Source organism: Ceratotherium simum, chromosome 28 (genome assembly GCF_057802395.1).
Source record: "Ceratotherium simum simum isolate JZ-2026a chromosome 28, ASM5780239v1, whole genome shotgun sequence".
Classification (NCBI taxonomy): domain Eukaryota; kingdom Metazoa; phylum Chordata; class Mammalia; order Perissodactyla; family Rhinocerotidae; genus Ceratotherium; species Ceratotherium simum.
The window spans coordinates 1,730,023-1,874,201 of record NC_141927.1 but is presented as its reverse complement, the minus strand read 5'-3'; the positions used below and the strand labels follow the sequence as shown (position 1 = coordinate 1,874,201).

The following is a 144,179-nucleotide window of genomic DNA, read 5'->3' as shown; positions in this document are numbered from 1 at the left end:
CATTTGTGAAGGCTCCACCCTCATGACCTGATCACCTCCCAAAGGCCCCCCCGCCTAACACCATCATGTTGGGGGTTAGAATATAACATATGGATCTGAGGGGACACAAATGTTCAGACCATAGCAACTGGTTTCATTTTATTTTACCAGACTCATGTATTTACATGTTCAACATTTTTATCAAAATAAGACACACATGTAGGAAAGTGCACAAGCCACATTAAGTACAGTCATGCGCCACATAACAATGTTTTGGTCAACGACAGATGGCATATATGACTGTGGTCCCATAAGATTAGTACCACAGAGTCTAGGAGTGTAGTAGGCTATACCATCTAGGTTTGTGTAAGTACACTCTATGATGTTCACAAAACGAAATCACCTAACAACGCCTCTCTCAGAATGTAGCCCCGTCGTTAAGTGACACATGACTATATACAACTCAATAAATTATTGCAAAATGAATATACCCCTGTAGGCACCACCCACATCAAGAAATAAAATTTAACTTTTAAACTCTAAAAGACTGCCTTTGCAGAGACCCCAAAGGGTTCTCCTTTCTATTCGGCCTCTGTATCCAGCTCTGATGCTGGGTATTCAGGAAGCAGTGTCACAGCTGGTCAAAAGGGTGAGGGATAGGAAGCCAGGAGTAACTACGTGGGATCAAGTATGAGAGGCACCAACAACTGTCATCCTTTCCAAAAAGAAGAGGCTCTCCCGTGATGAGACTCTGGTGCTTTTGAGTGGGAGGCACGCTAACTCTAGTCCCCCACACACCATTCCACAGAGGCAGCTGCAGGTAGCCCGTGGAAACAAAACATGGCCGTTTTTCTAGGCAGCAGGAGAATTACATGACCTGAAGTCAGACTTGATATTCAAGTTGATATTTATTAATTATAATACCATGATATATAATGCTAGATAGAAGCTTACATTTGTGACTCCAAAGGGATGCAAATCAAGGTAGCTTCATTAATCTGCCAAACACAGAGGAGGAGGAAGACCTTCACTGCAACATTATCAAATAATTGCCTATGTTTTAATGAAGTTTTAAAAAATCCACCTAGCAAAGCCCAGTCAGCTTTCTCACTACCTCTCTTGTGCTGGACACACAGTTGTTTATCAGCGTGAAGCAGCCTTTAATCCCCCTGCATAGCCAGGAGCCATGCGAGTTACCATTTAATTAGAATGCTCAAATTCTAATCCTAGCGAGGTTATTGTCTTTAGCTGGTTTTACATTCCACACTTGCCCCATCAGGACACGTGTGTTGGGGAAACAGGTCTGTGCCGGGCTTGCCATTATTATTGGGAAGAAGGGCAAATCAAAGATCTAGCCAAGTGAACGGATGCTTTATTGGAAGGATGCCTGTAGATTTAAAACAGCATGTGTGTTAAATAGACATCTTCCTACTCAGGAAAGCATCGTGAGGTTAAGTGTACCACAACCCCAACAGCCGCACGGTCATCTCCCTTCTCGGAGACGTCCTTTCCACCCCTGCAAAAACAGGAAGACTCGAACTCCAAGGTCTTTCCAATGCTCAGGCCGTGACTCTGTAATGAGTTAGTGGCAGATCCAGAATCTCAGTTCAGATCTACTCCCTGGAGCAGGGGAGCCCACGGCGGCAGAGGGAGAGCCTCAGCTAACGTGGCATGTAGGTTGTGAATATTGGTGCAAAATCATCTTCATTTCGAGAACAAAAGTGCTTATCAAGGAATCCCCCCTTATCTTTCCTCCTACGGCACCATCGCCTTCCCACTCTGTGCAAGATGCCTGCAAAATCCTTTGCTCTAAAAGCCCAAACCCACCAGGCATCAGGACTGTCAGTCATGTACTCCAGGGATTCTAAGCACCAGAGTGCCGGCTGGAGCCTGAAGCTCCCCACTACCGTGAAGCTGGGAATGTGGAGACTGAGGTTCCCTGGGTCACAAACACTCAGGTGAGACCCACTGCGGGTCAGGCGACAGAAAGACAGCTCTCCACACCTGTGGCTGATCTCACCGAGAGCCAGGCCACAGTGGATATTTTATTCACATTGGCTCTGTAAGTTTCAAGTGGAAATCCTCAAGTTTTATTACGCTTCAGTGGCAGACTTTGAAAGACCTGTTCTATATCACTAAGCAGACAACCTGTGGGCGTGTACTTATTTTAATGACCCGAAGGGACAGGTTGATAGAACTAACTAAATCTGTTGGCTTTTTCATCACCACGTCAGAAATTCCTTCTGCTAATCAGAATTTTCTCAAAGAGCCTGGAGTTCCTAGTTTCTCTATGGTTAGGATTAGTATCAAATTAGCTCAATAGCCATTTTTATCACTCAAAATGGTTTCATTTTAAATTTAGGAAGAGATTAACTTGTTCGTAGTAATATAGATCAAATATATGAGAAGAGTGACTTCAGAAGATGCTGAGGGGAAAAATAGTTTAAAATGAGTATTTAATGACTTAGTACAGGGTCTGGCTGACCTTCCTCCCCTGTACATGTTTAATACATTTATGAGAGTAAAAAATTATGCAGGTAAAGTGCTACTGAGCATTCAGGTACACGCCGTAAGGTGTAGGATCATCATCTCGCTTCTCTGGGGAAATGTGATGGTGTCATGGTCCCATTTTGTAAAGGATAAAGGCAGCCTGATTGAAAAAATGATTTCCAGGTTTCCAAGAGGCGAGAAGCTCTCAGCGCTGGACCATAACTTCCATCCCTCGGAACCGTGATGCAGAAGCATTTTGCAATGATGCCCACCTCTGAAATAGACATGATTGCTTGGAAATTGAGGTCACACCTGCTCAAATTGCCAGTGGATGTTCAACCTGTGACAAGTGTCATTGAAGCAGTGAGAAAGCAGTGAGAAAGCACAAAAGCTGGAAAGCCGATTTGTGCTCAGATTGGAGACATGAGCAGACAGAGGAAAAGCACAATGTCTCTGATAGTCTACTCATCCCTCGCTCAAGGGAGAAATGTGATGCTAATTCCAGATAAAAACCCTCTTTCATTGGCAAATTTCATTTTTGAAAACAAAAGAAATGTTGAAGAGTGTTATATTGTTGATGTTAGTATTTTATTTAGTGTACATCACATTCATCACGTGTTTTGATTGCCCAAGAATCTTGTGAAATAGGAAAGAAAAGTATCTTTATTTCCGTCAGACAATTGATGAATCAGAGTCTCAGAGATGCTAAGTGATTTTCCTCAAGTGCACAGTACAACTGAAATACGGTGGAGAGGAGGCTATGGGGGACCCCCAGCACCAGGCAAGCATAGGCTGTGAAGAATGTGTGAAGATTCACCTATGGCCACTTACCGGGGGGACTGTCCCCTGGACGAGGACTCACACATGGGAAGGGCTATTGCGAGTAGCAGCTGAGTTGACATGACACTGGGAGACTAAACTGTGACAGTGGACCCCCTGCTGGAGTGGAGAGTTAGTGCCTGCAAGGACCAGATAAGAGGGGGATCCTGGCTAAAGTCCAGCTCACGGTGTCATTTCTCCAGTCCCAGTGTGTAGGACTGAATTCCGTTCAATGGAAATACTTGCAGTTGCAGTAAGCACCATGTTGAATCCCCAGCTGTGATGGCTAATTTGTTTTGTTTTGTTTTGTTTTTGTTTTTGTTTTTGATTTTTGTGAGGAGATCAGCCCTGTGCTAACATCTGCCAATCCTCCTCTTTTTTTGCTGAGGAAGATGGCCCTGGGCTAACATCTGTGCCCATCTTCCTCCACTTTATATGGGACGCCGCCACAGCATGGCCTGCCAAGCAGTGTGTCGGTGCGCGCCCGGGATCCGAACCAGCGAACCCCGGGCCGCCGCAGCGGAGCGCGCGCACTTAACCGCTTGCGCCACCTGGCCGGCCCCTGTGATGGCTAATTTTATGTGTCAACTGGACTGGGCTAAGGGATGCCCAGAGAGTGGGTAAAACATTATTTCTGGGTGTGTCTGTGAAGGTGTCTCTGGAACAGATCAGCATTTGAATCTGTAGACTGAGTAAAGACTCCCCCTTCCCCTTCCTGGTGTGGGTGGGCACCATCCAATCCATTGAGGGCTCCAATAGAACAAAAAGGTGGAAGAAGGGCGAGTTATCTGTCTCTCCTTGAGCTCGGGCATCCATCTTCTCCTGACCTGGTTCTCGGGCCTTTGGATTAGGACTGAATTACACCACTGGCTTTCCTGGGTCTGCAGGTTGCAGAGGGCAGATCATGGTGAATCTCAGCCTCCATAATCACATGAGCCAGTTCCTGTAGTAAAGCTCCTCTTATGTCCATATCTCTATGTTTATCTATTTATATGTGTCATCTATCTACCTCTCTATCATCTATATATCATTTATCTATCATCTATCTATCCATCTATGTATCATCTCTCTATTATCTATCAGAAAGATATCTATCTATCTATCTATCTATCTATCTACTTATCTATCATCAATCTATCTGTCTGATTGGTTCTTGTTTCTCTGGAAAATGCTGACAAACACACTGGCCTTAGGTGTAACAGTGGAGAGACCAAATGGGAAACTTCTAAAACTTCCCCCACAGCCCTGGACAAGATGTTGGATCTAAAACCATATCACATCCCTGCAGGTGGGGGGAGTGGAGAGCTTAGGGCCGTAATGAGAGACCTAATGCAGGAGGCAGCAAACTTTTCTGGTAAACCGTCAGACAGTAAATGTTTTGGGCTTTGCAGACCACGAGATCTCTGTCCCAACTACTCGACTCTGCTATTGAAGCGTGAGAGCACCCTCAGACAACATGTGAACAGATAGAACACCATTGACAAAGAAAAGCGTGGGCTGGATTTGGTCCTGTGCCCCGGAAGGTGCTGACCCTTGATCTGAAGGATGCAGGGTTGTGACCTCTGTCTCATCTCCCTTAACTCACTGGGGCAGCTGGATTCAGGCTCATGTCTGTAGACCAGCACGGGTGGAACCCAGTAGCACCAGCCCCCATCACCTGCTGTGCATGACAGGGCATGGCTGCCAGAGCAGACTCACAAGGCCTCGGCTACACAGTTCATGACCATCAATTTGCTGAACATGTCCTTCCCCATTCCAGTTAGAAAAGAGGATGAAAAACGGTTCACATTCACACGAACACACAACAATATCCATTCACAGTGATGCCTCATGGCTGCGCTCTCTCTCCTGCCCTCTCTAATATTATAGGCCTGTTTTACGATAGACATACCATGCCAGCCACACAGGTATTGTGAATTTCTAGCACCCACATTAAAAAAAGCAAAAGGAAACAAATTAAATTAATTTTCATAATGTATTTTATTTAGCCCAATATATTTACAATATTATCACTTCCACGTGCAATGAATATAAACATTACTAATGAGATATTTCGCATCCTTTTTTTCATACTACGGTCATAGAAAACCGGGTGTCTTGTGCTCTTATAGCACCTCTCAGTTTGGACCAGCCGCAGTTCAAGTGCACAACGGCCATGTGGCTGGTGGCTGCCGTCTGGACACTGGAGCTCAGTCTAAAGACATCTGGACACCTGGACAGCCCACAGGACACCCCACTGAGCTGCTACAGTGATGTCGTCCTGGTGATCCGACAGGGCAGGCAGATGGGAGTCAGTGTGCTGGGGGCCTCGCAGGACACACGCACCCCCGGGGGAGGACAGGCTCTCCGGGCCTCCACTTCCCCCTCTGTAGAGCGACAGCAATCACGATCCCCACCGTGGGATGTTACAATAATTAAATGACATATGTATAAAGCACTGGGAACAGTGGTCGGTACGTTCTGGGTGTTTGTAACTTCTTTTTATTATTAAATATGTAAGACGACAAGTTAATGAATAAAGAGGAAATATACTAATGAACAATTTTAAAGGCAAAAAAATAAACAGGACTCGAGCACTTTCGTGTAACCAGAATCCTTCTGTTGCCCTCCCCACCTAGGTGAGCAGAGCATAAAGGCAAGATTTGTAGATGTTTGCAAACTCGTTGGCGGTATTTAAGCTCCATATTTACACAGCCCTTCTTACTGGTTCCTGATGTTTGTGCTAAGCTGTTCCCACCTAGGTGAAAACACATTTCACACTGTGTGGTAATCCCAACATCCCCACAAACCACCTCCACGGCTGGACCGGCCCCTCCTAGGGGGACGGCCCAAGAGGGCCCGGTCTCTGTGTGCCTCTGAACAAGCGTTACCCGGAATTGAAAACACAGACAGGCACCGTGGAGCCTGCGAGAGCCCTTCAATCCATGACTGCCTGGGAGAGGGAGCTCGGTCTGGCTTTTATAGAAGGCAACAATTCAGCTTTTTATTAACTGCCCAAGTAAAGACGAGGTTTAGCATACTCAGGATCTAAAATAAAAAGAAACTTAGCTGCACAGATAATAATAAACCAAACTGATAATGGGCTGGAACACTGTTCTGAGATCTTGGCACAGATTTGAGGCTGGAAGTCAAGGGAGAAGGAGCTTTTATTTAGTGTCAGAGGAGCAGCTATTGGTTGCTGCAGGTGCGTGGGCACCAATACAGGATGCTGTGCCACCAAGGGGCAGCCTGGAGGGGACTTGGAGGCCATCGGCTCTGTGGACAGGGGTTGATCCCGGGTTTTCTGAAGCATCAGAATGATCCTGCATCGGCCAACTGGGGCTCAACCCAGCAGCACACCGTGCCTGCCTGGGGTGAAGGAGAACTATGTCAATCACCTCTTCCCGTCTCCAGTGTGACACCTGCACTCACAGCCTTTCCTTCTTCCGGTCTATGCGGCACTTTCTGGAAACTTATACTGATAAATTTTAAATCCTCAGGAAGGTTCAGTGTCAGGAAAACAGACCACCTCTCCCCACTCTGTACTGCGATTTCACATTATTTCAATGTGGAAGAACTCTGCAGGCACCATGGTCGATGAGCCAAGGCCGTGGGGCTGTGCACCTCACACTGCTGCCCTTGCTGCTTGACCCCATCACGGCACCACACCCACCGTGCCTTTGGTGCCTGAGTGCCGCCATTTGGCCCGGCCACCCAGACCCAACTGATTCTGTCCCAGTCTGGTTTCCCAGAGCAGTGGCTGTGGTTCCCACTGTGAGGTCTGACACAGAGAGTAAACTACTATCTACTCTACTATGTAAATACAAACTGTGATGTCAACACACATACCCCCTGCACACCCCATGAAACCCCGTTCCATTATTAGGCACCTACTATGTGCAAAAACATAACTAAACTAAGCCCTTTGGCTGTAGTAATGAGCAGGCTTTTCCCTGAGAACATGAGATGAGAAGAAGGAGGGCTGGTCTCTGTGAGGTCAGACACCAAGGGGAAGCCCTAAACGTTGAAGAAGAAACAGTTAACCCATGGGGTGTCGAGAAGGAGATTGCTGAGAAGATGGCCTGTAAGAACCAGGATAGGAGAGAAAGCGGGGAGGGATTCCCTCAGAGGGACCTGCAGGAGAGAAGGGCACCTTCAGAGGAGAACAGAGCCCTGGGGTGTGGGCAGCAGAGAGGGAGGTGCGCACTCGGACTTTGGAGGGAGCCTGGGCCAGGCTTTTGAAATTTTAAATGAAATACTAAGAAATTCAGCGTATTACATTGGTGAGAGGTATTAAATTTGTCTTAATTTGATGTTCAAGTCCTACAAAAAGAACCATGTGAACTGCAGAGCTGGATGGAGTCACAGAAACAACCCCAGCTCTGCTCCGGGTCCATCACACACACTTTGAAGTACTGTCCAGTACGTGTGAAATAAGTAAATCACCAACGCACATCAGTGTTGAAAGAACACGAACTAGCCCTTGTTATTGTGATCATTGAACAGCTGTAGCACACCACGTTGGTCGGCCTGCCTCATTTCCCTCATCCTGCTCCACTGGGACTGCACGTCCCACGGGAGATTAACAGGTAAAACTTTGTCCCCGGCTCTGATTTCTGGGGAGCCTGAGTAAGACACTCCACACATTGACAATCACATACGATGTCAGATAACCGCCCACCCTGACTGTGGGCTGCCCTTAGTGACTTGCTTTCCAAGAGCAGAGTATGGAAAGAGGGGCAGGTGATTCCCAGTGGGGAACCTGGCAAACCCACCTGAGCAGGTGATCAAGCCCAACATCACCAGCGATGAGTCCTGTTGATCGCATATGCCCTGGATAGGATGAGATGAAAACAGCACCTTCCCTTTCTGATCTTCCTCCTCAAAATCCACAACTCCAGCCTAGCCAATAAAAAAATCAGACAAATCCCAACTGAGAGATATGCTACAAAATATCTGACAGGTACTCTTCAGAACTGTTGATGTCGTCAAGAACAAGAACAGTCTGAGGAACTGTCACAGCCAAGAGGAGCCTGAGGGGCATGATGACTGAAAGTCATGTGGTGTCTTGGGGGGGATCCTGGGACAGAAAGGGACATAGGGAAAAAACCATTGAAATCCAAATAATGTGGAGGTTAGTTAAAAGTAATATGCCAGTGTAGATCTTAGTTACGACAAATGCACCATAGTAACGTAAAACGCAGTGTAACCACAGGGGAAACCCTACAGTCATGGAGCCGTATGTGATGTAACAAGAGGGGAAACTGGGTGAGGTGTATGTGTAACCGCTCTATGTGATCTTACAAATTTTCTGTAAATCTAAAACCATTCTAGAAATCAATAGTTTATTCATAAAAAAATCAATAACATAAAAATATAAAGACTCAAATGTAGATGAACTCCCAGTTTTCTGAGAAATCATTTTGAAGGGAAAATCTAATTTGTAGTTAGAAAATATGACATTATGCAATTATTATTATTTTGTAATTACATATGAATGTATTGACCTACCGTAGATGTTGCTCTAACCATAAATATTTCACCAGCTGGCTGTGAGAAGATCTTTTTCTAAAGTTTAAAAATGGTGGAACACATACCCCCTTCAACCTCTGAAGGACTCCGTGGTGCAGTTCCTGTGCGGCGTCTTGACAGCGAGGCATCAATAAAGCAGTCGGGCATCTCAGGATTGCAGCAGTAATGAGTGACGAATTAACAACCTGAACATCTGGTCATCTGCAGACGGGAGTTAGAGGTATAATGCCAAGGCCAGGCCTCCCAGAGATTTCTGAATATCTTTTCACAAGCATCCACACTCACCCCTTTCTCTCTGTAATTAACTACGAGAGCTGAATTTCCCAGGTCTCTGAAGGAGAACAAACCATAGAGCAAGCTGCAAGGAATGGAAAACCCGAAGAGAGACTGAGATGGAAACGAAAGTCATAGTGAGATGTTCCGAATTCAGTTCACAAAAATCACTCTTACATATTGAGAAAATCGTTTTCTGAGGATTCGTATGAAACTCCATCATTACACACAAATTAACTTCTTTCCTTATAGTGGTGTGTGCAGGTGGGCGTGTTCAACCAGATACAAGGACAGACCACTGTAAGGAAATTAAAAAATGGTATCTTTAAAAAGAACCTTTTTATTGAGGTATGATTGACATACAAAAAGCTGTACATATTTAAGGTCTACAACTTGATGAGTTCGGAGATAAGTACACACTGTGAAACCATCACCACAATCTATGCTGTAAACACATCCATCACCCCAAAAGTCCCTTCCGCCTCCTTATTTATTTATTTATTTTAAATGGTATTATCATGTCATTTTTTTCTGCAGACCAAACAAATAAGGGTAAATTCCCTCTGGCATTACACTGTAAAAGAACGTCACCTTTCAGCCAGATTCAAATACCTAAAATGTCTCTTCATTTGGGTGTGACTTATCCAGTCATCCACCAAAAGGCACGTTTTCTGCAGAAACATTGGTGAGTTGGGGGGCAGAAAGCCATATTTTTTTAGTTCTCACTTCTATATTTTAATTCTATGCAAAAAAAAAAATCCACCATTGTCAAGTAAAGGAAATTCCCTTAATCCCACAGAGCCTAGCGAGGTTATCTGGAGCAGAAGGAAGGACTGGGACGGCAGAGAAAGGACGTCCCCCACAGGCCCTTTCCTCACAGGCTCCAGAGAGGGCCACAGCATGCACGGCTGCTCCTCAGGGCAGCTGGAGACCAGAGGTGAGAAGGCAGCCATCACGAGTGCTGAGAGCTGCAGAGAAAGACCCACGAGGCAGGTGGAGCGCTTTGAAGAGGTAAAGCCCCAAGATTACAGTGAGAGCAAGTCTCTTCAAGTTAGAAGATTCTTCCTTCTGAGGGAGGAAAAGAGGAACGTGACATTTCTGGGCTACACTCAGATTGATTTCATGCTTGGAACGTGCCAGATACCACTGCCCCACTGCTTCCCTTCAGAAACAGCATCAGTACCCAATTTTACTCTCTGATGGGGATAAAGTGCAAACTGCTTAAATACTCATTAACTAGCAGCAAACGAGGCTGGCATGCTGGACACTAGAACCTAGGTCTAGAGCACGCCACAGTGCTCACCACAAACACTGCTTCCCACCACTAAGACTGAGAACACTGCAGGGCAGAATGGGGAGATTGGTGATGCCCTATTGCCTCTGGAGTGAAGATTTCGATAAAGAAATAGCACAGGGAAAGCCATTACGAGGAGATTTCACCCATTCTTGCTTGTCCCCACTAGACATGAGGGTCAAGATGTGTGCACACCATTGAAACCATTGTGTTGAGGTGACATGCCCAGGAGTGCAGGCATGGGGTGATCAGAGCTCCAGCAAGGGCAGCAGAAGAGAAATTGGAGAGATTAGCTTTAATCTTTGCATGCCCTCCACCTGGAAAGGTGGTTTTACCTTTGTGAATCTGAGCAACAGGCAATTGATCATTATCTTAAGTCTGCCCTATAGAACCTCACAGTCTAATTGAGAGAAGAACGTTGTGCATTTGAAGTGTATTTCCTGCAGCACACAGCTTGTATCTAGCACACAGTAGGGACTCAATCCATCTGTGTTTAATTGAATTCAGAAGAAAAATTATCTTCTCCATCAACCTAGCTTTCCAGCATACTATTTCAACATCTCATTGCAAAAAGTGCCTATAAATATGAAGAAAAGTGGTACCGTTGAGAATGTTAAAAAATTGTTTTGAGAGGTAATTCATGGTTATTTCTGTAAATAACAGATACGATGCTGTTCAAATTTGGCTGAAATGATGGCATCCAATCATGAATGTGATTTGTGTGGCTATAATCCATCCCTCCTATGAATCATGTAGTGTGATTTTTCCTGCAGATTGTCCTCAGCTCCATGCTCAAAAAATGAGCATAAATCTCAACGGAGGAGCTCCACTTAAGCAAGCTTATGTGATTGAGGAGAAATAGATGCATATTCATGAAACAAAAGAATAAATAAAAGAGAATGAGTATACATATGGATAAAAGATGCAGAATGCAATCATCATTGATCCTGGAATCATGATGCCAGCAGCTAACTTTGCAGAGTTGTTCCTTAAAACACTGGGGTTTTTTTACTCAATAATTCTCTGCTTTGTCTCTCCTTTGTGTGTTTGCACTCTGAAAAACCGTTATGCTAAATATTCCTGAAGGATGGATTAGGATGATGAATTATAACTAAGCCTTATAACATCAAACCTGAGATACAAACAGAGCATTTTTCCAAATATATGCAAGTATATGGGTTTTGTTCCTTGGTTTATTTTTACCAAAATCCAGTCATACCTTCTACATTATATGGCAAGTTTGTTTGCCTTTTAACAGTATATCATAGACAACCCTGTCTTTCTATCCCCAAGTTTCTGTGCACACCCACATATGCACATACATAATGTTATAGTGGTACATTCATATTACTCATGCTGTATTTTTTTCATGTATTTTTTTTTGCTTGCCTACTCTCTCCCCCTCTGACCCCTCCATCCACTGGCATTCACTCTCACCCCACCCATCAGGTGCACACACCCAACTCCACCAGGAAACTCACTTGACAACCAAATCATCTAGAATTTTCGCCATACTGCTATGATTATTTCCAATCATATTTCCATATGTGATGCATATACTTTTGTGTAATATTTGTAGCTGGTGGTTTTGGTCAATATTTTCTTTACAAAAATGGGATTATTCTGTCCATTTTTGTCCTCATCTTATTCACTCAACAATCTTCTGTGGATCCCTCACTAAATTACCTGGCAGAGATCAAAGTCACATTTTAAGGATTCATGACATCCCAAGATGTATTTCCCTTTCCTGATGAGCACCTGCAGCTATTGGGCTCTTTTGGTCCCTGAGAACAATGGTGTTATGAACATCCTGTTCACATAGTCTTTCGTAGTACCTGTATTTCAGTGGGATACAGTCTCAGAAGTGGGTTGCTAGGTAACAGGGCATCAGTATATTAAATTTGGATAGAATTTTGTAACATTCTAAAAAATAGGTTGTAACATTTATATTTCTGGCAACAATGTATACATGAGCCATTTTCCCAATATTCCTGGCAGTAATAAGTGTTATTGCTGTTTAAAATTTTTACCAGTTTGATGGGTATTAAATGATACTGTTATTTTAACTGGAACTTTCCTGTGTACTTGTGCTTTCATACATTAATGCATATGTTGGATATGCATATCCCTCTTCTTGACCTGCTAATTCACACCTTTGCTCATTTTTCTATTTTGTGACTCATCTTTTTCTTTGATTTTTAAGAACTCCTTGTATGTGACATATATTAACTCTTTGCTTATCTTCTGTGTTGCAAGTATCTGTTTCCGTAGCTATCATTTTTTATTGACTTTGTTTATGGAATTTTTTGTCATACTTCCACGTTACTTTTCAGAGATTTGAGTCTCTGCTATTGGCTAAGACAGTATTGCAAAACTCCGGGTAGTAATGTAGTTAGGGAAATTTTTCTTTAATCTTAGGAGCACAAAATTTGATTGATTATAATCCTTAGTTCATAGAAGATTCTGAGTTTTGTTTTATGAGTGATCCTCTTACATTTATTTACTTAGGTATTTAGCTAATTGTTTTTCCATAGCTTACCAATCCAATGTTCAAAAAACACCTAGTCTTTTGACAATAAGCCGCCTCTCAGTACGTGGCAGTCCTACCTCAGGCCCTGCTGCTCCTCACAGGAAGTAACCACCGTTCCCATTCCCTCGTTCAATCACCCTTACTTTCCTTTTTATACGCTGAATTGCTTCTTTTCCTGGTGTTATGGACTGAACTGTGTCACCCCCCAAATTCATCTGTTGATGCCCTAACCCCCAATGTTACTGTATCTGGAGAAGGGACCTTTAAGGATGTGATTAAGGTTAGAAAAGATCATAAGAGTGGGGTCCTAATCCAATAGGACTGGTGTCCTAAGAAGAAGAAGAGAACAGGAGCAAGGGTGCACAGAGGGAAGACCCCGTGAGGACGCACTGAGAAGTCACGGTCTGCAAGACAAGGAAAGAGGCCTCAGGAAAAAACAACCATGCTCACAACTTGACCTTGAACTTCCGGCCCCCAGAACCGTGAGACGGTAAATGTCTATTGAGTCAGCCCCCTATCTGTGGTATTTTGTTACGGCAGCGAGCAGACTAATACACCAGAGAAATAAAAATATGCTCTTACATTTATAGAATACATGTTAGTATGTAATATTTGCTATTACATTTATTTTTAAAACTGCCATTCTAAATAAGCCTTTGGAGACTTGGTGTTTTCCCCTAATGTGACAGGGCAAAGTTTCACCAATTGTTGCCCCTTTCCCTCTGGCTGCTGTGTAATTCCCTTACGTGATGAGATCCATTTTGTTGCCCACAATTTAGTTCACGGATCAATTTGTTTATTCTCATGCCAATACCATATCGACTAGATTACACTGACTTTGTAGCATGCTTTGGTCAGGAAAATTACCCCTCCCAACCTCAACTATGGTATATTTAATTCTTTCTTGGCAATTCTGCAGTATGTAATTTTCCAAATCATTTCTTAAAAAGTCCTGATAGGATTTTATTTTTGAATCAAATTAAACATATAGGAATTTTGGAAGAATTGATTTTTTTTCTTTTTTTCAGCTTTATTGAAGAATAAATGACAAATAAAATTGTAATATATTGAAAGTGTCCCATGTGATGATTTAATATACATATACTGTGTGATTGCCACAATCAAACTAATTAACTCATCCATCACCTCACATAGTTAATTATTTGTGTGTGTTTGTGTATGTGGTGAGAATGCTTAAGATGTACTCTTTTATCAAATTTCAAGTATACAAATACAATATAGTTAACCTGTACATTAGATCCCAGAACTTATTCATCTTATAGCTGAAAGTTTATACCCTTTGACCAACATCTCCTCGTTTCCCTCCCCACACCCAGCCCCTGACAACCACCATTCTCTTCTCTGTTTCTGTGAGTTCTTTTTTTTTTTTTTTCTTTTTTAGTTTCCACATATAAGTGATACTATGCAGTGTTTGCCTTTCTCTTTGGTTTTTTTCACTTAGCATAATGCCCTCAAGTTCCATCCATGTTGTTGTAATTGGTAGGATAGCCTTTTTTTTGGCTGAATAATTTTCCATCGTATATACCACATCTTCTTTATCCATTCATCTGTTGACACTTAGGTTGTCTCCACATCTTGACTATTGTGAATAATGCTGCAACGAACATGGGAGTGCCGATATCTCTTCAAGATCCTGTTTTCCTTTCCTTCAGATAAATACCCAGAAGTGGGATTGCTGGATCATATGCTAGTTCTATTTTTAATTTTTTGAGGAACTGTCACACTGTTTTCCATATTGGCTGCACTAATTTACAATCCCACCAACAGCGCACAAGGGTTCTCTTTTCTCCACATCCCCACCAGCATTTGTTGTCTCTCATCTTTTTCATAATAAACCTGCTAACAGGTGCGGGGTGATATCTCATTCTGGTTTTGATTTGCATCTCACTGATGATTAGTGATGTTGGGTATCTTTATTTGCAAACCATACATCCAATAAGGAGTTAATATCCAAAATATATAAGGAATTCTTACAACTCAATAGCAAAAAAACAAATAGCTCAGTTGAAAAAAATGGGCAAAGGACCTGAACAGACATTTTTCCAAAAACGTAAAAATGTCCAGTAGGTACACGAGAACAATTGATGTTTTTATTACAGTGAATCGTCCCTCCAAGAACCTGGAACATCTTTCAATTTTGTCAGATCTGTTTTTAATGTTTTTCAAAAAATGTTTTCAATTTTCTGTATCAAGGTCTGCTTGTTTATATAGATTTATTACTAAATATGGTGCTAATGCTATTGAAAGTGGAGTGATTTTTTTCTCATTTCCATCTCCAGATCCTTAGTTTAAAAAAATGCTATTGATTTTTGCAGATTTATTTTGAATACAACCAGCTTAACAAATATTTTTAATTCTAATTTCTTTTTAACTAGATCCTCTTGAATATTCTGTGCATACAATCATAAAATCAGCAAAAGTAGAAGGTACAATGTCTTTAGTCATATGAATTTGGGTGGTTTCTCTTTATTACCTTACTGCTATTGTCAGAAACTTTTCTTAAATAATAATGGCAATCATGAAGTGACCTGTCAGATTCCTGGTTTTAATTGAAAATTTTTTTTAGTGTTTTGCTACTTAGACGATATTTGTTTGTTTTTTTGTGTGTGTGTGAGGAGGACCAGCCCTGAGCTAACATCCAATGCCAATCCTCTTCTTATTTTTTTGCTGAGGAAGACTGGCCGCGGGCTAACATCCATGCCCACCTTTGTCTACTTTATATGGGATGCCATCACAGCATGGCTTGCCAAGCCCGGGATCCAAACTGGTGAACCCCGGGTCGCTGTAGCAGATGGTTCGCACCCAACCGCTTGCGCCACCAGGCCAGCCCCTGTTGTTTTTATTTTTGACAAGTATTTTCTGTTGTATCTCTCTAATCTTCCCGTATTCCTAACTCACATGAAGGTTTGTAAGACTGCCTGCTGATTTTACCAAATGCATTCCTAGCATCTAATGATATGATCATCTGATTTTTCTCTTTCAATTTTTATATGAGGGCACTGTATATCTATATAACAGATATCCTGATGATAAACTTCCTCTTGACTCCCGATGTAAGCCAGAACAGGCCTTCGTGTATTATTCCATCAATATTGTACTCCATCCTATGCACAAAAATTTTATTTAGAATTCCACATCTCTAACGTTAAAATAAATCAATCTAGACTTTTATCTTTGTAAAGTTATAATATTAGAGTTTCAATGAACTTATAACACGAAAGCCTTTCCAGGATATAGATTAGTTTAAATAACATTAGATTTATCTGCTGTTTAAAGTTAGCTAGATATTATTGGCAAAGCATCCGACTTGGATGACTTTTTAAACAATAAACCTTAGATGGCTTTTCCAAGCTCTGAAATGATAGATGGTCTGTTTAGGATCTCCACTTCTTCAATTTCGATAATTTTATTTTGCAAAGAAATCATTCTCTCTGGGTTTTCAAAAGTGTTATCATAAAGCTTTGTACAGTATTTGCTCATGTCTCCCATTTCATACTTTACACTTTACCTGGTATTATGATTTCTTCTCATTATTAATCTTACATATTTTTGTTGTTATCTTTCCTTAATCAGCCTTAGAAAAGCTTGTCTAATTCCATCATTTTCAAAGATATAAAATTATCTTTTCTACTATGTTTTCTTAATTTCATTAATTTGAGCTTTTTAATCAGTAATTTCTTCTCCCTAACCTTTTTGTTATTTGGTTATTCTTTTTAAAATTTATGGAGATTGATGTTAAGCTCCTCTACCGTAGGTTTTTTCGCTACTCATGATGTTATTTCAGGGTTGTGTTTTCCTCTGAGTATAGTTTTTGCTGGTTCTCACTGGATTTGACATCACGTGTTTTATGAATAGTGTGAAATTTCAGTTTGGGTTATCTTTGATCCAGGGTTTACCTAGTACCACATGACTTAATTTACTAGTCATTAGGGGTATTTTTATTTTTATTTATTTATTTGTGTGTGTGTGAGGAAGATCAGCCCTGAGCTAACATCTGCTGTCAATCCTCCTCTTTTTTTTCTGAGGAAGACTGGCCCTGGGCTAACATCCATGCCCATCTTCCTCCACTTTATATGGGACGCCGCCACAGCATGGCTTGACAAGCAGTGTGTCTGTGCGCGCCCGGGATCCAAACCAGTGAAACCGGGGCCACCGCAGCGGAGTGCATGCACTTAATGGCTTGCGCCACCGTGCTGGCCCCGCTTTAGGGATATTTTTAAATTGTTATAATTTTTGTTTTGTTTTTCTCATACCTCCTTGATGTGAGAAAAAATAAAACTCTATATTTTAAGCATAGGTAAGCTTTGTTCTCTGTTACTTGTAGGCACATATATTCCTAACTAATAAGAATTTGGTCACAAGAAGAGGTGTCCCACAAGAAACAGACTCTAAAATGTGGAATTGGCTGCAAGGAAGGGGCTGGGCAGCTGGCAGGGAGGACACAAACTTTCACACCCTCGACTTTCTGGAAGGGGAGCGGTGCCTCAGGTTCCAGCTCCTCATCACTCCTTATCTGTGAGGCCAGCAGGGAATCACGGCATGAACCTACTGTACAGGCATGTCAGCTATCGTTTTTAATTCTAATAAAATTAACTTACATTCTCAAGCCAGGGCCAGAGCTCTGTTAGAGTCTCCCATTGCATTTGCTCTCAGACCTCCAGGATTACAGAGCATCCTCACACATACGACTGCACGTGAGCCTCATCACAGCTCTGTGAGCTGCTGTCAGTTACTCACAGCACCTTCTGGAAAGGTGGGGAGAAGAACTGTCTCCCCGAGGTGGCTCTGTTAGCGAGCAGTAGGATCAGAGTCTGAAGCGCGTGCCGTGACTCCCCAGTCCTCTCGTATCAGCATCGTCACAGCCTCCTCAAGCGATGGTGCGGGGAAGGATCCTCCTCACATCGCTCGCAGCACATCAGTATACGCCCTCACTGATTGCAGCATCCATGTAACACGGTGGGTGCACAGGAATCCCCGGGTGTTTTTATAACATAAAAATAAATGTACCCATGAGGATGGCCACTATGAAAAGAACAGCAGACAACAAGCGCTGGCAAGGATGTGGGGAAATGGGAACCCTTGTGCACTGCTGGTGGGAATGTAAAATGTAAAATGCAGCCACTGTGGAAAACAGTATGGAGGTTGCTCAAAAATTAAAAATAGAACTACCAATTAGTCCAGCAGTCCCACTTCTGAGTATATAACCAAAAGAATTGAAATCAGGGTCTCAAAGAGATATTTGCACACCTATGTTCACTACAGTATTATTCACAATAGTCTGGATATGGAAACAACCCAAATGCGTATCAAAGGATAAATGGATAAAGAAAATGTGGTATATACATACAATGGAATATTATGCTGGTTTAAAAAAGGAAATCTTGCCATTTGCAACAACATGAATGAACCTGGAGAATATAACACTGACTGAAATAAGCCAGTCACAAAAAGACAAATACTGTATGATTCCACTCATCTGAAGCATCTAAAGTAGTCAAAATCATGGAAACAGAAAGTAGAAAGGTGGCTGCCAAGGGCTGGGGGAAGGGAGAGGGGGAATCACAGTTTAATGGGACCACAGAGTTTCAGTTTTGCAAGATGAATAAGTTCCAGAGATCTGTTGCACAATAATGTGAATATACTTAATGCTACTGAACTGTACATTTAAAAATGGTTAACATGATAATTTTCATGTTATGTATTTTTCACCACAATAAAAATAAAATGTAGTACTGAGACCCAAAACACAGCCTCACTTATAAATTATACTAGTTTTCAATTTAGAGAGATTTTATAGACACAAATATATAAACGTGTTATAAAGCTAAGACAATTATATATGTTAAATAAAGAAATATAGTGAATCAACAAATGTGACCACGATCCAGTATTTCCTGGTATTCTCCATTCAAATCCAAGAGCTGTCAGATTTAGAAAAACCACACCACATCAAACTACAGCAATTTCTCAGTAAATTTTAACATCTGTGGCCATAGTAACGTGCTGGGCCTCTCTGTGCTGTTTTAATTTGGTACTAATTAAATTAAATGGTCTTTTATGTATCTTTCAATTGTTTTTACTTTTTACTTCTCAGTCAGTGAATACTTTACGTTGGCAAAATCATGAAAAAAAATACATATTGTTAAAAAAAATGGGATCTTTATTTAGGTTAAGCCCAGAATAACAGGGCAATAATGCATCACCCCAGGGAGACAGATGGAATCTGATTATAAGGTGAACGAACATGCCCTCAGACTAAATTGCTTACCTTCTAGAAGTTACTTATCATAACTCAGCCAAGGCACGAGGGTGACACTTTGTGAGTAACATTTTCTAGTGTGACAAATGACATCTGCTGATGTAGGTTTGGTTTTCACCAACCTACAGACAGTGGTTGAAATGAGATAGTCAAAAAGGCGGCACCAGGCCAACCCACAAAGCCAGGGGTGGGCCACACAGTGTCTCCAGGCTCTGCTCTGTGCTCAGCTCCCATTCAGGGATCTTGCGGGGTACTGCCCAGAGGTGTCCTGTTGAGGACACCCACCCCCAGCAGTCTCCTGGGCCACACTGCACACCCGTGCTCCTGCCCTCTTCACTGTCCTTCATTCACTTCTGGTCACCTCGTCGTCAGCCCCCTGGGCCCCAGGAGCCAGTTGCTGCATTTTAAGTCACGCTGGTGTGATGGGCATGCTTAGCGATATGCTCGCTGTCCCTGCACAAGAGGATGGCACCTAGACCAGGTATGTCTACAGTAAGAGGTAACAGGTAGATTCAGGAGTGCCCCGGGGCGGGCACGGAGACTCCCCAGGGACTCTCAGAAAATGGGTACCTAGGACTGGGGCATTAAGGTATCTTCCCGTTCCTCCAGGTTCTCACCACATCCCTAGGAAAAACAGTATGAAGAAAAAGAACTCATATTTATTGAAGCAGTCATTGCTGCTCACATCACCGAACAGAACGCCAAGACTCAGAGAAATGAGGTGCCCCAGCCTGGCACGTGTCCACGTGGATTCCAGCCTCCTCCACTCTCCGGTGCCCCGGCTCGCTCCACTCCGCCGCCCTGCTCCCCTGCCTAGATCAGAACACCGGCTTTCCAGTCCCTGCGCCACCTCTGTGGCATGTCTGGAAAATTAAAGGGTTGCATTAGGTGATCTCTGGGTTCCTTATGAATCTGGGGTGTTCTGAGTCCTCAGAGATACTGCTCAAATGTCACTCTGCCATACCTGAAAAGCATGAGGAAAACCATGAAGAATAATCAGTGAAATTCCCTTTTACTCCAGAGAATTCAAGGACCTTACCTCTGCCGGGTGGGTCTGAGCCTGCAGTGAATGGCCGTACCGCAAGCTGGAAGATCAAGATCAAAAACGCTCACCGTTAGCTGTTGTACGTTATACGGCAGCCCTTCTGGAGCTCACCGTTGGGTGTTGTGTGTTTCTGATTGTAACGACCTCTACATAGAGTAGAATTCCACAGTGAAGCTTCTTTTCCATAACTCTTCCTGCCTTTTCTGGTCTTTTTAACAGTAACAAGATATTAGACTGCGTCTACACACACGCACATAACTCAAGCTTTAATTGGAGTGAGACTAAGTATTCCCACTTGGATTGTGAAATAATGTACTACGCGTGCTGCCCTTTCTTAAAATGAAAGACTTACAGATCGTCGTAATGGCATTTTAATCATTTCATTCTGTTTTTTAATTCAGCCTATTCATTTGCAGAGACCTCCCATCAGCATTTAAAGTCTTGGAGGTAAACATAAACAGGCTCTTCCATTGTTCATTCATTCTGAACCAGAGCGCGGGGCAGACGGAAGTGCACGTGTGTGCATTTCACGTGGGAACGCCCCTGGCTTAGACCAGGGACCACCCAACGAGCAGCTTGGCAAAGAGACTAACTTTTACTTGTCCGCAGAAGGCAGGAGGAGGCCCGGGAGTGTCTCAGCTTATTCACTCGCCGTGCACTCTCTGGCACCCCAGGAGACAGCTTGTGTGTCTGCTCTTTGTTTAGACTGTGCAGAAATGATGAGTCAAGTGCTGAGAAAGCCACAAGCAAAGCAAACAATGGCCTATGAGGCACCACATCAAACCAACAGTTACTGCTGGAGGCTCTGCACCATCCCGCTGCTTTTGTGGCGAGTAGGGACAGCGCTCTGCCTCGGTGACTTCCTGGGAGGGGACGAAGGACACCACGTGGGAGAGTGACAGAACTGAAATGTCTCTCCTGCCGTCTTAGCCCTTACAACGTGGATTTCTTTGCCTGTAAAGTGCTGATTCTTCCTCACTGAGTTTTGTGAGTATGAAGAACTGAATGTCTGTGGATTTGCAAGGACAGTTCCCAGAATAACTAAAAAGAGGGGTGGGAAGGGAGTGAAGGAGGGAGGGAAATACACCTACCACTCTCCCTTCCTTCCTCTCTGTGGCCTGCGGTAGAAGAGGACTCTGAGCCGGGATGTGGGGCTGTGAGCAGGGCTCAGTGGGGGATTGACTTGCCTCCTCCCCTCAGGAAGAGTCCCTGTGGGTGCCCTCCTAAATACCGGTCCACGGGGAGATCGGAGCTCTGGTATTTCCTAGCCTGGAACAATGACTTGCACCATGCCACGTAGCAGCTATTTATCAGTTCCCAACTGCATTTTAGAAAACAACATCCATAATCCACATGGAGCCAAAAAATAATCTAGCATTTCCTTGTGTCTTGAGTTTGATGAAGAACACTTACTACTCATATACTATACTACTTACTACTATACTATACCACTCTGACAGGATTAGTATAGCCACCATGTGCTGAACGTATAAAATATTTTTTACAGAAATTCCCCTTTGGCTGAAGGGAAATAATTTAAATTCAAGATAAAAGTGAGTAAATAAACACTATTGGCAGTGGGGATGGAGGAGGGTGACCCTTATCAGTGAAATAAATAGACAAAATTTCTCCTTGAGACTGTAAGACTGAGCAAGGTTAGACGCAGACAAGACCATCTGTTTCACAGGTCAGCTTGATAAATGAAATAAAAAAAGGTTAACTATAATGTAATCAAAAGTGCTGAATCTCCCCTAAGAGAATGTTAATTGCACAGAGCACACTACAATAAGATAATTACTTACAACCTTGGTGATTTTTGTATCTGTTGATGTGTCAACATGGATAGCCATTGCCAGTTTTTGTAAATAGAATATTTACTCTTATACAATAAAAGTAACAAGAAACCAATGGCTAGATAAGGCCCTAAGTGGGTAGATTTGCCCAACATACTACATATATCCCACTTCATCCTTAAGGACAGAGTTCCCACAGCACGTGCTACTGCTACAGGGAAGAGCATCCCCAAAATCCAGCTGCCCTTATTTCCCATGTTGAATCCCAGCAGTTACCCTTCCTTTTCACTTCTAGAGCATATGTCTTCTGTTCTCCATCATCCCCAGAAGTTGAGAAGACCTCACACCCTATCCCAGAAGGTAACATCATTGTTGTCATCATCATCAACCCCATCACCTTCATCATCATCATCATCCTCATCCGCATCCTCCTCATAATCATCATTATCATCATTTTCATCATCAACATTGTCATCCTCCTTCTCATCATTGTCATCATCCTCATCCTCCTCATCATTATCATCATCATCCTCATCATCCCCATTGTCATCATCATCATCATTGTTATCATCATCATCCTCATCATCCTCATCATCATCATCATCATCATCATCCCCATTATCATCACCACCATCATCATTGTTATCATCATCAACCTCATCCTCTTCCTCATCATTATTATTATTATTCTCATCATCCTCATCCCCATCACTCTCATCATCGTCCTCCTTCTTATCATCTCATCAAATCTTATGACGACACTATCATAAGCACTAGATGTTCATTTCCTTACTGACTCTTTCAACAACCCTGTGTGACAGGTACTATTGTCATCCCTGTTTTGCAGATAAGGAAAGAAACTGAAGTTAGAGAGGTGCTAAGATCCTCCAGCTTGTAACACAGAGGCCTCGAGTTCTTCATGTTCATAAAAACACAAAACCATATTCACTGTATATTTTCATTCATTTTCAATGAACAAAGGATCAACAACATAAGCAGTTCACAAAAGAGGACCTACATACAACGAGAAAAATACTTGGAAATACTCTATCTCCATGGTAATTAAATGATTTTCCATGAAAAGGAATGAAAACTAACAGTTTACACTTTTGCTACCACCTGGGCTAGTTCTTTTGCAAATGAACTTTAGCTAGTAATTAAGTAAATTTTTCAATTGAAATAAGTGAAAATTAACAGACAATCCCTGTTACTTTGTCAATATTAAAAGTGTTCATAGCAAAAAATTTTAAAAGCTGCCTGAAAGAAATTTTCAATTACAGAAGAAAGGCCGTGTAAATTATGGTACATTGAGTAACCTGGTTAATTCTGGTATCTGCCTAGTGTTACATCTGTGGAAAGACGGAAAAGCACACATGCAATGTTATGCTGTGAAAAAATAGTGTTAATCATGGCATACGCACATGTCGCAGTTCCTGCAAAAATACAGATGACTGTAAATTAGGGACTCAACAAGAAAATGAATGGTGACGTAATTGGTGACTAAGCAGTGGCATCAGGGGTAATTCTTTTGTCATAGTAAAATTGTGATTTATTTTTAAATCACTATTATTTCAAAATTCTCGAGAATCCTGTTGCCAATAGCTGGTTGCCCTTTTATAGTCATTTTTATCAATTTGCTAAATGCCTTCTTTTAATCCCAATTCTGACTCTAGAACAGGGATCTGCCGCCTTTCTGAAGTGGATGCCAGCGTTCTGAGCTTTCTTCCTTTGATGTTTTCAAGCAGAGAAGTGTACACCAGGGGGCCGAAATCCCCCTACCACACACACCACAACCTGGCTCAAAAATACCTTGAACACACCTTGAGAAAAGGAGCTTCGGGTTGCAAATTTTTTTCTTGGTGGAATTTAAGTACTTCTTGAGCACTTTGATCTTTAAAACTTTGCTGGCTGGCCAGATTGTTACTATCTAATTGTTATCAGCTATGCTAAATAAAAGGGAGTTTTCACTTGACTGTTTGGTGCCCAGAGGAGCTTTCAGAGGTGGGGCTGGGCTATGTGGCAGGCAGGGAAGTCAAGAGGAGTAAGCCACAATGGCCCAAACGAATGAACTCTCACTTAACCAAGATAATCACGCATCCTAACATCTTTCTTCCTGTTTGTTTGTTTATTGAGGTCACATTGGTTTATAACATTGTATAAATTTCAGGTGTACATCATTATATTTCGACTTCTGTATACACTACACCGTGTTCACCACCAAATGTCCAGTTTCCCTGCTTATAATAGAAGTGCGGCTTTACCAGTCTGTGACTGTTTATAGGACAGGGCAGCTAGCCACCTGCCATGGTAGCTTTGCCAGTTGACATCAAGAGTCCCTGCTCACTTTAACCCCAATGACACTATAAACACCCTTGAAGCAAGACCCTGCTTCCTCAGAGCAGACTTCCCGAGGTGGCCCTGACCTCTTTATGTGTTCAGGTATTTCTTAGTTTCACTTGTCACTGTCATGTTCCAACACTCAGGAATGGCTGCATGAGAAACCAGGTGGTCACTCCCTGAATCCCGCTGAGGTGCGAGCGTATCTGCCTGGCACGATGGTTTCCGTTGTCCGCATAGGGCCCGCCCACCTTCTTGAGGGGCAGGATCCTGTCTTATCTAATTTCCTATCCTTCATTCCTATTCATAGGAGATACTCAATAAAGGATTTTTAGTAAATTATTCTCTTTTTATTCATCACAAAACAATCTGTTGTTTAACAAGTTACGAATCAATTGATAGATTACTTCGATTATATTCTAGTCATCTTCTGACACCCATCTTGGTCTCCTGGTGTAGACACTGGCTACAGTGTGCCATCTCATGGACAGCACACTTATAAGTGGCCTCTCAGGCCACCTCACCCTTGCTCATGCTGCATCTCATTCATAATGCTGATTTTTTCACTGCCTTCACTTCATAAGGTAAACTTGTCCCCAGATTTCAGTGTGGTCGTCTCATAAAAAATCATGGACTTACCTCTTCTCTCTGCTCTAAAAGTGCCCTCTCCTCCGGGTACATGCTCAGGCTCTGGAACCACTCCTGCCCAGGGTGGGGTGGGAAGCCAGGGGTCCCTACTCAAGGAATCTTCTTGCTTGGTTGTACTCCTGTGGACTCAGGCATATTAAATGTGTCATAGCTTTGTTCTTAGGTCCCCCACATACCATGAGTCCCACCATTTTTGCCTACACTTGAGCTCCTTCCATGAACACCTCCAGGGCCCTCAGAAGTTCTTGTGATTTCTCTCTCATCTCCCACCTGGAAATTCTGGGCCTGGGGTCCTGACTTCTCCTGGCCAATTTGTCTGTTATGGTCCACCTACCCTCATGCATCTCCCAGTAGCCTGCTCCCAGATTGCCAACCCAGAAACCCTGTTAGACATCTCTCATGTCAAATGCTTCCTGGAATCCCCCCTGACATATGCAGCCATCGTTTCTGGTTTACTCAATTTCACCTGCCTGATTTGACATGATTCCATCCTCAGCAGATGGATCTGTTCCCTGCAGTAGGTGGATGAAACCTAAATCCGAGCTCTTTTCACTTGGCCCCAAGCTCACAGGCAATTAATTCCTTCATGCCTGGCGAGATCACAAACCACACTACAGATGTATTTCGGGAAATCAATTTTGCATGGTTCAGCATATCCTCTCATAAAATTTGCAAGGTCAGAGCAGGCTTAGAAACAGAGATGCATGTATCATATCACTAAATATTTTAAAGTTAAAATCAAGCCAACTAGCGGTGAAGTAGATTGTTTTCAAAGGCCCATCCTTCACAAATATAGTTTCATAATATACAGGGAGTCTCGTTCTACCTGGGAACTGTCCATATTCTTGGAGCTGTGCCCCTGAATGTGGGGGCATGCTACAAGCAGAGCTGGGCCCTGGCCTCACCCAACACCTTGGCCTTCTGACCCCTGGGTCCTCCCACACTGCAAGTGGCATCTCATAGACGTGTGTCAATACCTGCACACCTAAGCTCTATCCACCTGTCCATCCCTGCAAACAGGTGCCTCTTGGGTGCACATTGATGAAGAGCTGTGCCCCTCAACCAAGGGCCTGGGGAAGAAGCCCAAGAATCCCTGGAACCAAGGTCAACCATCAGGGAATCTGGGGTCCTGGTGAGCACATCCCCTTGGCTTTATGGTGGGGTGTAGCTTGGAAGGGTCAAAGCAGGGGTCAGGATATCTCCTGTCTGGATCCAAGGTCAGAACTGCTCTCAGAGACCCAGAGTTTGCTAGCAAGAGAGGTGCCAGGACCACTGTGGGTACCTTCTTTCTCCATCCTCCTGAAAAGAGGAGTGGCAGGCACCCTGGACCACCGACCGATTCTCTCTAAGGGTGAATCACCTCTGGGTCACTGAGCAGTAACTTCCATTCAAAGGATGGTCAAACTAACCAATGGACCCAAGAAAGAAAGCCAAGTGTAATCATACCCTTTGTGTTGGAGGGCGAAAAAGAAAGAAGAGAGGACCACTGGGCAAGGAGGGGAAAGAATGATGGTTGTGGGTCAGTCCTCATTCAGCCCCTTGGTCCTGTGCCCCAGGGGAGGCATCTGAGCATGGAACAGGAGGAGCCACCCAATACACTGGAACCACAGGGACCCAGGGGGAAGCGTCTTTGCCAAGCTGGCCACGAGGAGTGGTCTCCTCCCTCCCTGGCAGCTCACAAGAGCCCTAGCTCAGGGAGACGTGGTTTTGCCGGAGGTCCAACACTGGTTCTCAGATCATAAACTTCTCTGTGCACACCGAGGAACAGAGATTTGTGAATACACCTCATCCCAGGTCTCTCCTCACCTGATGTTGAGGTCAGAATGGCTTCCTTGAGTGGCATGAGTTTGTAGGAATCTTGAACAGTCCAGGGGGTGGGAGAAGCCTCGAGGAGGATATCCCGGGATGGTGGCCTAGAGAAGATACTCGTAGTGTGTAGTTTACACCTAGTTGTAAAATGTGCAGAGAAGCAGCCATTAGTGCAGAGAGATACACATTTTTCATTCTTTGGATATGATCCTAACCAAAGGCCTCAAATTATTCTCAAAGTCAGATAAATTATAACTGACCTTGAGAATGTAGTTGCTGTGTGTAGATTTTGCTGAGCTGTGCACTTTCTTTGAGAGCTTGGTTGGGTTTTTTTTTTCCTTCTCTTTTCTTTCTTTTTTTTTTTTTAATACTCCAGCTTTCCCAAGTAGGGTAGGAAGTCCTTCCACTTGGCACATCAGGAGCATCACTAACCGTGCTGCATGGGTGAGAATCCTCCCGGTGCCACTGCTGGGACCAGCCTGTCACCTTGCACTGTAACGTGTGTGTTTGCACAGAAGTCCCCAGCACCACTGCTGGGAACCACCTGTCACCTTGCACTGTAACATGCGTGTTTGCACAGAAGTCCCCAGCACCACTGTGGACGACTTACTCAGACCCAGCACCAGGCTTCCTGAAATACCTGAAAAGATGCTATACAGGAACCTAGAAGAAATGAACACATGATTATAAACAGCTAAAGAGAACTGCTGGCACCAACAGCACATCAAGTGAGCCGAGAAAAACGGCACCTTTCCTCTTATTTCATGTTTCTGTTGCCAACAATTCATTCAGTACATATTTTAGACATTTACAATATGTTTCAAAGGAGGTACAGTCCAGTGGTTTTATTGTTTTTTAATTTAATTAAACATAAACTACACTTGCTAAGATCAAAGCTGCTTTCCCTTTTGTTACCTTCCCCAACACATCAAAGCACTCAGCATCCACAGAACCTCTTCAGTATTTTCTTAAGACTTGCTCAAATTTTCGTATTGTTTTTGGATGCTCAGACATAAATTTATTTCCATATTTAATCATCATGTGTGTTCTCACCATGGCATCATTCTGCGTGTTACATTTTATTTATTTATTTTTTTGCTGTGGAAGATTTGCCCCGAGCTAACATCCATGCCAATCTTCCTCTATTTTTTAGTATGTGGGCCGCCACCACAGCACAGCGGCTAACAGAGCAGTGTAGGTCCACGCCCAGGAACCAAACCCAGGCTGCCAAAGTAGAGCATGCCTAACTTAACCACTAGGCCACCGGGGCTGGCCCTGTGTGCTACTTTTTTTAATCTTAGTATTTCCTCTTTATTTTCTCTTTGACCTAAAGTCCCCTTACTTACCTCATTGTACCATACACATTTTTGTAAACTGTCTCTACACAGTTTTGAAACAAGGAATGGGATAGATTAACTGGCCTGCTGGTTGTATGATAGATAATGATAGATAGATAGATAGATAGATAGATAGATAGATAGATAGATAGAGTAATTTAAGATGTTATTAATCATCTACATCTATATGGAAGAAAATAAATCAGATTCTTAACACTGATGACCTGGTTTGAGGGTTGAGGAAGAGAGCACAGAGAGGAAACTGGAATAAAAATGAGCAAGAAATTATTTTCATTTTACTCTTTTCCAGTATTTTTGTTTTCCAATGACCACTTATTACTTTCAATATCTTAAAAATGCAAAACAATAGAAATATGGATACTCCATAAAAATAAATGTTACATAAATGAAATATTAGAAATGTAAATAAGGTAAATATAGGGTTGACGTGTAACATGTTCTTAAATTTTACATATAAAATACCATGAAAGCAGTACCAATTTACCTTCCCACCAACAGTGCACATCCTCGCAAACACTTGTTCTCTCTTGTCTTCTTGATAATAGACATCCTAAGAGGTGTGAGGTGATTGTGATTTTGATTTGCATTTCCCTGATGATTAGTGACGTTGAGCACCTTTTCATGCACCTGTTGGCCATCTGTATGTCTATTCTGGTCCTTTGCCCATTTATTAATTGGGTTATTTGGTTTTTTGCTATTGAGTTGTAAGAGTTCCTTATATATTTTGGATATAACCCTTTATCATATATACGGTTTGCAGATCTTTTCTCCCATTCGGTAGGTCACCTTTTCATTCTGTTGCTGGTTTCCTTGCTGAGCAGAAGCTTTGTAGTTTGATGCAGTCCCACTCATCGATTTTTGCTTTTGTGGCCTTTGCCTTTGGTGTCAAATCCAAAAAAATCATTGCTAAGACTGATGCCAAGGAGCTTTTCCACTATATTTTCTTCTAGGAGTTTTACGGGTTCAGATCTTACATTTAAGTCTTTAATCTATTTTGAGGTGATTTTTGTGTATCGTGTAAAATAGGTGTCCAGCTTTATTCTTTTACATGTGGCTGTCCAGTTTTCCCAACACCGTTTATTGAAAAGACTATTCATTCCTCATGGTGTATTCTTGGCACTTTCGTTGAAAATTAGTTGACCATGTATGTGTGGGTTTATTTCCGGGCTCTCTATTCCATTCCATTGATCTGTGTGTCATTTTTATGCCAACACCATACTGTTTTGATGACTGTAGCTTGGTCATACAGCTTGAAATCAGGAAGTGTGATGCTTCCAGCTTTGCTCTTCCTGCTCAAGATTGCTTTAGTGCAGCCACTATGGAAAACAGTAGGGAGATTCCTCAAAAAATTAAAAATAAAACTACCATATGATCCAGCAATCCCACTTCTGGGAATATATTCAAAGGAAATAAAATCATTATCTCAAAGAGATATCTGCACCCCCATGCTCACTGCAGCGTTAATCACCATAGTCAAGACATGGAAACAACCTAAGTGTCTATCGAAGGATGAATGGACAAAGAAGTTGTGGTATATATTCCACCGCAGTAGAAAATTATTCAGCCACAAAAACAGAAGGAAACCCTGCCATTTGCAGCAATATGGATGAATCTGGAGGGCATTATGCCAGGTGAAATAAGCCAGACAGAGGAAAACACATATTGTATGATCTCACCTCTATGTGGAATCTAAAAAAAGTTAAACTCACAGAATAGAGAGTAGAATGGTGGTTGCCTAGAGGTTGGGGAGGGAGTAGATGGGGAGATTTCTGCTAGCAATTTCAAGAATCTCCACACTGTTTTCCATAGTGGCTGCACCAACTTACGTTTCCACCAACGATGTACAAGCATTCCCTTTTCTCCCCATCCTCACCAATTCTTATTGATAACCTAATTTCTAATCCATTATCTGGTACCTCAAAAGACACCTTCATTATATACTCGTTTTATGTTTGGAAGACAGAAACACAAATGGGTTATCTGGGATTGGAGGCAGAGCAGAACGAGACCTATGATGGGTTTTAACCCACTCTCCACAAAAGAATTTAAAGATATGTATTTTCCATTAAATTTTTGGCAGAATATTACTAGCATAATAATTAACTGTTTTATTAAGTTATTTTATTTTTGTTTGCTTAGAAGATATTATTTATGGTAAATTAAAAATAGTCCATGAGATTTTTAAAATATAGTAATCATTTAGAAATAGATATGTTTATGTATTTGGTGGGCACTTTGATTTATTTTTAAATAACAAAAAATAATGAAATCTATAGGAAAAATTTGATCCACACAAAACAAACCATTGAATCTAAAAATGGTACACACTTACACACATACATACACTTCTCATTTCCTTCTTATTTTCTCCTAATTTATCCACTTTCACATACTTTGACAAAAACTTCACGGGTAAATTTTGATTTTAAATAGTATTTAATTTTAATAATATTAAATATTATTTTTAAAAAATTTTTTACAGCAGCTAAACAGTCTGTCAAAATAATATTTTATTTAAGGAACAGGACTTATACTGGGTTGCAAAGAACAACCTAGGAGAAAAAGGCATGTGATTTTTAAAAGACATTTATCCTGAAGTTCAGGGGCCAAATGCAGAGTCCTAACCCGCTAGAGTGTTAGATAAGTTTGGCTCTAACAAATGACTCCTGGCGTAGGAGTATTTATAGACCATTGAGTTACATAAGACAGACAAATATAAATTTCATTAGGAAGGAATGCTGACTGGTGCATTCCATCAGTGAGAATTAGGCAGGACACCTGGCGTGTGCGAGGATCATTTGCTCCGTGTTGCATAAGTTCCTGCTAAAATTGTCAACCACGCCCTTCACCTCTCTTGTCGCTGGCAGAAAGTTGGCACAGATTGTCCAGGATACAGCAGTCTCTTCATTATCCTTCATAGCCCAGGACTGTGGCTGCTCTAAAAATAAAGTTATATCGCCTCAAACACTCAATGACAACACTAGAAAACAGGAACAATCTCTCAAAATGGCCAATGTTTTCAAAAAGACAGAAATCACATTCCTTTTTTTTTCTTTTGTGAGGAAGATCAGCCCTGAGCTAACATCCATGCTAACCCTCCTCTTTTTGCTGAGGAAGACCGGCTCTGAGCTAACATCTATTGCCAATCCTCCTCCTTTTTTTCCCCCAAAGCCCCAGTAGATAGTTGTATGTCATAGCTGCACATCCTTCTAGTTGCTGTATGCAGGACGCAGCCTCGGGAAAGCCAGGCAAGCAGTGCGTCGGTGTGCACCCGGGATCCCAACCCCAGGCTGCCAGGAGCGGAGCGCACACTCTCAGCTGCTAAGCCACGGGGCCGGCCCCACATTCCTTTCTACAAGGATCAATGTCTGCTCTTAGTACACCCATTTCTGCCTATGGAAAATTGAATTAAGAAGATGTCAGTTCATAGTAAGTCTCAATTTCTTAGGAATGTGTGTAGTAGAGCTCAGTGAGAGGAAGTCAAATCAAGTATCCCTTAAAACTGAAGTTGAAAACGTGTGAAAATTCACAGGTGGTGAGGGCCGTGTGGTTCAAAGACTGAGGCGAGTAGGCTTCAGTTACAAGACCTCATCAGCCACGTCTCTGCTCTGTTTACTCGGCAAGTTATTTTTCATTCTCATAATAACGCTGCAAAGACTTACCATCTTGATTTTACAAATGAAGAGACTGAGCCAGAAAGAACAGAAATGGTTTACTTCAAGACCCTAGCACCTTGATGAGCAAAGAATTGTTTACAGCTTAGATCGTTTTTACTATCAGTACATAACGTGGTGAAAACAAGGAAGGGTTTAACGTTTCATGCTGAACTCTCAACTTTTGGAACTTGAAACAGAAAACGGCAGATGAGAGCAGCAATCAGCCATCCCAGATGACTTTCCCTCAACCAGTCAAGAAGATGTCTGCAATGTGAAGACAGATGAAAGTGTTTTAGAAGGTTCTAGAAACAGGCCACTCTAACTGGACACAAATGGATACTTCATATCAAGTAGAACAGTTGAGGATAGCCACCTCTTTACAACATCACTTATAACCATTTTCCTATCATCTCACCAAAAATGAGATACAGGAGATGTTCCAGTAACCATTAGAGATGGTAAGGAAGCTATTCACGCTCTGATTTGGGAAAAAACCCAGAGAATTATATGGTCAGGTTGACCTTCCAAAGGGCATCAGCACGTTTGCTGAACGAGGTGTGCTGCCAACTTTGACAACAAATGAACCGAGTTCTCATTGTCATTGTGCCTACGAAAAGCCCAACTTGTATGATGTGGAGACAACTTTACCCCCTTAATAAATGTAACTGCCTTTCCCATGTTATTTTGAATGCAGATGATATAAAATCTACTAACTCTCTTTTGCTTATGCTACTTTATGTAGAGCTACATTATATTCAAGTCAATCACTTTTAAATGTATTTTTAGTTATGGAGGAAACGTTTTAGCTGATTTTAAGTTTCTAGTTTTCTTTTTTTCTAGCATCACTTCCTTTACCCGTCAACCTTATGAAAGCTACACAGGGTCAAAAAACTATATAAATTCCATTCCTCTAAAAGTTTGCCAGATAAATATGATATCAAATTACTTTACCATAAAAAGTAAGTAAATAAAAGCATTTGCTGAATATTCAATGACGAAATTCTCTTTTTCCCCCATCCTTCCACCCTCTGGTGCATGCATCCCCACCCCCACCTGACAAACTTCTCATCCTTCATGGACCACATCTAGCGTGAGCGCCTTGTCGGCCCCGGAGTCACCACCTCCTCATCTGTGCTCCTGGGGTGCTGATTCTGCACCTCGCTTGGCTCACCTCCTACTTACCGCTTCCTTGGTTGTTTGCATACCTGCCTCCCCTGCTAGGTAGAGAGGCTTCATTGTCGTGAATAAATGATAAAGAACCTCAAACTGCAACAAGGTGACCATAGATAAGGTTGAATGAGGCAAAGAACTGATGCTCTAAATGCTGTAATTCGGAGTCAGACAGTGGGTTAGCCTGTGACTGGAGGAGGAAGGAATAAGGGGTATGAAAGGCTGGAGGCTAGATCCCTGAGGAGGTGAGTGAGCTCACTGGCCTCGGGAGGCCAGCCAGAGCTAGTGGCAACCCTGACCTTCCCTTTTCCTCCGCCCCTGGGCCACCAGGAGGAAAGGGCAATGGGAGAGGAATGGGGAAACCCAGCTTCCAGGGAGCTCGGCAAACTTCTAATTCCTGCGATTTGCAGACGGCAAATGAATCTGTGGGCTCAGGAGAGCACCTTTCCCTGGACTGCTGGAGGCTAGTGGTAGACGCTGCATGCAACGTGTTCTAGAACTGGCACTGTACGCACGCCTTGGGGGAAACTGAGTGCGTGCACTCAGAGAAACTAGGACCTTTTGGGGTGGCAGCCAGTTTGGGCACAAGCACCCGCAGGACCTCGAAGCTGCTGTGTTTGTGGATATAACGCACTAGACCTCCCTCTGCTTGTACCGATGTTCAAATGGCCATGGCTGGTGAACATTCTAACATCTGTGAGCAGCTCCTACTTTACGGCTTAAGAATTTGTTTTTCTTCCTGAAAAGATGTTCTCCTGTTTGTACCTGCCTACCCAAATCAGCCTTTGCTAATTGGGTCTCCACAGATTTAATGTTAAAGAAATAGGATAAATCAGCTTCTTAGAAAGAATATTATAAACATGAGAGAGATCATTATAAGGCATCAATTGTTACCTGATTAGGTTAATTGTTCCTAATGGTGTGGCGCAGTGTGTTAATTAAACACGCAACCTGGAGGTGTTCTACCAGGTGGGGTGCGAAGTAACCGGGAAAGATTCCACAAGTCCCTTATAATTGGGAACAAAAACCTGGAAGACGTTTTCTTATCCCAGCGGATCTCTTAGGAATAGTGGTTTTGTCAGGATGTAATAGATGCCAAATGCATGTGGCAAACACACGCATTAGATGTTCAAAAGAAGAGGTGATGCATCAGTGAGGAGAGAGCTTGCTCTGGGTCGGGAAGAGGCGGATGGCTTCCTGACAGGGCAGGATTCTGACGAGGCAGCCTCAGCAATCTCTCAGAATGCCAAGAAATGCTGTCCTGCGTCTTCCCAGCTTGACCACAGTGCCCAGGGGCCAAGCTACCACATACTCACAGTTCCTCCATGGGCGTAATCACTCAGCAAATGAAGCGTTTTTTATTTACCCACGGTTCTCAATGTGAAAATGGTTATTAGATCGAAATCTCACAGACTTACAAAGTCAGGTGACCAGTTCCAAGGAATTGCAAATTAAGTTGTCGTCATAGGTGTGTAAATCCTACTGTAGCATTGACAAAGCTCCTCCATGAGTATTATTCTTATTTGAGATCCCAACGTGTTGTTAGGGAGATGAACAAGCTTGCTGAGACTTAAACATCTGTGCCACGATAGTGAGGTTTTCCTGTCTCCGAATAGAAACGGTGGTGTTGAATGTCTTCTTCCATCCTTTCTATCTCCTGAGCAGCAATAGGAACAGCAACGTCTTTGTCTTGCATTGACAACCCGGCTTACAGCCTGTTGTGTACGTAAATCACAGAAATTGAGTCTCAGTCCATCCTTGTCTTGGGAAGCTTCATTTTACTTCGATTATCCATGTTACCATCGTCCCACATACCGGACATAGCACGCAACCACCATGGAACTACGCAGTGGTCCCTCCCGCGGCTGACGAGACCAGGGTCCCCAACTCACAGCTGACATTGCTGTTCACAGGGGACTGAAGATTCCAGAGGCCAAAACCTCTGCCCTCTGTCCTTGCCTTTGCATCGGACAGCACCCAGCAACAAAAACATACAATGTTGCAGATGTTCACTTACACCACTCTCACAGAAACACTCTGGGGCACTTTCTTGTTCCGATGTGAAAAAAGCCGTTTCGAAACAGTTTCCTTATCTTATCCTTTTTCTCAATGACTAACGCCTCCGCTGATGATAACAAGAAAACCAGTAGCTTCCCAAGTTATCTCATTTAGTGAAAAACAATGTCTAAACAATGGGAAATACACAGGTTATGGTGTTTGGTTGAAGTAATTAATGAAAATACCTGTACAGCTGTATTTCTCAATCAGTGGAATTGGGAGAGTCTGAGCAGCTCGTGTGTGTGTGTGTGTGTGTGTGTGTGTGTGTGTGTGTCTGTACTTGTGTTTTCTTGTTTTGTTTTTGTTTTTTGCTTTCTTTCTGGTAAGACGGGCAATTCAACCACAGCAAAGGTTTATCAGCGACTCCCTAACCCCTCCGTCTCAGCAGTAGATTCTTTAGTTCAAGAAAAGGTGAGACTCATCTGCTCATTTTGTCCCTGATGGATGAGAAAATCTTAAGGCTTTACCTTCAGCCTAATTATAACAGGGAAGAGCATCAGCTGAAGTGTCTCTTTCCTGGGCAAAAACAGCAAAGAAAGACATGTTCCCTAACCCTTAGGCCTAACGTGTTCCCAGGTTAGTAACAGCTGCCCTACGGAGCATCCCCTCACTACAATCGAAAGAGGGAAATGTTGTTTATTGTTTCTCTACTAAAAACATATTTTATTCACATTAGTTTAGAAAATCCATTCAAAATCAACTCAGATATCTGCAATAATCCACTTCCGTGACACAGAGGTAGGCACTTATTACTCGGAGGGTAGACTGTGTCCGTGGAAAATGGAGCCCATGAGAGCCCGGGCACATGTGCACCAGGCCTGCTCAAGGCGTGACGCTTTTCCAGAGAGAAGTAACTGGAAAAGTGTTCCATCCGTTCCCGGTTTCTCAAAAGCAGAAGGGGAAAGCGGAGCTCGCATCACGGAGTCATGGACCCTGACCCGAGCAGGTGACACAAGTCTTCCAAGACCAGCCTCTCGGTGGCCCAGCCCCTCCCAGGCCAGGTGATTCAGGGTCCCTGAACGGAATCGTCAGGTGGATGGGCCAGCCCTTCCAGAAACATGTTCACTGGGCTTTCACTCCGTCGACGGAGGCCTCGCACTTGGTTCTATGCTTTTCCCTTCCATTCTTCCGCCTCTGTGGCCTGCTGTCATAAGGAGCAAGTTCAGCCACGGCACAGACTTCTTGGAAGCATTAACTAAAGACCTTGAGTCTGAAATAAGAGCACAGACAAGTCTAAATATTTAGGTTTTAAAGGCTCAGATCTTTCAGCAACTCGTGACTGGTTTCTTCCCATGTAGTGATTTTTCTATCAGGATGGTGAGTACAAGGCAGTGTTTACCAGATGCAGTGAGTTCAGTGTTTCACAAAGGCTGTCCCACAGATCCTCATGCTGGAGTGGTGACAGGAGCCCCCACCTACAATTAGGAACCCAGGGCCAAAGCAGCGGGTAAGCGCCCTCATCTAGCTAAGAAGCGGGGTCCAGACCAAAGCTGAGTCTTTTAACACCGACATCTGTGCTCATCCGCTGAGAACTGTTGATTTCTCAGAGGTTCCGCTTCCTTGATTTACAGTATTGATTTGTGTTTTGTACCCAACTCAGATCCTCTTTGCCAAGGTAAGAGGGGACTTTCACTGGAAATAAACAGAAGCTGAACTGAGCACCAGGGAGCATCAGGCTAATGGAACTAGTGACCACCGTCTGCCCCTCCAGGCCCAGGAACACTGTTAGGACAGTAGGGACCTGCGGGGGCTGCTTGCTGACCAAATGACCATGTATTTATAGAAACCTATTCAGGGAATCCATTTCAGTGTTGAATGTCTGTAGTAGAAATAGTTGAGGAAGAATATCAAAGATTTTCTGTCTTCTAAGCCTCCAGAGTAAATAATGAACCCACAAATTAAAAATGCCTATGGGAACATTTGAGTCTGAATTGAGGGCAAATAACGTGTTGATTGAGCAGCAGAGACATAACAGTACTCAGTTCAGGGAACAGCAAAATTAATTAATCCCCAGAGGACCACGCCCTCCAGCTCTCCCACGAAGGTACAATTTAGCTCAAACTTGCCATTTTCAATTGCTTGGCAGTATCACTGAGACACATTAAGATACAGTTTCCATCGGTTACACCAAATATCATACAAGCACTTTTCTTAGTATTTCGAGAGGGTTTAAGTCATCACATCTTGTGACACCACGTTAGCACGTCTACCCAGAGAAGCTTTGGACCAGCGGACGTAGTTCCTTTATGGGATTATCATTTCATTGTTATTTCCTGTCTTCACAAACTATAAGACTTAATCCAATTTAAAATATATGTATTCATTCCAACAAGAGGTCCTATTTAACCATTATTATAAAAAAATTATGTAAAAATAAGGAAATTGAGATAAAGGGAAAAGAGGATTGAAGAAAAGCATATGATCTCAGGGGAAAAGTTCATAGTCAATGTATCCATCTTAAAGATCATTTGTACTTCACTAGAATTGGGTGGAAACACCAAGGCTGAGGTTCTACCACCTAATTCTTTTTCTTTCTCCAGGTACAATTGACAAAATTGTATAATTTAAAGGCATTCAACTTGATGATTTGATATACATACACATTGTGAAATAATCACCACAATCTAGCTAATTAACATATCCATCACCTCACATAGTTACCAATTTCTTTCTTTCTTAAGGTTTAAATGGCTATTTATTTATAAAGAAATCAATGTCTATGTCACCATATTGGTATGATGGAAACTTTAACTGCAATTTTGGAAAGAAATCTCATTTTCTTGACTAGATTAAGAGACTGCATCATTGTAAAAATGCTGCTGGTTGGCTTGAACACAGAAATAGAAAAGAAGTTCTCAGAAAACAAATTATGGTTAGTGTTGTGCAGAAGGACGTAAAAGTGAAGCCTCGGGAAAAATAGATCAAAAAATGGATAAGCCGCATATCTGGAAAGAACGTTGTCTGCCACATCGCCAGCTATGAGCAGGACAGGGTTGCTTCTGTGACCCGGGGCGTGAACGACATGGGTAAGGGGCATGGACAGAAATGGATTTGGATTCTAAAACTGTGGAAGCACGCTGGGTGCCTTTTAACTGGGGATCTTTTCCGGCGGGAAATCCAGCCACATTAGGCAGATGTCATTGCAGGGAAGTGAGATTCGGTAAAAGCAAGTATGTGAGGGGCAGAAAGAGTGGGTTGAGGGGGCATCCTCTGTGGGGCCGACATCCTCTCCCAGTAGCTCATATCCTGCCAACCTGAGAGAACCACAGAGGCTCAATCAGGTCCTTGACGGCCTCTCTGGAACTGAGTTAAGGAGAACGTGGGTTGATACACAGCGTCCAGGAAAGAGAACACAACCAGCATGAAGATGGATAAGAACGTGCACTTCTTTTGAGGGATAAGGAACCCATTAACACGGGAAATAAAATATGGGATCAGCACTACCCCATCAGATTAAATAAATGTCATATAAAATCTGAGCAAAAGGTGGTTCAAGGAAGAAGTGATGGTACAAATTTGCTTCAACTTCTTAGAAGAATCGAAACCTGCTCCACGGACAAGGCATGATGTGAGCTGGGCCCTTGATGGACAGACGGAGGTAGAAGTAGAGAAGAGGAACATTTTGAGTAATAGAACAGCTCGAGCAAGTTCCAGGAGAGGAAAGGATCAGGGGTGACCTGACAAAAAGAAGACTATCTTTGCCAGAACAGAGCATGTAGGCAGAGAAGTGAGGAGGGGAACTCTGAGGGCTACATCGGGCTCTGCTGGACCAGTGTGTGTAGAATGAAATGATGGATTATATTAAATTATAAATCAGGCTTGAGGAAGTGACATTTAAATCAGTAGGTGACAGGGAGCCATGTAAAGTTTTCTGACCGGGGCTTTCTTCATCGATGCTTTGCTTTGGGGACATTAACGGGGCAGCAGGAGGTATCAGGTGAGGGAGGTCTGATGATGAGAAGCCCAGGGAGGAAGCTGTAGAGACAATCTCGGAGAGAGGTCGTAAGGGCTTAAACTAAAACAGAAGTAAAAAGACATGAGAAAAGGCTACAGATCGTATATAATGAGATATCAATGTTGCTTCGCATTATCCCTCTCTTAGAGATGCCAGCCCTCCATTCGAGAATATATCACAGCTTCAAGAAGAGAGGGCCCTCTCAAGGATGGTTTCATCAATATAGAAGTCAAATATAAGAGGGAGACTAACAAGTAAAACCATTTAGTTAAATAGCATGAAGTTTGATAAATTAAAAAATAATCTCTGCGCAGAAATTGCCACTCATCTTTAAGCGTCTTAGACATGTATCGGTGTTGAAGAAAGCATGGAGCAGAAATTACTGCTAGAGATCATGCTTACAGCCTAGAAAATAACCTAAAATTAATTGGACTGCCACAAACCCCATATCCCCGTATTACAGAATCCGTGGGTATGAGCACAGACGTCCACTGCCTTATCTTTTAAGCCCACTATTTAATTAAAAACACAACTTTACATATCTCTTTTATAAAAATAATCCCTGAGGCTTCCCATTTGAGAAATATGGCAGACAAAGGTAATGTAGAAAAATTCCTCCTGGAAACACCTAGCAATGCTGTTACTACGGTGTTTTTACATGTAAAGGATTATGAAGTCCCTGGTGGCAGGAGTGGGGAGCCTGGGAGGGGCAGAGCTGTAAATGTCGGCTGGGCCCGGCTCCCCGGGCCTGGGAAGACTGCTGAGATGCGCTGACGGCTGAACACGGGATCTTAGGGCACAAAGGGACAGGATCAAATCTGTAGGTCAGCACTACACACCTATGAGAACAGCCAAAATCCACGACACTGCCCACACTGCATGCTGGCGAGGGTGCAGAGCAGCAGGAGCTCTCATTCACTGCTGGTGCGAATGTAGAATGGTGCAGCCACTTTGGAAGAGAGTTTGGTGGTTTCTTGAAAAACTAAACATCCTTTTATACAATCCAGCAATCACGCTCCTTGGTATTTACTAAAAGGAGCTGAACACTTACGTCCACACAAAAACCTGAACACAGATATTTATAGCAGCTTTATTCATAATTGCCACAATTTAGAAGCAACCCAGATGTCCTTCAGTAAGTGGATGGATAAATAAACTGTGCTCCACCCAGACAATGGAATATTATTCAGTGATGAAAAGGAATGAGCTGTCAATCCATGAAAAGACATGAAGGAAACTTAAATGCATATGACTAAGTGAAAGAAGCCAATCTGAAAAGGCCACATACTGTGTGATTCCAACTATATGACATTCTGGGGAAGGGAATACTACAGTGACAGCAAAAAGATCAGTGGTTGCTGGGAGCTGGTGGGAGGAGGGATAATAGGTGGAGCACAGAGGATTTTTAGGGCAATGAAACTACCCTGTGTGATACCGTAATGGTGGATACATGTCACTGTACATTTGTCCAAACCCATAGAATGTACAATACCCAGAGTGGACCTAATGTAAGCTATGGACTCTGGGTGATGATGACGTGTCAGAGCAGGTTCAGCAATTGTGACAAATGCACCATCTGGTGGGCGGTGTTGATAGTGGGGGAGGCTGTGCATGTGTAGGGATAGGGTATATGGGAGAGCTCTGTGCCTTCCTCTCAATTTTGCTATAAATCTAAAACTTCTCCAAAAAAACAAATTCTTTTAAAAAAAGAAAAAGCTGTAGGTCTCTAGAAAGAAGGAACTTTAACTGAGCCCCCTGCTGAAGCTGCCAGCCCAGAAAGGCTGCAGACTTGGTGACAGGGGCTGGAAGCAGCCACCGTGCTGGCCCAGGAGGTCAGCCAGGCTCCAGGTGGGAAAAGAACATTCCTGAAAGTTACAGTATGGTGGGTGGAAATTTGTAGTTTTAAATGCTTGTATTAAGAAGGAAGACAGATTAAGAATTAATGAAGTGGGCATCTTCAGGAAAGTAAGGAAGAAGCAGCACAGAGGAAGGAGAAGGAAAGCAATTATAAAAAGAAGAGCAGAATTCATGACCTAGAAAACAGAGAAATCAGAGAAGGTAACCACAACAAATGCTGGTTCTTAAAAAAGTGAATCAATAAGAAAATCAAGAAATATTTGGTAATATAATTGAAAAACAGGTGGCCCAAAATATTAACAAGCATGGGAATTTAACTACAGGGAGAATATTGAATTTCTAAAGCACAATACAATACTATGGAAATTCAATTGTAGTGAGTTTGACAAACCTGTACAAGATGAACATTTTAAAAATAAAACAAAATTGTCTCAAAATAAATAAAAAGACTGAATACTCCTAAAGACTTTTATAAAAGCAAATCACAAAAGAACAGAAGCTCTAATGACATCGCAAGTCGTTTCTACCAAACTTTCAGGGAAGACATAATCCATGGTTGATACTGAACCAGAGACAGTAGCAGAACTTTAATCACAGGACTATAAATGCAAACCTTCCTGATAAATATTTGCAAATAATCCAGCAGTGTTTATTAATAAATACATCATGACCAAGAAATCCTTATTTCAAGATCCAAGAACGGCTTAAGGTTAGAATGTCCGTGAATAGAATTCAATTCACTAACTGACTAAAAGAGGAAATAAGATGAGGATTGTAGTAGATGCAGATAAAATATTGACAAAATTCAACAACCGCTTGTGATCTTTAAACACACACAAACAGCTCTTAGCAAGTCGGAGTGGAAAGGAACTTCATTAACCTGACAGGCGGTATCTATCAGACATATACCAAGAGCATCATTGTAGCAGAATATTAGAAACATGGATCCAGTGGGCTTGCTGCTGTTCCTTCCCCTCTCTACCATTGTACTGGAGGTTTTACCCTGCAAATGCATCAAGCAAAATAAAACTTGCAAGAATCATGAAGAAAGAAAGGAAATTGCTGTTATTTGCAGGCAATACAGTTTCCAACACACAAAATCAAAGGAAATCTACAGACAAATTTTTAGAACAACAGAGTGAAGCAATTATAATGACATGCCATTTTGTAGCCATCAGATACATCGTATCATATCAAATGTTTACAAGAATATGGAGCAACAGAAACTCCATGTACTGCTGATCACAGGATGAGTTTAATAACGATTTCAGAGAGCAATTTGACAGTAGCTAGTAAAGTTCACGGTGCATAAGCCCTATGACCCAGCAATTCCACTTTTACTGTATATACCCTAGAAAACTCTCATAAATAGGCACAAAGATACATTATTAAAGATATTCATTTAACATAATTCACAATATCAAAAATTAGAAACAACCTAATTATTTCTCAGTAGGAAAATGTAGAACTATAGAAATAAAGAATAAGAAGAAGCCAGAGAATTTTATACACCAGCTTTTTGACCGCAGTTAATTCTGGAGTGGAAGAGGGAAAAGGAGGAGTCGTAAGCTTTACTACATCCGGCATTTAAGTGTGTGTGTGCACGTGCCTGTGCCTGACATACAATCCTCTGAAGTGTTCTAGGTGTTTTAAATTTCTAATTATAAAACTATAAATCTAAAGTAGATCAGCGCACAGTAAACATGAAAGGAAAGAAAAGAGGGAGGAAGAGAGAGCGAGAGGGAGGGAAGAAAAACAGAGAGGAGACCATCCCATCCAGAAATAATCGGAATTATCCTTTAAAATTTACAAAGAGTACAATTGTTCTTGATTTGATTATGCAGAGACAGACACAAGCTCAACTTGGTTGATAAACTACAATGCATACAAGGAGGTTTCTTTTAAGGTGTACAAGGGCTGAATTATAAAACCTGGTTAACCAGATGTTTTCTCAACCATCTCTGGTAACGCTCAGTGGGCTAATAAGGAAGTATTTCACGGAGGCCCTTATGCGGTTTGCTTCAATTTATTTATACCTGACATAATATCCATGGAGAACCTGCCATGTGCCAGGCCTGATCCTCAGAGCGGGAGGGGCAGCAGTAACACAGGGGTTCTGACCCCATGGAGTTGCAATTCATAGGTAGTAAGAGTTTCCATGTTCATTGCTGGCAAGTTCACAAAGAGTGCTTTAAGTTTACTGGGTACTGCGTAACAGATGTGGTGACTGCAAATATTTCTCCTATGATCTTGTTCACGTTCATTATTTTGCACAGTAAATCCTTTGCTCATAGATAACTCCAAATAAAAATTATCTTGGTGCCAAAGTAGGTTATCTCACATTTCAAACTAAAGGGATCCAAAAAAGTAAGAGTCTACCAGCTTTGTTATATCAGTCAATGAAGTGAATTCTTGCTGGGCAAAAGCTCAATGTTCGCTCCGTTTTATTGCTTTGTGCAAATGTCTACAGAGCAGCTATTATATGCGCTAAGCGGTAGAGGAGCATAACGCTTGGTGGTCTCAGATGCTTACTGAGTGAGTGATGGAATGAACGAATGAATGAATGATTTAATGACTGCTTGGATAGAGGCAAGACATACTATTTTTTCAAAAGATGGTAAGGCAGGTAGCAACGGTGTAGGGGTGGGAAATATTTAAAAGGATTCTTTTACTCAGGTAGCTTATTTGACAGGTAAATAGGAGCACTTGTTTTTTCTTTTTCTTTTCTTAATCTTTAGAAGGGAAAGCATGGAAATATATGCTTGTGTGTTTTCTTCCATTGGGCAAAAGAACTGGGGGCATCTAAAAATCAAAGTCACTCTACACCAGTAGATGGCAGCCTTGAGGGGGCTTGAAGGTGCCCCACCCACCCACTGGAGGAGACTCCCCCCCGACAAGGCCCAGACCACCAGCTGTAGTAAGCACCATGGCCCCACCCACCTGCGGGAGCAGGTCCTGCCCAACCACTAGAGAAGGCCCCACTCACCTGCTGAATCAGCCTCCGCCCACTTGTAGGAACAGGACCCACCTACTGCTAGAGGTGAGCCCACCCACTGGTGGAGCAGGCCCCAGGGCCCCTCTGTCCCTAAGGCCCCTTCAGAGCAGCTCCCACCACCAGGACACAGTGCCTTTCCCAGCTACAAGGCCCACAGTGGGCCTCAGCTCACCTCTGCTCATCCAGAGCTTTGAGCTGTCTGGTGCCAGAACCCTGAGCAGACAGTCTTATTTCTCTCCTGGATCCTAAACCCCACGTGTGCATGTCCTAGCCCCCTTTGCTGTTCCCACCGTCCTGACACCAACTGGCGCTTAATCAACAGGTGCTTAGGAAGCACTCTGCCTAATTAATAAACACGGCCACTGACCCTCAGGCCACTCCATCCTTTCTGAGCCTGCCTTCTGCAGGTTGCAGTGAGTTCAAATGGGAGAGGCTTCTTAGTTTTTCACCTGGTGGAGCTCGAGCTCAGCCAGCCTTTACCATTATGGTGACCCGTACCTTTAAATGTTCCTAATAGTTCGATTAGGATATGGGAAGAAAGACAGAGGATGGACAGTGCTGACCACTGCTACAACCTGGGTGTCAGAGCTGGATGTGGAGCGTAGGCTCACTGAACCGAGAGGAAAGCTCTGCTGGGGTGAGGATTCCACACTGTCTTCAACAGGCACTGGGGAATGGGTGCAGAAGGCCGGGTGGCGCAGGTGTATTTGCTCCCTGCCCACCTCTGGATACCTCCAAGCATCTAAAGGTTAGCAGCTGAGATCTTGAACTGACTCCCCACCAAATGAGAAACAGAAATTCTGTCATCCCAAAATCTGAGATCTGAGAAGTACTTAAGGAGACCTGTGAACCACGTGATCCCAACCAAAAATGAAAAACTCCAAGAACTTGTTGAAAAGGAATCTTACTGGAAAGTCCCACATATAAGACAGAAGCGGAACCTCATTGACGGTTGGGTGTGGGGTCGGAGTGGGGTGAGGGGTGGGGATGAAGCTGGTGACATCCCTTTGGCTTGTGAGTGGAGCTCAGTTGGAGAACTGCTGATCCTCCTTTTACAGTTAGGGAAACTGAGGCACAGAGGGAGAAACAGGGTTCGTCCAGGGTTGGGCAGTAGTTTCCAACAGAGCCAGGACTGAAGCTGGATTCTCTGTTCCTCCCCCTGCACTCTGTGTTAATCACTTGCTTACAGCTAATATTACATGAAAGAAATGATGTTTGTTACTGGAGAAGCACTAACATCTTTAATAAAATAAACGCAGATAAATTAACGTGGATGATGAGTGGCAGTTGAAGTAGAATCAGACACGACGAGGAGCAGCTGAAGGGCAAATGGGATGTTTCCTTTGGTGTCATAAAGCTGAATTTGGGATTATTTTCATTTTAATTTTTAATATCCTTTCACAGACTCCTTTAATATGCGCCCTTTATATCCACCCTTTGTTTAAAAAATATCATCATAATTCTACAGGTAAAATGATGTTTAAATGGATTTTAATCCATTTATAAGTCAGTGAAAAATGAAACCATTATATGTAATCTTTCATTCCATTCATTATTTAACTATAGCTCAATTAAAATACAAGAATAGATTCACAAAGTGAACCGTGTTTGTTCACTATACAAGAAAGGAGTTCCTACTGCCTCCCAGCTGTGTCTTCTCCCAAATATCCCTGATGAGGTCTTCTAAAAAGCTGGGGGGCAGAACAACCACGGAGAAAACATTCAAGGACAAGCAAGGACGCCTAGGTGAGCACAGCCCCCTGAGGGTCCAGAACCTCCCCCGATTCAGATCCTGCATCACCATCCGAGAGCTTTGCAGCCTCATATGCTTAATGTGAAAAATTCCAATGCCGTAATTTACTGTGTTGAAAAATGAATGAGCCTGCTGCGTTTGACATGCCTCTTTGAAACACGGAATATTTAAAATTCATGCCCTAAACTTAATGTATAGATAGATCACGTATTTTTACGACTCTGCTGATGTAATAAGGGCCTTGTAATATCTCACCAGCTATGTTTTATTCCGTCTAATGTGTATCATGTGAAGATTAAGAGGCTATATTATTGCCTTCAAAATGACCTGCTATTTCCTGGAAACAGTAATTTGCTGGACCTGTCCTTGTCACCGGGGTAAGTAGAATGCCTTCAATAATCTTCCATTCACTAAGTGATGTGTTGGTATCAGGAAGACGGATCTGGTTTGGCCGCACAGGCACAAGTTCGGTCTCTGTTCTCTGAGTGCCATCTAGAGGCTTCACGAGGCCCTGAAACACGAAGAGGCCAGCTTGGAGGACTTTTCTCCATGTTCATTTAGTTTAGTCCTAAGAATTTTTTTTTTAAGGCTGAGAATTCATACCTCTAAGGGTGCGATTATCTTATAACTTCACTCCAAGCGGGAACAGAAGGAAACTCAGCTGGGAGGGGAGCATGCAGGGAAAAGGGTCCAGCCTGGGTCCGGGGCCAATTGTGCACTGAAAACAAAGAAAACCATTTACAGCTCTCTAATATCCGCCAGCATTCATTTGAGCTTAAAATCCAAAGCCCCCGAGAAGCTGGTGTGGGGAAGACTTCAATACTGAGCTCTTTTCCTAACAAACAAGGTGCACATCAAAGGCGACACAAGGGAAGCAAACGCTTAAAAAGAAACGCCCGGGGCAGCCCAGCCTTTCAGCCCCATGGTCTCAGAAAAAGGTTCAGAGCCTCCGGCGTGACCTGCACCATCCTGTCCACCTGCCCACACATCAGCGGCCGCGCCGTGGGCTCCGAGCTGCGGCCAGAGAGGCAAAGGGGGCATGTGCATCCTTGTGGCCTGGCTGAAGCCGACTGAAGAGATTATAGAGCACCAGACCAGGTATTTCAAGTTGAATCACCTCATGTGTATTTGTGGGATGTGCACAGCAAAACCAGATAAATATAAAACTGGCGTGGGTAACAGCTCTACATGGGAGTGATGTTATCTGTAGTTTTGTTTGAACATACCTGATGGAGAGGATGCTTTGACTGGTCTTATTATTTTAATTTGTTCCACTAATGCAGGGAAAATTAGTTCTACTGCTAGGGGAGAAAACCACAAATGTTGAAAGAAATGAGGTACAATCCCACCTTTCCGATAGCCTTATTTTTAAAAGTGAACCTTTAGAGAGTAAGTTAAAGACAGGAAGGAAAAGATCCGTCAGCAGCTCTGCAGCTACACAGGAGTGATGTGTGAAGGATGGGAAAAGAGACTCTGGCTCCTGGAAGATAAACTGTAAAGAGCCTAAAATTTAAAACAAATTGCAGAAAAGATGGCTGAGAAAAAGCAACAAAGTATGGATAAGGAAAAAGAGAAAAATAACCTGGGTTAAAAATATTAATGCTAGTCACAATGGTTATTATTATAGCAAGCATTTATGTAGCACTTGCTGTCTACCCGGCTCTATTCTAGGCACGTACCTATACTCATTATAGGACCACTAATCTCACAAGTTTTAGCATGGAGCCTTGGGGGACAGGTCCTATTATTATCCCAGTTTTACAGCTGAGGACTGAGACACCCGGAGAGTCCGTGGTTGTCCCCTGCTCCCGGTGCATAAATGACAGAGCCAGCCTTTGAACCTCACAGCCCCGCTACATCCCTGCCTTGGTGTCCAGGGCCTGGGAGACTAAATCAGACAAGGTATATCATGGGGGTGGGGTGACAGGGAAAAGGAGGGAGAAAGGGGAGAGAGAGAAGAAGAGGGATCCTTACTTGGAAGGATTGGAAGAATAAACTAACCAACTTTCAAAACCAGCCTGCGTGCACCTTGGGGGACATGGGGGCAGGTTGGTCACTGTGACTGGGCTGTGTTGGCCACTTGGTGCTTACTGAAGTTACACACTGGCCCTCCCACAGAGACTAGGTCCGTGATGGTTACACTTCAGAGGGGTGGCTCCCGGTCTTGAGAAAGACAGTCTTGGGTGATAAAACTGGCAAGAGGCTGCAAGATGGTTACATCCATCTCAAGGGAGGTCAGGGCTAGAATCAAGAAGAGGCCTGTCTAACATTGAATCAGGCTGAGGGCAATGGTAAGGCCATCTTGGTCAGAGTCTAGAAATTTCCAGACGGCTTAAAGAGAAGGTGTTTTGGAACTGGTGGGACACCAGCTGACCTCTGCAGATAGAATCTGTCCAGGTGTGTGAGAACAAAAGTGGCCGGTGTTCTGTCTTGGTGTTGCCTGATCGTTCACTCAGGACTCACTTCCCCAACCTCTGAAAGGAAAGGTGAGCCAATGACAGGTCCTGCAAAGCTATGCCTTCCTCTCCATCCCCTTCATCATCTCCATCCTGCTTCCTCTCCATTCCCCTTCCTCTCCATTCCCCTTCATCTCCATCACCCTTCATCTCCATCACCCTTCATCTCCATCACCTTCATCTGCATTCCCCTTCATCATCTCTACTCCCCTTCATCTCCATTCCCCTTTATCTCTATCACCCTTCATCTCCATTCCCCTTCCTCTCCATTCCCCTTCATCACCTGCATTCCCCTTCATCATCTCTATTCCCCTGCATCTCCATTCCCCTTCATCTCCATCATCCTTCATCTCCATCACCCTTCATCTCCATCACCTTCATCTGCATTCCCCTTAATCATCTCCATCCTGCTTCCTCTCCATTCCCCTTCATCACCTGCATTCCCCTTCATCTCTATTCCCCTTCCCCTCCATTCCCCTTCATCTCCATCACCCTTCATCTCCATTCCCCTTCATCTCTATCACCCTTCATCTCCATTCTGCTTCATCCTCTCCATTCCCCTTCATCATCTCCATTCCCCTGCCTTACATTCCCTTTCATCATCTCCATTCCCCTTCATCCTCTCTATTTCCCTTCATCATCTCCATCACCCTTCATCTCCATTCCCCTTCATCCTCTCCATTCCCCTTCATCTCCATTCCCCTTCATCCTCTCCATTCCCCTTCATCTCCATTCCCCTTCCCCTCCATTCCTCTTGAGAAAAGGACAGGAGAACCACGTAGGTCTGAGCAGTCATGGATGGCCCCACTCATGTGAGAACTGAGAATACAGTAACACCCACCTGCCTCTCAGCTGGAGTTGAGAGAACGGAAGGAAAACAGTCCCTTCTCACATTGTAAATGCACCACTTCAAGGGGTTTACAAAACCGTCTTCATAGAAACGCTAACCTTTCTCAGGCACTACCCTGGAACCCGGAATGTAAGAGAAGACTCTCCGGAAAGCAGTGAGGAAGCTGTGGCACTGGGGTGTAGACTTTCCCCCCACTGATGGACACACAAACATCCCTTCAGTTAGTTCAAAAATAGTTTGAATCAATTTTTTTAAAAAACACTTTTATAACAAATATCTACCCACTCACTAATGAAACTCTCAGTTCTTTTTGTCACAAATCTGCATCTGTTCATTTGTTTAATGCCATCATTATTGTGAGTGCACTTTTTAAGAAATTTAATTTCTAAATCTATTTATGGTTTTTAATTTTCTAAGTCATTAACGTTCCAATGTGGATTCCCGCTGCACACTCCTGGGTTAAAACCTTTCATAGGAAAAAAGAAATACATGTTTTACTGAAAGCAGCTCATTCGTCACCCACTGAAGGAGGCAGACCATTAAATCTAACCTCTATCAACGGCATCTGTCCACACACTGGGCCATGGAGTAGATATCCAGAATGGGCCTCCTTTTCCCAAAACAGAATGCAGGGGTGATGCAGTATAAGGAATGGGTTGCATTTTAATGTTTGTCCTTCTGAAAGTAGTGGGTTCTTTTGTAAAGGACAGAAGTTCCTGTTCATTTATCTGCAGAGCATCTTGGTGTTCAGGGTTCAGGTGACATAAGGTGAGGTGTGCTGAACACTGCACAAATTAGTGGTCCCTCCCCGGTCCTGGGCATTTTGCCCTGCAGAAAGTTCTACTATGATCAATATGCCCTCTGATTGGGGGAAAAAAGTGGGCTCCCAGAAAAGAATCTCCAGCCCCTTTTCTAATCTCACAAATTTCATTCTGGCCAGGCATGAGAGCAGAGAGGTGGAAATGAAGGAGGTGGTTTCAAAATTATTTCTTAAAAATAGGATATGGGCAGTCTTAATTTTTTACTTTTAGAAGATGCAAAATCTTTATTTCTCACATGAGTTAAACACGTTAATACATTCCCCCCCCCCGTTTTATTGGGATATAATTGACATATGAAAGAGTGTGAGTTTAAGGTGTACAACATGATGATTTGATACACGTATATACTGCAAAATGATTACCACAATCTCAGTTAACACATCCATCTCCTCATATAATTACTACTGTGTGTATGTGTGCGTGTGTGTGTTGAGAACATTTAAGATCTACTCTTAGCAACCGTCAAGTATACAATCCAGTATTGTTAACTATAGTCACTATATTGTATATGAGATCCCCACAACTTACTCATCTTACTAGCTAGAAGTTTATACCCTTTGACCAACATCTCCCCATTTCCCAGACCCCTGAGCCCCTGGCAACAACCATTCTACTCTCTGTGTCTATGAGTTTGGCTTTTTTTAGGTTCCACATATAAGTGAGATCATACAGTATTTGTATTTCTCTGACATTTCACTTAGCATAATGCTTTCAAGGTCCATCCATGTTGTTGCGAATGGCAAGATTTCCTTCTTTCTCATAGCTGAATAATTTTTCATTGTGTATATATACCACATCTTCTTTATCCATTCATCCATGGAGAGACACTTAGTTTGTTTCCGTATCTCGACTATTGTGAATAATGCTGCAGTGAACATGGGGTGCAGATATCTCTTCAAGATAGCGATTTCATTTCCTTCAGATACATACCCAGAAGCATTAACACATTCTTTGAGTGATAAGCAGGCTAGCAAGAATACTTAAGCTGCAAAATAATGTTTAGGTCTGCTATACCCTTATTAGCTCTTGTCTCAGTTTTGGAAGCTGATGACTCATATTATTATTAGTTTGATGAAGCATAATTTTTATGAATACTGAGTCACATTTCAATTATTTACATTCCCACATGCTCAACCTATTTCCCTCTCACGCTCAGAGTCTCAGAGGAAGCCTCCTTCGGTGGTTGATTTATATTAATTTGTGTCTAACTATTCTCACGAGATGGCCATAGAAACTGTTGAACAGATAGACATTTTTCACAGATGGTTGATTTATTTAAAAAGCCCCACTTCCGCCTCTAACCACCACATTTCATAATCATATGAATCCAAAATTCACTCTTTGTCTGAGCTGTCAGAATATGTATCACACTCCCTCACAAAAGGCATCATTTCCTCCATTTTTGTAGATAAAAGCAAACAAGGCTTAAAGAGTCCAAGTGACTTGACCGTAATAAGAAAGCTGGCCAGTCACTGAACTGGGATTCAGTGCAGGACCCTTGGACACCACACACTGTGTTTACAGGGAGTTGTCATTAGCCAAGGCCTATGGTTGTGAAACAGAAGGAAGACTGTATCTTCCCGCACACAGTCTGTGGAAGACTGTATCTCAGTCGTGAGCTGTTCATACTGCAACAAGGAGCAAAAGTGAAAGCACATAGGAACCCTGACATCAGCATTATCAGGGGACAGAGGTCACTGCGAACTTCAGATTACTAGCAAACTACACACCCAACTCCAGTCTGCAGCTGCTCAGAGTGGGAGACAGGAGGCTGAAGAGACTGTGAAGGAGGAGGAGAGGTGGGAGGCAGAAGTGACGCACAGACAAGATCACCCCAGAGTGTGAAATCCCACACTAAGCACCAAATCCTGACCAAGGCATTTAAGCTGAATTTGGACGATTTGAGCATAAGAATGAATAAGGACGGTAAAATGCTACAATCCATTGAATAACATAGGAATCCATAAACCCAGTCTGATGACGATGGATAAATATATATCCTCATATAAATATCAATACAGATGAAAGAAAGGAATGAATGAATGATGGAGAGAGGAAGAGCAGAAGACTGAATGAGAAATGCGGAGGGGGTGCTACTGTGAGGAACATTGTCCTTTGAACCATCAGAGTAAAGCTTCACTCAGACAAGAATTATCAATGGATGCTACGCCAAGGTGGGAAGGTGATGAGAAGCAGGATATTTCCATGATCTGAAAGTGTCTCTGCACAGAAAGCATATGAGCTGCAAGGGGACACGTAGTTGTCATACAGTGTTGACTGGAGAAACCTGACATCCGTCTTCTGCCCTCGGACATCAGAGCTCCTGGTTCTCAGGCTTTTCAACTTGTATGGAGACTTACACCATCAGCTCTCCCCCAACCCCCAATTCTCAGGTCTTTGGATCCAGGCTGAATTTTACCACCAGCATTCTTGAGTCTCAAGTTTGCAGACAGCAGATGGGGGAACTTTTTGGCCTCCATAACTGCATGACAAATTCCTATAATAAATCTCCTCTTACACCTATCATCTCTCTCTCTCTCTCTCTACCTATCCATCTATCTATCTGTCATCTATCTACCTGTCTATATCCTATTGGTTCTGTTTCTCTAGAGAACTCTGACTAACACAAGCAGTAATACAACCAGGGATGCATTGCTTGAATTTAATCATGAGGAAACATCGCAAACCTGGATTGGGAAATACTCTACAAAGTAACTGACCTGTGTTCTTCAAAATTCACAATGTAATTAAAGACAAAGAACGAGCAAGGAACTGTCCCAGATTTGAGAAAAGTCAAGAGATGGACAAGTAAATGTAACACATGGTCCCAGCCTGGATCCTGGACTCAGGGGAGCCCCTCCAGAGGATGTTACTGGATGACTGGTAGGGTCAGGAGACAGAGTGTAGATGAAAGTGTTGTATCATAGGTCAGTTCCCTTTATTGAGTAACCGTACTATGGCAGCTTGAGAGAATATCTTGCTCTTGGGAAACTTAAACCAAAGGGTTAATGGGCACAGAGTGATGTGTACAACGTATGAAATGGACTCTCAGGTGGTGCTGAAATTAAATAGATTTTATATATTTTTTTTTTCACAAAATCAGTACCTCAGCCAACTGCTTTGTACCTCTCAAAGCATTTTCGCTTCCATCATCTGCATCACCCTCACAGCTCTGACGTGAACAGCCCTGCACATGGAGGAAGTAAGGTTCACAGAGACCCAGCAGCTTCCCCCCGCTGAGCAGCGAGCCCTGACCACCTCCCGCCTCCCGACCCTAAGTCAGCGCTTTCCTGCCAACACAGGGACGGATCCTAAAGAGTAGTGAAGGGTAGGCAGCACTTCCTCAGAGAGCAGAAGCCCAGGGTTCTCTAAACAGTTAACAGATGACCTAGACATCTTTCCCAGGTACTTAGTTCTTCACAGCCTGCCTTCCAGGGAGTAACTGATAATCATATTGGCATTACATATGTCGTGAGATATTTGTGAAAATACAGCAGGGCGAAGGTGTGCAATATGTGATAAAAAAAAAAAATTAAATGACCAGCGCCCAGACCTTGGTTTCGAAATCCCATTCTCCAATAAGAGGATCCAGGGGTCCTTGGAGAAATGGCTGAGTCTAGGGCTGGAGCAGGGTCAATGCAGGACGAGCCTGGAGTGTCTGGTAGTGCTGGAGGTAAGGAAGTGCTTGAAAAGCAAGTGTGGAAGGACCAGGAGCCGAGCCGAAAGAGCGCCCAGGGGCCAAAGCAGGAACCATCTGGGCAACAAAGTAAAGAGCAGAGTGTTGGATTATAACCCAAAGTTATAACTAGGATGCAACTAGAAGGGCACTGGCCCCTGCAGTCTGCCTCCCAAAAGCCCGTAGCCCCAGTCTAATCAAGGTCTTGAAAAGCAAGGGAAAACAGAGACTGCCACAGACCAGAGGGGACTGGACAGAAGGGACAACTAACGCAATGTGGTGTCCCAAGGGGATCCTGGGACAGAGAGGGCACCAAGGGCAAAACCAGTGGATTCCCAATGCTATCTGGAGTTAACAGCTAACGTACCAACGTCAGTTCCTTTGTTTTGACAAAGGTGCCATGGAAATATGAGATGTTAATAATTGAAAATTGCATGGAAGGTACATGGGGACCTCTATACTATCTGTGCAACTTTTCTTTAAATCCAAAACTATTCAGAAATAAAAAGCATATTTAAAAAGTATTATAAGTCAAAAAAGAGATCAGTGGTTGTCAGGGTTGTGGGGAGGGAGAGATGAATAGATGGAGCACAGAGGATTTTAGGGCCCTGAAACTACTCTGTGTGATACCGTAATGGTAGATACACGTCATTACACATTTGTCCAAACCCACAGAATGTAGAACACCCAGAGTGAACCCTAATGGAAACTATGGACTCTGGGTGATGATGACGTGTCGGTGTAGGTTCATCAGTTGTAACAAATGTACCATCTGGTGGACATGTTGATAATGGGGGAAGCTGTGCACGAGTGGGGACAGGTGGTCCATGGGAAATCTCCATACCTTCCTCTGAATTTTGCCATGAACCTAAAATTGCTCTAAAAAATAAAGTCTACTAAAAAAGAATTATATGGCTTTAAGAAATTCACAACCAGTTCATTCTTTCCCACAAACCGCAATTACTAAACAAAAATGACTATTTAAACTAGAAAATGAGTGAGTTTTGTTTAACTAAGTAAAGGTCAAATATAGAAAAATCTGTCTGTGCCTTCCCTTGCCAAGGATGTTTTTGGAAATACCCTCCACTACGCAATAATAACAAACTCAGCTAAAGCTTACCTGCACCACAGAGAAGGGAAAAATAATTTTAAAATTCTTGCTGATGCTCACTTTACCTGCCATGGAAACCTGCTCAGCTGGCTGGTGTTATTAGGGACATACTTAAATTTCATGAGTTTTGTTATTACCTCAGGAAAATATAACACAATTATCATAGAGTTTGGATTGGCCTTAATGACACAGAGAGATAAAATATTCTGAACTACCAAAGCTTTTTCTGTTATATAACAATATGTTTCATATAAACCTAAAATATTGAGATGGCATTTTTGTGCCAGAGGAATTTCAGCCTCTTTCCAAAAAAGGAAGAAAAGTTCAAAGAAAGGATACATTCACACTATACTCTTTTTTTAACTTCACCGAGAGACTTCCTGCAGTCAGCCAAGGTTTAACTTTTCCTCCATGGCTACCACAGTGATCATCTCAAATGAGAGTTTTCTTTCTTATGAAATTCCTTTCTAATTAATTAGCACACTAAAAAAGAACATAGCCATTTACGCATTTTGTTTTCCTCTGCTGAGATTTTTAGATTCACGATATGATAACCACTTGGCATTTCTAAGCCTGCACAAGACGGACACTTTCTTTGGAATTAGGACTTTGTGGGTTCCTCTCCTGGCCGGGTCGGTCGCCTGTCACCCAGCCCTCACACATCAGGCTGTTGGAGGGAGCTCCACAGTGACTGTGATTTACCGGCCCTGGCTCTGGGTTGTGGGCCCATTGTTTGCATGCTACTAGCTGTGAAATTGCACAATCATCCATAATTAAACAAGCCAGGAGAGTAAGCAGATGTGGGTAGGTACAATTCGGGATAGGAGAGCCACAACAAGTTGCCTTTTCAAGTTTTATTAGTCTGAAGCAAGAGAAAACTGAGTGTAACCAGCTAACACACGCTTAAAAGGCTCTACCACCAGGATTTCAGAGCTGCCGTATCTTGCCAGCACCAAAGACTACAGCCCCCAATGTGGACAGCGGCTTGGCACAGAACCGCCACTGCCCATAGCAACGAAAACGTGAGCTGTCATCTCCCAACCCCTCCTCTGTCAAGTATCTGCAGACGAAGTTGTATAGCCTTGTGGGAAACATCAGCCCTTCCCGAGATGGACGTACACTAATAATAACTGATTGCCAAAATTAAAAGCACAATGCACAACCAACAATCTGGCCACACGTGACATCACTCAGACCGTCGTCCCTCCTCTGGAACGAGCACACAGCATTCCTATGACTTTCAAGCATCTTTTCCAACTCCAGCGGCTACTCCCTTTATTCGGAGGTGGACGCTGGTATGAGCTTTGGCTTGGCCTGCTGGGGCGGCAACACGTCTGGGATCTTTTCCCCGTGTTTGTACACGCTGATGGTCAAGTCGATCTTCTCACCTCCATACTTGTTCTTGACGTTCATGCTGTACTTGCCCGAATCCTCAGAGGTCACGCCCTTGATGGTCAAGCTGACGTACTTGGCCTGCTCCACCTTGACGGAAAAGTGGTCGCTGAGCTCGATGTCCTTGTCATTCTTGAACCACACCACTTCAGGGTCAGGGTTTCCAAACACCGTGCAGGTCAGATTCAAGGTCTTCAGGGGGGAAGGGCGGGCAGAGAGGGAGAGTTAGAAACAGAAAAGTCAGATCACCTCAGAGTGGGGTCGGCCCTCCCTCACGCTCAGCTGTATTTATCTGTCCTTCCCATCATTCATTTAGTCAACCTGCTCTTTATATATGTAAGCACCATGCTAGACACCAGGGATCGAAAAAACTCAGGATGCAGAGAAGTTCACAGTTTCACGGGGCACCTCGTGAGAAAAATCAACACTAATTTTTTCTATTTATTCTCAACGTTAATCCTTGTCTTAAGTTAATCAAAGAATTTGAAGGTAATCAGGTTCTACGTTTCACAGTAGATATGTTTAGCCTGTTTCTAAATTTCCTTTGTATTCAGACTTATGGATCCATTTTACCAGTTCCTCTGGCATATCCAGAGGGTTTTTTGTCTTATAGTAAATCACATGCATTGTTGACACTTTGTTAAAACATGCTTTCAGCCTATGATAAAATAACACTTGCTAATTTCTTAATTACATCTTTATTGTGAGATTCATGACTCCTCCGCCTCAGACTCTAGGCTTTCTTCAGCTGCTAAAGAAAAGGTCTATAAATTTTTGTATTCTGGCCTAATAACATTCTCTCGGGTATCCACATCCCTGTGACATGGAGATGGAATCACTGAAGCCCCCAGTTAGACATCAGTAATCCCACGGACAGGTGACAAATTAGAACCTCAATAAATGGCTTCCATTATATGTTCAAAAATGACCTTGAAAATTGGAGCAGAGGGTTTTTTTTTTCATTTCACACTTGAAGAGAGTGGTTCCCACCTTCGTACAAGGGGGGGTGGGTCCTGTGGGTGTGGGTGTGGCCCCCCTGCTCCCGGTCAGTTACTCCCTTGATTGACCAGATGCATCAGAAGCAGGCGGCCGTGCAGGCCCGGAAACAGGTGCCATAACACCTGCTCTGTGGTGCCTGAGTCATGCACGTGGCTGCAAGGTGTCGTATGTGGATTCAGGAGATTAAACTCTTCCGTCCCTTGATAACACTAGGGTCATCAGAGGCAGCCTAGGCCAAGCAGACTGTAGGTAGGGGGCTCCCAGTCCTCTGGAGGCTGAGCAACATGAGCCCACCGCCCAGGTTCCCTGTGCTCGGCCTGATGGCCCCACAATGGGGGAAACCCCACGCCGTCCTGACTGTGTCCTGCTGTCTGTCCTTACCTTGCCCTCCATTATGGTCACCACATCAGGTAAGCCACCAACCACCTTGCCACGATCTGTAAGGTGAAAGGGACTCAGGTGAGAACATGTCAACAGAGATGCTCCCATGGAGAGGCACCGTGCCGAGCACCCTGTGGTACTAAATGAGCCAGGGAGGAGCTGCACTCTCCAGGGGAAGGCACACAAACAGGAAATATACATGGTCAGGGGATAAACCACGCGCCCAGGGCATGGGGAGGAAGTCACTGATGCTGTGCAGGGGAAGGTCGTGAAACACTCTAGGGAAATGTAGGGTGTGAGGAGGCCCCGAGATGAAGAATTCATCAAGGGCTCAACGTGGGGCACACCAAGAACTCTATATCTCATCCAGGAAGTAGAGGGATCTGGTGCATTGGAGAGCAGGATTTTTCAAGGGTGGTGTATTGTAAGTATTTTTAATTATCACTACATTATGATGTTTGACATCTTAAAAACCCTTTCTGGCTGGGGAGAGACTGCCCCTCCCAGGTAGCCAATCCTTAGAGACAGCGCAGGGCCCAGCCTGTGATGTGCCCACCAACCACCCAGAGCCAGGCCCCCTCCATCTGCCCTGCACCCAGGAGGTGAGATTCCTCCTCCTGAATCATCCAGGGCCAGGTGCCAGGCAACTAGGACCACCCCTGTCGCCCAAAGCCCAAGGAAACTACTCAAACCAGCCAAACTGTCTCCTCCTATGGCCACAGCTGACTGACCATCTCACAGAGAACACAGAACAGGTGGGTGGAGACGGGAGGACAAAGGAGGCCAGAGGGTAAGGAGGCCAAAGCTGACCGGGCCGGCCGGGCTGGGTGGCACAGGACGGGTTGGCAGAATGAAGAGTGTCAGCGTGGAGAGTTGGGGGAGGGTTCGAATCAGGGTGAGACGGTTTGTGGTTTATTATTTAATACACAAAGTTAACACTCTAAAACATGGACCCTTTTGCCCCACCCAAAGCAATAAGTTGTGCTTGTTATAATCCAAAATGTACTTACTCTTCTCTGCAAAAGCAGCTGCCCTGAAGGGTAAAGGGGGCAGAGGAGAGAGAATAAGAGGGACGTGAGACAATGCCGTCAGGGAAAAGCACTACACGTTTCAGATGTCTGCTAGAGAGGAGAGCAGAAGGAAGGAGGAGACACCTCTGCTTCCTCTTAGCAGAACACATTCGGTCCCAGGATCTGAGGAACCGTATCTATATATTGTTCCTGGTGTCGCCCACTGCCCACTGTGAGAGGGAAAATGCCCTGTCTTCCAGCTGCTAAGACCCACAGAAAAGCTGGCATTCGAACTCGAAGGTTGGAGAGATTTGGGTTTTTTTCACCAAATTGACCAGATTGCACTGGACATTTTTAGATATTTTTTACATCGTCAGTTTCGGATTTATCTTAGTCATCCACTCCTTCGTTCAACAAATGTTTACTGAATAACCTAGTATGCGCCAAGGACTGTTCTGTTTGGGTACTCTAAAATGCACTCATATTTAAAAATCCCAAATTATTCTTTAAAAAGTTGCTCTGGATAATGGAATATTATTAAAAAGAAATGAGCTATCAAGCTATGAAGAGACATGGAGGAACCGTAAATGCATGTGACTAAATGAAGGAAGCCAATCTGAAAAGGCTACATACTGTATGATTCCAGCTATATGACATTCTGGAAAAGAGAAAACTATGGAGACAGTAAAAACGTTGATGGTTGCCAGGGGTTAGGGGGAGGGAGGGATGAATAGGTGGAGCACAGAGGATTTTTAGGACAGTGAAACTGCTTTGTATGATTCTATAATGGTGGACACATGTCATTATCCATTTGTCCAAACCCATAGAACGTACACCACCACAAGAGAACCCTAAGGTAAACTACAGACTTTGGGTGATTATGATGTGTCAATGGAGATTCATCAATTATAAGAAATGTACCATCTGGTGGGGATGTTGATAATGGAGGAGGTTGGGGGTGCGAGCAGGAAGGGCACATATGAGAAATCTCTGTATCTTCCTCTCAATTTTGCTGTGAACCTAAAACTGCTCTAAAAAAAAATAAAGTCTTTTAAAAAAACCTAAAGATTTCTCTGTATAATATGTTGCCATAATTATCACTATTTCAGAAATTCGTCATTTTAGCCATTTAAAGTAACAAGGGTATTATGACTCTAGAAAGTTGATTTATAAATTCATTTACAGTTTAGAAGAAGGCCTGCCCTTCTACATATTGAATTGCTTCAATTGCCATTTTTATTCATTTCCTAGGAACCTCACAGTCCTTGGGTCCCCCTAGGCCTCCATAGATGTGCCCACACTCAGCCAAAATGACTCCACATCAACTCTACCCCAGATGGTAGAACAGCAACCCAACATGCAAATCTTACTTGAGCTGCTGGAATTCTGCAAACGCTTCATCAAAAGCTGGAAGGAAACATTGCTTATATTAGTACCCATTTCACTGTGTTTAGCTTGTATTCATTCACTCAGATGCTCTATCAGTGAGTTTGCTTAGTGAAAACTGACAAACACCCATGTAAATAAATTGATTACTCAGAAATAATTTTCTCTGAATGAAAATAGTAAAATCAGATTGTTTCCGTTTCAGCAACTACATGGGTCACTAAAAACAAAATTACTCGATGCTGAAGAAGAATGATCTTACCTTGACCAGACAGGTCGAGTGAGCGCTGATGGTTATTTTTGCCATCAAAAATCTCAAAAGTATATTTTCCTTTATCCTTCTCTGTAGGTTCACAGATCTGCAGCCAGGCCATGTCTTCACTCCCTCCAATCCTCATGTGCTCACTAGACCCAACCTTAGCATCTCTATTAAAGAAGTAACAGGAACATGTTTCAATTCAGACTCTCATATTCTATGCAAGGTACTCATGGGACAATATTACACATGTTTGGGGGGGAAGCCTTTTCTAACTTGCTAGTGCTGATGTCATAATAGATTTTCCTGGATATTATAAATCTATTAACTACATCAGTAGCTCAAATCAGAAGACCTTCTAAAATGAAATCTGATACTTAGTTTTTAAACATACATTGTCATTTAATATATGCTTGTTGCCCACAACATAATGGACTTAAAAATACTCTACACGGTATGGAATATTTTCCCTAAAAAAATTAAAAATAGAATTACCATATGATCCCGTGATTGCACTTCTGGATATATATCCAAAAGAATTGAAAGCAAGGACTCAAACAAGTATCTGCACCCTCATGTTCACAGCAGCATTATTCACAATAGCTAAAAGGTGGAAGCAACCCAAGTGTCCACGGACAGACACTTGGACAGAGGAATGGATAAATAAAATGTGGTACCTCCATACGATGGAATATTATTCAGCCTTGAAAAGGGAGGAAATTCTGACACATACTACAACATGGATGGACCCTGAGGACATTATGCTAAGTGAAATAAGCCAGTTACAAAAAGACAAACACTATTTTATTCCACTTATATGAGGTACTTCAGAGTCGTCAAATTCACCGAGACGGAAAGTCGCATGGAGGCTGCTAGCAGCTGGGGGAGGATGGGAGGGATAGGGAGTTGTTTAATGGGTGCAGAGTTTCAGTTCTGCCAGATGAAAAAGTTCTGGAGATTGACGGTGGTGATGGTAGCACAACAATGTAAATGTACTTAATGTCATTGAACAGTACACTTAAAAATGGTTGAAATGGTCAATTTTATGTTTTGTATATTTTACCATAATTTTTTAAAATTTGAAATAAAAATAAAGCACGGGATACCATTCCTGCAGTGTGAGCTCTGCACCACACATGCAATATGTAAAGCCAACCTGCTCATAGTGTTCAAATGCATGTCAATTATTTCCTAAAGCTACTCTGATCTTGAGGGAGATGTGAAAGATTTCTAGAAGTTATAGTTAGGAGCCGTGAAGAACAGGGCTCGGGACAGACAGAAACTAGAGGGGGGGTCTATTTCTCTCATGCACCAGCTCCAGCAAAGTGGAACCCCAGCAAATTTCGCTGTGTTGGGACTGGCAGAGAACCACCTATAGTGCTCCTGGAGTATTTCATTACCCTCACCAGTAACCACATATTCCCTGGGTTCAGCTGGGAAAAGGAATTCTCCAACCCTCCTCACCATACTAGCCATTTATTCAGTACCTCTTCCAGTCAACAAAATATCCTTAAGCCCATAATAGATGCAGAGCTCTGTGAGCCGTGAGGGCTCCGGGTGGCCAGCGCCAGGCTGTCCCGTGTGCTCAAAGCAGCATCGCTATTGTTAAGGTGATGGACAGGCCATTCCAGTGCTCAGACCTACTCATTCCTACGTCCAAAAGAAAATTCAACCTTACAGAGTGATTCTTAGTCTGCAGAGAAAAACATCCTTTCAGAGAGAATATGCTGTGCCATGGATTGGCCGATCAACCCCAAACCCTGCAATGCTAAGAACAGTGAGCAGCCCATCTGTGCCAACACCCACACATAGACAGCAACGCACAATCGAAAAGTCGCAGCTTGATGAAGAAAGGCTTCTTTATCCCCTGTGTGCACCAACAACTGGGTATTCTGATAGACCAATCGGCAAGTCGTCCACTGTGGACGGTGGGACCTGAGCCCGCTGTAACAGTTCATCGTGGGCACCTGAGCCCGCTGTAGCAATTTGTCGACTAACGTACTACACCCAGGAAAACAGCCGCTAACAAGAGTATGGAATAGAGTAAGAAAGACACATTCTCTCCAACACGAATGGCCCTGAGGAATCTTCTCACACTCCCTTTGTTGGAGCTGTTGAGGAGAGGGTTAGCCATAATGCTTCCAAGTTCAGACAGAGACACACACAAGCGCTTATTACCAACAGCTTCCTAAGCAAGACTCACTGACGAGGCAGGGATTTTAGTGTGAGCCGAGACGCAGTACCAGGGCCCTCCCTCTGCGCGTCCCAGCCACTGGATCCCACCATCTCCCCTCCCTGTAAGGACCAGATATCATTTTGGGATCTGTAATGTGCTTCCTGCTCTGCTGAGAAGCAGATGGGTTCCACTAGGCCTGGGGATTTGCATTCTGCACCGAAAGCTGTGCTAGTGACCATTAGGGGGAAAAACAAGATTGCCTGAGTTTGCTGCATTCACACTAAGGCTGTCAGTGTCACTAGAGGCAGCCCCTGGTTCATTACACCACGTGTGTGCGTCTCGGCTGAAGAAGGTGTTTCCTTTGTCTCCAGGAATTCAAATGTGTCTTCCTCAGAGAGTGAAATTAGGCACCGAAACTGCCGTGCTCTGGATGCACGGGTCAAGACGTTCCAGTCTCTGCTTCACATGTGAGGGGGAGAGAGACAGAGTCTAGAATTCCTTCAGTGGGGCATGGCTGACAGCCTGAGATCTCAAGCTGTGAGAGCCATGAAGAAACGCTGATGGAGTTTGCATGTTATCAGCCACATTGTACGCGGCTTTTGTCAACAGGTGGAACTCATTTGGTCCCAAAGTCACCTTACAAATGCTCCAGGAAGTAGCGATAATTTCAGCTTTAGAGACGTTTATGTTCTATTGGAATATGTCCCGTTCTGATGGTGATCTGCTCTACTGTTAGCAATTCACTTGTAGGACAAAAACAACAACATGATTTTCCTTTTTTGGACACACATGACAATGGAAAAAGCAAACAGTTGCTCCACTGCCTCACAGTGATGGCCCTTGGCCCCGGAAGCTGTCTGTCATCCAAGTATAACTTAAAGAAAGCAACACTCTGCTGCATCCAGAGTTTCTCTTGGTGAAGACTATTTGTGTCCCCACGGCATCAACTCAGCCATGATGGAGGGTAAAGACCACTGCAGTAGAGGAGGATGTCCACAGAATGCCACATCACACCACAACCTGCTTGTGCACTTCCCAGGCCCCCTGCATCCATGGCGGGAACCCCAGGCTCTGCCACCAGCCCAGGCTCTGGTGCAGGAAAGCACTGCTCCCTGAGCTCAGCAGCTGGTAATCCTGCTCATGCCGAGAAGGCACTTGCCCTTAGGACTGGGAACACGCCTTTAACACTAATCCAAGACTTGAGCTCTGATCCCAGCCTCTCTCACAGCCCCTCACCTTTCTTGGACTGAGTACTGATTCTCTTTTCCAGAACCGACCTGAAGCCACTTGCAAGCAGCCATCCAGGAGCAGAGGTTGGAGCAGACCCTCTCCATCACCCCATTCCCTCTCCCTGGCTCACACCCTTCCACCCCATTCCAGGCTGCCCTCCTCTGGGAGGATTCTTGCCTCCAGCTCCTCCCCTGGGTCAACATGTCCCACCTTAACCCTACGCCCTCCATGGCTGGTTTCCACTGAAGTCAGTCAACTTATAAGAAGGCCAAACAAGTCTTAATAGTCAAAAATAGCTGCTAGCTGCTTGGATATCTTTTCGCCGAATTAATTATTACTGTTATCTTATGTAGACAGTGACTTTGGCTTATAGGGTTGTTTGTTTTTGTTTTGGGACTTAAATAGACCAAATCAGACAAAACTTCTTCCTTGGTTTTATTATTTGATCACAAAACATGACCAAATTCCTTCTTTCCAAACTAAATTTAAGACATCTTATATTAATGTAAGAAAGAGGAGGTTACAAGAAAGCATACCCGTGCTTGCTCATTTGTGCAAAAGACACACGGCAGATTGGTGACCTACAGTGGGTGAGTAGGAAGGGTATTAACAAGGGAAGAAAGAGATGGGCCAGGAGGCATTTCTGCACAGCTGTGACTCGCACAACCATGCTGTGCTTCACATACCCCAAAAATAAAGGACTGAAGTCCAACAGAACGGGAGGGGAACCCAAACTAGAACACAAACAGTAGCAAAGGAACTTACCTATGCTGCAAAAGAATGTAAAGATGGTAAGGAAGAAAAGAAACAACTAAGCAACTTTGGGAAACAGTATTTCACCTGGATGCTGTAAGGCCAAAAACAAAATGAATTGTGCAAAATACCACATGAATCATGCGAAATACTGTGCTCTGGTTTGGAAATTGGTTTTTCACTAGGATATGAGTTAGCGTTTCTGAAACGTGCATGTTTCAGAATTCAGAATTCACAACATTTCAGAATGATGTGAATATACTAAGATTGAAAAAAAATAAGTAACTATATTATAGATGAGAGCCAGGTTTCCCAGTGGGGAAGGAAGGTACCAATAAGGGAAGGGAAAGGCTTGAGGGAATCCTGTGGTGTGGACTGGAATCGAAGATACCAACCTGAACTCAGATTTTAACACACACACAGATAATGAGACACAGAATGACCATCAATAAGTGTGCACACAAGAGTCAGTGTGCATACCCATAGTCCCCAGCCCCGTCTGCCCAGAGGTTGTAAGAGCACTGACCACACAGCAATGGCACGTCTAAGGCACAGGTCCTGGTGTCTGAAGCCACACTCCAATGCCAGGGACACGGCTTCCTGGAGAAGTCATTGAGTCCAGGCTGGTGCAGGGAAGTACAAGAGGAATCAAGAATATCCTACAGGCCCAGGAAGGAAGAAATTGCTCATAAACAGATGGGGGCATGCGGAAGGACACAGGGGACAACCTGAAGGAGCTCCAAGGGCGAAAGTTGGAACAATTTGAGCAAAATAACGACAACAACAAAGATAATATTGGATTATGTCCATAGAATAAAATAAATATCCGTGAGTCCATACTGATATTGGATAAATAAATATATAAGGGGGAAGGGGTGGCACTTCCTCAACAGAGGAACTCCATAATAAAGAGGAACTTCAAATAAATGTAGAAAGACTGAGAGAAATAGAAAATCACCAGGAGGAAAACCTCAGACACACTTGTTGCAGCAGGATCCACCATCACATGCTCAAATCTGTGGGTGAACGTTTGAGGAAGACCAAGAGATTTGCCAAGTCCCAAAATGTGTCCCCAAGATATTTATTAATTACAAAAGGAAAATAGTGACTTTGCAGGAGGGAAACCTGGCAACCACCTTCACCAAGTGATAAGATATATCAACATCGCTTTTGTTGTATTTTGGCTAAAAATGAATAACTTCAATCTAACCATGGGAAAGAATGAGATACACCCAAATTGAAGGGCATGCTATAAAATACCTGACCAGAACTCTTGAAGAACATCCAGGTCATGATAGACAAGGAAAGACTGAGGAGCTGTCGCAGATTCAAGGAGATTAAGGAGACACGACAACCAAATGCAAGGTGGCATCACTGAAAATGGGTGCAACTTGAACTAGGTCCGTTGTCTGGAGAACAGTATCACATCACTGTCAATTTTCTGGGTTTGACGATGTTAACATCAGGGGGAGCTGGGCAAAGCCCATACAGGAAGTCTCTGTACTGTCTTTGCAACTTTTCTATAAGCCTAAAATTATTTAAAAATCAAATATTTTAAAGTATTATATATTAAAACAGGCAGTTGGAAGTGACATAGTTCAAAAGTCTAAAAACTAAGTCTAAGATAAATCATGGTTCAATAGAAGAAGGCAGATAATGACACGCACAAGGAAACAGATCCTCAACTCCTTATGGATGGTGGCTGAACTTGAGTCAAATGAAGGCTATGAAAACAGGTCTGAGGCGTAAATAGCCCTGTGGTTTCCCAACTGGAGACAGACTTCTGCTCTTCTCAGAGTGCTCAGACATTCGAGTGAACTCCACTCAGAGGCTGCCTCCCCATTTTAAGAAAAAAGTAGATAAAATGGAACAATTCCCAAAAGCTAGTAAATATTTCTATCTGGCAGGAGGAGACGATATTGAGGAATGCCAACATCCTGCAAAAAGAGCCCCACAAAACGCCCCAGCCTGAGAGGAGCTTACAATATCCAGCCACTTTTCTCCACTGCCTTCACGGTGACCAGAATCATGCACACAGGCAGAGAAGGTGAGACATCAGGGCTTTCTGACAGGCGATGGGACAATTGGAACCTCTCACCTTTGGTAGCTGCTTCAGGCCAGGAGCCCATCAAGGATGCCTCACTGTAGGTTGAAAGCCACTCCACGGGGTCACGGAGACTGTCCCACCACCCCCCTCAGCAATTCCCATGGGAGCCCTCCCACTCCCCTCTTGTGAAAACCAGCATGCTGGAGGTACGCAGGAAGGGTGCCTCAGGCATCCAGGCAGAACGGCATCACCCTTCCCCTTGGTTAGTTCAAGGGTTCATGGAGATTTCAGGGGACCTCTGTGGTGACGTTTCCCGAGCTGAATTAAAATATGCATTCTGAGATTAAAGCTGGCCATTATTTTTTTCTTCTATAAAGACACCATGAAATTTCTTAGGCAGCTGGGACATTTCTAAGTCTTAAGTGGTCAATACTCTCACAATTTGAGGTCTGGTCCTTTCTAGACGACATATTAATTTCTTCTCTTTGAGCAAGAGAACAAAATCCTTTCTCAGGAGAACATTTTTGCTGAGTTTCTCTTTGTATGCTTCTAAGTCATTTTGAATAGGTTTCCAGCCTTTCCTTTAAAGTGGTACTTTCCCATTCCTTGATATATTACTCATCATTTTTAACCAAAGAACAATTGTCCTTGCTTATGTCCGAACTTCACAAAATTCTCATCATACTCTGTGGATTCCATGTCGCCCATTAACACAAAATATTCACACGTCCACAGTGCAAGTCCTCAGCAGTCACTTCCTCGCCATCCCTGATTCTGTCAAGTGGGCCATTTGGCCTCAAAAGACAGATATATTCCATATGATGCACTACTTTTCCAGCTGCTATCTAGTAATAACTTATTTAATAGTCAAATAGTGAAATATAACCTAATGTTATATTTCAGTGATAGACTATAACTACAAAATATAGTTTAATATATAGTTTAAAATATAGTGGAATACTGTTTAACAGTAAAGTAGTGAAATATGACTAAAAGTCATATTTTCGTTACTAAATTGCTAAAGAAATACATGTATAAATCTGTTCAGAGGAAACACAGAAACAATGCCACTTTTATGAGTGCCTGGAGCTTTACAATCTGCCACCTTGTCTGCTGGTCTCTGGTGATCTTTTCATCTGATACAACTTTACTGATGAGTGAGATACATGATCTGTGTCCTTATCCCTCAGTCTGTTTGTCTGTCTGTAATCAATCCCCTCCCCCAGGGTAAATGCCCCTCAGTCTAGTAGTGGTTAGAAGCAGACTAACTAGTACTTAAGTCCTGGCTCTTTCATTTAGCGGTGGTGTGACTTTGAACAAAATGATTTATGTTCCTCTCGCTAAACCCCAGTGTCCACATCTACAAAATGTGGATATTAATACCTAACTCATAGGCTTTTGTGAGTGTTACACGAAATCTTGTGTGTTAAGAGTTAACACAAAGTACCTGCTTGCTACTGCTAACGTAACATCCCTGTACCCCTCGCATGGGCGTGTATCCAGGCCGGGGTGTAGGGGTGTTAATCTCTGCACCCCGGCCCCCAGCACAGAGCCAGCCACTCACCCAGGGACGAAGCTGAAAAGAGAGTCGCCTCTCCTAGAGGATGGACATGTCTACAAGGGGATACTGGACACTTATCCCAATGGTGTCTGTGATGGCTTACTCACTACAGCAGTGTGCAGTGTGCCCTAGACATCAAAGAAGCCTGGAGAAGGGCCTGATTAATTCTCCCTTTCCAGGGGAAGGTTTGACTCAGCCAGAAATATAGATTTACTCTTTTATCATAAGAAATAAATCCTTATAAACAATTCTATCACAAAAATACTCGAGTTTCAGTCTTTGAAGCTCCTGTTACTGGAATCCTTTATGAAAAGACCCTGCCTCTGAGAACTACCATAAGGACCCCTTCATGTGGGACCTATAATGACTCCCCTGCTACTGAGTTCCACACACTGAAAAATACTGAAATGTAAGATTCCAAACACAGATGCAGTAAGACTCCAATATATCTAATGATTTTATGTTTCAAAGCATAACATCTATGACAAAAGCACAGCATGTCAACATTTACATAGGAAAAAAAAAATCCCAAGAACATTTATCCTTCAGCACTTCAATTACTCACAAATAGGTTCACCTAAACAAAATCATGCTTTTTAAAGTGAAATAGTTACAACCATAGAGTTTATCTTTTGAAACGTTAACTAGAGAAATATAATATCTAAAGGCCTGATGTGGACACTCAGTTTATTGAGGAGAATAAAACTTTAGTATATTGACATCATGGAAAAATCGGCCTAAAAATGTTGCCCACGTCCTCAGCTTAGAGGAGAGACAGACAAAAAGACAGGACCCCTCTCCATCAGCCCATCTGAAGTTCTCTCGCTGTGGCTACGCCTAGGGAGATGCAGACCCTGACATCAGCCCCGTTTCCTCAGAGACCTGCTGCTTTGACTGGTTGTTTTAGAGACGAGCTTGGGGTTGGATACGAAAGCGCCAGAGCCCAAGGGCTGGGGTGATGAGGACTCCTCTGTGTGTTGTGACTGTTATGAAAGTCTCGAGGGTTTTAACAGTGAACATGCCCACCTGGAGACGCAGCAGAGCAGCGAACATGAAATACAGAAAAAGCTGCTGTTGATAAAGGGCTTGATCTTGTTTTCTTTCCCCTTTTAAGTATTGGGCTTGTTTCGGTCCTTTTCTTTTTAATTAATCTAGTGGGAAACCAACAGACTGGAAATTTGAAGCGTGGTTTCTAAATATTATTTTTCCATTAGTGCTCTGTTAGATTCCAGATACAATGTGTTACCAGTGGAGCCACCTTTGGCAAAACCGAGACATTGAAGAAATTTATCTCCAGCAGCTTCAGGCATTTGTTAACTGTCTCCTTCTCCCTGGTCCTCTCACCCCCACGATGGCTCCCTGCCCCAAGCCAAAGGCTGTCATCATTTCTCAGAACAACAAAGTCTCGAGAGGATGGGCAGTGCCGTGACATGTCGCCACAGAGCCCCGCATCCCGGCTGTAACCCTGGGCACGGCCCTCATCCACGGCATGGCCACGGTCCACAGCTCTTATACTTACTTGTGATACCAGTTCACTTTCATTTCCTCAGTGAAATATTTCAAGAAACACTGAAGTCTGATTCCGTCTGCGGTGCAGAGTATCTTGAGCGGAGAAGCAGATGCTCCTGCAGAAAAATAACACACACTCAGATCTCAGAAAAGCAGCATGTGCTCTGTTAGAATGGAAAGTGCTATTGCCAGAAATCTCTGCTCCCTCCTCCATCTCAGCTGTAAACATATTCCCACGTTCATGTATTCTAACGTCTGTCAGCCACGAATTCTTAGCATTTACCCGTGTCATGTTCGTTCATTAAATAAGCACTTTCCACACCAGAATTATTTGAAAAGCTCTTTGCTGAATATTGTAAAGGACACATAATTTTTAAAAAAAAAATCCACATCTGCCCCTTCGCAGCTTAGCTTAAGAAGAGGTGGAAAAATCACGCAAATAGTACTGTAACACAGTGAATGCTGCATTAATTGATCCAGAACTTAAGCATTATTGAAAATCAGCAAGCGGAAGATGATGAGCCACCAGAAACGATCCAGGACAGGGTCAGGGAGACGTAGGACGAGGGTCCGTCCTTTGAGATGAGTAAAAACTGGATGTAGGGGAAACAAGGCAGAAGAAACCACAGGCAATCAGAAAAACCTACGAATGAGAACATCTTTGGCGAGTCTGGAGTAGGAATTTAGGGTGATTTGATTGGGGTGGATGGTTTGGGGGAGGTGGGAGGTCAGGAGACGAGAAGATTCGGAGGTCGCCTGTTACTATGGCAAAAGCTCTGAACTGGAAGCAGACTGTTATTAGATATGTAACTAGAGGATTCACATGAACTCATGGTGTTCCCTCACATAGAAAATAATATTTATATAATTAGCAGAGACAAAATAAAATACTATGATTACAAACTGTTGAGGAGATGTCATAGAGAAGAGGCTCTTTAAAATATTTCTTAACAATGGTAAACAACTTGAAAATTTATCCAATGAATCTTACAATACTCATAGTAATCTACATAGTCACGTACTTCTGGGAATTCACTCAAAGGGAATATTCCTAAATATTGAAAAAAGCCTCTTTTTGCCCAAAGATGTGCATTGTGTCATTATTTACAATAATGAAAAATTGTTAGTATTCCTAAAGGGAAGACTTTAGACCACAGTACAGTGACTCCATGAAAATATAAAATCTATAGAAAAGACAGACAATTAACACAAAATAAGTGAAAAAAAACAAGAAACAAATTGTATTTATGATTCCAACCATGTAAAGAAATAGAAACTGAAATAATGGTCATGACTAAGATGTTCTTTATTTTCCATTTATTCTTAAATGAACATGTGTAAATAAAGAACATCAAACAAGAAGATAAATAAAAACCCTTTTCCCTGGCAGTTATTGTAAGAATTAAAGGAGACAACGTCTGTGAACCCTCCCCACAGTGTCATGCTGTCGTCAATGCCTGCCGTGACCTCTAGTCCTTCCTCACCCCATGTGGCTGGGTCTCACCACAGGGAACCAAGGATGCAGAACCCAACAGACAAGAGGAGAGCTGATGACAGACCCCGGTCCCTCCTCAGAGTTGGGAAGGTGGAGGGAAGGGGGTGAGTGTAAGGGACTGCGAGAGCAGAGAGAGCTGGAAGATGCCTGCCGAGGAGCCACCCAGAGAACCAAGTGGAGCCAGCACCCACTCATGAGGGTCCCTGACCTGGGGGCATAGCACGGCCACATGGCCACATGCAGAGAGAGGGCTGCGCACAGGAGGGTCGTGTGAAAATCCACACAGGAAACAGAGACACCCCATCGCCTCCGCCTCCCCCTGGGCAGGTGAGACCCTACTCCCTCTATAGGAGACCGGGGGCTCACCCTTTAGAGAGTCAGAACTACACAAGCTCAGTGGTGGAGGCAGGGGGTCAGTAAGTAAGGCCACGGCGCTAAGCCGTGGACTCGGGTGAGCCTGTCTGCCAAATGGCAAGGCTCCCTGCCCTCCTCCACTGCCGCTGCTCACCTCCTAGAATGCTGACCATTCCACCACCCTCCCCCGGGGAAAACCCTGGAGGATCGGAACAGCTACAGAAGAGGCCAGCCACACAACCAGCAAGCCAAGGAGTGTCTTGCCCCCCACTCTCCAGACACATGGCGCCCACAGCTCCGCCAGCCCTGCTCATTGCTTGAATCTCCAATACACAGCACACCCAAGAATCAGCAGACCTGTGAGAAAAGTCACTAACATGGACGAGGTAGAAAAATACAAATAAAAACTGAAGAAGATGCCGTCTGAGAGGAAGAGACCGGAAGCTCTGCAGAAAGAAAGGACTGGGTGGGCAGAAGGTCCCTGAGACACAGGGAAGGCATGAGATCCAGGGCCCAGGAAGAGAGGCTGGGGAGGAGAAGAGGGAGGCAGGAGAGAGGGGCAGGGGCCAAGGAGGGGAAGATGAGATGGCCTGCAGGGGGTTAGGATGAGGAAGCCTGTCCGGAAGGAGTAGACTGGGTTAAAGGAAGGATGCCTGGTGAGTGGAACCGGGTCAGAAGCGGACAGAAAGAGGACTCCAGAGGCCATGGTGGGGGGCATTCAGCTAGGTGGGCTCCAGCCATGGAATCCAGTAAGGGGATTCCAATCCATACATCATTTACCCTGATTTTCCAGAAAGCACTCTTAGGGCTTGAGTGCCTGGTGGTTCCATTCCATTCAGGGGGAAGCGTTTCAGTAAGTGCCAGGAAGAAGGAGAGGGGAGCTGCAGGAAGGCTGGTGTGACCTTGTAGACCCAGAAGCTCTGTGGGAATCTCATGGTGTGAGAAGCTCACATGTGGTCTTATTTATATGTTGATATGTGTAGTAATGACTCAATGGAAAGGGTCAGTGACATGAGAAGTCCCCTTAAGGAACATCCTCTTGGTGCCATTTGAGGTCCTCAATGCCATCATCAACGGGTGGAATATTCTCAAGGACTCGTAATTGACATAATAGTAAACAGGAACACTTTTTAACCAACAAAATACGTCCTTCATTTTTCCAAATGATAAGAAAAAGTTAAGGGCGGGCTCAACAAAATCAAAGACTCAGCATCAAGAGGAAATCCCCTTTGACACCCAAATACGTGAGTGAAAGTTCAGCTCGTCAAATGGAACAGAAACAAGATGCTGGCTTAATGGGTGGTCTCCCCAAAGCACTCTCCAGAAAACAAGACGAAATGAAAGGGGAGAACTATCTTGTCAATACTTTTAGGGTTTTTACTTTGTTTCTAATAAAGCCAACTTGTCCTGGGTATTAATAAACCAGAGGCATGGAAATGGGTTGTGGTTTGCCTGCGTCTGAAAGAAACACCCCAGAGGTCATGAGTCAACACTCTAGGACGGTTTGGTCACTGGGAGATGGAAAGAGGCCTCTCACCGTTTTTTGTTTCAGTTGTGGTGAGAACACTTAACATGAGATCTACCCCCTTAACAAATTTTCAGTGCACAATACCGTGTTGTTAACTCTAGGCACAATGTTGTACAGCAGGTCTCTAGAACTTACTCATCGTGCATAACTGAAACTTCATGCCCTTCAACAGCAACTCCTTGTTCCCCCTCCCTCCAGCCCCTGGCCACCACCATCCTACTCTCTGTTGCCATGAGTTTGACTATTTTAGAGACCTCATGTAAGTGGGATCATGCAGTATTTGTCCTTCTGTGTCTGGCTTATTTCACTTAGCATAATGCCCTCCAGGTTCATCCACACTGTCACAAATGGAAGGATTTCCTTGTTTTTTAAGTCTGAATAATATCTCACTTTATGTATAGATATAAATATATATATATATATATATGTATATATATATATACACACCACATTTTCTTTAAGTCACATCATGTATAAGGACCCGTTTTAATTCAAGGCCACGATGAAAGGCACACACATTCTCACAAACACAGGCACACTCAAAAAAACACACAATCAGTAAGGCCACTCTGGAGCCATCAGCAGGCATCTCCCTGAGCATCTTCCCAGCCTTGCAGCCAGACATACCAGGAGGCCCAACAGAGGTCTGGGGCCTGAGGTAGCAGAGCCCCCCTTGGTTCAAAAACAAACAAACAAAAACTCTCTGGTAAAGGCAAAGGAGTGTCGGGGTGCAGGAGTCAGAAGCTGGGCAAGATGACAAAGGGTGGAAGGAAGGAGGGTTGAGACAGGGGAGAAGGAGGGAGGAGCTCATGTTTGGTGGGAGGCTACAGGTTAAGTGAAGGGGAAACATCTGACAGGAACAGCTCCACCAAACACCCCTTCTTTCTGTCCGACTATGCCATGCTCTTAAGGGGTATTGAGGAAAATAGAGAAGGAAAATAAGAGATGGGAAAAGGAGAAATGTGGAAACTGAGAACACAGGGTGCTTAGCACACTGTGGATTTGATAGAGACTGGGAACGTAATTGAAGCACAAAGAGAAAGAACAGAAGATGATTCTTCCGAGCCCCTTCCTCCACTTTGCTTCTCCCCGTAGTTTCATCATGTGCATTAAAAGCGGGGGGTAAGGAAGTGGACTGGGACCTGTGCTCCCTCCCGGCACAAAACCTGCATAAAGGGAGCAAACTACACACCCTTGAACCCAAAAACACAGAAACTTTGTAGTCTTAGAAAAGGCAAAACAGTTTAAAGCTCAGTCATTTTTCAGACTGTAATTGGAGTCAATAAATGACCATGAACCCAGAAGGTTTTCCAATCAAGCAGAGGAAGGAAAAGTATCACTGATGAAACATGCACAGAGGAAGAGCAATTCTAGGGAATTTCTCCACTCAAATGCAAGGATCATGCCTGGCAGTTTCCCTAAATACTGATAATCAAGCCCTGCACACTGAGTTAAAATATACCCTACAGAAGCAGATGGGTCTCATTTTTGCTAGCCAATCAATGCATAATTAACTTTGCCAACCACAGAGAGGAAAAGACCACAGGATGCATGTTCCAAGTAATGAGATTACAAGAGCCTGATTTCCAAGAATGATACTGACCAGGGCAAACATTAGCTAGGAGGTTGTATCTTATTTTCTGATTTTATGTCAACTGCGTCATTATTAAGCCTTGATTTCAAAGGCTTAAGGAGCATTTATATTTTATTATACAAAGTTTAAACAGATAGATACTTAAATACATGCAATACTCCACACCAAAAGTACATTCTGCCATTGATGTTTCTATTTCACCAACTGATTTTTTAAGTCATTAAAAAATAGACATTTCAGAGTTCTATAAATATTAAAAATCAAGGTATATATTTTATTTGACCCCCTTTAGGTAATAACACACTTTAGATATTTTCATAAAATTGAATGATTACCAATGGTAAAGAATTGTGTGGGAAATGTCTTAGAAATACATATCGCGTAATGAAGAGATAATTCTGAAGTACATTAGAAGGAACACTGGACTGCTAATCTAGGAAAACTAGAAGATTTAGGTGCTCCCCCCTCTATTCTGCTAGCAGTTAACTGAGTGACCTAGAACAAATTACACACCTTCTCAGTGACACAAGTTATCATCTAAACATTTTGTGTGGTCTCTTCTAAGATTCTGCAAAAATAAATGGACTCCCTTGGAACATTTTGTTAGTGATGGTTAATGGTGATGCCTAAAACTTATCTTAGGAGTTTGGTTCTAACATTCTGCCTTCTCCATCTCAAAAGTCAGCATGGAAAGGTATAAAAATGTTAAATGTATATGCACATCTATATGGAAACATATGATGTAAAAGCAAGACGTGCATACAGCATCCTCCATGCAGATGACTGCATGTGCACACAGCATCCTCCAGGCAGATGACTGCATGTGCACACAGCATCCCCATGCAGATGCCTATATGTGCATAGAGCATCCTCCATGCAGATGCTCGTATGTGCGTACAGCATCCTCCATGCAGATGCCTGTATGTGCGTACAGCATCATCCATGAAGACGCATGTATGTGTGTACAGCATCCTCCAGGCAGATGCCCATATGTGCCTACAGCATCCCCCATGCAGATGCCTGTATGTGCGTACAGCATCCTCCATGCAGATGCCTGTATGTGCGTACAGCATCCTCCATGAAGACGCATGTATGTGTGTATAGCATCCTCCAGACAGAAGACTGCACGTGCATACAGCATCCTCCAAGAAGATGCCCATATGTGCATAGAGCATCCTCCAGGCAGATGTTCATATGTGCGTACAGCATCCTCCATGCAGATGCCCGTACATGCATGCTGCATCCTCCATGCAGATGACTATAACTTAGGCATGTATTTTTATAGTGGGTTTATTTGCATCCACAGGATTATAGAGCGTTAAATCTGGATGAGAACTTGGATATCATCTTGTCCAAATTCTTTCTTATATGGATGGGGAGACTGGGGGACTCACACTACATCTGTATCTATATTTATGCACAACAAATGTGCTTGATAGCTGAGCACATCCTTTAACTTTCAGAACACAAAGAACAAATACTTTTGTTCTGTGGGCCCATTAGCTGAGTGGGCAGGAGAGCATCCTTTGCCCTGTGGTCACACAACAACGCTGCAGGATTCTCTGTGTGGGATCGCGGATCTGGGGGGCTGAGCCTGGAAGCTCGTGTGGCTGAAGTGAAGATCCCATTTTTATCTAAAGCCTCTATTTGGCCCTGAAATCAAAACAAAATTCAGGGGCCCCAGAAGGAGAGCAACTGATGGCTCCCAAAGATGCAACGCCCAACTGGCCGTTTGGTCTTAGAAGCTACGGGAACGCTGTCTCCCCTCCCCCGCCAACCTGTGAAGGAGAATTTGGTTTAAAAGCCAAGAAAACTCATAAGGAAATGTTTTAGCACTCCAGAAAATATAGATTACTGTTCTGACAGCTCTCTATTTGCACTTTCAGAGGTGGCACTCCTTTACATAAACCTGGTGTCACCACCCAATGCTGCTACATATAGCTATAGAATTTGACCCAAAACACCTCTCCTGGGTGTACCTAGATCCTTCTTCCATAAGGCAGAGGTCATACAGTCATCTCAATATACCCGCCACGACTTCTCTACCCCAGCGATTCCATAACTGTCAGACAGCACCAAGGACTGTGTGCATCATCTTTGTGCTGGGCTATTTCAGGAAATAATGCAGCTCAGTTATGTCTGCCACCAGCCAGACTGAAAGGAGGCTCCAGTTAATTCTATAAAGCCACTGATGAGACAACAAGAGCCCCTGTGAAATCTAAACAGAATAAATTGCAAGACTTAAGGCTTAAAAATACTACCTGGCAGACTCTGTACGCTACACTGAAGAGGCATGTGAAGATGACAACCAGGTGCCCTAGGGTGGGTGGGGATCTGCAAGTCTTCTGTGAACTGGACAGTGGGCCGCCTCCATGGAAGAGACTCAAAGAAGCAAATGGGCGGGTGAGTGAGTGCGTGTGTGTAACAGTGAGTGTGAACGTGTGAGTGTGTGGGAGTGAGTGTGTGGAAATGTGTGTGTGAGTGTATAAGTGTGAGTGTGTGGGGAGTGAGTGTGAATAAGTGTGACTTGCGTGAGTGTGGGAGGAGTGTATGTGAGTGTGAGGGAATGTGTGTGAGCCAGCACGTCCCTGTGCGTTGGCACCACCGATGCTCTCAGGAGAAACTGAAGCAGGCAGAGGCACACAGTTTCCCCGAGGATGAAGGACGGAGGTGACCACACAGACAGAGGTCAGAGAATCAAGGCCCCACTTTTCTGAGAGGAGGACGACGCCAGGAACCGACAGCACATGAGAGTGGTCGCTGATGGGTGAGGCACGTGACGTGGGACCCACAGGTGTCACCTGAGACTGATACAAGACCAACAGCCAAGGTGGCCAAGATACCCAGGGTCACCCAGAAATTTCACTGCAGCAAATGGGGCTCTGAGAAGACAGCGCCAAGGGCAGGGGGCAGGGCCTCTGGGCGAGGGGGTCAGGCTGCGGAGCCAGGGAACAGGACAGGCATGTGAGCTGCCGTGAGCCCTGGCTCGTCAGCACATAGACACATCGTAGATCAAATAATACTCCTACTCCTCTCATGCTGAAATAATACGGTGCACAAAGTCTTTCAGGACCCGGAAGGCCCGGGTTCTCCAGAGAATAAAGGCTTAAAACCAGTGATGCTGAAGCCCTGTGTCGGTTCCCTCCGCCCCCATCTACCTCTCAATAAAATGCACGTGGGCCTTCCAGGTGAGCGCATGTCTAACCCGGGACTCTGAGAACACAGTGAGGGAAACTACCTTTTGCATCAGTCCGGTCCCCTCACATGTACGTGCACTCTTTCAGGATACCAAGATCAGCTGCGTTACCAGCGTGCTGCCCACTAGCACGTTACCTAATATTTTAAACAAAGTAATTCCACAGAGTTTGAGAGTGAAGCCACCTTTCAAATGGCTTAACATGCCTTCACAAAGTGGTTTGCACATCCATGAAGTATATCCATTTGGCCCATTAATAATCATCAAGAGTAAAACTCATTTAAAATGTGGTTATTTATTTGACCAAGCAAAAGCAGAAAGGAATAAAATATACCTTGCAGAGCTGTTCTGAGCAAGCAATGAAAATAAACATAAGAAGGTTTTCAGAAGAACGCCAGGAAAACTGTGAACTTGGGATTGAGAGAGATGTTAGCTTCTAGTTAGGGTCCTGGTTTCTGCTGGCAGAACACCTCCAGGTAAGCCACTCAACTGACATAGGCCCAAGTGACTTGATCAGAAGATATAAATTAGGTAATCGCTACAAAGTCCACAGTAGTAAAATTGTATAATTCTAGCATAAAGCACTATACAAATAGAAGCTATTATTATCCAATTAATAACCAGTATCTTCATTCTCACAGCTTCCATGCAAGGGCAGATGGAGAGGAAGAATTTATTGGCAAAGCTAAAAAAATGGTTTGATGCATATGACACAAAGCCAGAGGCTTGCGATTCATTATTGCTATTCTACATCTGTAATAAAGACGCTGATAGCAGTTATGTGCAGAGCAATCATCCAAACCAACCCAAGGCAAATTGGAAGAAGTGGCTAATTAGGAAGTCCAAACTGGGTGGTTTTTTTCCTTCAGTAAAACATCAGTTCTAACCATGATGCTGTAATCCCTTTAAAAACCATCACCACAGCCGTCAGACAACCACTCTGCCATTTAAGCAGGGCCTGCTGCAGCACCTGCACTGCTGCCCCACAGCTCCCCCTTGCAGAGGTCAACATGCATCTCAGGAAGTACTGGGTTTAGCACCAAAACAACTTGAAAATTAGAAGGCATTTACTTACCACAGACTCTGCTCATTGCCAAAATCATATCATCGTACACTGAAAGGGAGAAGGGAAATGTACCATTACGAAGTGTAATTTCATCAGAAAGCAGCATTTTCATGTTTAATTAAATTGATACAGGAAATTGTGATGTTCATTTGAAAAATGAAACATTAAAATGGTAATATTTATCCATAAAGTCTTACATGTGTCATAAATCCTTCTAACCTACTCACTTTTTAAACAAGGAACAAGAACATTTTACTCAACATAAATCCAACTATACATTTAATTGAATCACTTCATCACTGTTTCAATCATTTTAACTACATTAGTAATGGGATAAAACTTGGCTTATGATAATGGACTAAAATGCCATTTCATATAAACCCCAAGTAATATCACACACTTTTCTGAAACATTGAAACAGCTTTGAACGCAACTAAAGTACAAATCTATTTTCTTCTACGGTGTTACTGCTAAAGAAACAACGTGTACGATAGCTAAGGATACGGATGAATGTGCCTTGAGACACATGTCATCCTGTTGGTGAAATGGATTTCTTTTTCGTAGAACAAAGAAGGTTTTATTTTACCTTTGCCAGCTATCTCAAGGGTAGACACATCTTGACCTCTGTCGTCTTTCAAGGTTGCCTTATATTCACCATGGTCCTTCTTTGACAACTGCAAATAGAACACATCCCATATTTATGTAAAATCAATACCATGATATAAAATGCAATAAATGCTAACACATTTTCTTCGCAAACCATGGAAATTCAGGATACAAACTGGGACATAATGCAGGATATACGAGTTATTTGAAAGACCTGTTTTTGTTTCATTTCTATCTTGTTTTAGTTCATACAGAATACCTTAGGTATGAGTAGCTCACAGACTCCCTTCTCTAGATCAGGCAACTTTTCAGTTTCATACAGAACATCATCCTTTAGCCATTTGAAAACTGTTTCTTTCTTGGTGTTTGCAACCTACAAGACAGAAATCTTACATTTAGTAAATCGTTAGTATGATTTAGAATCACTCAGGCTTATAAGAAAAAAGTCTATTCAGATTTTAAATCACAGACCTTTAAAAAAAATAACATCAGTTTTTATTATAGAGCATCTCAGAGGCTCACGGAAAAGCTGTCACTCCTAATAATGGCAAGGACATTTCTAAATCCCAGCTTCTGAAATAATGAAGCCCTCACAGTTGTACACGAAAGGACAAATGATTCTTCAGTGTTCTAGCCCATGAAATTAGATGGTGTAAGGATCTTTTGGTTTATGTGAAATACCAGTAGTAAAGACAAGTTGTAAGCAATGTACTTCAAATTTATAAATAATATAAAATATTCTTAGCGGTCTATAAAACCGTTCAGTGGCTCCTTTTTTGGCAGTAGGACATTTCAGATGCATCTATATAGAGGGAATGAAAGCTTAACACAAAATAAGCCCAATGGGGATGGGAACTTTCCTTCTACTAAAATTCCCCACAATTCAATCTCTGACATGATCTTGTACTCGAAACTAAGCTTCGCAGAATCCCAAAGATGAGTAAGCACTTTGATTCATATGCTCTGATGTACATGTCATACTGATGAGACAGAATTCCAGCTCCCTGTGAACGGAATGTACTGACCATACTGGATTATATGAGACTGAGGATTCTGCAATTACATCCCATATGGATGCAACAAAAGTGATGTCAATGACTACAAAAATAAATCACAAATATTTAGAGTGTGATCGGTTCTGATGGTGTAGTAGCGCAACATACTTTAGGATTTCCGCAGCGGCTATGTCAACTGGTGTAATTAGTAACAACACTAGAAAGTAATCCCCAGACAGCAGGGATTCTGAATGGATTACTCACACTTGTGCCCCAGGGCATGGCGTGGGATTACAGAGAAGTAATTCCACGAATGTTTGGTGAATAAATGGAGGAAGTGCCTCCCACTGGACTGGGAAGGAAGATCTTCTTTCCCAAGTCAGAACCACCGTTTGACGATAAATGGCAGGATGGACTGTAGCTAAACAATTCTAGCCAACAATCTCCTTTACCCTGACATGATGCCCCTTTTCAGTGCCAATCCTTAGTGTACCTTCCCATTATTCAGTACTGCTTCCTCTTACTCTCATTTTCCAAGACATTTTAAATTGTGGGTCCTCGTGCGCTAAATAAAAACCTTTCCAATGACCTTCAGCCTCTGTTCTCTAAAACAAATATCCTCTATTTATTTATTTCTCCCATAGCTGGGGAGGTTCTTATGCCCCTGCATAGCTCACCTGTCTCTTGTCTGAATTCTCTGCAATTTCTCTCTACCACTCCTTAAATACGAGCTCCTAACATGTACATAAATAGCTAGAATAGAAAATGACAAGATCGCTCCTGAGACATCGTGTAGCCCAGGGCTGACACATTCCAAGAGTAGGCGCTCCCTAATTCTCCACTTGTGCTGTATGGGAACTTTCTATCAGATTTTCTTCTGTTTCTGATTGAAGTTTCTCTTATCTTAAACTTTTCTTTTAAAAGATGGTTTTCTGTGAAGTTCCAACATGCATGTACCCTCGCATAAATTTTCTCCATGTGTTTTGTTATGTAAGTAAATTAAAAAATAACCATCCGCCAAAGTATTATTAAGTGAAACACTATGCAGAAGAAGGGTTTACAGAATCAAAAGATAGGGACGCAAGTAGGCATGACATCCCCAGGACTTATTCACCTTATAACTGGATGTTTGTGCCCTTTGACAACTTCTCCCATTTCTGCCACGCCCCAGCCCTTGGTAACCGCCATTCTACTCTGTTTCTCTAAGTTCAGCTTTTTTAGATTCCACATATAAGTGAGATCATACAATATTTGTCTTTCTCTGTCTGACTTATTTCAGTTAACGTAATGCCCTCAAGGTCCATCCATGTCGTAGCATGCATCAGAATTTTCTTCCTTGTTAAGGCTGAGTCATATTCCATTATTTGGATAGATCATGTTTTATTTCTCCATTCGTTCACTGATGGACCTTGAGTTGCTTCCACCTTTTGGCTCCTGTGAGTGATGCTACTATCAACATGGGGGTATACACATCTAGTTGAGTCCCTGCTTTCAGTCCCTTCCTATGGCGGATCACATGGTGAGTCTACGTTTAACTTTCGAGGAACCGCCATACTGTCCTCCACGGCAACCAGCCTCGTAATTTACACCCGAATAACAGCTCTTTCACGGTTCAGCTCTCTTGCTGGTGCTGTTGGACGGCCCTGCAGCCGTCCCTCCGCCCCTATTGACCTGCCTCGTCCTTGGTCATCCTCCAGCACTCAGCTCAGGAACCTCCCCCTTGTTGAAATGATCTGTCTACTCTTCCCTCTTACCCACTAGACTGTGAGCAGCTTGAGGACAAAACACTGCATTGTTGACCGTTCCCCAGCCTCTTCTATAGTAACAGTCATGTAGCAGGTGCTCACTAAGTTTGTTCTCCAAAACCCAGATTTTTATATTTAGTAGTAATTAAGGTTTAATTTGCTACCAAAATATTAAAGTAAAACTTAAGAAACATCTTATTCTGAAAAGATACCTTTTATTTCCTAAGGAAATCGTGTCAGCATGGAAATTACCAGGTAAATTTCATCATAGTGTATTTTCTCATAAATTCACGTACTAAAATCTTAAATAAATATCTTTATAAACTACCTCCTTGAATCTTCTTTTGCTTGTCACAACACTGTAGTCTTTTCGTGGAGAACACAGACAAGCAATGAAAGTTAAAGTGCCACGACATCCACGAGACCCGAAAGTCGCTCCGTCCACCTACCCGCAGCTCACCCAGCACACGCATTTCACCGTCATCCTATGACTGACCCATGCTGCTTCCCTGAGGGCGCTCTCTAACGGACACAAGAACAAGACTCTTACTGCCTTCCTGTTAGAACTGACTTCTCACCTTACAAACAAGTCGAACTTCACATTCTTCTGTGACATCCCAGTGCAGATACTCAGCAAAATGAGGGCCTGACGGGGAGAAAAGAGGGGAAACAGTTTAAAAAAGGAAAAAAGAAGTAAAATATGTATATACACACACATAATACGTATGTGTATGTACATATATATATTTATATCTATGAATGCATTTTGGCAGAAGAACATAGTTGTTCAGTATGAAACCAAGGTAACTAATTTTCAGGGCCCTGAAGTCAACGTGTGTGTAATAGCAACTCCCCACTGGAATCTATACTTCTGAGTAGAAATATACTGTCTGGTCCCTCCTTCTTGCTGACGTTTAATATCTATTGCTCTTTAGAAAGCAGAATATGAAATCATTATATTTTTTTTTCTCGAGGCATATGTCTAACGGAACATCCAATGGCATAGTATATAAAACTTGAAAATAGGAGAATTAATAAAGATAAGATGAAGAAGAAGCAGCTTGAGTAGCAATTTTGGAAACACACATTTTATTTACATAGCATTCGAAGTCAAAGATGGATTTATACATGTCTTTCATAAGTCATTTTATTTAAGATGAATGTAGAAGTAAGCCATCTACTAATAATGACATCACTAGCCCATTCAACACAAAAATATAAAGCAGATTTAGAAAGTATTTATTGATTTCTTTTACATAAATACTTTCTACAAAGTTAGTAAAAAAAAATTTATAATGTACAAATGAGCAAAATAAAATATTTTTGACTATTAAAAATAAAAATCATGTGTTGATTTTATATTTTATAATCCATATTCTCATATTTTCCAAAAGGCATAGAAATCCCATATAAAAATAATTCTTTAAATAAACCTTTGGGTTATGTTTCAGATTCTATAATTTATCCATTCTCCTTTGTATCTAGTTAATATGCACTTTAAAAAACAATATATTTAAAATATATTGTTTGTAGTTAAATAGTGAAAATGTTTACAAGTTAAACAGATAAAAAGAGCACGCAATTTTCAGTAAAAAGCACGTTCCTGGCATTTGGAATGGCTCTACTTCCCTCTCTACATTTTAAAGCCTAATAATGGCCCCAACTCACCCACCCCATTCTTTTTTCTTTTTGTCGAAATGGCTGGACTCCATCTGGACACTTAAGATGGAGATGCCCTGTCCCCATCACCACCCGGCTGTAAGATCAGCTCCTTTATCTCTCATTTGGTAAGTTCTGAGCGCCCCTGCCCCGTAAGAAACGTTATAGATGCTGCAAAAGATACAGAACAGGCAACCCCCGCCCTCAGGATTTCAAGGTCATAATAACCTCCAAATGAATAGCTCAAAGTGTGCTAGAGCAACCCCGAGGGGGGCATGCGGGCAGAGAAAGCTGCAGGGAGACCTGAAGATCTGCTTCAGGCTTTGGCGCCTCAGTTTGAGAGGTGACCACGGAAGAGCATGCTGGGAAGACAAGATGGGAATGATCTGCAGAGAGATGGGAATGTGCATGGGGAAGAGGCAGACCTTAAGGAGATCAGTGGGCTCATCCAGAAGTTGCATTGGGCATGGAGGGAAATGAATTCGGTTCAGCAGGGTGGCCAGATTCTGGAGAGCCTAAATTTATCCAGTAAGCTACACAGTTATTCAAGCGTTTTAAGCACAGGAGTACCTAAAAGAAATGATCGTTTGGGAAAATTTATCTCCTAGCAGTGTATAGAGGAGACTAGATAGTTAGCAAGTCGGCCACAGAGCTGGTTCAGCTGGCCACTTCCTGGCCTCAGATAGTAACAGGAAATGTGAACAGTAAGCAATAGATTCCCTGGATTTTTAAGGTAGAAGCAAGGAAAAACACAGACGAAATAAGCGAAAAGGGCAAAGAACAGGAAAGGACCCAAATTTCTACAGTTAACAACTGGTCTAACTTCCTGATCCTTTAAAATAGCATTTAGAGTCGTCTGGCATTATGTGGGACCTGCTTTAGACAAATACTGAAATCCTGTGTCTGCCGTATGCTGGAGGTGGGGGCAGGTCAACTACCTACCTTGTTTCCTGAGAAATTCTTTCCTTTGAAATTCAGCCTCGTCTAGCACAGCTCTGAATGCTAAATTCAATACAAGAGAAAAAAAGACATGAAATACGTTTGCTTCTGTCTAGTCACAAGAATTCTCTTTGATGGACAGATGAACATATTCAGCACAGCCTACCGTCTCCAATAAGAACAAGGGAAGACTGATTTTTGGCATTTCCGTCTTGAAGCTGCACAGTGTAGGTCCCTTCGTTCTCAACAGTAAATCGATCCATTACCATCTCAATAATGCCAGTGGACTTATCACATTTAATTCTGTGTTTCTGGCAGCAATAAAGGAAACAGAAGTCCACAGTGAAATTCCTTTCATCTCTGACATTTAATAGTTGCAGCAAGTGACTATTATATCTTAAGGCATTGTGACACATACAAAAACACAAAATGCAATTTTACCCACTAAAGCTCTTGGTGAACCAGACATCGGATAAGGGACACAGATGTTCACTGGGCAAGGAAGCCCTAGTTCTGTGTGGAGCGACCACAGCCTAAAGTGTCCAGTGGACACTCTGCACACTCCCCGGGAACAAGCACCTAATGGAAGATACTTAAATGCAATGGTGTGCACTTGAACACATCTCAGGCTGATTATGAAATCGCATGTCACTAGCGACAATAACATGATCGTCACAACCACACTGTCCTCAGCTCCCAAGGACTCTGGGAACCACGGGCTTCATGACTGCTGCCGTTGATCAGGGCTGCAGAAGGCTTATGCGAGGGAGCGTAGACTTTTTGGAAGAGCACCGAGGAGTACTTTATGCTTTTGAATTCCAGCACCTAATGCTTCCCCCTCCTTTCTGAGCCCTGGGACATGTTTCCCTAGAGCCTGGCACAGCCTCCCCACTCTCACCGTGGTCGCTATAACTGAATACTAGCCTCATTCCCCCAGATTAGCTCAAGGAGGACTGTCCTGAAATTGCCCTTGGAATAGTTGGGTGCCCTTCCCATGGGCTCCCCGTAGTCCCTGTCTCCACTTCGGGAGCACCCCTCACGTTGGTTCCATTGTCCTCTTGCTATCTTCCTACCCTGCTAGACAGTGAGTCCTTGAGAACTGGGATTGTGCCGCTCACCTCTGCAACCTCACCCAGTGCCTAGCACAGTACCTGGCAGGCAATAAATACCAAACAATGTGGAAGGATTCATGAGAAAGTCAGCCTGTGGCTTATCAGCTGCCACCTATGGTGTTGAGATGGCTGTGGTCTCCTGACGCTGTTGAGTGACCGTAGAGCAAAGTTTTCTTTAGGGACATTCTTATTCCTTGCATCTCCCCACCGTTACTCTCCAGGAACAAACTCTGTGCTGGCCTTCATTCATTTAAAGTGCATTACCAGCTGCTTCTCCTATGTTCAAGGCTGGGGCAATGGGGGTCGCAAAGATGAACTGGGCGTGATCTCTGACCTCAGGGTTTACAGAGCAGCGGGAGACACACAGGTGCCCGGGTCACTACAACACAGGCAGAAAGGGTCTAAGAACTACCCGAGGGGCACCTGATGGGTAAGGCTGGCGGGGGAACCAGCACTTCCTTCCACCTCCAGATGCTGGAAGCCTTCTCCATCAGCTCAGCCCCTTTTTTCCAATGAAGCCCCAGTGAAACCATGCAGTTGTCCAAATGTGCGCCTCAACCCCTCATTGCTTTGGTCACCCCCTTCCTCAGCACCCCCCACCCCCACTCCCACCCCCACTATGGTTGAATATGGCTCTGCAGTCTCCTATCTGGGCAGATCCGAGCAGCGACATTTTCCCATTGCCACCCGCCCATGCAAGGCTCCCCTCTCCTTCAGATTCTCTTGTTAGCTCTCATCTTGTGTGATGAGCTAACAGATACTGAAATGTTTTACGGCCGCTAATGGACCATGTTTTATTCCACCCTTGGACAATACGATATCTGAAATTAAGCAGGGGTCTTGGAGGCGGAAGGACCACATCCAAAGAATGAGTCATCCTAAATGCAGCAGTAACGCAGAGAAAGGATGCGTGGAGGGCGCCAGGACGTGGGAGTCTCCTCAGAGACACCAGCCCTGAAGTCACAGAGGGCCTGGTCCTCTGGCCTTGACCTCCATGCCCAGAATGAACAATAAGACCATAATGTTTGCTGTTGACACTTCCTGCTGGCATTCATTCTTCCTCTCAGTTGAGCCCAGCTGGGATTTAAGCAACGACTTCCCAACTTGAATAATGATCTTAACCCAGGAAGGTGGGAGGCCCTGGGAGCAAGATGAGCAGGATGAACACAATAATTTGTGGTCAGCAGCAAATAAGGCAGGCTCACCACAAGGAAACTCCACTCCTTCCCGTTAGAAACCACACTCCTCCTAGAATCCTTACCTTAATCAGAATATTAAAAAGAATTTCTATCCATAGGTAACTAATAAAAAATTTGTAAGTTTAGCCAGAAAAACAGTATTCCTTTTCTGACCAATCATGTGTATTTATTTTCACAATGCTCTTCTTTGTCTTTCAGGTTGCATCTATATTTTGGTATTCCAAAAGCCAGAATCACAAGAGAGAGTTTAGAATATAAACATTGGCAACATAGCGACTTTGTTCGGTTTCTCTCTGAGCTCATTTCCCTCGGCATGGGGCACCATTTCTAAACTCCCCTGCCTGATGTTCAGGGCCTCTGTCTTCGGACCCCTTTCCTTTTATCCAACTGTATGTCCCAGATCAAAGCAACTGTTCTCCTCCAGCCAGCCCACCCTCTCCACCCCCTGCAGCCATTACACTGCCTGCTCTCGGCATGTGCAGACAGCAGGGTGCGCTGTCCTCTCGTCCCATCCCGAATTCCTCCCCCTTCTGACTCCTGCATAATCCACTACTCTCGAAATCTCTCCTGGCTGCATCAGCCTCTCCAAACCCCTGCTTTCCCTGAATTCAGTGTTTACTGTACTGTTTTTAACAAACCCTTAACTCTGTACTTTTTCTATATCACTCTCTCACGGAAGCTGTATTTCTTCAATTCTGGGATAACCCCAGGAGGGCAAGTTCATGTCTCACTTTCTGTCCTTGCTTTGTGGTTAGCTATGGCAGGTAATCAACAACAATGGCAGAACATGGACGGCCATCCACCAGGAAAGGAAGCTGACTGTCCAAGTTCCTAAGGGTAACCGTGCTGCTTCAGGATCTGTTAGATCAAATAGGACCATCAGGTTTTAAGTGCATAAAGCCCACCACCAATCTCCAGGCCCTGACTTCCAGGAAACATAAAAATAATCACCTTCACAATTAGAAATTCCAGTATTATTTCAAATGTGTAAAGCACACAATATCTACTTGTATAAGATCATGTAGTTTTTTCTAAAGGGGAAACTGCAGCAGGAAATTGGTATATGTAAAATGATAGAGATAGAAATGAATGAGAACGAACGACCTCAGACACTTCTTGAAAGAGATCATTTTAAGAAACGGTATTGATTACAGGAAGTGGAGACACTCGGTCTCCACTGCTGGCGCCTGAAGTAGTTCTCGGAGGGACTAGAGGCAGGAACAGGAGTCTGACAGCTGCAGTGTGTGGACCTGGCCATGGACCCTGAGAATGTTTGTAGTTCTGCGTATTTACCCTTGAATAGAGAGAGCCAATTTCAAGTTGATTGGGTAAATGCACTGTTCTTATTTGCGTGGCATTACACTCACTTCCAGCGTCTGTAAGTAGAGAACTATAGGAACCTGCTCCGATTAGGTCTGAGAGATAAAAAGGTACAGCTCTCACCAACCAGATTCCTGACAATACCGTAGCTTTTTCAGTTTTCCCAACTACTGCACTGCAGTATCTGGGCAGGTTTTAGAACATAATTAGGCTTCTTGCTAGTGCCATTATGCAGCAAGATGGAGTTCAGTGATTTTATGGGTGCCATAAATACAGGCTTTTATGTGACTTTCACAAAATAGCATCAATCTTCACATGGAAAAGTCACCTGTGGATTACTAATTAAAGAAGTGAAATAGTACAGCCATATTCCAAAAGATTAGCCATGTAGCAAAGACATCAGTTTTTAAAGCAGGCTCCATACAGCAGGTAGGAAATGTTAATCAAAAGATGTTCCTCAAATAAAGCACAATTACACTAAATTCCATTTCATTTCCTAGCATGATCTCTGCTCAAAGAAGATTTCTCCAATTACCTTGATCATGCAGAATACCACATAGACAATATTTGTTGGCTGTTTTGCAGCCAGGAAGAAACCCTATGCTTTCTATTTATTAGCCAATTCTCCTATTTGTATAATTCTTAAAGTATGTCATTATTCTCATGGGAAAGATTGACTGGATAAGAAAAATCACATGACCTCTGTCCATGCAAGATTTCTGCCTGACAGACTTTCATTTAACCAACTAAGCTTTACAAAATACCCATCAGACACGAGGTTGGATTAGGAATGAGGAGCCCAGCTCAGAGAAACAGTAAGTGGGCTGCCCACAAGGCATGAGCGATTGCTACATCTCAAGCCTTCTATTAATATTTGTGTAGTGGACAAATGAATGAGGCATTTAGGACTTAGTACGATAGCTAAATACACCAGTGACACTACGCATTGGGTATCAAGGGAAAAGAGACCAGAGGAGGTAAAGATGGTGGAATTTGAGAGACCCTAAGCTCACCACTGAACAATAAAGAAAGGCCCCATCAAACAGGTTGTCTTTTAACTGGGTCTCCAGGTGTGCTATAATTATTAGACAAGAGGAAATATGGAGTCGGCCCTCCGATTCAACCAACCATGGATCATGTAAGTACTATGTTTACAATCCTCCGTTGGTTGAATCTCCAAAGGCAGAACTCACTGATATAGAATGCTGACTAAGGGACGTGACTCCCCTGCAGGGGTCCTGGAAACAACCCTTCGTGGATACTGAGGGACAACTGTATGGAAGCATAATGTTCCTTCCACAGCCAAAAAAGGAACACCTGTAATAACTGTAAGATTCACTCTACACAATTAAAAGTAGAACAGGGCTAAAGCGTTCATGTCATAGCTTGTTATGCATTCTTGACAGTTCTGCTCTCTTTGCCCAGATTTGCCACGCCAAGAGAGTAGACAAAAAGTTAGAGAAGTTAGAGAAACTAACTTCCCAGCAAAGCCTTCCATGGGAAGCTCTCGGTGAGGAGGGGAAGGACCACAGAGCAAAAACACATGCCTTCAAAACCATTATCAAGAATAAATAAACTGATCCATCAAGGATATTCCCCCCCTCCCATGTAATCCAGACTTTCTAATAAAACCACGCTCGACGTCTCTAGAACATAGTTTGTCATTTTTTAATTCCAACAGGCTTGGATTTCAAGGACTCCTGATCTCTTATCTAACCCAGACCATATCTCGGAACATTGCAAGAATCAACCATCTCTCATTCATCTTGTCAATCTTCTACACCCAATTTCAACAGCTCAAAAGGGGATGAAAACAAACACAGAATATTGACTCTAGGTAAGTGACCCACCAGAGTAAACCTGGGCCCTCTCCAGAGCCAGAGGCCACTCCCCCAGGACTCACCTCGCTGTCAGGGACTTCTCTGTCATTAATAACAAATCGATAGCTGGCGTCTGGTGATAAGTGCTCAGCCTGGAGCCAGAAGCGAACCTGGCCCTTATCAAAAATCTCATAAGCTAATTCTGATTTCAGAGGAATTGCTACAGGAAGGGAAGAAACCACAAGTCAATAATGCATGAATCCTTGTGAGAAAGATAGTTGCATATTGTAGGAAAACATCAATCCTCGTTATTAAATTTTTTGAGAATGCGAAACCCCAGAGTATTGAATTGGATTATGAAAACCAAAAAGAAAAAAGAAATCTCTAGCTAGCGTGTTGTTGCATTTACGGCCCCCTGCTGCGTGATTTCCATGTGCATGCACAGTCTAGCTTCCTCAATGGATCCAATGACTGTGTGTGGGTGTATTCTCTCTGCAGTCAATGAAATTCAATAACTGAAGATCCATTTCATAGACATTCCACTCAGATTAGGAACAGCTATACTAAACCCAAAATTCAAAACACTCTCTATGCAATGAAAATTTCTACAAGTTACAATATAAGCTAATATTTGTTTTAAATGAGTAGGTAACAAGCCTCTAAGCTGGGAGCATAGAACATGGCCATCCTCTCCCCAGAGTGTTCCCTCAAGAGCTCCACACACCAATGACCATGGCCCTGCCCAGTTGGCAACTGTGCCCTCCGGGTTCCAGGCTTACTTACTGGGATTTTTTATTTCATTGCTCAGCGCCATCAAATGTTCAAGCTCTAAAATTAAGAAAAATACATTCATTGATTTTGACCTGTACATTCAGAAGTCTATAAACAATGCAAGGCTAAACAATAGTAAGATTTTACATCACCAAGATTTAAGTTGAGGATGTGAAAGAAATTTGAACTAGAAGTGAAAAGGACATGGGGATAACTTTAACCTGTGAAGACTCTTCAATAAATTAGTGAGTCGTCTGCAACTAAGATCCTCACCACTTACATAACCCGCTTATTAAAGGCACAGTTGAGGACACGTTAGGGCAGAGGTCTTAAGGAGCTTGGTCTTGGGGGCAGGGCAGGTGTATTCCTGGAAAAGAGGAAGTCTTTGCGGAGGGGAGATTTAAAGGGATCCATTTCCTGATCCTCCAATTCCCCGTGAACTTTTCCTAAAATTGATCTGGCTGGCTGAGAATGTGCCAGTGGTCTGTGACTTTCCTTCTCCTTTCAAAACGTCCTTCTAACACATCTCTCACCCACTCAGAATTTCACTGTGGTATATTCCCACAAGAAAAAAAAAAAAGAAAGAAAGAAATCAGAATACATTGCTCCTGAGAGAGTTCCAAGAGCAAGTTACGAAAAATGGAATGTTCTAAGCCATTTCTTCCTTTTTTTCCTTTCATTCCTTCCTTCCTTTTTTTTTCTCCTTCTTTCCTTCTTAAAATTAGAATTTAGAAATGAGATCGTGGTCACAAGGGTATGTATGAACATGTTCATTTGAACTGAAAAATGAAATCAGACTTTTCCTGACTGAAAGTAAACTCAACCTGGGTGGGTAGTTTGACAGGAGGGCTGACGCTCCAATTAGGTCTTATAGGAATTTCCGTAAATCAAATGAGGTAAATCTGGAGTGTCGGGGGAAGAGGGAGAATCTCCCTCTGCCCTTTTCCTTAAGGTTCTTATGGCTGGCCAAATAATCAACAAGACAGGTTAGCAGGAGAAAATAATACCAAGTTTAATAACATGTATACATGGGAGAAACTCAGAAATGAGCAACTCGTCCCTCTGTCTAAGTTGCTTGCTTAAGTATTGCAGCTAAAGGCGAGGAACGTGTTGGGGATGGGTAGTGCTCTGGGACTTCAGAGGGCAGGAGGACAATTCTTTTCGGGGTCATCTATAGATAATGTGGTCAGGGAGAGACAGAGTTTTTGATAAAAGAGGCTTGGTGCCTTTGCTATTGTAACCTCTATCCTACATTATCTTTATAGCCATCATGATAGAAGATCTGTTCCAGGAAGGAGGCACCATGTCAAATTCTTTAGGCAGTTAGTGGGGGAGGTCAAATGTCCCTCAGAGAAAACAATCAAGGTAAAGAGATATATTTCAGGGTGGCCAAATCTTGATCTCCCACAGCAGCTCCAAGGCTTTGCCTAAAATATATTTAAAGTCTGTATACAATGTAAAATATGCCAGAAATTTTCATCCTCTGCAACTATTTTAAGTTAAGTTGAAAATGTCATCTGTAAGCTTAAAAATGGTGCAGAGGAGTATATCACTTTTCAGAACTCTTTAAAGATGTTTTGTGGATAAAAAACTGTTTGAAGATCCCCACATTCGGGTCAGAAAAGGCAGCTTTAAAAGCATGAGAGCAGAATCCGGTCCGTCCCTGCTCTGTCTGAGAGTAGTGAGCACACCGAGGACCCCAGGGAGCAGACAGTGCAGACTCCCCCACTGCCCTCCTGCTGCGTCTGGTTAAATTTGCATAAACTTATCCAATTTTACCCAACATGTGAGCCAGACCAGCAGATGCCTGAAGCCATCACAATGCTGTCTCCACCCTGGGATCTGTGCCTCTCCTCCCCACCCCACCCCACCCATCCTGTGTCAGGTTTCCTCGGGACCACACCCTTAGCATGCTGCCAACCACGATGCCAACTGATAAAGGATTTGCTTATCAAGCTCATGGCATCCCAGAGGACTCATATTTTAATAGAGACTCAAGAGCTTTTAAAGACCCCAAGAAACTCGGAGATCTCAGGATTCTGTCCCGTGCTACACAGCTCACAGCACATCACTGACTGATCTCTTTAAGAACTTGTAAGGTTGACCCTGACCTGTAGGTGGGTAGATTGGGGTTGGACAGAAACAAACGTAAACCCAGGCAGTGAAGGAATCCACCTCACGAGGTACGTCCGTTTGCCTGCTGAACTCAGCTCTGTGAGCCCACCTGAGAGAAACTATTGCTTTTCTTCGGGTCTTTTAGTGTGTGTGTGTGTGAGTGTGTGAGGAAGATCAGCCCTGAGCTAACATCCGTACCAATCCTCCTCTTTTTGCTGAGGAAGACCGGCCCTGAGCTAACATCTATTGCCAATCCTCCTTTTTTTTTTTCCCCCTTTTTCTCCCCCAAGCCCCAGTAGATAGTTGTATGTCATAGTTGCACATCCTTCTAGTTGCTGCATGTGGGATGCGGCCTCAGCATGGCAGGACAAGTGGTGCATCGGTGGGCGCCTGGGATCCGAACCCGGGCCGCCAGTAGCGGAGCTCGCGCACTTAACTGCTAAGCCACGGGGCCAGCCCACCCCGGGTCTTAATAATCAGACTTTTGTACTTCTTACTACTATCTTCTATTTGTAAGAGAGCACGAGATTTTGAATATGGCAATTAAATATTATTTCACACACATAAATATATATATATTTGTTTTATCATCTTGATTATTCAGGGTTGGGAGGATGTCTGTCTCGCATCAATTTTATGGACTTACTCACTAATATGCTACTGCCTACCTGCCAAACTCTGGAAATGTAACTAAAACTCAACTTTAGAAGTACAAGTGGAAGCTATATAAGTGATTTGTTTGGCGGATAAAGTACTAACTCTAGAGTTTGTTTAATTTCTAAAGTTATTTTTGGCTTATATAAGTATTCCCCACCCCCAGCCTCCCACAAACACATGCCCTTTTTCTAAGCAAACAAATCTTTTCTACATTAGTGTCAATCTTTGAAAGTGTTATAAAACGCAAAAAGACAAGCCTGTGCCCTATAGATACTACCTTCTTGATCCAAGACAAAGCTGGAGGACACTCCATCCGTGTCACTTACAGACACAGAGTAGGTCCCTAAATCTTCTTTATCGGGATTCTTAAAGTACAGCTTCGAGCTGAAAGAGAAGAGCGGGGACATGAATTGTGGGTATTGGTTGGAGTCTCTGAGGGGCCACGATGGCCAGCTTCAAAGCGTGACTTACTGGTCCCCGACGGTTTCCACCTTAAACCTCTTATCGTCTGCGATGTCCTCGTACGATTTACACCAGGTGAAGTGAGAGGCGTCCGTCATCTCCGGGCAGTCAAAGCTCAGGTAGATGTTGCCTTCTTTGTCTACTCCAGCAGTGATTTCCTTGGTGCCTGAAAAGCAGGAAGAGGAGCAGACATCGTAGGAACACGCTGTGCTTTGAATTCTTTTTTTGGACATTTGGAGAGAGGGGTGGGACAGGCAGACAGCTGACTTTACGTCAAATCATCAGTTTTGACTTACCGTCCATCTAGGACATTAAGTAGGAGAACCATGGAAGGGTAAACCACTCCAGGCAGATGGCAGAGTGGTTGGGGTTTGTTTTAAGTCCTCACATTTCTGTCCATTTCCTTTTCTGCATCCAGGACCGCTGGAGAAAGCCTTTGGGGGCTGCTGATCCCAGCTATCAAGACCCGTTTTCTCTCTGAGATCTCAGCCCCTCCCTGCTCCCGGGGCCCAGGCAGCCAAGGTTATATGACCTGATTTCACCTTCACACGGGCTCCTCTTTCGCCACCTCTTCCTCTTCTACTGTTTGTTTGTTTGTTTGTTGCTTTTTGAGCAAGTGGACACATGGCCCAACCCAGGCCAGCGAGAATCTACCCTTGGGAACTAGGAACTAGAGGTGACACCTCAGCCTCGGCAGTGCGTGGAGCTGAGGCCGGGTACCTACAGAGGCTCTCGGTTACCAAGAAGATGGAGAAGCACCGAAAGCCAGGTGCCAGAATAACATGAAGTCATATCCAGAGAGAGGAGAAGTGAGAGAGAAAACATGGTTCCATCACTTTCTGGGACTCAGGTACCCTCCTTCCCCACGGATCCTGTGCACTAACCTCCTGCCCTCAAAAGTACTTTCCTGTTAAGGTCACCTCAACGGGGCTTTTAGAACTTGCAACCAAGAAAATTACCAACGGCTTTATAATTTGCTGATCAAAATTCAGCAGTAACATGAAAAACCACTGTCATTGCTGCCTGTTGTTTTACTGCTCCAAGCGAAGACCCCTGCTGACCCCGCAAACCGACCTGAGGTGCCCGACTCCTATCCACAGATGTTAGAGCATATAGGGCTTGTGTAAGTACTCTATCTCAGCTGCCAACCCAACTCTTTTAAAAACATGACAGGGTACCATCCATCCATCCACCCATCCACTCACTCATCCATTCACCCATCTACCCATCCATCCATCCATCCAACTATCCACACACTCATCCATCCATCTATCCATCCATCCATTCATTCATCTATCCATCCACACATTCTTTCATCCATCCATCCATCCATCCATCTATCCATCCATCCATCCATCCATCCATCCACTCATTCATCCATCCACCCATTCATTCATCCATCCATCCATCTATCCATCCACTCATCCTTCCATCCATCCATCCATCTATCCATCCATCCACCCATTCATTCATCCATCCATCCATCCACTCATTCATCCAGCCAGCCACTCATTCATTCATCCATCCATCCCTCTATCCATCCACCCATCCATCCATCCATCCACCCATGTAGACATACGTAATACATGCACACCCTCCTTCCAAATCACTGCTGTTCTAAATGTTCTGCTATTTTGAGCAGCTAAGCAGTCAAACCTCACCTGGCCTGGCCTCCACGAGCACCGGCTCAGACGTGTCCGACGGCTTTCCCACCCCGCTCGCATTCACAGCCCGGACTCTGAAGACATAAGTTTTGCCTTGGTGTAGGTTACAGACCTTGAAAGGACAGAGCAAATGTCACACGTGAGTAAATGAAGATTTTATTTTTCACATTTTATTATGAACACTCTTTCTTTTTAAAAATAACTTATTCTTCTAGTTGGAAGAGCTATGCACAGTAAGCTAGAAAAGCAGGAGAGAAAGAGACTGAAAATCATTCATAATCTTACAATCTTTGCACGAATCAACAGACTTACTACAATTTTGATATATTCTCTTTTCTTTTTTGCATATTTTAAACAGAATTAAAATCATATCATCTAGCTTGTAATCTGGTGTTCATATTTAACATAATTCTATGGAACTAAATATGATTTTAAATGTGATTTTAAACTGTGCAAAATATCCTATCACTCAGACACATCAGAATTAAATCAATCTCTTCTCATATGTATATAGAGCATGTGTATTATAATCTGCATTGATAACCATAAATAAAATATATATTAGCTAATTTCTAACTAATTTATGTAGTTGTATTCTTAGAAGTCAATGTGTTCATTCAAAGGAAACTGATCTTGTTTCATGTTGTCAGATTGTTTTCCAGAGATCGCTGCCATTTACGCCTCTATCAATGTGCAACCGTGTGCCTAACTCATCCATTTCTCTAAGCACAGGTGTGTGTCACCTCTCTGTGTAGACGACGCCACAGAGCCCAAGACCACAGGAAGAAAGTCTCAGGACAAGGGCAGCTGGGACACTTAGCCAGGGCAGACGGGCCTGTGGGTCTAAGGACGGTTGTCACAACCGACTCCATGACTGGTAAACTGTGGGTGCTAAAAATAGAAATATTTGGAGAAAGAGAAGATAGAGAAATTTACACATTATAACTCTGTCAAATGTATTAAAACTGTGTGTATGTGTGTGTGTGTGTGTGTTTATCAGATAGACTTCTATTAGAATCACATGCATTAAGTAAAGTAACTATGGGGCTTGAAGTGGAAGGACATAATAGTAATCATTTCTGTGGAGAGCACATAAATCCAGCCTATAAACACACAAGTCTGAGTACTCTCAATACTGTTGACAGCTGTTAGACCGCAGTGTGGGAAGAAGAGTAGGCGGGTGTAAACGGTCCCCACAAGGCACACGGCACCTTGTGGAGTGAGAGCAAGCTGCCTCCTTTAGCACCACCTGCCGGACCTCGTCGTCATCACAGAGGGGAGGGTGCCCACTCTCTACCAGCCCCTCTGCTGCCACCGTGATGCCCCCATCATTGGACAGGCTCATCTGGGGGCTTCAAGCTAGTCTGCTATGGGGTCAAAGAGGCTTCCCCGGAAGGCAATGAGTAGGTGGAGGAGCGGTCTCACCTTTAAGTAACGGTTTGCAGTTGCCACCTCATTCACAGTGATCCATTCTCCGGAATCCTCCTCCTTATAGTCCACAAAATACCCAGAAACGGGACTGCTGCCTGAATACACGGGGGGTTTCCACAGCATGACCAGCGACGTATCCCTGACCTCGCAGAACGTCAAATCATAGGCAGGACCTGAAACGTCCAGTTTAGTCTGTGCCAGAGCACTCATGTGCCAATACCTCGAATCTGCACCCCGCACACGCTGCTTCTTCCAGAGACACCTCACGCCATGGACGTCACTTTACTCCTCACTAAATGTAGAGACCGCCTTTCTCAGGCGCATGCATGAGGAGCGGGGCTGAGCGTGGAGTTGGGAGTTGGGGAGAGTCTGGCTTAATGTTCCTGCAGCCTCATCTATTAGACATCTAGGTGACTGCGGATAACTTGGAATAATTCATGAGTCCACATCACTCACTCGGGACCAGCAGGTACATCTCACAGAAAAGGTGTGCAGAGAAAGAAGGGCGCTCATGTGACCCACACACCACGCTGGTAACCTGGCCGTCACACCACTTCCATTCAGAAAGCCTGACTACCTGCCAGCTAACCAGTACACCTGCCAGCTAACCAGCACACCTGCCGGCTGACTGATGCACCTGGTCCACCAACACATGACCCTCAGCTCTGCCTTCCACAGACACCCAGAGCAATTCTGTAAGGGTGCGGGGCTGACTCCCCAGGTCCAGAGGAGCTCTGGGCATCAGACAGAAGAGCTGCAGTGGCTCCATCGTGACTAACCCACACTGCATCCTCTGAGTGCCGCTAAGTCATTTCCTCTGAAGCCCCCAAAAAGGCTCTGGAACCTTGAACAGCTTTTTCTTCCATTGGCTTTTCTAAGGGGCAAAAATTAATTTCATTGAAACAAGAACCCAGAAAAAGAAAAGAAGAAAAAGCAATATAATCTGGCCACAAAATTGAAAAACAGTCTGAATTTTTGAGTTTTGAGCTTTTCAGCTTCAATGGTATGTTGGTTGTTTTCAGGTTGTTTTGTTTAAAATATGAGCATATTACCAGTGGCCCTTGGGTTCCTGATGGATTGAATACAAAGAAATTAAGGCCTGATACTTGCGAGTTTGTGAAAACAGCTTGACAACGTCGAGTCCTAAATAAGTGCAGATTTGCAACAATTCCACATTTGGGAACAGAGGCCCCAGGATCCCCAAATGGTCCGGGGAGAGGAGAACTGTAGCTAATACACAAATGGGAATCCTAACGTCATGCTCTGCCTTGGCTCCTGCCTGGGAGCTGTCTTCCTGGGTCTCCCCGCCCCTTTGGGAGGAGTCGGCCTGGACCAAGTCAGCCCAGACCATGCTCTGTCGGCAGCGTCACTGACTTTGGGACACCGGGCTTTACTCTGCAGCCCAGGAGAGGCATCCCTTCTGTGTGCTTCCCTCTTGCCTCAGCTTTCAGTGCTTGTCACCTGCTTACCTGTCTGCACACTGCCCACACTCCAAGGCCTGGGTCAGTCTAACTCACAGCCTTGCCCCCAGGCCTGCACAACGGTGGAGATGCTGTATATAAAGTGACTGGACGCCTGCTGGCTACAGAGGCTACCAACAGCAGGCTGCAGACTCGGGCCAGCGCATGGGAAGCCGCCTCCCTGACTGCCCCCCTGTGCACTCGGCGGGGGCTCCGGGAGAGACGCCTCTTACCAGGTTCAGGCATGGTCCAGGCCTCGCACTTGAAGAGCTCGCTGGGATCCGACGGCTGCCCAATGCCCGCCAGGTTGGTGGCAGCAATTTTGAATTCATATAATGAGCCTTCTGTCAAGCCCCCAACCTGTTTAGATTTTATTTAAATTAATATGTGAAATAAAAGCTGCATTACAATTTATTGGGGAAAAGGAGTATTTATGGTCAATTTATAGAGGGCAATACGAGGGTGAGGGAACTTGTCAGTAAACTAGACTCTGTGATCTGAAGAAGACTGTTTATACGCCTGCCGAGTTGCAGTCACTAGGTTAAACCTAACATATTTTGCCTCAATCAATCCATAAACGCTCCTGGGGGATGACCTGAGGATACTCTTACGGCAGACAGGGAAACTGAGGCTCAGAGCGACGAAAGCCACAGAAAGTGAGTGAAAGAGCAGAGGTGAGGGGACCTGCTCTCGAGCCCATGTCCCCCCAGCAGACACCTGCCCCTGGATATCATGGGCTGGAGGACAGCAGCATCCTCAAGGGCCATGGCTTGGCCGTGTGATGCCACGCAACCCGTGACCATCTCCCGGCACACTGGCTAGAGGTCCCTTAGGTCTCGACGTCTATGTTCTGCAGCCACGTTAGGGTCTGCTCTGCCTGGTCTGTCCACAAAAGACAACGGGAAGCCCTTGGCCCAGAACTCGCAGCCCCGCCTCGTAGCCGGGCCAGTGGGAACAAACATAATATCTAGATAACGTCATCTCTGGAGAAAACAGACGCCTCCAAAGCAAGTGTGTGTGAAGTTAAACCACTGTATCCTTGCAAAACGGAGTCCATCCTCACGGAAGAAGCTGGCATTTGGACAATAAGAGGGCATTTTCTCAGGAGTATGGGGCCTGAGACAGAACGGTTAGGCAGCAAAGTGTCAGAGGCTGAACGTGGACAGAACATCAGTAATATCACACCAAGCTGGGATTTTGGCAATACATGTCATAATATGTACGTATAAAATATACGATAAATATATTATAAAGCAGAATCTTCTACTTTATAATTAGAAAGATATATCTTAGAAGATATATCTTAGAAGAGATTAGACCTTCTAAGAATCTCCCCCCACCCAAAAAAAAAATCCCTCATTTTACATCTTGAGTGACTCCTATGAAACAGATTCACCTTATCATAGAGGTAGGGATGTGGGCTGCCATTACCAACCACCTACAGCAGCCCAGGTGCTGCATCAACACTTCCCTCGTTCACTTCTATCACAAAAACCAACCGTGTGAGGTAAGCATCATTCCTCACGTTGTTCAGGTGAGGGAAGGAAGGCTCAGAGAGGGAAAGAGAAAGCCTGCTGGCTGCTAAGGGCTGGCATCTGGATTTGATTCCAGATCTTTCTTACTCCAAATACATGTTCTTTCTACTCTCTCCACCTGAGCACAATGTGTATTTGGGCAAGTGACTTAGAGGCTGAACTACAAGCCTTTTAGGAAAATGGTGATAAACTAGCAGAGGGGCAACATTGTTCTTTTACTAAGCACTTGCTGAGCACAGACTCTGCCCCCATGCTCCACTCTGCACAAGGATGAAAACATCCTGCCTTCACAGGGCTCACACTTCACAAAAACCACGTTGCGATGGGGCCTCGGGGGCCTGGGTGCTGTCACAGCAGCGTCACCGTCAAACCACCCCCTCACGGACTCTCCGTCTCTTCACTGCTTCTCAGAAATAAATGCTTCCTCAGATCCTTCCAGTTCTAGAGCTCGGTGATCTCATGGTGCTGTGAATTTTTTTAAACCCATTTTTGTTTCTGTATCAAATTATCTAATGTCATTGAACTCTGAAACACCGAATGAAGGACTCTGTCCCAAATGTGCAATCACCCAGCAAAAACAAAGAATCCATAAAAACCAACCGTTAAGATCCTCTCCTGGATGGGCGCAGAATTGACCTCATGCCAGTTTTTATGATGGGCCTCCCGCTTGTCTATATAGTAGCCAAGGATGGGGGCACCGCCGCTGAATTTAGGCACCTTCCAGCCCAGGGTCATGGAATGGCCATCACAGTTCAGGAGCGTAATCCCGTAAGGATGGGATGGGACCGCTGCAAGGAAACACAGAGGGAGGGGACGCGGATCTCAGCTCAGCATTCCTTCTCGTTGCCCCACCACACGGGGCCAACGTGGAGGAAGAGTCCCCGAGCACCCTCTCTCCCTTCCTTGGCCTACCTTCTAACCATCTTTGTTTTTATCTCTTCTTTCAAAGAGTAAGTAAAAAAGAAAAAGTTTCTCTCCTATATATCTACTGCTATTTCTAAATACATCTTCCAATATTTCAATAATACAAGGGCAATGAATTATTTGAATCTGGCCTGGATGTCTGAAATAGATTCTACCCCCTCCTCTAAGGAAGACCTTGAGAAGGAGCTTTCTCATTGCACCCATGAAGAAGACACCCTGCCCCCCACGGCCGGTGATAACATTGTTTAGGCCAGGAAGTCTTAATTCCCTACATAGTTATAAAACTTCACATTAATTCAAGTGAGTATGAATTCATAGTTCCCATTTTAACACCATATTTGGAAACGGACCGTCTTTTCCTAACTGGTTGGAAAAGGGTGTGTCTCTGCTCACCGCCCCCCCCCGCCGCCCCAGGGAACATATGCGCATCCTCTGTGACCTGAGATGGAAGGGGGCTGGGAATGAGCTGTCCTTACTGTAGAATAAAAATGGACATGATTGGTCTTCATGTAGTAGGAATGACTTAAAAGGGCAAATGGGAATGTTTGGAAGTCCCTCGTGGGAAAAATCGATGGATTAGAATAATGACCTTAAAACAAAAGAATGATTGATTTCTTGTTAGATTGCTCACCTAAGTGTTATCGGATTTGACATTCCTTGGAAATTCCAGTAACATGATTTTACTATTGTTAGAAGAAAAACTTAATTTCTGAAAATGTTTTTAAATTTAGTTGGAGACAAAAATAAAGAGCAAAACATTTCTCTTAGAAGTGAAAAGACAGTACTGTGAATCAAAGTGAAAAGACAGTACTATGTCGTATGTGACATTCCTGTCTCAAAATGTTCCTGAATATGTTGAGCCGCATGGTACTGTGGGAGATCAAGATTTGGCCACCCTGAAATCTATCTCTTTACCTTGGTTGTTTTCTCTGAGGACATTTGACCTCCCCCACTAACTGCCTAAAAAATTTGACATGGTAGCTCCTTCCTGGAATAGATCTATCATGATGGCTGTAAAGATAACGTAGGGTAAATGTTACAATAGGAAAGGCACCAACAAGCCCCTCTTATCAGAAGTTCTGTCTCTCTGGCCACATTCTCTGGATGACCCTGCGAAGAGTTGCCAGACAATCATTTACATTTATAAGGGAAATCTCCATTTGTAAAGGTATCTCCCTCTCTGTTTGGAGAAGAGTGGGGGATAAGCTCATTTTTAGTGACTTATCAATGTGGAAGGTGAGGCCTTGGGCTGCATAATAAACCTTACTCTTGTTTACTGTGCTTTAGTGGTAATCTCCTGTAACTGACTCCCCCCACCCCCAAAATCCTCCTTTGTCATTGGCTGAAAATGGTATTTAAGACGAGAATTTCTGCTATTGTGTTGAGAAACGCAGCATCCCTGCTTTCTCCCATGTATACATGTTATTAAACTTGGTGTTATTTTCTCCTGCTAACCTGTCTTGTTGATTATTTGGCCAGCCAGAAGAACCTTAAGGGAAAGGGCAGAGGGAGATTCTTCCTCTTCCCCCGACAGTACCTTTAATACAAAATAACCAGGGAGGCAATTATAAAATCCAGAGCTATATAGATCAAGTTTTCTAGGGCCATCACTGCAATTTAGGACCTGAATTGCTCAGTTTGATCAAAATAATAATTTTTAAAGATCACTATTTAAGAACAAAGCCATAAAGTTACACAACATTTGAAATTCTCTGGAATGATTTATTAAAGTTCCTTGAACTAAGAATAGCTAAAAAGGCCACTGATGTTTTTGTATTTCAGCATCTATTTTGAAAAGAGACACTCATACCCTATAGCCTATATTTTAATGTGGGTCCATGCGCTTGGAAACAAATGTGACCTCTAATAATATTTTCTATTTTTAATTTGCATTTTATTAGCATATTCTCCATTCTCCCTCTCACACTGGCATTTTCAAGACAAGTAGCCAATTGATGACAGGTTTCCACAGAATTGCATGTTCTCTGCTCAACAATTTACGTCCACTTTTTTCCTCTGGTAATATTCCAAATGGCATCATAAATGTTTATTCATACAGAAATTAAAACGTACTAGAGAACCAAAAATTGGAGCAGAACAACGCATGAATTTTACTTACTAAGGGCGGCCTGGACCTTTATGACGTCCGACTCCTGAGAATTTTCACTCATCCCAACAGGATTAACGGCTTTAACGCGGAAGATGTATTGCTCGCCAGTCGTTAAGCCGTGTACAACGAACCTGAGAAAAACAAGAATCGGCGCATGACCACGAGGGTCAGCTCTTTTTTCTCCTACAGCAGAAGTAAAAATCATTTGGAACACTCCGTAACAGTTTTTCACTGGGACTAAAAGGAGGTTTACGCTTTGAGTGCTCTATATGTGTATAACATGCATCCATTTTCATTTTCAATGGTAGTTAATTAATTCAGATCAATATGCAGGTCAAAAAGTAAGGCAGCAACACCCAGTTCCCCCCGGGGACTGAAGCGAGTTCAGCTCCTAGCAGTGGACTGCCGGCCAAAGACACCCCCTGAGGGAGCAGGAAGGCACCCCTCGCCAACCCTAAGTGACCTCACTCAGTGTCAAAGTCGCTCACTCTGTGGCTTCCCCTTCATTTCTGAGTTTTCCAGGTTTTGTCCGAATCAAAGCTCTGTTATAAAATAGAATTGAGCTCCGTACCTACAAGAACCCCACCTGTGTCAAACTTAGTGGGAAGTAGTGGGAAGGGCCAACGGCTAAAACACTGAAGTCAGAGGAGGCTCGACTACCAGCTTTGACACTCAGATTCTGCATCCTTAGTCACGTTCCTTCACCGCTGACAGACTTTGTTTTCCCACCTGTGAAGTGGGGTAACAGCACCCACCTTGCAGCATCGTTACAAACATCAGACAGGGACTATGTGTCAGGACGCAGCACAGCCACCCTGCTCATGGCGAGGGGCCGGTACACAGAAGCAATCACTATTTATCACGCAGAGTCCGCAGACACTTACTGATCACGTGCAAAACTCCTGCACTAGAACAATACTTTATGTTTCTTCTGAGAGACCTTTCTGTGTTTGCTGGCCGTGGACTGGGAACAACATCTGACAGTTATTCTCCTCAAATACATCACTTCTTTTCTAGCCATAGCTCTTTCCAATTTATTTTTTTAAAAAAAGATTGAAAAAGGGAAGCTGGCTGAGCCATAATTGATAACCATGCACACAAGAGAGTCTGACAGCTGCCTCTCTTTTCCTAAGAAGTGCACCCTGGAGAACACCTAACGAACCCAGACAACCTCTGCACACTTGGCACAAAATGGGAGGAAATGCCAGGAGTAAGGACGCTTGCTTCCCACGGCAGAAGAAGCCAAGGCCTCCCCTGAGCTGGGGAAACCAGGTCCCAGCTTCGTCTCGACTGGAGGCTAGAGAAGAGGACCATCAATTATGTGAACCAAGCAATTCCAAAGGTTCAAAAAATCAATACAGAAAAATAAAACGCCTTTCACGTCAGGGTTGCTATTTTAACTCTCCGTTCTAAGATAAGTCAGAAATGCTAATTAGGTCAGAAGAGCCAAGGGTCTGAACTCCCCTTTCATCAACAGACAAATCATTTCAGCCAATTATGTAGGAACTAACTCATCAACTTTAAAATCCTATACCCCTGTGGGTGGATAAGAAAACAGACTCATTTGATCAGAAACTTCGCAGGTGTGTCTCTCCGCAGCACACACTCCTCTGCGTGCTGTGTGGCTCCTAGCTGGTTTTGTTTCCTGGTGGTGATTTTGGGTCCTGGGAAGGCAAGGGGGCGGCTCCGGGCAGGGCAGCACCTGTTGTAACCGATGGGCTTGTGGTTGCATGGCTCCCAGACGTTGGATCCTGCCACGCGGCAGTCCACATAGTAGCCCAGCAGGTCCTCTTGGTGCTTCGGAGGGTCCCACTGCACCACCACCGACGTCTTGGTGTTCCGAGACGCGAGCACCCGGCCAGGAGCGGAAGGAGTGACTACAGAGGATACAGAGACACGCGGTAAATGGGGTCAAGTGGAGGAAGACACACCAGAGACCGTCAAGGGCTTTTGTCCACAGGGAAGGGAAACCCGGGCTTGGGGCTTGAGAGGAAATTTGGACAAGCAGGAAGTCATGGGGAAATGAAGGGTGGGCTGACAGCCAGAGGGGACCCGGGAGGGGCTGCACAGTCCCCTGTCCCCACCTGACTCCCAAAGACAGGAATTACAATCACAAAATCTCCTGCACCACCACCAGAACCATTGAAAAAGGCCTTTGGTGACATAAATGCTTTCGCCAAGGAACTGTTTTTGGAATGTAAAATTACCAATTTTAAGAAAACAAGACACATTTCTATCAGATTCATCGGAATCTCTAAAGGGATTCAAAATAAAATCATGATTTGACCCCGGGTTTTCTCACCTAGCACAATTCAGAATTTCTATAACCTATGCTTGATGTCTTCAGAGAGGGAACTTCCAGCCATATGGGCAAGACACTGTAGTGAGTTTAGGGCTGAATTTTTTAAAAAGTGACCATTGCCTAACAATATTTCTAACCCATTTATCAGTTTCACATAAAGATGGAACTTTGGAGAAATGTTGAGAACCAACCAAACCATGGCAGAGAGATGATCATCTCTTGTCAAATGAAATTTTAAGGCAACTTGAATTTTAACTCATATGCACCATTAATGTCTTTATCAACGCAAGGTAACATTATCCACTGTCATCTTATTGGGGGCCGGTCCTAAATTTCGGTCACTCGCTGTGACAACTCACCGATTGTATCCTGTGCCTGAATGGGGGGCGTGATCTCCGAAGGGTCACTCAGCCCATGCTTACTTGCTGACAAAACTCGGAACACATATGGTTTCCCTTCAGCAAGGTCAAAGACGGCGTACCGGGGGGACCTCACAGCCGTCTGGGCGTTGACCCGCTGCCAGGTCCCACTCCCAACCACGGACTGCAAGGACAAACAGGACTCAGGACAGAAAGCCAAGAGTTCCCCAAAAGCGTCTTAAAGGAAATATTCCATTTTAGCTAACCAACTTACACTTGAGGAATGTGGTAGTATGCTGCACATACTAGGCCATCAATAAATCTTTTCTGGATTTTATTATAAAGGAAGCCAGACTAGGTAAGAAATCACCCAAAGTTGGAAATGCTTACCAATAAAAATTTTTTCATGAAAGCAAAAAAACTATAGAAAACTTTAGGGAACCAATATATAGATTGTAGTTTCAGTAAAATGGAATGAACCATAAGTAATTAAAGATAATTTAGGAATATTTTCATAAAATTCCAACATAATTGATCACATTTCAGTTAAAATTTTCACTATTTTGCAGGTACCATGGTAGTAATAAAATGACAGCAATCTAAATAAGTAGCAATAGGGTAAGCTACATTATGATACATTCACAAACTTAAAAATGTAGCCATTTTAGTTATTGTGTAAAGGTCTTTAATCAGATGAGAGGAATTGTATCATTTTGTTAAATGTGATAGAGGATGCACACTGTATCTATGATATATCAAGTATATAAAAACCTGTAGAGAAAAAGCCTCTAAGTGTATGTACCTCATGTTAATAATGACTATTCGATAGGATGGAATTACGGTGATTTTCATTTTATTCTACATAATGTCTCTGTATTTTCCAAATTTTCTATATTGCATGTTTAATTTTTATCATTGATAATTACTTTTAAAACCTCAATTATGTGTTTAACATTTTTCCTATAGAGATAAAACCCCCTTTTTGAAAGGACTCCTAAGGTAGTAACAGTTGGTGCACACTGGCCCTGCGAAAAAGAACCATGAAAACATTTCAAATAACGACCCAGGCTTCTAGACATTAGATTCACGTTTGAAGGACAGGTTTTCTCTCATTTCAGCAAAAGTGAAGTCACCTTCTCGGACCTGACATGGGTGTCATGGTAGGAGGCCCCCACGGGCCTGCGTGTGTTCTCATCTGGGCGGCTGGGGGAAGGAGAGCAGAGGAGAAGGAGACACTGGCCAGGGCTGACCAGAGGAAGGACAGGGAGGGAGTAGGAAAACAACTGCAAGCTTCTAGAAGCCCAAGAAAAGCCTGGGAGCCAGACTAAGTCAGGAGCTGCTCATCCTTTAAGCAGGGACTGGAGGAGAGGGTGCCCGTCCGGGCACCTTCACGGGCCTGCAGGGCACAGCCCTGGACCACAGGAACACGCGCCAGGCACCACTGCCTCCACCACACAGAGCTCTCCATGGAAACGATGAGCCACTGGGCACGGAGCCTGTGGGAGAACAGGCCATGGCCACCCAGGAGTCCACCTAGAACAGAGAGCATTCCTCCACGTTGCGTGCGGAACCATCCTGCAGAGCTCACTGAGAGGGTGATGGTGCTCACAGCTACACGCTCAAGGGAGAGGGAAGCGGCTGGTGAGAATCAATGGTATTGATCACAGGTGCAGTTCATTTCACGCCTGGTCTTAACATATAATGGAAATATAGGAATAAACAGAGAAAAATAAATCACAACTAATCTTGTGGTTCTTTCAATGCTTGATAGGAACTAAGTCACCAAAAGACGATCTTAGAAGGATTGGGGATGGACTGTCCACCCTGGGCTGATTGCAACAGAGGGGGATGCAGCCCGTCCATCTGAGCTGTGTCCCCCTGCTCCACCGGGGTGTAGCTGAGTCCCGCCTGCGGTCTCCATGCTTCCTGGGTCCTTGAACACCATTCCTCACCTCAGGCTGTGCCGGCAGCTTCCTCTCCTACATCTACATGTGGTCTCCGTGGCTCGCCTGCCACAGCTGATTGCCACTGTTGGCTGTAGTAGTGAAGCAAATGAAGTCCTCCATAATGGAGTCCTCTTTTTAAAAATGTGTTTGCCAATACTGGATGTTTCCAGCATTGGTAGTAGATGAGTAGGGAAATGCCTCCGAGAAGGGAACACCTCTCCTGGGAGAGCACCACAACTGGGGCTGACCACTTGGATTTTCATGATGCAAATAACTATTTTATCACTCAGAGTTGACAAGCTAACCCTTTACCCTGCATACTTCTGGTTACAGCCCTCCAGGCAACTAAGCACCGCAGACAAGTGGTGAAGGCCACAGGGTCGTTATACACTCTGGAGTCTGAAATACTGTCCATTTCCATTTCTTCATCTAGTTGTACTATCCATTATTCTGTATTATGTATTATATGCTCATATTTAGTGTTATGTTCTATATGCGTATACTGTGTATATTGTATTATGTGTTATATTGTAATATAAATTTAGTATCACGAACCCATAATCACAGGATTTGTAGGACTTCAAAGGGTTTTCCAATCATGGCCCACAACCCAATAGCAGGTCACCAAATCTAATGAGTGGGTCACAGCCTGCATTTTTTAATGCAATAGGGCAGACTAGATTAATGTAGGAGAGAATGCACAGCATGAGATAAGGACATCGTATTTGGAATTATGTTGGTTATATACATTATCCGTGTGTGTGTGCGCGCGCAGAGCTGCAACACACAAGCTCTTTATATGTGTGCAGATCTAAAAAGTCTTCAAACCAGTGATTCTGTCTAACTCTGTGCCGTCTGAAGTGTGAACTCCTCTACAAGATCGCCACCAAGTGGCCACATGGCTCAAGAGCAGACTGAGAGCAAAGGGGAAATATCCTCCTGCCCGCTTCCCACAGCATCCTCAGCACCTGGGAGCCAAGAATGTTCCAGCAGGGAGAAAACGTACAGATCCCTGGGTTCAATGCCTCAGGTACAGTAGGGGACTCTGAAGCCTAGAGACGTGCAGTAACTGACTTGCTCACATGATGTTGGCACAGCCAAAACAGGGACACGATCCCCTGACGCCGACCTCCATCCCAGGACTCTTCTCACGTATTCACAGCGCAGCCCGTGCCTTTAGCTTCATGTTAAATGACAGTCACGAAGCTCTGCGATGACTGACAACTGCTCATCTTTAAAACCCGTGAAATAGCGCAACATGAAACCCTACAGAGATTCGCTTTCTCAGGAAACGTGACCACAGAGTACCTTCTCGATGAAATACATCAGCGGCTCCTTGCCACGGGGAACAGGCGGGTCCCAGCTGAGGACAACATATGTTCTGCTGATCTCCGAGGCGTGTACGTTGGTGGGAGGTCCTGGAACCTGAACTTCGCCTGGAGGAGTGGCAGATGCAGGGAGTACTGGTGAACCCAGGGCAGCCCGTGTGCTCCAGCACATCTGGAAGCACTGTCCCTTGGGGACATGACCGGGCTTTACAGAACTGCCATACCAGTGCTGTCCTGTGCTTCACTTCTATTTTGGGACAGTAAGCAAACCGCAAAGACTATTTTTCCAGTATAATGCACTGGTAAAGATCATCCCATTATTCTTGTCTCTAATATAAGCCAGTTCACAAGAAAAGAATCTAATGCAAACGTCTCCCAGAGTTTCAGCTGGAAGGAGGGGGAAGAATTTACCAAGAAGAAATAGGGCATTTAACCAGAAACGGAGCTCTGACTGCACTGGGAATTTGTGCAGAGCAAGTATTAGCAATCTGTGTTCTGCAATATGGACGCCTTGCAGAATGTGTCTGTATTTTCCCTCATGGCCTATGGCCCTCTCTGGTTATTTTCCTCATACTGTATGCCCTCAAAGCATTGAAACTACGTATCAACTTCTAAAGCACATTGTTTTTCCCTCCTGGGTAGATCTCTACCACATTAACAGGCACTGTAGTCTATGCCTATATATTTGAAATTGCAGAGTGATATCGATAAGCCTTTTGCAAATAACCGTGATAGAACATTTGCAATCAGAGACGTCTCCTATACCTCTCTTCTGACACGTGTCTTTTTTTAATACCATGTTAGGTGTCGGGGGCATTGTGTTTGGATATGAGAGCTTTTCATGAGGGGTGGAGGTTTTCCAGACCCACAGTCCCTGTAATTGCGATACAAAATATCATGAGCTTCCAATTAGATTAGCACATGATTAAAATGGTTCGAAATGTCCCCAGGACCTCTCTGAGCCCTTCCTGATATCCAATTGCGCCCTCAGGACTCTGCTGCCGGCGAGAAATTGAACAGCCACATGGAAACAGCACAAACAAGACTGGGTTTCATTTCATAAGAGTCCTGTTACGGAGAGCATCACATTTTACAGGCAACGCGGGCAGAGAAGCATGGCCGAGGCCTAATCTAGGAGCGCTCCGGCAAGTGGGTCGGATTTCAAACAAGGAGTCAGCGTGTCTCCAGGGAAGTGCCCCAGAGCACTGGGTACAGCGGGGCCTCAGGACACCCTGGGGGCCTGCTCTGGATCCACACGCTGTGCCCACACCTAAAGAGATCCAGAAAGAGGCACTAAAGAGAGAAGATACAGAAGACCCATCCTAGAGTAGTCTGCTGAACTTCCAAGACTGAATCATGGTTTATTTCAGAGGCGCCAGATGACCCAGGAAGCAAACCAAGAGGACCGAGGAGGCAAGGCAGATAACAAAAGCAGAGTGATCACGTAGACAGATGAACGCAGAATTACCTCTCACACACTTTTAGATCTCAATGTCTCGCTGTTTTTAGACCTGGCACATAGCTTCCAGGCCCAGAGAAAATGGAATAAGAAGCATTTTATTTGATGCCAAAGCAAGAAGAAGGAATCCAGTTTTTGTCAGCAGGGAATCCCCAATCAGGGTAAGATGCTTGAGTTATTAAGACTTTCAGCATCACCTGGCCATGCATGAGGCCATCCATGAGCCTTGGAGATCTGCAGATGACCCAAAAATGGACAGAGGAGGAGAGGATTCAAAATGGCCCTGGGGAGCCAAGGAGAGGGCCAAGGAAATAAACCGATGTCCATAACCAACACTCCTACAGCTGAGAGGAGAACTCTGAGAGAGAAAAAGCCAATGAAAGCAAAACAAGATGAGAGGAAATGACCAAATGCTCTACCCTGGGAGATTTCCACCACTCGGCCGCTGCTGCTTATTATGGGTACTACCCGATGCCTCTGCTGTGTCATCTTAGTGCTTCTCTGGGGCCCTGCTCTAATGAGTCACATCAACACTGGGTGAAAATGGAAATATGAAATGGAAATGGAACTCAGAAATGGAGCTCAGAAAAATACCAGGCTTTCCTAAGATCACACCGCTATTGAGTGGCTGAATCAGAGCCCAAGCCCAGGTCTTCGATTCCAAATCCTGCATTTTGTTCTGTCAACCCAAGGAAATCACAACCTCCACAACCTCCTCAAGGAAATTTTCCTCTAAGTCAGTGAAACATGAAGTTTATTTGGAATTTTTAGAATCCTCGAGATGACGGAATTCAAGAGAATACACAACTGTAACTGAGCACTGCATCATTCAGAGCAAATGACTAATTCAACGTGTTAGCCACAAATGACCTCGTCCAAGACGGCGCATTGAATGTTTGGAAACATGATTTTCCATGGAAAATAACATGGAACATACTAATCATATTCTACAAACATTATTAGTAGAATAAAAACAATCTCATTATATTCTGCACGGGCCTATTCTGGCCTTTCCAAGAATAGAGTATGCATTTTCTAATGGAGCAACTCAAGAAAGATTGGAAAAGTTGGATGATATTAAGAGAAGAGCATTGATATTAATTAAAATGTTTGCAGGAAGACACTAATAAAGATTAAAGTGACTAGAAAAACTTAGCAAAAAAACAAAAATAGCAGAGGAGCAATTTTTTAGCCTACAAAAGTAATGTTTCTTTTTCACTAAAACAAACGGCTTTTACCAGTTCTTTTCTAGCTAAAACAATGATAAAACAAAAAGATCGGCTTAGATGAAGAAAGGAGATATGAGTAGAAAGGAAAAGAACTTCCTAATAGCACGTTTTGAACCCAGAAAAGGTTTGCTTAAAAACATTATGGAATCTCTTTCTGTCTCTAAAGGTTTTTTTTTAAATTAGCAGAGGTATTCATTGTTTAGCATGAGTAAGGTAAACAGATGAGCCTTCCAAACCCCCATATCAGTGCACATGAGCTTTTATTCATACCTAGTTTGTTCTAGAGCTTGGAAATTGCCCATTCACTGCACGCAAAGCCTGCCACCAGAGAACTGAAGCCCTCTGTGGCTGAACTCCTGGCCAAGTCAAACAACCCTCCATCTGAGTGTCTTAGCCTCTGCCTTTCATGACCAGCTACACAAACTGCGCCTCAGGAATGCTTCCCAGAGGAAGATAAAACACAGCCACGTTCAAGAATGCATCACAAGAAATGAAGGGAACGGCCCAGGAAGCCAGAAAACCTGCCTTCTTATAAGAAAGGAACCATGAGAAGAAACATGAAAAATGTTCTGACTTTCTTCCAGCTGGAAATAAGATCTATTGTGTCTGTAAACCAAACTTCCATTTTACCAACTGAAAAACCAAGTCTTTGAAAATGTGTTATTTCTTTATTTGGCACTTAATGAATAGCTGCCTATTTATATGGCAACACCTTTAAATGTATGTATAAAAAGATAGGTGTTCTCTCTGAAAGGGCATAGCTCCTGCCTTGGAAAGGTTCATTAGATTATACTAGTTCATATCCCCAGTGCTTTCCACCATGACCTTTACATAATCCAAATTTCGTCATAGATATATGACATTTAAGTAGCTACTTATGTCTTCTCATTTTAGGTAATTTTTACCGAATTTGAATTCCTGCGTGCCCACGCAGGGTAATTCAGACCGCTTCTCTCCTCACTAATCCCATCTGCCTATTATGGGTGAAAAAGAGAACTTCCTTTTTCTCTCTCACATGAAAAACAGGTATTTCGTACAGTTTGGTCAACTACAAGAACGTTTCTTTCAATACAATTTTGAACTATTTTTTATTCATTCGAATATCTATGTTTTAGTCAGTTATTTAGGAAGTCAAAATAAGTCAATCTTTCCCAAATAATTTTCTTTTGTTATTTATTGGGCATCTTTCCTGGTTTCTGAGTTCTTCTGGAAGCGGGATTTTAACTAAGACTTTAAATGTTACCATGCAATTAACCGGAACTCAACAGGTATTCCTCTGGGAATTATGGGTTCTTTTTGAGATACTACAGAAAAATCTTTATAGGAGCAGAAGATACAAAGTTTCGATACCATTTAGGGGCAAATATGAAAATTAACTAACGAACTTCTGAATCTGCAACAAGAGCCCAAAAGTCCATCTCCTCAGGCAGTGGCTCCCAATTAATTTGAAATCTACTTTTTAAGTACCTATGAACTCTAATTATAAGTCCAATGAAAATCTTTGGATTTCTGATTAATAATGCTAGATTCTCCTTCTTAATAACTCGATCTTTTCAGCTATCTCTGGAAGGAATAGTAAGGAGAGGAAGTATTCATAAAATCCAACACAAATAAGGGAAATGCAAACTTTCAAACCAAGAACACTATTAGACAGGAAAGACTCAGTCCATTTCAGTTAAAAGGCGAGGAATAAAATTTTTACTTAAAAAAATAAAACAAACTACTCTTCCACTGATGGAGTCTGAGAGGAAGGACCCCAGCACCAGTAGTAATCAAATCTTAGATTCAGTTGGGTTTTTTCTCAATAAGTCCCCGAGAGAATGCATTATGTGAACCCAAATGAAAACAGCGAGTCCACATTGACTATACCCGGATTCTGATTCTCACTCTCTTGTTCTGCCTTGCTTACTTTTTTTAACTTCCATAGACGCTAAGCTTGCAGGGGTGACCTACACTTTTCAGTTTTACATGTAAAGAGTGTACCCCACGTGGGTGTTTTTTCTCCATCTCTCTTGTCTCTAGTTACAACCCTAAATTCTGCGGGTATGAGCAGCAGAAATGAAGTAGTGAAGCACTACTTACCTTCAGATTCATCCTCATACATTACAATTTCTTTATCTCCCTCCAAGTGGACTCCTGCAGAGAGAAAGGCTGATGTTCAATTTGACATTCAAAGGGTTCCTAAAGAAAACACTGGTTTCCCGAGTTGAGTACAAGGTCTGGATCGCCTTCGCATTACGATTACAACATACTCACTACTCTGAAATAACCAGATTTGATATTTTGGAAGCAGTCTCAACAATATTTAGTGCTTCTCAGCTCTTTGTATCGGATTCAAAACACCATGCGCATAAGGAAAATATAGTGGCTCACTTAAAACCATGATTTAGGGCCCAATCCCACTAAGGAATCTGTGTCGTGTGAAATTAAAATTCAGAAATAGAGCAGCTTGGTTTCCACGCCTTCTGAGTCTCATCATGTGTTGAAATTCTACCATCGATGGACTAAGAGCCAACCTAACGGGGTTTCAGTGAAGAGCATTAGGTCAGTTTCAAAGTATAAACGCCAGCCTGGCTACATCCACTCTAAAGTGACATTGACGGAGCCATCAGAGACCACGCAGTATCGCTGCCCTAGTTCAGCCCATGAAGATGTTCTTAAAGCTCGTGTACACTGGGGGCAAAGGAGAAAGAACAAGTCACACAAAACGGCCCCAAGTCTCCCAGTCCTCGTTGGAACTTGAAATTTTATCGACCTACCTTTTAACCTTTTCAGGTCAACGGGGTCAAGGGCAGCCACAGCTTCAGAGACTCTAGAAGGCCTGCTGATCCCCGCATTATTGACCGCCCTCACTCGGAATATGTAAGACCTTCCTTCAAAAAGTCCAGTCACAGGGTATTTGCAGATTTTCACAGGGGCATCATTGCACTGAACCCAATTGTCAGTTCCCACTTCACATCTTCAAATTAAAAAAAAAAGGTAGAAAATAACAAATATGTGAGTCTAATACATATATACAGGTATACACATACATTACACATATATATTACATAAGCAAAACAATTATAACAGGAAAATATCTTACATTGGTAAAATCGATGCTGTCAAAACAACTATTTATACAAATAGTAGTATAAATGTGTGTGTGTGTGTGTATATATATATATATATATATATATATATTGCCCTGAGCCATTATAATTTATAGCTGAAAATCAATTCCTGCCTTCAGTTACATTTAGGCAAAGTCTCCTCCAAAAGTCATTTCAGATCCATCCTTGATAATTCTTTTTCCAATTTACGTGGCAAAATCACAGGGCTCTGCCCTAAGCCCCCAGCACGCCTGATGCCAAGCCAAGGAAATGGAATGGCCCCTCCCTCCATGTGCCACACACGCATCTTACTCTACCGAGCCAGTGGAGGGAGTTCTCATTGGAATGTTGGCTCACAGTCTATTCCAATGATGGTAAGATGTTCCTTTCTAGAACGCTTCTCATGTGGAATTTGGAAGTCTTTTCAAAATATTAATCAAGTCCTGACCAGAAACCTGAAAATGTAGAAAAGAGTAACCTCCATTTTTCACGGGTTGAGAAATTTCAGGACCAAAACTTCATGTCAAATTCCCAGGAGAAAATAACAAGCTCAGGAAATTGATCTTTCAGAGCTGCTCAGCGTCGGGGTTGTACATTCGCTTTAGAAAGAATTGAGTCTCTTTCCTCCTGACTACTGAGAATTTTTAATGAAAGTTCTCTGACCCACGTGTGCTGACCTGTTTCAGCCAGAGTATGACAAGGTCAAAACTGAGAGTCTGGCAGGGAAAACCTCAGCCTAAATCAACAACTGGCAAGGGTGGGAGGGAGCTCAGGAAAGGACTGCCTTCCGGATCCAGAATGTTCCACTGCCTTTATCTTCTTTAACCAGGGAGAGAGGAGAATGGATTATTAACTTATTAATCATTTTTGCCAAATGGTTGGAAAAATTATCAAGTGTTGCAGAATAGAAAATGGCTTTTGTTTTTTGTTTTTTAATTCAAAGTAAAGCCTGAACAACACCCTCTGCAAATCTGACTCCAGCATATCAAAATATTACCCCAACAGGGGCCGGCCCGATGGTGCAAGCGGTTAAGTGCACGCGCTCTGCTGCGGCGGCCCGGGGTTCGCTGGTTCGGATCCCGGGCGCGCACCGACGCACTGCTTGGCAAGCCATGCTGTGGCGGCGTCCCATATAAAGTGGAGGAAGATGGGCACAGATGTTAGCCCAGGGCCGTCTTCCTCAGCAAAAAAAGAAGGATTGGTGGATGTTAGCACAGGGCTGATCTCCTCACAAAAAAAAAAAAAAAAAAAAATATTACCCCAACAGTGAATATTTTACCTAAACAAGTAGCTTTGTTAGGTTGGAGAAGAGAATTTAATCAAGATAATGCCACAAAAACCAAGCTAATTGATTTTATTCCTGAAATAACCATCTTGTTTTATTATGTTTTATACATATAAAATTTTAAATTCCTACCAGGAACGATTCTCTTATAACCCAATAGTGTAGACCCTACTGTCTTTCATCTAAATTCATTTCCTTTGACTGTAATTTCTTTCAGTGATTGAAATGCATATTTGAGGCATAAATTGCATATCCAATAAATTCACTGGCCCTACTGAGTTTCATTCCCAGGCTATAAGTGCTCTATCAAGGAAAGGAGCAGGAAAGAGTTAAAACTCTATTGGGTTTAGTGATGACCTACATTTAAGTTACTGACTCAAAGATAAATTCCAACAATTTTTACTTTGAATCTTCAATATTTTTAACTTGGAAACAAGAAGAAAACTTTATTATTTAATAGAGAAGAGGAATAGGACTTTGGGTGTGAATGAGCTGGCACTCTCCTTAGCTACGTCTCTCATCCTGGTCCTCGGGAGGAGGAACAGGGCAGAACCTACTCAGACGGAGCCTCATTCCCAGCCCCAGGCTGAACCCTCTGCAGAACAGGGAAACCCACCTCACGCCTGGAGAGGTAAGATGTGATTTGATGCTGGGCACTGAACAGACAGACAGAGCTCCAATTACAACACAAAGAAATCTAACGTGGTTACACTAGGTCCCGCCTATTTGGCAATATTTACCAATTCTCTCATCAGGAGCGTAAAATGACCAAAATAGTGAAGGACCTAGATCCCATCAAGAATGGTGTCATGAACTTGAGTTTAGACACCCCCAAATATGCTGTCCATGACAATATTCGTTTCAGGAACATTTCCATGCCTGGAAGAACGCAATGGACGCTCACCGATCAATGAAGTAGCCGATGACGGGGCTCTCGGTGGTGGTGTTGGGTGGCTTCCACGTTACAATGACATAATCTCGGTTGGCATCGTGACACTGCAAGTCCATGGGCGCGCCAGGAGCCCCTGTGACCAGTGGGTCAGCGTCTGGGTGGGGGAGGAGAGAAAAGATGTGTGCCCAGGGTCATGTAGAGGGGGCTCATTTTGAAGCCTGTTGACAGCTTCTTCCAACTCAGAACTCCACCTGCTCCCTTTGGCCCACCGTTAAACCCTCACATCCACACGACTTGAGTATTTTTTTACTGTGATGGATTGGTGACAAGAAATATAAACATATTGATGAGTTTTTTTAAGAATTCAAAACATTCTGTCCTCTACAAAATGCTCGAATCTATTATTTTTCATAATTGGATCCAAACTTAAAGTCCACCTTCTCTTGATGGCATGCTATTAGGTAATGTCGTGTCATCAAAAATTTGCTGATGAAACCATAATGATAATGTGGCCTTTTTAACACCTGAGAAATATTACCTTAGACACTTTCATATTTCAAAATCCTTAGAAGATCTGAAGATTTAAAAATGTTTTTCCTGCAAGTTGTGAGCGAGTGTTTGGGTCCATACTCGATTTGTTCATTTCTCAGCCTGTTTGTGATCACAATGCAATTAGGTTTGGTTTTCAAACTTTAATTACACCAGCACTGAAGGCCAACAGAGCTATTCAGAAAGTTAATACACTGAACATTTAATTCCCTTATCCAAAATACGTGTTTACTCAGTAACCATGGCTGTTCTACCTGCTTAGCAGTGTAAGCATTATACAGTTTCTCGTCCGAGTCTCCTCAGCATATTAAAAAGCTAAGAATTTCTTGACATGGAGCCAAATATTTTCTCTCACATTCAAAATCCTCAGAAAGTAATCAGAACAGTTGAACCCCCCCAAATGTGTTGGTGGAGCGGAATAAGCAAGGCAATTTCAGCTATGTTGTATTTATTGCACTTTTATGAGGCGAAACATCTTGCCAGGAGGCATACACAGAGAATGGAAGGTACGTTTTAATGCCAACCTAATAAAAGTGGTAAAACTTTGTGGAAGTGTCTAAAACCCCAGCCTCGTAAGCTTATGTCATCATGTGGGGGAGGGGAGGGTGAATGCCCTTATTTGTTCAGCATTTGTTCTTTTTTTTTTTAAGTATTCCCAATGACACGGCCCTTCCTTCATGCTCTGATCTAACTGATCTGGTTTGGGAAGGACGATACACTGACAGGGTTGTTCCAGGCACATGTGCCCTGGAACCAGGCAGGCACAGAGGTGTGGGAAGCACTTCAGGCCAGTTGGTCAGAATGGAGGGCATAGCAGCCAGCAGATGGCGCAGACTGGGGAGATGGGGCCCCGGGATCAGGACAGCAACCGCCAGCCAACTAGAGTAGAGTGTGTCCATTCTTCACAGCGGTTCAGCTGTGCCTGGTGAGGAGGGGCCTCTAAGACAGAGGCTACAGGGTGTCTGGGGCAGGTGCTGAGAAAAGCCTGAGGGAGCCCATTCAGAGGTGCTGCCTCCCCAAAACACGGGGCTGCCACTCTGCAAGGGGGCACTCCAGCTCCCAGCTCCCAGAGAACCGAAACCCCAGCTCTTGCACTTGGAAGAGGTTCCCCTGCCTCTGAGCCTCCACATCGTCACTGACAAACAGAGAACAATAAGAATTTTAGGTTACATATACATATGTGTGTACATATGTATGTACATATGCATATACATATATGTACCTGTATGTATATGTGTATATATACATACAGGTACATGTATAAATATATACATAATTTTATCCAATTCATAGATCCATTTATCCATTTTATATATAATATATATAGAATATGTATATAAATGAAATGTACATATAAATACACACATACATATGTACACCTATATGTCTATATATGATAGGCATTTATCTATAATATATATATAAAATACATATATCATATCTAACACTGTGCTGGCGTGTGGTGAATTTGCTGTGCTTTTCACATGATGGGATCAGTAAAGCCTTCCCCTGGGGCTGCTGTGAGAGTCACACGACCCTACATGGACCGCTGAGACAGAGCACTCAGCAGGTACAGGCAGCGTGACTGTCTTCAGCACACAGTTAATTGAAGTCAGCGGTAATAATAACAGCAGTGGTTGCCGCCATCGTAGACTTGGAAGCAAGCCTGGAGGGAGGGAGAGGAACGGGAGACACAGGCGGCCCCTGCTCCAGTCCCCTCTCCACTCTTGTGCGAAATTCCCTTGAGCATTAGTAATTCAGGTGTGCTCTCTCTTTGGAGTCGTTTTATAAATTCTAGCAATTTTATCAGTGATCAGACAGACAGAAAGCTCTGATTCTGACCTATTCCCAATTATATCTCACTGATTTCATGGACTTATTGTCAGGATGCGATCCGATGTGTAGCTAGGAAATATCTACTTCACCATCTGGAAGTGTCCACGGAGCAAAGTCACCCTGCTCCCCCTTCTGCTTAGTCCTCCATCTGCCCGAGGTCTCCCCTCCCCGTGAGGCTCAGGCCCTCCCTGGGACCACATTCACACCCGGGCCGACGCACCTCTCACAAACAGGAAGGCGCTGTGCTCTCTGATGCCTCCTCGAGACACGATCCTCAGAGTGTACAGACCTTCGTCATCCTTGTTCAGGTGGCTGAAGGACAGCGAGGCCTGGCCCTCCCCGAAGAACATCTTTGTCCACTTGGACTCTTTCAGCAGCACATCTGGAAGAGCACCCAAATGCAGAATTTGCTTCAGAAACCACCAAAGAAATCAAAGACAACATACGTGGACAGACGTGCAGGCGTGGTGGGGCAGGACCTCCCAGTGCGACACCAAGGAACGAAGCTTCACTTCATAAAAAACTGAAAGCTGTTTACACAGAGGACACACGAACAAATGAAGGATCAGGAGGGAAGAAGAATTTGCAGCACAGGACAAAGGGTCGATGTCGAGAGTATAAAGATGGAGCGTATCGTGAAGGGACCGCTGGCTTTGCCTTCAGAGCACTTGCTGCTTCCCAGCTGGAGGGCTCCTGTCTGGGTCCATGTCCTCGTCCATCACACAGTGACCCTCATCACATCTACCACGCTCCGTTTCATTAGAAGTAGGTGCTCCACCCTGCAGAAAGCAAGCAACCTGGATGCTGGCATAGAGAAAGGCTTCCGTGAGGTTCCTGAGATATAATAAAGTACCAACAAACCACAGGTCACAAGGCAACGGAACTGAAAAGGCAAATTGTGAAAGAAGAAATGCCCATGACGAGGAAGCGTATGAGAAAATATTCAACCGGAAATCAAGCAAACTCAGAGTAAAATAACAAGAAACTGTTTTCCAACTAATTTTGGCAAATACGAAACAAGGCAACACCCACGATTGGGAAGGGCGGGAAGACATGTCATCCTTCTCCTTCTGGTCGGTATGCGGGTACACAGGGCAAGTAGAGAGTGTTTGTCAAAAGTCTTAAAAGATGCAGGCAATTTTGGACACCAAAATACAAATCTAAGAATTGTCCCACGGTAACAAATAGTGGCGCGTGATGAGGCTTTAATTCCAGAATTGTTTATACCAGAAAAAATACAAACCAACTCAAACAGTGAAATACAAGGCAAGCATGGACTATCCACATAAGGAGATACAGTGGCCTCTGGCTAATGCTGTCGAAGAAAAATCAGTGCCACAAAAACGAGTGTATGATAGCTTATTAAATGAAAAAAAGAGGGGGCCGGCCCCGTGGCTTAGCGGTTAAGTGCAGGCGCTCCACTGCTGGCGGCCCGGGTTCGGATCCCAGGTGTGCACCGACGCACCGCTTCTCCGGCCATGCTGAGGCTGCGTCCCACATACAGCAACTAGAAGGATGTGCAGCTGTGACATACAACTATCTACTGGGGCTTTGGGGGAAAATTAAATAAATTTTAAAAAAAATTTTTTTTTAATAAATGAAAAAAAGAGATTTTAAATTGAATACATCTTCCCTGCTTTAATATATTTGTATAGATACGGAGATATACCAACCACAAAGGGATAATAGTTATTTTTGTTAGAGAAATTATAGTTTTCAGGGGGTATTTTTTGCAATAAACATACACTTCGTTACAAGAAAAAGGAGTTATTCTTATATTTTTAATTTTAAAAATTGGCATGTATCAAACTTGACCACAAACCCCGGAGTCCTCTGGCCCACAGCGCACAGACGCAGGACGACTTTTGCTCCATGGGGCTTAAGAGGCAAAGCCCCACTTGGCAGCACCATGAATAAAAATGGCAAATATGTCATAAAATAAAAATTCTAAGTTGTTTTATCCATTTTTATCTCTTTTCTTGAGGAAGTAGTGCAGTACCTGATACACGGTTAGTACAATAAAAACACAATACAATGCAATGTAATTCAAAATACAATAAAAATGTAATATTCAAAATAAGAATTAGTGAGAAGGGATGACAAAGTAAATAACTTAGACTGGAGAGAGAAGGCTCCCTTGTCCGAAAGCCAGGAAGAGGACGCCCACCCGGAACCAACCCTGCAGCACCTTCATCTGGGACTTCCAGCCTCCAGAACTGGAGACATACGGCTGTTGTTGAAGCCGCCCAGCCTGCAGTATTTTGTCATCACAGCTCGAACAGACTAAGACACCAGATTACTCAGGGCAGGATACTATCCTGGCACTTGGTCCAAGAACCTGCTTCTCTCCGGTAAAGCTCACACACTAAAGGGAAAACCGTTGCTGGTGATTAAATATGCAGCCTGTTTACATGTATGTAACCTGAACAGGACCCTCAGGCCCATGTCATGCTCTCCTTTAGCAACACATGTAGTTGGGAGCCAGTTCCTTGAACCAACGCCCATCCCATCATTGGCTTCATGACCTTATCATAACTTACTAAATCGGCCTCAAGTGCAAATCTCACCCAAAAGTGGTCTTTGGTTTATTATAAGTAAGCAAGGCTCTCCCGTCTGTGATGAGATTAGAGCTCTAATCCTTCATTTGTCCCCAGTTTCACTTTCCCTGCTGCACACATCGCCTCGGGGCTTCACTGCCACCCGGTGGCTCACAGCTCATTAATTTTAAGCAGTGAAAAGTATCTCCCTGCATTTTAATGTCTAAAAATAAGCCACAGAGAATGGTCTCCACTGGTGTCCACTGGAATAAGACAGCCTGCGAAGATCTGATCATGGCTGTTGTCATGCAACTACTTTTACAAGAAATCCCAGAACTGTTGCAAGCCCCTGACTGGATGTGCAGGAAGGCTTGTCAGCTACGGTTCTTGAACGTGTATATTCCTTTCACGTTCGTCAAGGCAGGGAAACTGCCGTGAGCCCAGAATTCCAGGCACTTGCTAGACACGAGAAGTTCTAAAATTGATGTCACCACCCTTTGGGGATATTAGGAGAACTCTCCTCAAATCAATTTCATTTCTCTCCAGAAAGAGTAAATTAGATTCTTAGAACTTAAATTAGATGTTAAATCTTAAACTAGAATTACAAAGGATAGATTAAGTCTCCTTTGCCACCACAGGGTGTCTCTTCCTCTCTCTTTCCCTCTCCCTCGTGGAACATAAAAAGCAGCCATGGTCGTACTATTCTATTCCACCAGAAGATCGTGGGTCTCATGCCCCTACAAACCCACATTCACTCCCAGCTGCTATGTGCAAGGTCACCAGTATACTCTCTGTGCCCAGGACACGTTTCCATGTCTTCCTGCCTCTGTCCTTCAGCACACAGAGTCCCACCCGCTGCCCACCAGTTGAAAGTCTCGTCTTTCAACAACCTTGTTTTTCTTTCCATCAAGCTCTCCTTCATCACTCCAAACCTGTTTTCTTGGCTCTACTCTGACAGTCCCCACGGCCAGCACCACGTATTCGGCAGATTATCATAACGTGTTCTGGTGCATTTCTTATACTTTAAAGGCATTGCTGTACCATTTTGTGCATTTTCCCCAACTAGACCATAAATATCTTATGGGCAGAAATGATGTATTTTTCTTTGTAGCATTTTGCATCGTGTTAGGACCTGAACAAATATCAACAGAATATTTTGTAATTGAATCCATAGAAAACAAGTTCCCTGAGAAGCAACAGCCCAGGGAAGATGAAGAAGTTTCCTTCTACGGGTGGGTACACATGGCAGCACAGGATAAGCTGTGCCCACTGAAGAAATGGCACACAGAGGCAAGGAACAAGGACCCTGGAACCAGAGTGCCGGGTTCAGATCCCTCTCTGCCCCTTCCCAGGGGAAGCCTTGAGCAAGTCCCTTATCCCAGCTCCCATCTGTAACAGGGACCTAACCCCACCATCCCTCTCACAGGGTCCTTATGAAATTAAGTGAGTTATCACAGTCAGAACAGAGCCCAGCACATGATAAGCTCTAATAAATGCTGGCTATTGTTGTAGCCGAGGGAAAACATAAAGATATAGACACCTCACTCATTCTGTTTAATCACATGGAGACCCTCTTTATGGAGCTATAAAAATCTCTGATGACTCCTCCAAACCCAGACCCTCCCTGTCTACCTTTCCACATCCCCTGGGTGAAGTTCATGGTCGATGGCAGGCTCCAGGTTCCGCTTTGCTGCCTGCAGCTATCACGGTGGTAGAGACCAATGCTAAATTAACTGGAAAGTTTAAAATTCCTTTTAACCCCAAAGTGGCCAAGACCCGAAGCAGGTGGGCGGAACGCTTCCCCCGGGTGTGGGTGGCTGTCCCTGCACTCACCGTCCCGGTACCACTCGGCCCGAGGCTGCACCCTTTTCAGCTCCGGTGTCACCAGCAGCGTGCACTTAAGAGTGAGAGTCTCGCCTTCTCTTCTGAAGGTGACCCCGAATTTCTCCAAAAACTGGACGTCAAAGTGCATGTATGGAATCACGGACGATAAGGGCACTGCACAGAGAGAAGGGACACAGTTAGAGCACAGGGGGCGAGCGGACTTCAGGCACAGCCCACATGTCAGGCCATTTCTGGAAAAGTGTATTTCCCACCACCATGTAATGTTCACTTCCTCAAATGAGCCGCATTTTGGAATGAATGATTCTTCTCCCCAAATTCACAGCTTGAAGCCTTTACCCGCAAAGGCATGGGACTAGAGGTGGGGCCTTGGGGAGGAGATTAGGTTTAGATGAGGCCATGGGAGCGGGCCCCATGATGGGATTAGTGTCCTTATAAGGAGGAGACCAGAGCCCTTTCTCTCTCCCCCCTGTGGGGACACAGTGAGAAGGAGCCATCCACCAGCCAGGAAGACAGCCTCACCCACGTGGCCGGCACCTTGATCTTGGACCTCCAGCCTCCGGAACCATGAGCAGTCAATGTCTGTTGGTTAAGCCCCCCGGTCTGTGGCATTTGTTATGACAGCAGAGCTAACTCAGACAAGCCACTTCTGTAGAATCAGAAAACCAGTCTTGGGGTTGTACCTTGCCATTTGTGCCAAAGGGGATGGAGAGGCACGGATGTGCAGGGAGGCAACCTGGACCCCAAACCACGTGTTAAGAGTAGAGTTTAAATTCTGCATCGGCCCCAGGTGTGGCTTCAGGTCACGCAGACTCCGAGACCACAGCTTTCTCATCTTCAGAACGAACCGTGTTGTGCTCACCGATAGAACACCACTTACAGTACAGACAAAGTGAGTTAACTAGATCCCATGGTATCAGCCTGATTAAATCTCAAAAATATAATGTTTGTGGGGGAGAAAGTACACTTCTGAAAAAAATCTACAGTAACATTTTTAAACAACAAAAAAAAAATCTATGATTTACAAATACACACGTGCAGTGAAATTTTTGAAAATAGCTGCAGACTTTAAGATGATGGTTTCCACTTAGGAGGAAGGCCTCGAATGGGGAAGGGGCAGGGAAAGATCGTGGAGCTTCATCGTCTCTGTGACAGCTTTAGTCCTCCAAAGATAATGAGTGCCACCGCACTGCACACTTGAACATGCTTTATTTTGTGCGATGCCAATTTGACTTCAATTTTAAAAAGTAACTGAAGCAAAATGGCAGCGTATTTACATTTATTAAAATGGGGGGTGAATACAGGAGCATCTACTGTGTCTGATCCATAATTTCGGAGGTTGTAAATACTTTGAAGTTTTTACTTAGAAAGATAAAATTTTAACAAATAGAAGAAACCCATCGGACGGGACTGGGCAGCTTCTGAGGCCCCTTCCAGCTTGGTCAGTGCGTCAGGGCCGGCCTCCAAGTGGAAACTGCGCTGTCCTTGGAATCCAGGACACCCGTCACACCAGGCTCAGGTCTCCCCGACTCTCCACTGCGCTGGCCTTGAACTTGTGCCCCTTGCCTGTGAGTGGTCCTGGACGCCCCCAAGTGTTGGACATAAGACCATCAATAAAATTCACGCAGAAATTACCCAAAGGAGGTTACACACAAAGTGTTCAGTGGCCGCCAGAAAGGCTTCCCCTCCGTCACTGTTCTGGTCAGTGCTTCTCTCACAGACACTGGATTTGCAACATCTGGACCTCAGATTATGATCAAATCAAAGCTGCCACGGGAAGACGCAAGTAGTCTTTTGGAGGGTCAGGTCGATCCGAAATCTCATTCCCAAACCATAACATTTTGAAAGTAGTCTACCAAGTCATGGTCCTCAAGATGCCATCCCACGGCTGCCTTCTCCACCCTCCCTTGACTCTGGTCAACCAGCTTCTTGGGCCGTCTAGTTGAAAACTAGCCCTGGATCTCAGAAAGAGACCCCACTTGCCTCCTACAGGCCCACTGCAGGTCACCGTGGAAACAGGAGACCACATGGTGGCATAGGGTCCATCAGCATCACGGAAGAGCTGGTGGCTCTCACAAAGTACACAGGGAAACCTCAAGGATGCGACAGTAAGTGGAAGACCAGGATGCCAAGTCACACATGCCACAGCACGTATCACGTGTATCCGGGAAAAGGAATTTAAGCCACATAAAGGCAGGCCTGGGGCTGCTGCATATCCTCCTGTTGATCCACCTCAGCTGTTTGCTAAAAATGAGCACAGCGAATTTTGGGGAAAAAAAGGAAAACTGTGGCAACTGTACGCATTCATGTCAAGGAGTTGGATTCCTTTTTTTTCCCCAATTCAAAAATGTAAAGTCTCTCAAGGCAACAATTTCACCAGTGTCTAAAAATTCCCCCTAGCCACAGAATTACATGGGAACAGATCGTCAGCAGACTAACCCTGGCCAGGAAAAACTTGGAAGCGTCTTTTGAAATATGATTTAAAAATATATATATTTCACCATTAGACAATAATTTTTAAAATTATACACTATGTCACCACACATTGTTCTGCCTGAATAGGAAAAAGAATCCACTTACATCCAATTGGGAGTCCCACGGAATGGAACGGCTCCTCGTCTCCTCGGAACCCTGCAAGACAGCTGGTGAGCAAGACGAAGAAAGAGAAAGAAGGCACGAAGGCAGCAACCGCCCCCCACCCCCCCAGGAACGTGCAAACTCACTTCTCACCACGACCGCCGCGTTGGTCGACACCTGTCCATGCACGTTCGTCGCCACCGCGGAGTAGGTTGCAGTATCGTCAAAGTGTGCCCTTGGAGAGAAAAAGCCAGACGCCGTCCTGAACGCACTGCGGGACTGTTTTGACAAGTCGGTGACCCGAATGTGACCACAGACATTACTCGAGAGCAGCTCGGGTGACCTGGATCCGTTGTTCATGGTGATGCTTAAGAACAATGCCAGCTCTATCCTTGGAACGAGGTATTAATTATAGACCCGGGTGAGTCTGATTCTGGACTACGGCTTGGCTTTGGCTTTGAGGAAAAAAATGCACTAGCATTTCTGATAATCCTTAACTTCATTGTGGAGGAGAAGTCTATAATCCGTTCCGGTCTTATTTCTCTACCTCTATAGAATTCGTGGTTTTATCTTGTCAATGGGCAGGCTCCAATGACCTCACCCTCCAGGAGAATTAACCTCACCTCACTCCCCACCAGGGATTCTCGTGCTGATGGGAGATTATGTCCAGAACCCCAAAGTAATATGATCACTCAGATAAGTCTCACTCACTCGAGGGTGTGTTGAAGATGTCTGAGCTGGACCCCACCTGACACATCTGTCCTAGGAGAGTTATGAGGGAGGCATGTTCCCCCCTGGAAAGAACAATGACTCAAGAACCTCCAGACTCCAGTTTCTCGAGGGTGGAGCTCCTCCGTCTCCCCACATCCATCTCGCCAAAGTTGAAGCTTGTTTTCTTGGCTATGAGCTATCTTACCACCAGCTCCTGCAGAAAACATCACTGAGACAAGAGGGATGTAGGAGGAGGGGCTGATGCTCGTTGAGATTTTACTAAACGCCAGGCAGTCTGCTAGTGACTTGACGTTGGCTATTTTGTATAATAGTCTCCAGTGCCCTAAAAAATAGATACAGTTAGCCCATTAACATGGGAGAAAGCTGACACTTGAAGAAGCTGGGTACACAAGGTTCACCTAACTCCAAAATTTGCCCTCTTTGTGCTAGCTTCTGCAGCCTATCCAGAAGCAGGCATCTTGAGCATTACGTCAATATGGGAAGGGAACTAACAAAAACCCCACTCACCAGAAAGAAAGAAAAAGTTTACTCAAGCCTTACTTATAAAGTGCTTTAAGCCACCACTGCTCCCAGAGACAAATCCGTTCTTGGGAGGTCATTAGTAATTTTATTTTCTTCTCTATTCCACTGGAGCTGAAAATATGTTCTTTGACCAAAGAATACACCATGTCTACCATAAAGGGGAGACAGAGAGTTTCAGAGACTTATGCTGTCTGCTAAGAAGCCCGCCCCTTCCTCCATGAGGTTCAAATCCGGTTGCAATGTGTCAGGCCTCCTTGAATGCCACTGCGCAAGGGACATATCACGGACGGAGCCCAGTCCTGTAGATGTTCAAAGTAAGTGCCTTCTTTTGGGTTCACCTTGGAGGAATGCAAGCCGAACCATAGAGCCCATCACCAAAGCTGCAATTCCAGCCTGAACTCATTAGAGCTACTGCGCCATGCAATTCCCAAATACACTTCGGGGACCTCTTATCCTCAGGGGCAGAGTCAGAGTGAGCGTGAAACATAAAAATCTCGCAGTGCGAATGCTTTCTCCACTGCTAAGCACTAACGCTCTGTGCTAATCTGCTCACACAATGCATGCACCCACACGCCCACAGCCAGCACAGCAGCTGCCTCGCAGGAACACAGCGGGGGGCTGGGGGCTGGGGTGGGAGGAAGAATTCCTTCTCTCCCATACCCTTAGGCATTGCTTGAATTTTTTTTTCCTCTGTGCCTGTGTTATTTCTTCTAAACAACGAAACCGCTGTATTTTCATAAATGCATTCTCCAAACATGAGGGTATTCTTCTGGGACTAGCCCTAATCTTTCTCTACTAGGATCCCGCCCCCAACAGCAATATCCCGACAGATGAGAGAAACAAGAGCCGTGCACCCACAGGCACCGCTGGCAGTAGTGGAAGGCCAGGGCACACTGGAGAAAAGAAGCAAGGCGTTCTATCAAATCTGCTTGATCAAGGTCTCCCGACCTAGACCTGTTCTGGAACCCACAGTGACTGAGACTTAGAAGGAGGAGCGAGAAGGCAACACAAGACACTCGCACCGAGCAGAGTGGACGGGGCAGGTCCAGCACAGGGAGTGACCCCTGGACACCTGGACAGGATGGACTGTCCCCTGCGCCCAACTGGTCAACGTAGCTACCAGTTCTTGAGTGAGGAGGTTATAGAGCCTGAGCCCACAGTGAGTGCTCAGAGAAGAGGGTGTGGACTTCACTTAGAGCATGTCCATCATGTCAAAAATCCTGCTGGATGTCACTATCAGTGGTTTTCAAACTGTGCCCCATAGTTTCCAAACTGACTCTCCCAAGTCTGCTACCAATTTCTTCTCCAATATGCATTTTATCAGTTTTTTAAATCATGGTAAAAATATGTCCTCAACGTACCATAGGCTAGTCGCATACTGAAGCCCAACAACACAAGCTTTGGGCTGCAGCCAATTTGTTGGTGCACAGCCAGCCTCAGGCAAAGCTGCTCCTGACTTCTCAGCTTAATTGAAAAATATTCTGAGATTTCAAGGTAAAACAATGTTTCCATTTGCAACTGCTTATCTTTGTGAATCAGGAATTTTGCAATATTGTGCAATCAGAATAAAATCCAGGGGGAAATGGTTGCTGAGTGTATTATACGACTGCAGTCACCAGGCACAAGTCCTCACGTCAGATCTGTGCCTGCCTCAGCTCAGCCTGAGAGGGCTCATCTACTGGCTCTACAATAAATACACAGTATGGATTTTAAATGTCTCAGAGACATTTATTGAGTACCTACGCTTTACTCGGGTGACTTTGATAATTAAATAAAACAACGTATTTGAAAACACTTTGTAATTTTAGAGTACTATATTAACCTTGTATATTATTAGTTATTTTAATTAGTGTATTGGTTGTTAGCTGAATTCCTGGACCAAAGTTCAAAGAAGATTCCCTTTCCCTCCTAGTCGAAGGCCATGTCCTTCACCTTTACATTCCAACATATTAATTGTTCTGTCATTGTTCCTTAGCTGGGACTAGCTGGGAGGGATACGGGAAAGGAATTGGCTGCAATGGAATTGGTGAAAACAACTGCTTGCACCAGAGAAGAGAAGGAAGGAGCAGAGGAGTCCCACGTGCCAAGGCCCCCCAGAGAACAGCTTCTCCCACAGGATTTTGAGCCTGTTTTTCAGTTGACTTAGGACATTAAGATCCGAGGGAGAGCCACCTAACACATTAGCACTGACGGGCTCGTCAAGGAACCAATTAGCACTTCATACTTAGCGGGAGGGACCAGGCTGGGAACCCTGTACTTAGGAGATTAAACCTTCTGCGATGATACGCAAAATATAAGCGCATGTGCTCACAGGCATTTATCCAGGAGAGAGGATCCACAGTGTTCCTCTGGTTTGCGAAGAAGTCCACAACCCGAAAACATTCAGACCCACCGATTTACTAGAATTGTCCCCGATGTAGGGTGTGCCCAGCGAGGCAGTACAAGATAACACACTGGGTGTGCAGGGAAGTTAGAACCTCTGGTTCTGTTTACTGTTATCTCACTCTTTTTGCATTTCTCTTTTGTAAATGTTTTCCATTATATCAAATATATTGGGACATATGTAGATTATAAATAAGCATGCACGTCTGTGTTGGGGTGTGGACTCCTGGTGCCGTGGGTGGGCTGTAGGAAGTAGGGCATCTGTGGCATGGACAGAGTGGATGCAGGGGGCGGGGCGGGGGGGGGGGTGGACAGGCAGGGCTTGGCAGCTACTGAGGATACTGAGCCCAGCTTGAAATTTTGTCCCTGGGTGATTTGGAGACCCCCATGCCTGAGCACAACCCAGTGGGACTCCATCCCTTCTCTCCTTCCCAAGACAGCTCCAGAGAAGCATTTAGCTTGCCCACGGAGTCTAATTCAAGCCTTGACTTCATGCTGAGAAATTGCAAGCAAGTGATTAAGGGGCAAGGGTTTTATTTTCTGTTTGGACGGGCTCCCAGTGTTGACAGAGATAGTTTCCTTTGGTCTCCATTTTTATAAACTTCCGTGGGGCACTTTCGCATCCCAAAGTCTCCATTTGAAGTGCCCCCAAAACAACCCCACTGACAGACTAATAATATTTTATCCATTTTAACCATGGGCAGACAAATGTTTAAGTGGCACATGAATTTCTCCTGGGTCATCAGGTCCCACGTCCTCAAACTCCAAGTGGTGTTGACACTGGATTTAAAATTTAGCTCAAATTAGAATTTGAATATCAAAGTCTAAAAATAAAGTGCAAGAAGTTAGTCCTAAAGCCGTTCTGCAGTGGCGAGTGGGGAGTAGAGATGTTACAAATAAAATACAAGATAGATTGTTCTAAACACTTATAGAAAAATGTGAGAATAACATTCAAATTCTGTCAAGAAACAGAACTCACATTATGAGTCCCAAGAGAAAATCCTACGAGCACATGAAATAGTGTCAACTACACTTTAATTTCAAACAGTTCTGAAGGGCAGTGAGCTTCCTTTTCGGCACTTCAAGAATCCGGCGACAGGGGCCAAGGAATAGTCATAGGAATAAATGTCACTCCTGTAACAGAAGGAAAAGCTCATTCCTGAGCCGGTCTCGAGAGGGGAGCCAGCACATTCCACACCACTTAAATCGGCCACAGATCAGATGATGATAACTCAGCAGTTCGGTATGAACAGCTGAGATGAGCTGTAATTTGTGGGCTTCCCCACTGGTCTTTTTCTGAAGAATACTCACATTTCATCTGTTAAAAACATCCCAGTGCAGATAAGAATATTGAGAGAAAAATTAGCCTCGGGAATTTCCTTTTCCTGAATTCCTCGAATATTTGCATACTTGTACAAAATCCAAGTGTATCTAAGGAGACCTGGATTCGTGAATCGAGTAGTCATGGCGTCCTGGGGCCTCTACTGATTTATTATTCACTTGCTGCAAAGCCTCTATCGTTTCCAATACAAATTTAAAAGTTGCCAACACTAGTGTGACTAGGACGTTTTTCATACTTGAGAAAAGGGAATGGCTTTTATTTTTAAAACGATAATTAAAATACAGCTGGGAAACGAGCCAGTTGCTAACTCAGACTGACCCACCTCACCCTCAGCAGTCACAGGGCACCTGGACGAGAGATCAGACCTCCCGGACAACAAAGGAGGGTGAATGTCCTCCTTCTAGAGAGTATGGTTTACTGCCTGTGAGAATTTCCACACATTTTGGAAATCAAAGGAGAGAAAACTACTCTCCAAAAAAGGCAGCAAGGGGCCTGGGAATTCCAGCTCGAGGCACGAGGAGATCCCAGCCCTCCACATGAGCTTGTGCCTAGACCCCCACCCCTCAGCCTTCCTCATCCCAGCTGACACATGGACCCCAACCTTTGGAACTGCTTTTGACGCTCTTTTTCACTAACACCCCACATCCAATCCATCAGCAAATCCTATTGTGTCCCCCTTCAAAATCTGTGCAGAGTCCACACCCTTCTCACCAGCTCCACTGCACCCACTGCTCCAAGCCCCCACCATCTTTCCTGAATTTCAGCAGAGCTTCCCAACAGTGTGCCCTGCCTTCTATTCACAGCAGGCTGACCCTTTGGAAAATGTAAGTCAGCTCTTCCTCTCCTCTGAAGTCTGCCCTTTGCCCCCGAGGAAATGCCAAGTTCCCTGCGACAGCCTGCGTGTGATCTGATGTGATCCGCTCAGCCCTGGCTACATCTCCGACCGCCTGTCCTGAGACTCCCACCCACCACTCCAGCCCACAGGCCCAGAGGTGCTTCCTGGAGCCTCTGCCCCACATCTCTCTGTCCCACTCCTTCATCTACTGTGAGCCTTGCTCCTAAGACATCTTCTCCATGCAGGTCTACCCAACCACGCTATTCGACACCACAAGCCCCCCGCAGGCCATAGGTTCCCCATCCACCCAGCACTCTGATCTGCTATATAATCCACTTTTTTACTATGCGTGTGGTCCACCTCCTCATGGTAGGAGTAAGACCTCCAAGTCAGGGACCTGGGTTTGGTCTTTGTATCCCAAGTATGTAGAACAGTGTCTGGCATATGGCAGGTTCTCAATCAACAGTGCTTTAGGGCCAGGAGGCCAGGGCCTCTAGCTTTCCTAAAGAGCCTCAAACTTACCTAGAGAAACAAGGTAATGACTCGTCACAAATACTAATCTCAACTGTAACATTTAACACCTATGCTAATTAATCTGCAAGTGGAATCACGGTTCTGGTGGTGGGAAACCTTCCAGGCCTCACGGAGGCTCCTAGAAGGCTGCACGAGGAGGAGGGACAAGGTGGAGCCCGAGCAGACAGCAGCGTCCAGCTCCGCCAGGCTGAGGGATGGGCACCTCTATGCCATGCCGCCCTGGGAGTGCAGGCGAGGGGCGCCAGGAGGGGTAGCCAAGCCTGGGCCCTTCCGAGAAGTTTAAACTGAGCCTAATGATGATGCAGTCACGCTTCACAGTTAAGTAATAAATAAAATCACATATTCTAATGGTTTCCTGATTTTTTACATTATTTATACCAGCACCCCTCATCTTTTCCCAGAAAGAATTTGATACAACTTACTACACACACATAATTACCATATATTTATATCATACATATAAACAGAGCCTGTATGTTCTTATTTGATTCTCACAATAACTCTATTAAGGCAAACAGAGAAGATGACATTTTTATTATCTGTCTGTTGATAATTATTTTCAGACAAGAATAGTACAATTCAGGAAGAGCTGATGACTTACCTGAAGTCACAGCATAGATGGTAGATTGGGGATCCAAACCCAGGTCTCAGCTTCCTGGACAAGTGTGCGTGTTCTTAATTATAGTCCATTATGTAGTCACATTTACCAGAAAAATTAACAGTTGAGCCCTGGGAAAGTGTCATGATATACTATTCATGAAAAAAGGTGGATTGCAAAATGTTATGATCCTTTTGTAAAAAATAAAAACTGTGTATACAAGAGAAACAGAGAGAAAATGAACAGCAAAATCTCACTTTTATAAAAAAAAATCAAAGTATGCATGTATGTTTAGAGGAGTGTGTGTGTTGCGTAAGGAAAAAAGTACAGTTGTCTTATACACCAAAATACTGACACTGGTGTTGGAAATATGGCTGGTTTTTATTTTCTTTTACTTATCTGCATTTTCTACATTTTTTCAATTTGCTATGAAAAAAATAATGAAGGTGATATTTCTTTGAAGAGTCTGAGTTTAAGGATTGTTACTCAAACCTGGTACAAGACGCAGCCCACTGCAAACAGAGGTGACCGCCATCTGTGTGTCGCTGTAGCCCTGACCCCTGGACCCCATCCCCTTTCCTTGAACCATTTATTCTCTTGGTTCCCATAACGGGAGCCTGGACCTGCGACTGGATTTGCACCCTCTGGCCTGACACCAAAGACAAGGAAGGGAAGCTTCTACCACCAATTAAATTAACTCAGAAACACCCCTCAAGTCACACAGATTGCACCAGCAGATGTGGTGTGATCTGCCCTCCGTTTTTTAATTTGATTTCTCTTTTGTGTGTGAAACGTGGGTTATCTGAGGCCGGTGTCGGGGGCACATGGCCTGCCCGCCAAGACCTCACCTGTTGATCTCCAGCGTGTGCACGCCGTACTTGCTGTCGATCCGGTACTTCCCCGGCTCTTCTGCTTGGCAGATCAAAACACCATCTTTATACCTAAATGACAGAAACATTATTTCAGTGTAAGGCAGACTGGGTTTTTTGCATTGTGTCCCGGCCGTCTTGGTTGCCTTCTAGTAGGGTATTGTTCTGCTTCTGCAAGCTTTGCTTCTCAGCATCACAGGCGGGGAGGAGTGGGAGCAGCTACGGCCCTCGTTTGTCTGTTTGAGGGGACGGCAGCTCTTGCAGAATTCAGACTATCTGGGCAATCCTCAACCTACGACAGAGCGTGTGCCAAAAGTCTCCTGGAACTGTGTTAGGAATTGAGGATATGTCTGTCCGTAAGGAAAAAAATGTGAGTAATGTTGGTTACCTCCCCGAGCAGCCTCTCTAGGCCGTGGTGTAGCTGGGACGTGCCGGGAGAGACCTACCTGATCAACCGCACTGGATCCCTGCTGGAGGAAGCTGGCATCAGGGTCCCACCCAGGGCGGCAGGACCACATCCCCCCAAGATCAGGAGGGGGTGGGGCTCAGCCTCCCCAGCGGCCTCATGAACAGACACAGAACCTGACGCTGTTTTCTGACCTGCTGCCGAGAGCCCCAATCAGGATACAAGTAAATGTTTATGGTTTTTGTAGCAGCTACGAACTTTGGGGTCTCTACTATCATTTCCAGAAAGTGGGGAAACAAATGAGCATATATACGCAACAGGTATCAAAACAAAAAGCGTCCATGGGCTTAGAGAGTGAACTCTTGGATATCACGAGGGGCATTAACTATGCACGGTATGTGGCTCGAGCTTTGGGGCTCAGAGCCTCCTCTTAGGAGTCTCCACATAATTAAGAGCAGACCCGCACGGGTAACCACGGGTCACTTCAGGGAACCCACTTTCAGAATATATTTCTATGTAAAAATAAAATATATTTTTAAAATTTTTAAAAATCCTCTGGAAAACCAGTTGAGTCAAGTTCAGTAAAACGAAATGGCTGTGTCGCATTTACAGCGACCTTGCGTGAGGTTTACAAGCGGATTTCCCGGGCAGCTTCACGCACGCGGTCCGTGGAAGGTGCGGTGTGGCACGCGTTTCCTCCACAAGGATCCTCTTCACCGGACCCCATGCGCCAGGCCTTGCAGGTCCTTAGAGGAAACGCGGCAGCACGGCCCGTCCCGCCCCGGGAGGGAGCCCCACTCACCACTGCACCACGGGGGTGGGAAAGCCCTGCACGGTGAAGCAGAGCTTCACGTTCATCCTCTCCCACACGGTGTGCGAGCGCAGGCGCACCAGGATCTCGGGGGCTCTCCGTATCCGCTCCTCGAACGCGGGCCTCTCCCAGGCCAGCTTGTCCTCCACCTGTCCCGGGAGGCAAGGACGGGTCAGCGCGTGGCAGGGGGGCAGGCCAGGCTCTCTGCCATCCGGCCGTGCCAACATCGTGCCGACAAACCGCCACCGGCCCCGCGCCCCCCGGGGAGACCCCGAGCGCGCCTACCATCTGCTGGATGGCGTATCGGTCCAGCTTGGACTGAGCGTGGGAGCGCGCCAGGTGCACGTTTTCCTCCAGCTCGGCCAGTTCCCTGAGGAAACGCTCCCGCTTGGCCTCCCCGTAGGCGGCCTCCAGAGACTCGTACCTGCGGGCCAAGAAGGACGTTCTTCTCTGACACCCGGGAAAGGGCGCCTGGTCACCGAGGGCTGGAAGGACCAGACGTGCTCCCTCCCAGGATTTTCTTAAGTGGGGAGCAAGGAAATAGGAGAAATGCTATTTCTGTTTATTTTTTTTAATAGAATGTCCAAGTGGGACTCTTTTATGCTACAGCCTCATCTGACTTTTTTTTAATTTTTTTTTTTTTTGAGAAAGATTGGCCCTGAGCTAACATCTGTTGCCAATCTTCCTCCTTTCTTTCTTTTTTTCCCCAAAGCCCCAGTAGACAGTTGTATGTCATAGTTGTCCAGCTTTCTTGGTGCTCTATGTGGGCCGCCGCCTCAGCGTGGCTTGATGAGTGGTGAGTAAGTCCGCACCCAGGATCTGAACGGGTGCCCCCCGGGGCCGCCAAAGCAGAGTGTGTGAACTTAACTGCTTTGCCACCAGGCCAGCCCCTCTGTTTATTTTTATCTCTTTCTTTCAAGAGTGCATTTTGGTGACTGTGTTAATACCATACATAGAGAAGTTGTAAAGAAGGGCAGGTATACCCATTCTAAATAAAACCCATACAGGAGCTCTACACTCCAGTTTCCCCTTTACCAAGAGGAGTGCACAGTCACAATCATTAGGAGGCCAGGAAGCTACAGAGAATCGCTCTGAGAGGCCGCTGTAAATGCTTGACTCATTTCTGGCCATGTTAACTGTCAGAGTGCCCCTGCGTGTGGTGGGTCATGATGGCAAACAGCAGGCGCTGGACACAGTCAGGAAATGAGTCTGCAATTCCTCAAAAACAAGACTTGTTTACTCATCTTATACTCACGGCAGCTCACATACAGAAGGTGCTCAATAGACGTGCAACAGTGAGCAAGTGTCTTCACCTTTTCAGGACTCGGTCTCCCCACTTATAAAGTCAGGAGTCTGGCTGCACTCAAGGGTCTGAGGCTCAGTGGTTAGACCACGGGGCTAGAGGGTGTTTCCAGCCAGTTCCGATATGACGTGACAATCTAGGAAAGGCTGAGCACCTCGTGCCAGGCAGCACACGAAAACCATTTGTTTTCCTGGGGATGCTGCCATTTATGAGTGAATTTAAGACTGAATCAAAGCCTTCTGAATTAACAGATACAGATAAACTTGTATTCTAGAAAAATAAAAAGGATGAAATGAACAATTCAGCTTCTTCAGTCTGTAGGGGCAGAGAAATGGGCACACATGTCTTCTGGCCTGAGTGCCATCTTTGTGAGTCCCCAAAATCACACCGCCCAACATTGCCGGGCCCAGTGGTGCTTCCAAGCTCCAAGCCGGCTCTCCCAGCCCCGTATCATCCCTTCCCACCCTCATCTCCCCTCTTCACCCTGGCACTCCCAAGGTCCCAGCAAACCAGGCTGCTTGCTGTTCCGTGGTGCTGCCTGGGAAGGGATAGCGCCACGAAGGAGAACAGCTGAGAAAGACGTCACCTGCAGCACGAAGTGTGCAGATGAAGAGGTGGCGGGTCCAGGTGGACCTCATATCGTGAGGCAGGGTATCAGATCAGAGGGACCTTAGGCATCATGTCTGCCCCAGATGTGGAGAGAACCATCTGAGCTCATATACTTCAGGTGGGTGATGGAGCCTGACCTGGAACCCAGGTTGCAGGCTCCCCACCCAGGACCCTTTCTGTCACCCCACAATGCCCCTGATGATGGGTCAGCACTGCTCCAAACAGTGTACATAACGCAGACCTGGGGTTGGGCGTTTGGGAAGTCTGAGATGCAATACAGAATTTCGGAAAATTCCGCAGCTTCTTCGTATAGAAATGTGGAGTGAGGAACCATAAAAACTAAACCAAACAAATGAACAACAAAAATCAAACAACCCGATCAAGAAACGGGCAGAGGAAATGAACAGACACTTCTCCAAAGACGATATACAGATGGCCAACAGGCACATGAAAAGATATTCAACATCACTAATCATCAGGGAAATGCAAATCAAAACAACACTAAGATACCACCTCACGCCCGTTAGAATGGCTATAATCACCAAGACAAAAAACAACAAATGTTGGAGAGGATGTGGAGAAACAGGAACCTTCATACACAGCTGGTGGGAATGCAAACTGGTGCAGCCTCTATGGAAAACGGTATGGAGATTCCTCAAATAATTAAAAATAGAAATACCCTATGATCCAGCTATCCCACTACTGGAAATCTATCCAATGAACCTGAAATCAGCAATTCAAAGAGGCTTATGCACCCCTATGTTCATTGCAGCATTATTCACTATAGCCAAGAAGTGGAAGCAACCTAAGTGTCCCTCGACTGAAGATTGGATCAAGAAGATGTGGTATATATATATATATATATATATATATATATATATATATATATACACAATGGAATACTACTCAGCCATAAAAAAAGACAAAATTGTCCCATTTGCAACAACATGGATGGGCCTGGAGGGTATTATGTTAAGTGAAATAAGCCAGAAAGAGAAAGACAAACACTGTATTATCTCACTCATATCTGAAATATAAACCAACACATGGACAGAGAAAACTGTATTGTGGTTACCAGGGGCAATGGGGGTGGGGGGTGGGCACAAGGGGTGAAGGGAGACATGTATATGGTGATGGACAAACAAAAATGTACAACCCAAAATTTCACAATGTTATAAACTATGAAAACATCAATAAAAAAAAAAAAACGCTAAACCAAGACTGGAGTATTGGGTCACTGCCCTCTTCATTCTGACTCACATGCAGCCCCACCTCTCACTCCCCGTGTCCCCTCCCAGGACCTGCCCCACTGGCTGTCCCGCAGCTGTTTCCAGAGACAGTCTCTTCAAGCCACAGCCTCTCCGCACACCCTCTGCTCGTGGGGCATTTCTCCCGACTCTTAAGGCGGCCAACTCCTGCTTGTCCTGTGGTCTGCAGCCGAGATCCCCCTCCCCCACTCTGAGAAACCCTCCTTGGGCCGATGCCCAGATGATAGCCCTGGCATTCTCTTTCACAGCACCTTGTTCTCCTCCCTCCTGGTGGAGCGTGGAGGAGGACAGCAGGTCTTTAAGTTTTGAAGCACCACGTATGTGTGTGTCGGATGACACCTGTCATGCCACTCTAAATCTAAATTGCTCAGGTCCACTCACATCCAGGTGCCAGGTGCACAGGAGTCCTTCAGGAGTGAGTGAGCGCATTGCCAAAGAAGGCATGCAGGAAATGAGCCTTCTTGTTTGTCATGAATCCCTCTAAATTACAGCGACAGAAGAGACAAGTCTCTATGCGTGCCACGAATTGTCCCGATAAGCTTAAAGAACCAGAAGGCCCACCTTGAAGCTGTTTAAAATGACTATGTGTGCTGGACTTACTAAAGCCTTCGACTTACTCTTAAGTCAATAGCACCACCTTCCCCTAACATTTTGTAGTTTGGAATAAATATTTGAACTGAAATTTCTTCCCCCACCCAACCCCAAACACTGTAATTCAGGACACTGAGAACATATTTCTGCTGCTCTGTGATGAGGCAGCTGTGACTCCGGCCTCTCGTGCAGAATTACATCATCCGTCATGCGTTTACGCTAAGGACAAGCCCCTGGGACAGCCTGCAAGATCAGGGAGGCCCATTTCTCCGGAGGACAGAAGTAAAGGCCTCAAAAGGACGTTTCTAACCCGCTGTGTCTTCAGAAGGACATGCCGAGCTCCTTCAGAGCACGCCGAGGCCTCTTTGGCATTTATTTTACATGAAGACATAGGCACTAACTCAAACTGATGATCCCACAGCTTCATCTTGCACAAAGGACCAATCTGTCCGGTATGTTAAACTAATATCTTCCACAAGAGGTAAGGAATATACAAGAGCGCTCAGTAACACTTAAGGCTAGCAAGAGTAGTGACTTAAAACAATAAGGACTAGAATTCATTTAGCTCCTCAAATCACCCTACATAACAGTGCTCATTCGTTCCTCCCCGGCGGCCCGCGTGGCAGGAAGGGAGCAGGAATCATAGTAAAATCTCAATTAACGCTGGCCCAACTCACCAAAATCTCCAATTATTTAGATTTACTTTTAAAGGAGGAAAGAACTAATTTCAAGAAGATCTTTCACATGGAAGATATGCACATGGGTTTTGAGAATAAAATATTATGAGGTTACTAAAAAATGCATAATCCCAAAACATGAGTACTGGGCTCAGCACAGAGTCAGCACAACCGCTTACTTATATCTACTAAAAAACGAGTTTGAGAGACAGGGTAAGATTATAGTCAGTCATCGATAATCAACACACGTTCTGTGAGTCAGATTTACGATTGCAAGAGAGTAGCCTTGTGTGTTTTAGGAAGATTTCCAACAGCCAGCACTGTCACAGAAGTCATTTTTGCTGAAACTGTATGAATTACGGTAACCCACTCCCTGACTGCTCACATTAATAGAAGTTTACACTCCCCCATTTCATCCCTGGGGAAATTGAGGAATAGGAAGTTTATGCAATATGTTCAAGGTCACACCAAGGTATAACTGATAAAATAAATGATAAAGCCCAAGTCCTCTCACCCCCGTGCCAAAAACTTAAATATAAGTAGAACCCTTTTTTAAATAATCCAATACATAAAAATCCAGATTTTTAAATGTACACATTTTGAAGTGATCCTATTACAAAAGGATCTTTTGTTGTAAAGTCTTCATTTTATAATAAAATTAATTTACGTGGCAAAATTCCCATAAGGCATCTAAAAGATAACTCAAATTTTAAAAAATAAGGGTTCATCTTTTCAGCTACTCATTATTTTTATTAAACAGATTTCTTAGTCATGGTGCAACTGTAAGTGTTTAGAGATATAGAGAGAACTGTCTAGAAATAAATAGCAGGGGGAGGTGAGGGAAAAAATAGACCAGGTATAAAATGAAGTATTTACGAGACATTTCAACTATTTTGTCCTGAAAAGATCAAAGTAAGATCACACCTGTTCTCTGTGATCTGGAAATAATTTCAAGACTGGCGTTCCTATTAATCCACCTCATTCCTATGACATGAGCTGAGTCCACTGCAATGTGGAGTATGACGGTTCACAGAGCCCCTCACAAGGCACTCTCCACACGGACAGCTGGTGGAAAGCCCGGCCCCGCTTGGGAAGATCACCTTGCTTGAGTCTACAGCCCTCACCGCTGTCCTTCAACAGCTAAAGAGGTTGTTGACGGAAATTCAAAATCAGCTTCAAACTGCTCTGTCTCGAATGGGACGATCCTGCGCTGTGCGGACAGGGAGTGAGCTTGGTGTGGGAGCGGGGTAGAGACCTGAGGGCACATTCCAGATGCCACGTGAAGGAGGCGTGGGGCCCCGGACAAGGGACGTGAGTTCTCTGGACCACAGTGTTCTCTTCTGCAGGACGAAGGGGAAAATTCATCCCAGTTTTCTTGTCAGGATTAATTGAGATGACGATGGTGAAGAATAAGCAAACGATCAGAAAACGTAGCTTCTCGCTTTTATTACAAGTCACACCTTCCGTGTTCCCTCAAGTTCCCTTCCAGCTACCGCCCCTCACTCCTCTTTCCCTGACCTGCAGGGCCCCCTCCCCGGGTGCCTGGCCCAGGATGTGTGGTAGTTCTGTGACCCTAGGCAGCTCCCTCTGACTCACGGGTGGTCTGAGAGAGGCCGCAGGGTTACCTCCTTTTCCGTTCATGCTCCTCCTCTGACTCGGCGCTCAGCCTCTTTGCGCAGAGCCTGCAGGTTGTCCTTCCCAAGGCCGTCTGGCTGGACGCTCTGTGGGAAGATGACTCCTGAGTGACAGCCGTCTGAGAAGACGACTGGGTCGAAGCGCGCCTTGAGGAACATTGAAACAAATTAGGGGCATTAGACAAGTGTAACAATGTGTCATGACACACAGCATCACTTTCTTTGTCTACACCACAAACCATCCCTGAAACATACACACACATACACACGCACACACATGCACAAGCATATACACATGCACATGTGTTCATGTACAAGCTTACCTGCACACAAAAGCACACAAACACATATGTGCACACACGTACACATATGCATGTGCCCGTGCCATTATACATGCATGTGTGTGCACACATGTGCACTCCTGCACACGTGTGTGCGCACATGTGCACCTACATGCGTGTGCGCATATATACACATGCAAGCACAAGTGCACACGCAGGCATGCGTGCACACACACAAACCTACATCTCTGTGTTCCCTACGCCCCGTCTGCGCATGCCCGTCCTCAGAGGGGAGCTTTCACAGCCTGAGCTCCACCTCCGCCCTTGTGGTCTCCCTTCAGTGCCAGCCGGTGCCTTCCGAGCCCTCGGCCCAAGGCCAGGATTATATATATCTTGAGGGATCTGACGCTCCCCGAGGCTGCTGGAAGGGGCTGCAACTGTTTGGCTTTGTTTGTTACAGGGATGGGGCTACATCAAGGGCCATAGGCATTTCTAAATATAGGGTGCTGGTGACGTGTGCGCGGGCCCCTCGGGCGGAGCCTGCCCTGCCGGCAGTCTCTCCTCCTTCAGCACAGCCTTCTCATCGGCCCATTAGAATTGCAGATGCGCTGTCACCTGGGGCACGTGCTGCCGGTCCCTCAGGACACTGTACTTGAGAATTCGCAGAAGAACTTGCGGCTGGACACCAGCCTACCAGGCAGTGAATAAATACACTTTCGCTATATTTATTATTAATGTAGCAAAGTTATTATTGATATCAACTTTGTCTGATCTTTACTTTGCCACCCAGTAATTTCTCTCCCTCCGACTTTCTTCTCCACTGCTGTCCTTCTCACTGCCCTTCCTTGCTGTGACGTTTTAGATTCCAGTTCTGGGTGATACGTAAAAAGGAGTAAAGTCAACAAGCACTTACTAAGAGGTTCCTGCCATCGATCTAACCGAGGGGCTCAGAGCCAGTCTACCAGGACCTCTCGGGACCCACAGAGATAGCAGCACGCTGTGCAGAGCTCCACACAGAGTTTGCTGCACAACCGGGTCAGCCGTGTCCCCCCTCTGGCGTTGGACACGAGCATCAGGGAGCACTGCCATCCCTGGCCCTCCCCAAACCAACTCATCTCCAGGTTTCAGGGGTCTGGATAGAGTTTGCCACCTTTAAACATTGGACACCAATAATCAACGCTCTACCATCTAATCACTGAACTCCAACTTACTTCTTCGCTGCATATTCATCCAGAAGGTACCTTGTTTGAACGTTACGATAAGACTGGTCAAAGTGCTTGTGTCTCTTCTGGTAGAAGGGCATGGCAACGAGCGACATCTTTGTCTGCGTCTACGAATAAAGAGCGATGAGCAGTGCTGAGGTCTTTCTCAAGTGCAGTCAGGCTTCTGCACTCCCTACACTAGTTTCTACACTGCACTGCCTTGTTCCAAGGGGAAAATCAACTCCAGTTAACAAAACCCATTCGGGGGGAAAGGGGGAATGAAAGAAGGATTATATAAGTGGAGATAATCTTGGACTAGGAGTCTGGATGCCTATTAATTTACCTGGGACCCAACTTCATTTGTTTGCTTCCATGAAAATTAGAAGATTGGGCTATAGGTTTCCTTTAATTGTAAACTCAACAAATATTTATAGAATATCTAGTTTGTTCAAAGCAATGTGACTGACGAGGATAAAAATAATTAAAACACAGATTAGAGAAGTAAACAAATACCTAGATACAAGAGAAGAGACGATAAGAGCAGAGAGCGGTACAGAATGCTCTGGGAAGTGAGAAGGGAGCACAGGGAGCAGGGGAGAGGACAGCCAGAGGGGCCCCCTGAAGTAGGTGACATTTGAGAAGAGACTTGATGGATGGGTGAGCTGACAGGCGGAGAAGGGGTGGGAAGAAGGGCATCCACGAGCAAGGTAGGAGGCCAGAAAAGGCAGGGTGTCAGGACATGATGAGGCGCACGGAGAAATGGCTCTGGAATGGCTGCGACCACATATGGAGGCCTTCAGTGTTGGCCTCAGAGCTAGGGGTCTTCACTACTCAAAAGGGGTGCTTGAAAAAAGGGAGCAGTCTCCAGGATGCCTTCCAGATCCTTTCCTCTAAAATCACATCTCATTTGTAGACTTGCTTGGCTGAGATGGGCAGGGAGTGGGGACTGAGCCCAGCATGAAAGCCTAGGGGATGTGGGATAGTGAGCACTTTTTGGTTAAATTCTCCCCAAAATAAGAAATGGTTGAGATCCATCCTGCGGCATGGGATCTGGGAATCTGAAGTAGTGCGGGTATTAGATATGGCCATTGGTTGCACATGTTCGCCCAAAATAAATAAAATGCCAACTTCCTGGGTCATTTGGCTATCTCTAAAAATCATGTAGACAGTATTCCTAAATCTCTGTGATTGTTAATTTCCCAAATAAAGAGGCAAAAGAACTCCTTCAAATCTGAGCTCCGTTTTTGTCATTTGTGTTTAAATTAGAATAATCTGCTCCGATTTAAAGAACGAACCCTTAGGCAAGACCCCAAGGCACAGCCCCAGGAGATGCCGCTCGCACAGAGGACCACGGGGATGGAGGACAGGA

The 144,179-nt window shown here is 44.2% G+C and overlaps 1 protein-coding gene across 2 annotated transcripts; it reads right to left on the bottom strand.

The window, feature by feature from the left end:
- Positions 1-55,799: 55,799 nt before the first annotated feature.
- MYOM2 (myomesin 2) lies at positions 55,800-143,769 on the bottom strand. Of its 2 annotated transcripts, XM_087418644.1 has the most exons (37): positions 143,715-143,769; positions 142,820-142,940; positions 141,319-141,474; positions 135,531-135,669; positions 135,237-135,394; positions 134,008-134,100; positions 126,361-126,449; positions 126,218-126,268; positions 123,629-123,793; positions 119,479-119,640; positions 116,886-117,027; positions 114,364-114,563; positions 113,687-113,740; positions 108,897-109,024; positions 105,643-105,826; positions 104,684-104,858; positions 102,991-103,112; positions 100,548-100,735; positions 98,646-98,772; positions 96,947-97,125; positions 95,519-95,633; positions 93,867-94,023; positions 93,673-93,779; positions 90,636-90,680; positions 89,936-90,072; positions 84,568-84,712; positions 84,405-84,464; positions 82,382-82,449; positions 79,323-79,436; positions 79,044-79,131; positions 78,467-78,505; positions 69,235-69,340; positions 59,955-60,118; positions 59,677-59,713; positions 58,307-58,329; positions 57,297-57,352; positions 55,800-56,108 (listed from the first exon to the last, which is right to left on the bottom strand). In XM_087418644.1, exons 1-37 carry the CDS (start codon positions 143,767-143,769, stop codon positions 55,800-55,802), a joined length of 4,458 nt encoding a protein of 1,485 aa, XP_087274770.1. The 2 variants fall into 2 exon arrangements, with proteins under 2 accessions (XP_087274770.1, XP_087274771.1); XM_087418645.1 differs by lacking the exon at positions 143,715-143,769 and having other exon boundaries at positions 135,237-135,388; positions 135,516-135,669; positions 142,820-142,926.
- Between the last annotated feature and the right edge of the window lie 410 nt (positions 143,770-144,179).

Excerpts from the sequence above, each read along its gene's own strand:
- MYOM2 (XM_087418644.1), bottom strand. The coding sequence starts at position 143,769 with ATGCTGGGCTCAGTCCCCACTCCCTGCCCATCTCAGCCAAGCAAGTCT. Across the intron at positions 97,126-98,645 it reads CTGGACCATGCCTGAACCTG|GTCCTGCCTATGATTTGACG; the intron begins GTAAGAGGCGTC and ends TGGACGTTTCAG. Across the intron at positions 90,073-90,635 it reads CAATGAAATAAAAAATCCCA|CAATTCCTCTGAAATCAGAA; the intron begins GTAAGTAAGCCT and ends CCCTTCCTGTAG.